The 131,149-nt window shown below is 33.4% G+C and overlaps 3 protein-coding genes across 7 annotated transcripts; 1 reads left to right on the plus strand and 2 right to left on the minus strand.

The window, feature by feature from the left end:
• The first annotated feature begins 21,782 nt into the window (after positions 1-21,782).
• LOC124359265 (COP9 signalosome complex subunit 6) lies at positions 21,783-54,092 on the plus strand. 2 transcript variants are annotated; one of them, XM_046811875.1, is made up of 7 exons: positions 21,783-21,924; positions 27,783-27,980; positions 29,819-29,950; positions 41,901-42,052; positions 42,728-42,893; positions 46,127-46,320; positions 53,874-54,092. In XM_046811875.1, the coding sequence occupies exons 2-7, from the start codon at positions 27,797-27,799 to the stop codon at positions 54,012-54,014; spliced, it is 969 nt and encodes a 322-aa protein (XP_046667831.1). In that variant the 5' UTR covers positions 21,783-21,924; positions 27,783-27,796; the 3' UTR covers positions 54,015-54,092. The 2 variants fall into 2 exon arrangements, with proteins under 2 accessions (XP_046667831.1, XP_046667832.1); XM_046811876.1 differs by having other exon boundaries at positions 21,827-21,976.
• A 6,466-nt stretch (positions 54,093-60,558) lies between these two features.
• On the minus strand, positions 60,559-119,953 carry LOC124359266 (E3 ubiquitin-protein ligase RNF13-like). Of its 4 annotated transcripts, none has more exons than XM_046811879.1 (11): positions 119,857-119,953; positions 113,081-113,194; positions 106,346-106,492; positions 98,383-98,578; positions 96,464-96,566; positions 95,961-96,078; positions 90,193-90,367; positions 81,721-81,923; positions 78,398-78,503; positions 75,066-75,177; positions 60,559-63,324 (listed from the first exon to the last, which is right to left on the minus strand). In XM_046811879.1, the coding sequence occupies exons 2-10, from the start codon at positions 113,090-113,092 to the stop codon at positions 75,074-75,076; spliced, it is 1,164 nt and encodes a 387-aa protein (XP_046667835.1). In that variant the 5' UTR covers positions 113,093-113,194; positions 119,857-119,953; the 3' UTR covers positions 60,559-63,324; positions 75,066-75,073. The 4 variants fall into 4 exon arrangements, with proteins under 4 accessions (XP_046667835.1, XP_046667833.1, XP_046667837.1 ...); XM_046811877.1 differs by having other exon boundaries at positions 119,540-119,934; XM_046811881.1 differs by having other exon boundaries at positions 95,970-96,078; positions 119,540-119,933.
• LOC124361002 (piggyBac transposable element-derived protein 4-like) lies at positions 113,385-118,820 on the minus strand. Its single transcript, XM_046815039.1, has 2 exons — positions 117,839-118,820; positions 113,385-113,527 (listed from the first exon to the last, which is right to left on the minus strand). The coding sequence occupies exons 1-2, from the start codon at positions 118,818-118,820 to the stop codon at positions 113,385-113,387; spliced, it is 1,125 nt and encodes a 374-aa protein (XP_046670995.1).
• Positions 119,954-131,149: the final 11,196 nt, after the last annotated feature.

A 131,149-nucleotide genomic window follows, 5' to 3' on the forward strand; every position in this document is an offset into this window, starting at 1 on the left:
AATATATAGGTATACCATATTATATATATATATATATATATATATATATATATATATATATATATATATAGGTATAATATATAAAGTATATATAAGGACTATTGTACTTAATTACATTTTCTCATATGTCAAACATTTACTATTAACTCCACGTTAAGATTTATCTCCGATAGTTGTGTCACAGGAAGTACTGTAAATTGCATCCTAACACTTTACTTCAGGTGTTACTAAACTATATTGAGTGTTAATCTATAAGAAAAATATATGTGTCAAATATGTGTTACTGATTTTTTGTTTCACTGAACGATGGCAAAAAAATCCTATTTCCTTCATAAGAAAATGTTGAAATTTTACGCCTTTTTTAGGCTTTATTAATATAAAAGATGTCTCGTTTTAAAAGTTTGATTAATACGTATCTTTTTTTAACGTTTTTTGTAAAGTATATACTTTTTGAGTAATTAACCGATACAGTACATAAAAGTTGGAGACTTTGTTTTCTGAACAAGCAATAAAAATATCAATACAGCTATAACCTTTAAAATGAAACATCCCCCTTGATAGTACGAGTAAACATACTGTCATTAAAGAACTTGAAGTTTAAAATCGCTCTTACAGGAATAAAATTAAGATGGTCGCCAGTGCAGCTGGCACTTAAGAAACACTCCCATTATTTTTTATACTGTTTCATTATGAACGACAGTGGTTTGACAGCCGTTTTTACTACATAACCGTCAGGGTTGGGTAGAAGTGCAGATTTACCAAACTATACAGCCCTAAATGTAATCAGTTTGTAAACCCAACATTGTATTCTACCATGATATTCTTGTGTTGCCGTTCGTGTTATGTAAGTGTTTCCTGAGATGAGTGCATCAAGGTTCCGGGTTCCTGTAAAAAAAGAAAGAGCACATTCCAATAGCATACAGAGCTGAAATTAGCCGGAGCCCTTTTTGACAGTTCGGTATTTTAAAACTAATGTGTGGCTTGCAAGCTGCGAAGGTGTCGAGATAATCTGACCCTGCCTCAGAAGTGCAGAATCGTAGCATTGTTATAAAACATCTCATCGTGCTGTATCACTTGTCTCGGCGTCTGGTCGTCTCAGTGTGCTGAGTTCTTTCTCGAGCCTAATATTTTGGTTCTTAGGGAAACCACCTTAATAAACAACCATATGAACGTCAGAAGTTGTATTAAAATGAAGACCAAAACTGCAGGGGCTGCACGGTACCCGGTGATCTGTCTAGTTAACCCACCTACTAGATCTAATATTACTAGTAAATGAATACACATTTTCCAATATTAACTTTATTCTTTCGAGGCCTTTCGGAATAAATGATTCCATCATCAGACAACTTCACAAATGACATTCAATAAACTACATAAAAGTTATGTATTATAATAGATTTTCATTGAATATTCAATCAAAATCTTCTAATTTTCTGATAATTAAGACACCGAAAAGATCACCAAGAGAATCAAGCTTTGCCGTAATTGTCACTTATAAATAAATAAAAAATAATACCTCACTTCTCTTCGTTCCTTTTCACGAATCACAGATGAGCAATCGGTTTTTCAATCTGTACCATACACAGTATACTGATGATGGGATAATTGATTCCGAAATGCCTCGCATGAATAAAATTAATATTGGAAAATGTGTATTCGTTTACCAATGATATTAAATTAAACTTTTACCAATGCTCCAAGATTCTTCTTCCAGTTACTAGAGTCGGGGTGATCTAATCAGGGATCAGTACCAACGTCAATCCTATTTACAGTTTCTGTCTTTTACTATTTATTTAGGTGATTCCTTTATTGCTAAAGGCAATTTAAAAAAAAATGCATATCACAAAGTACTAAATACACCGATACAACCCATTGTAACCGAAGGTCTCGACATGTAACATTTCTTTACGGAGTTACTTGCAAATTTGATCCTTTTGCCACAAAATTAACTGAATTTTAATTAATTAACAAAATATTTATTAGGTTTTTCCATTGACCAAGAGGAAAGTATGTTCCAAGAGAGCAACTGCCCCCCCCCCCCCAAAGATCTTTAATATAGTTTCCTTTGAATTATATGTCTGAATGAAACATGTAACTTGTACATTATGTAGTGATGTACAAGTAGCTTAGTGTAAAGTTTTTATTCTTATAGTGACTGAGCCTTTCTTAACTTGTCAGCGTCAGTACCAACAACTAGGAGACCAAGATTTCAGTACTCTAGAGTTTAACTTGATTTAGGTTCAAAAATTATGGTCTGGAAGAAGTAAAAGCAAATCATCTGTTTAAAGATCCATTAAAAGCAACACATTTACAGCTCACTCACACTTAAAATAAATTCAACATTTAGATGGACTAGTATATACTTACAGATACATTATTGTATTAACAGTAATCTTTACGTTATTTCACCTAAAGAAATATAAAACAGAACTTAACCCACCGTATTTGTTTTCTTATGATTAAATTATTTTAGTACTGCAAATTACCAAAATTCGTCTAGCATCACAATCTTAATTTCTAATATATTGTGATAAATGTGCTATTTGATTGATTACAGTCGTCAATCCACTGGTTATTACAAAATCGCAATAAACAGTTTCATAGAATTTTAAATTGTATAATACAATTACAATTAGTTATTCTCATACCAGACGGAAAGTAGTTAGGTTTTTTGTTACGAATATATTCACTATTATTTTAAAGGTTCTGCAACATTTTCAAAACGAGGTATACATTTAAATTAAATATAATGTTTATATATGTTTTTCAAGCAAATGTGTTTTACCATGATTTAGTACTTTTTAGATGCAGCGTATTCCACACCTTGTGAATGTGTTATGTTAAATATTTTAATTAAATAAATTGTACAACACAAAAATATGGACGCAGTTATATTTCCTTGTATGTACAAACAAGACTCACAGGTTGTAACACAGCCTTCTCTTGACGGCGACTACATATTACTTCGTCACTGTATTCTTTGAAATGAGCTGGCACCTGGAACACAATTTTTCGAGGAAAGACGAGCATGAAGTTTTTGTTCTGTTTCTAAAACAGGAATTACTTCATCTTATATTCAGTACTAAAAAATACATGCTTAACGACTAACAAAAAGTTTCAATAAAACAAATGCAGGTGAGACGACTCTTTGCTGCAAGCCATCTTCACAGAGTAACATTCACAGAGCTCAACTGTGCAATGCGTCATTTCAGTAAGGTCACGCTAAAAAACCAAGCCAACAAAATATATTTTCATTCATTTATTTCAACGACAAATAGATTTAGATGTACATTAAAAGTGTCGTACCTAATAAGGTGAAGATCAACACGGGTTGACATGGGATTGTCACACCGGCAAGGTGTGTTTAAAACTAGCCTCCGGCATTTTTGTGTTGAGCCAACTTTCCAAATATTTCCCACGTAAGGTGCTACTGACGGAATATTATGGAATCATATATTCACATCTTTCTTCTCACACAGTTATCTTGAGGGGAGAACGTGCAGAATAATTGCCAAACTCCACTGGAGAGAGTCTTGCAAGCCAACATTAAAAATATTTGACACCTCCACGTCTCTTATTTTGGAAACATTGCTTTTCAAGACCAACTGCGATGATAAAGAGATAGAAAATTATACTCGTTCTAGAGATAGGGAAGGACTACCGAACTGGAAGACACCGAACGGTAGCTTACAAACGTTTGCCTATTGAATCAACGTTCAATCTGTCAATAGTTTGTCAGAAACGATCAAAAACTCCAAACGCCGAATGCGTTTAAAGCTTGTCTAAAGCCGTTATGGCTTCCGCAAAATTTTATAATATAGACAAGGAACACAAGTGGGAAACCCAGTGATTGCCTAACTCACCGAAGCTAGAGGTGAGAAAGTAGGGATGAATAACAACCGGGAGAATGAACGATTTTGTATGTCTGAATGATGTATTGGGAAGAATGAATGCCCGCATTTTAGATGTATTCAATTACATTGACGATTGTGAAACAAATATTGTATTGTAATTATTTCAGTAAAGATATTTATTTATACAAATGCGTTTAGAAGAATCCGACATAACGTGACGAAGGTAATTACCGAAGTGACTGACATTTTCTCAGATGGTTGCAACTTTGTAGCGCTTTAGCCTTTTGACCACGAAATCAAAGGGTTATATTCCTTGGACCACCGGAAATGTAGGAAATGTGAATATTAACATTCTATATCAATTATTACAACCCTGCAATTGAAATTTATAATATTTTAATGTCGGAAAATGGTCTTGAATGCTTAAACAATTAACCTTTAGAAAGGCGGAACAATCCGAAAACTGTATAGATCATGTTTTTGTCAGGGAAGCTGACATTCTGTATCGTATGATATACCTTCGTGCTACTGTGGTTCACTCAGACAACTTTGACCATGATAGACTTGGTTGTGTGGTTGTCATGTTGCAGAGGGAGGAACGGTGAATCTGTCGCTTCTTCCAGTTCCCGTTCTCCGCAACCGAACTGACCTCACAAGTTATTTGATCAGATGATTAATAGCACGGACTGGTCACATGTGAATAAATGTATAGTCTGAATTTGTGCGTTTCTGAAAATTTTTCAAAATCTGATTTTACGGATGGATTAACATAAAGGTAAAAAAACTCAAGCTATGGATTAATAATGATTTATGTATGAGTAAGCATAAATGAGAAACCATTTTTAAGAATTAGTAAAAAACCTGTGAAAATTAAAATTTTAAAGGTCATTATAGAAGGTTTTAGTAACGTACTGCAGATTGGTATAAAGAATCAGAAGTACAATCAAGTCAAGTTTTGTCAAAGGTCACATAGGAGCTACTAAATGAGTCCCTATTAAATCATGCTTACGCTCTAGCTAATGAATTTAATAAGTAGTTTTGAAATCGTCCATTAACTAGATGTAGCTGCTCGCTCGGTTTCTGATGACCTTTTTTGTAAGGACAATTTTGTAAGCAAGCTTGAGGTAAACTCACAAATGTGGAATCGGTTTTTACTGATGAACTCTTGCATATTATAAAGTCACTAAGGAATGACGCCTCACGTGATATATGTATATGGTATTAGCGGTAATATGATAGAATGGTAGCACGTAAAATACTCAATATTTTAAATTATGTAATACATTATGTTTATTTTTAGAGTGTAATTCCTATTATAAAAAGTGGTTAGGTAATAAGTTCAATAATTCCAGACCAATATCATTACTATCATACTTCCGTACGGTTTATAAGAAGGTAACGAAAAAAATTTTCCCATTCTTGAATAATACAGGATTTTTTGTGATAATCAATTCGGATGAACACAGGAAATATTTTAATAAGTTTCATGACGTATGTGTATAATGATATAAATTTTAATAAATGTGTAAGCGGATTATACTCAGAGATTAAAAAGTCATTTTACACAGTAGATCATAAAATTCTACTTCACTAGCTTTATATGTGTAGAGTTAGAGGAACAGTGTATAAATCTTTTAGCAGCTACTTAATAAAAAGATAACAATGTGTTAAAATAAACTCAATAACAAATAGTATGGGAAAGATAAAAATTGGAGTCCTCAAGGATCGGTTTTAGGATCTATATTGTTTATTATATACCGGCTGTTCTAAAATGTTATGCACACTGAAGGGGTTGTGGAAACTATAAGAGATACAGCAAATATTAAATGTGGTGGTACAAAGTTGTGTATAATAACAAGACCATTAAATAAATGTGTTAAAGTTAATTATTGGTTGCGTATTTACTCACTGCGCTCAAAAAACTGTTTTTGTCAATTTCCAAATTGTCACAGCTCTCTTGTAAGTAGTACTTATAATTGAACGGTCTGCAAGTACAATTTCTTCTAGATTTTAAATGCTAAAATGAAACATTTTTCAAGACCAGCACGCAAAAGGTGTAGGGTTCAACTATTTTCTTTTTTTTTTAATGAAACGATCCATTTTTTTCATCTAAATAAAGCAGAATTTTTACTGATTTCAAGAATACTATACATAATTGTATGTAAATGCCGTTCTACATACATACTGTTTATAAGATTAATAATAAACAAGAGAACATTTGTGTACACTCGTCCATTGTTTGTTTAATTAAAAGTTTTTTTCCTATGAAATATCTCTTTTTCAATATTTTAAAGTTATTTTTTGAGCATAGTAGAAACAATTTTCCGAATATTAATCCATATAGCCAAAGTCTTTGAAGATTAAATCAATATTTAATACGTAGACCAAAAATACTACGTTACAATCACATTTTATTTCCCTTAGAATATTTAATAAGTTAGTCCGGAATCGTAAAAGTTTAAAATATACACTTTTATAGTTCGATTTAAACGGCTATTCGAAATATAGTAAATAGGCAGGTTACTTGAAGTACAACAATGGAAATAGTTTAGTTATGTTTTTATTGATAGGGCCTTGATAGATCTTCATTTAAGTCTATAGTATGTATATAAATATTTTAGACATTGTCATTTTATTATTTGTAAGAATTATGTTTATGGTATATAATTGGCAATTCTCTCGAAAGATAGATAAATATTTTTACTTTTTACGTGGGATAATATTTCTTGCATTTTGTGTGATTATTTGTATATTCTGTAAATAAGCCACTTATATTTCATAATAATAATTATTTAGAAATTCAAGAAGAGTTTTTATACGTTATGTTTGCTTTATTTTCTTGACACCGACTTTTTTATGTACCGTAATTAAACTTTCACTAATCGCTGTAATAATTTGTATATTCTGTATACAAGCTACTTACATTTCATAATAATTATTAATTAGAAAGTCAAGAAGATTCTTTTATACGTAGCATGAATATGTATGTTTTGTTTTCTTGAAACCGACCTTTATTATGTAATTATGTTTTCTCTGATCGCTGTAATAGAATATTTTAAGTGCATAGAAACCTCTAAATCGCTGCAAAGGCCCTACATTTTTCTAAATTGGTACGTATTATTTAATGTAGTAACCTGTACTTTTTGTGGTATCTGTTGTATAACATGTCAAATAACCCCTGATGGATTATAGGAATGGATACTAGACCATAATGAAATTTTAAAATATATATTATTGATTTTTTAATTTAGAAAAAATGAATGTATTTTTATTATTATGTATAAAATTTCAAGTCTCTTGCACCTTGTTATCAAAAGGTATCTCACGGACAGCCGACGCGATTTTTTAAAGGACTTTCAGATCCTTAATGTTGTCATTTTGTTTAGTGTACTGCAAAAATATCCGTATCTTATAATATTCATTTTATTTTCAAGAAGCAGCAGATTTTTGAACTACGGAAAAAGAATTCCTTGTGTAGACTGTAAAACACGACCGTCTGCAGTACTTTAGATCGGGGACATTCCCATCGCCTTGTGTAACATTTTGCTGCAAGTTGAAGGTCTTGATTGAGAGCTACTTGAAGCCTTGGCCTGAAGTCACATGAGTAAGTGACCAAGTTCGTAGAAGGCGTTACATTTAAGTTCATAACGCGTATCTGGGGTATAATGATTGATTGGTGTTTATATATGTCAGCACGCTAAATCAATATTAAGAACTAATAATAGCTATTTAATTAAAACAACAGTTGTAAATCACTGAAAGATAGTTTTATAGAGTTTTATTGGAACATAAAATGCTTTCCCTTCCAATTGAATACTAAAATCATGTTAAACACTTTACGATCTACGCAAGGAGAATACAATATGTTAACTATTAGTTTTTCTGTACTACTTACTTTCGATTTTAATTTGTAAATTATCATACATTGTCAATACAAGAATGTTGTGTTTCTACAATATACAGTGAATTTTATACATGTACATTTAATTGTAATATAATTGATTTTTCTATTGTGTGCCACGCCCCACAAGTAGCACTAAACTTTTCGACAAAATTTAATATTTTTAATTACAATTTCCTATCCAGATTATCGCACAGTTTAATGGTATTTATCGCGAAATAATTCCCATTCCCCCAATTAATTTACGTAGTATGTGTTCAATTCACGATTACAAGTTAATTATTGCTTGTTGTGCCATATTACCAGTTAAAAAATCAAGGAAGGAATAATTAGGACGAATTTAATTCTTAAGTAAGTTGTATGAAATAACTTTTGTACAGTCGTTTAGTTTATTTATGTAGTTGCTCTCTGAATACTCAATAATATTTGAGATTTTTAAAAGTTATCGAATTGAAGAACATTCACATGTGTGATGTGAACACTATTTTATTATTAGTGGTTTGAATTATGTAGAATTTAAATAAGAATATCCGGTGGTCCCCAGACTCTGGAGGTAAACCCATTTCCCACTATCAATGTTGTCCAATAGTAAACATCCAACTACATACTATATTCTCCGGCTCCTCCCCTTTTGGAGGCCACCACAACCCCTCTTTTGTAATTGTCCGATTTTGACAAATTTTTATGAAACGTGTTCCATTGCCTGTCTTGGGAAAGTTATTTGGAAGTAAAAAGTCCCTCCAAACAACACAATAAGTACTTGTACTGGTTCCACAAAGACAAAACTTTACAGATACTAAATATTAAATAAATACTAAATACTATAAAATGTTTAATTTTATAATGCATTTAAAGACAGATGGGTTCTTAAAACATTTAAGAACTGGAACAAACTATAACACAATAGTACAATATTAACTGTTATTGTGATTAGCTATTGTTATGCCCAAAATTTAGAAATTTAAACGTATATGTACACTTAATTAAGAACAAATCTGTACATATTTCGCCCTAAGAGCCGATTTTACTGAAACGAACTCGAGTTTTACCCCTTAAGAACTCGGAACAGTTTTAACGGCCTCATTTTTTGTCATATAATTATGGGAAATATCTCACTCTTAATATCTTATTGATACGCATTAAAATGGCCATAAAGTTTTTTTGTAGAAAACAGTTTGAGATATTCTTTTCAGATTACCCATTAAAAATATCGAGAAAATTAAAGTGTTAATCAGCGTATTGATCATATTTTTAAAATGAAGCATCTCCTGAGATTCTAAGACTACAAAATAATAGTGTAAAAGTGCTTACAGTTCAACATTGTGCTGAGGGAGCTAAAATAACGATGGCCATCAATACAGCCTCGTAACAAAATAGTTGTCTACAGCTTAGAAAATTAAACACATATGATGTGATCAAGGCTTAGGTTTATTGTATAATATTTGGTAAAATGCCAACTACAATGGACTCTTTATGGTTGTGGTTGACGAACCTACTCTGTATAAGGAGTTTTTAATTCACTGGTTTAATTTATTGATATTTGCCTACATAATAAATGTTTTTAACTTAGTATTGAGTTGACTGATGTACATCGTCATCGTTTCATATAAATTAAAAAACCCGTAAAAGTAGTTTTTCATTTTTGTGTGTGTGTGAAATATAACGACGAACGTTATTCGCCTCTTATCCTGGAAGTGTTTTCGGTACTCACGATGATTTGCAAAACACCTACTTCCCGGTCTTGTAACGTAACACACTGTAACGGAGAAGGCGAAGGCAAATCTCAATAAACAGATATAAATACTTTCATTATTTCAGTACTAACAAGGGTTACTTGTGGTTTAAAAACATTAAGATACCTTTATTTTTATTATAGCTGAATTGTCAATTTTTTTAGACATTACAGTTTTGTGGTATTAGATTCTTAAGAAATAAATTATGAATTTAGTCAACAGTAATGAGTTGTATATTTGTAATCACGTTTTATATATATATATATATATCAAAAATATTATCACGTTTTATCCACAGGGTGTAACAAAAAGGTTAGGCTGGATATGCATTTTCAGATTCTAACAAAGTGGCGCTTGTTGAAAAGTCAAATAACAAAGAAAAACAGTATAGTTATACAAAAATGTACTAGACACCAGCTATTTGGAGAATGTTACTACAATTCCAACAGTACTTATTTCAACGAAATCCGTCAATGCATAAGCGAGCTCGACCACTGATACAACTGAAACTGAAACAACTATGACATGTTTGGCTCATGAGAATTAATACAGATCTGTTATAGATTTGAACAATTTTAGTTCTGTGGCTTAGAAATGGTCTGACCTTTCTGAGTTATCATGAAAAAGTTATTTACATATTTTTTCAAATAAATTTCACAAACACGTGCCTTTGCCTGATGTTTGATAAGGCAAGTTAAAATAAAATCACACTTAAAATTATTTAATTTGTATAATGTTCATTTTAAAATGTATCCTATTTCATCTAGAGATTCATCGATACCCATTCATACTGCATCCTAACATTTCAAGCATACTGGCCCTTAGAACCCATGCTAAACGAAGAGTTTGTAGATATCAAAGTTTACATCCTATTTTCTGAGATAATTTAATCAAGTTAAACTTAGCTCATGCATTTAATACCCAATGAAAACTGGAATTGAGTATTAAAAATGTGTTATCTACTACTGACAAAGTTATTTGAATTTGTTCTTAATTTCAAATACATGTAAACCTTTCAAATTAATTAGTATGTAGCGGATCAATAATTATGAACCAACTAACCCCCGTGCCCCGCTACGAAATTCATTTATGTAATAAAAACACAACTGAAAACATCTCGAAGTGATCTATTAACAATGATCGAAGCATTCACACAATACAGTACACATTGATATTTCATATATTTAATTAATGGTATTAATGAACACGCTCTAATTATTTCAACCTCAAAGGGGTTAGGTTTCAAACCAGATGTTGAGTTTTCTAAGATGCGTATTGGCAGGTTAAAAATGTTTTGAAGAGTGCGACCTCCATCTAGAAGTCTGGCTACTGGATACTCAAGAATTACACTGTTTTTGCATGCAACATATTTCGCATAAATGTTTATCCACATCTTGCATGTGCTGTTAAACAAAATACTTTTACAGAAAGGAGTTTAATTTAATATGACTTCTAAAACTGTTTCAATAACAGATAGCCTATCTGATCATCATCTGCTTTACTGTACATTTCTTTAAATAAACGCTATTGTTTCGTAATGTGTTGCTTTTGATTGTACATTTAATTGAAATAAGTAAGACTAATTCTGTACATTATGGGTCAAAGGTGATTAAAAATATCATCTATTTCACCTGATATCCTAAGTCACTTATCGGCAGTGTGTGAATCCAGATCTGTGAATGACAACACTGGTTTTATGTCGTATCTTTATATATATTCTTGTGTTCGTGTGTATGTGACTGAACTCCTCTTAAACGACTGGACCGATTTTGATGAAATGTTTTGTGTGTTATCAATGGAATTCGAAAATGGTTTAGATTCACAATTTGGTCCACTGGAAAATGTTTTTTAATTAATTTTTCACTTGTAAGTAGTTGTTGATTTAGGAGTGTTTTACATTGGATCCGGCAGACTGCGCTACGACACGTAATACAAAGTGAACTGATACTTCACAGATGTTAATACGTTTAGCTGAAGTTCATCAAAGAGGCAGAAACATTTGTTTACATTTAACATTTAGAAAATAATTATTGTAAAGTGCTTGATCAGTAGTGTAATGCAGATGCATAGAAGAAGTTATTGCCTAATTTTTAATTTAGATTGCATCCGTGATCAATAAACTATCTAATGCAATGAAAATACTATTAAACGCTGTTATAAAAATCACCTCATTGTACAAAGCCGTGAATGTTTGCACATAAGGTAATCGAATTTGGTTAGATCGAAGGTAAATTAAAAGAGCCGAAAGAAGACGCTTTATGATCGAAATTGGTTTTCGTTGATACATTTTCTTGATCGTAGCACAAGGCAAACTCCACAAAAATACTGGAAATATCTTACACAGAAAATTAATTTTTACAGACAGAATTTGGTTCTTTATAACCTAATTAGTTTATCGATATTCATCAATATAAATTAATTGTACTGAATAACTTATCAACACCTAGCAAAAACCACGAAAGATAGAGGCAGGAAATATGATACATACCTTCATAATACGCCCAAGAGGCTCACGAAGGAACTACTATCAATTATCTCAGGAGTGTTTAGAATGTGATAGAAAAAGAATACGTGAATATAGTGTACTGTTTTTCAACTGGAAATTGCGTGCGAAGCCGCGGGCAACTGCTAGTATATTATTTGAATAGTACACTCTTATAGAAGGTATTAATGGTCCAATCCAAAGATAAAAAGGACTCGTGAATCTTAATTTTGTATACGGTACATCGCCAGATACCGATTCATATAAGGAGGATTCGGAACTCGTCACTGCATACGTCGTGTTGCATAACATTACGAGTATGTTAACCACAAGGTTTTCTGACCCTATTCTTGTTTCTTATACTGTCGAATTAATACCGCTGGTGAAATCTTCAATAAACTCTTAATTTTGATAGGGCGTCAACTGTACTTTCCTCTTGTGACAACATGAGAAGAATTTATTTATATTCAGATAGTCTGTTCTGACACAAAATCCGTCGATTTGCGGTACTGTAGCTACTATGCAATTTAACGATCCCAATTCAATCATTGCTCTCTCCTTTTTTGGATCGACGGTTATCCGAGCGTACTTTAGACTGGATTGTCTTTATACGCCCAATTAGAGTTTTTCCTTTTCTTTTGGTTTTTGTACTTCTCTTGCCTTGGAGATTATTCTGGATTTTGGTTGAAAATTTAAAAAACAAGAAAATGACCTGAGCAACATCACAACTGGCCAGTAATCATATACTTCTTGTCCGGAACCAATCGTAAGTCACAGTTTCTCCTACAAGTTCCCTATGCATACGAAATAAACGTTTGGGTGGAGTTCACCTATACATTGTAGTTTCTAGACTATTTGTTTATCTACATTTTAATTGTTGATTACAATGACATCTGTTTAACTGTATTTGTTAATTTTAATAGTAATTTATTGATTTTAATTTAGTTTTAACTCTATTATTAAACAACCAGCCTTGGACATCTGGTGACTTGTCTTTGTCTACTTTGCTTGACATTGTATTTAATGGCAAATTACCTGGCCTAATACATGTAATATTGTTTAATGGCCCAATAATATGATTAATGATTAATAATGTAGTTCGAAGTTTTTAGCGTACAAACCATCTCCAGACAGTAAAGTTCGGTACTTCTCAACGTTAAAAGAGGTCTTGAGTAGAATTCATCACCATAGTAACATTTTTACAGGATTCCCACTCATGAGCTATTCTCTGAACTACTTTCACTCGGATTTCTCAAATTGTAATGGTAACAATATAGAATACATGATACGGATTGGAACAAATGATTGCTGTCTCCTACGATCAGTATGATCTTAAGTTGATACTTTTTCTTCTTTAGAAACGCCTGTCATAAACAGAAACTCCTACATTATTTACATAATAGTGGTTATTTAAGTTCGATAGACTAAGAGAGTGTAATAACAACTTTGTCACAGCTGGAAAGTATGTAATGAAAGAGTAATTTTTTTTCTTCTATCATAATTGTACCGTACCTGTATGTAGCCCAAAGACCGGACAGTAAATCTGGGGAAATTCAATGAATCCACGGATTGTTCCAGTTAATTGGACACACACATCTTGAATACCGGTTCAGTAGTCACTGAGAAGTTAGCGTTTCAACCGTGTATTAATATATAAGATATAAGTAACAAATATATTTTATAATACATAAAAGGTAACAGGGGCACACCGACGGGGGGTACAAACGGGTCCGGTCCCCCAAACAGCATTTTATTTCAGAAATTAATCCATTATTAGTTTATATAGAACTAAAAATAAAATTTATGTTTTAACTTTGAAATCAATATAATCAAATGTAGAAATTTAAACTTTTTAGCGCTGCACATATAATTCAATTTAGTTCAAAACCAAATTTTTCACCGCCATGCATCAACTACGAGAGTGAGGTGAGTTCTTACTATTTCTTGTGTCTTCTCCCTGTATTCTGTATATTCAGTAACCGAGTGCAAAATGTGCTCGTACTGATGTAAAAGCATACTTTACAGAGTACTCCTAAAATGTTCCAGTTACTGTTACTGTCCCAGTAATTTGTAGCAGGAACGGCGGTAAACGTGTAAAGTATCTGTATTGTAAAAGTATCTGTACCGGGTACTTCCGGTTTGCGATGACCTTCACTCTTAGGACGACGAATACCCGGTACAAAGTATCTTTTGGAGTAGTCCCGATATGATCAGTTGTCACAGTAGTAAGTATGTTGCCAAACTCTGAGCCGTTATGAAATATAATAATAGTCCAGGATCCAAGAGCTAATTTGCATTGTATAGAGATACAGCCTGGGGGTTTCTTCAATTCGATAGAGGACATTTTCCAAAGAAAACATTGATCTTTAGTGGCAGTAATTTCGGCAGAAGTCGAAATGGGAGGGTATCGAAAGGGTTGAAAATATGAAATAATATTTTTTTCTCAAATAATATTACTTAGCTCAGAAACGTAAATACATTATTTAGATCGTCATAAAATAACGATAGGAAGACTCTTCAAGTGACCACTTTCAAACTCTTACCTAGTGGTCTGATACAAAAACTATGTGTCTTATGGTTGTTTTAAATGCATCATGCTATAGCGAGAAACAAGTATCGTTCAATATTTCGATATTTTTTCAGTTCGACATCCATCGAAATTAGCGCTGTTGACGAGTTTTTTGTTACTGAATATTCGACAATCTATTGATCTATAAATCTATTGATTTCAAGAAAACCAGGTTGTGTTCTAATAAAGTGCAAATTGTCTTTTGGGTTCTTGACTGTAGCGGATAACAAATACTATCGTTCCAAGAATCGATCGAGCTGGGAGGAAGGTTTGGAGGACGGACGTTGACCAGGCAACGCAGCGGTGCGTCACCAAGGATTGTGGTCGGGCCACGAACTCGAGACCTTCAAACAGATTAAGTCACAGGCGTTCCGGAAGAAAACATGAGCGTACTACTTGTAAAGAAGCGGGACCTTGGCATACTCAAACGTGTTTTCAGTGTTCGAAGATGGACGTCTATGAAATCTATCAAACACTTTCTAAAGCGGTTGAATAGTGTTAAAAATAGAATCAATCACATATTTGGAATGAAAGTTAATAAGTTGATATCCACCATCATTTAAAAAGTAGAGTTTCATTTGTATCTCAACATCAGACTTTTAGCTGGATGAGTAGGTTTATATATAAGTCCACTAAAAACGCGTGTTAGTGCATTCATAAAAGCATCAGCACATTTTATAATAAAGCGAAATAATTTCATTAACGCTTTTCTTTTCCACGTTAGCACTAAATACTCGTCACAAAGATCCGGTTCTCATTGTTTATTTTTTTATTTTTTTTGTAGCAAACCACTTACCCTAACACTGTATAGGATTTTCTATCAATTTCGTTTAAAAACGAGATCGTATGACTTAACAACTGATATATTACACTTTATTATAACTTCTTCTTTGCTTTGATAAATATATTCGCCAAACAGCTCAATATATATCCTATTTCGAAACACATTATGTACAATTTAAAAATTTAGATATCCCGTTATGCACTCAAATTGAATGGTAACTCAATGTGCAATCACGATTGTACTATAGTCCAGCACATGCTCCATTTTTAATTATGCATGGAGGTGTTTACTGTCGTAATACCTCCTGACTACACTTCTCCAATATTTCACAATGTTTTCCTACTTTATTGCACCACATCTTTAATCCGTTCCATGGTAACCAATGTAATTGAACCAAACAGTCAAAAATGGTATCTTTACATTTTATTAGTGAATTATTGTGAGGCAGAAACGCCGATGCAACGCAGGTAAAGTTTCAAGGAAAATATAAACTCAGGATGAAAGAAAGCTTTGCTTCCAGCTAAGATCGACTGATTCTTAGCAAGTGGCATTGATTATCATTCGAAAATAACAAATAACAACAAAAAGGACCTTGTACTTTTGTGTGGTACTCGAATAAAGATGATATGTATCTTACCATATTATGAGTAGTACTGCAGATGTCCAGCTGTATTGCCAATAATACTCAGATATCCAGCTATATTACTACGAATATTAGTGCCAAAATCCAACCATATTACTATTGAAATTCAATTACATTACGAATAGCATACTGCTGAAACCTAGCAATATTACGAATATCATTGATAAAATTTAACTAATATTAAAATTTAAATATGTATTACGAATATTAATGATAAAATCCAACTAATACCTATTCAAATCCAAATATGTATTACGAATATTACTGCTTAAATTCAACTACATTACAAGTCTAGTAGTACTAAATGTGTAAAATGTATTAGCAGAAACGTTCCTAACATCTACTATTACAATTTTTGTTTTGTTTGTTTTTGTTTTTTTGTCTTGCACTTAAAAATGTATATGATTCAACCTTTCAAGAGCTTAGCCACGCCGGGGCAAGCACCTTACGACATAGGCTAATTATCGTTACTCTCACTGGCAGGCTTTTGTGGACTACGAATATAAGTCTTGTACGCCACCAAGACTGCGAGGATTCGCGGCCTTACAGAGAGGGGGAGGGGGGAGGATTGCTAACAGACAACAGCCGTACTCCAAGTGCAGAGCACTCTGACAGAAGAAGAAAGTGGCCTTGCTATCGGGGTCAAGAAACAAGGCCGCGGAGAAAGAGAGCCGAATCCAAAATGGCGGACTAGCGTGACTCAATTCGAAAAATTACGCGTAACCGATGGCGAACCGCTATTGTTTATTTGGCGAGATGACACTTTCTCTCAAATTAACAGCTGAGCGTAACCGTGGTGCAGTACGAAGTCTTCTTTTCTTCTGGACGCTGCAGCAGCAGCATCATGTAGTTCTATAGTATACACTATCCACACTCTTGTGCATTGTACTGTATGTACCTTCTTACCATCAGCGACAAGCATAATTAATAATTAATTTGATATTTATATATATATATATATATTTTTCTAAGAGTTACATATTTGCACGCTAGACAGTTATAAACAATTTTAAAGCATTAGCAAAATTATTATTATCATTGTTGTTCGTAAATGAAAATAACTTCCTATTTAATGATAACGATGACTAAGGGGCCCATTATACAACATAGATTATATATAACGTTCTGAGCATTAAAGTACACAGCAAAGGAAATGAAATGAAACATTTATTTATTAAAGAGGCGGAGTTAGGGTTAAAAACCCTCTCTACCACTCAACCTTAAACAGCTAAATAACTAAACAAAAAAAAACTAATTAAACAAATGATTAAATATATACGAATGAAGACGCTTTATTCTCTCTCAGTCTTCTAATTTTTCAGAGTTTACAATCCACTGGAACGAACTTATAAGTACGACATATACGCAACGTGCTGTTTGAGGTGTTTGCGTAGAGTGTGCTATTTTTAATTTACTGTTAACGAAAAATACCTCTTGATATTTGTCTGTTGAACCAATAAAAAACAAGTATCACATCAGGAAACTGTCTTAAAATTGGAAAAACTAAACAAAGTTTGATGCTAATAAACAATGTTTGTTAATTATACGTATCTGACTAAAATCAAGAAAATACAATTATTTAATTAATTGTAGCATTACTTATGGGATTGACTAAGAAATGTCCGCCACTACAGTACACCCGGACATAAAAATTCTCTCAAACAGCTTTGGAGTTTAGTTATGAATTAAGGAACTGCTATTAGGAATAAAAGAGAGCATGGTGCTCTGAGCTGATGTAAATATGTACCTAAGTTGTTCATTTACTCCAGTGTTACTCATAAGTATAATTAAATAGTTTAATGACTTAGTAATATGAAAAAGAAACTTATAATATAAATAACTAGCAGGTTAAATAATATGATTGAAATTGTAACTACTAAACTTTAAAATGTTGGTATGATTTATTAATACCAGTATTTCAGTAATATTATGCACTGAAAAACGATCGTATAGCCATACAAAGTGTTTAATTTTTTTATAATGTTTAATTTTATAGAATTACTTAACAGTATAAATTGTTTATCCTGCACAAAATTGCAGACAATAAGCTAATATCTTTGCGCAAACATTCATTAAATACATTCTTATATGCGATGTATTTCTAATCAACATCACACTTGGAAGTTAGATTGTTATACATTATGTATACAGATCTTCGGCGCACTTACGATAGGCCTATAGTGACTCTGAAGAAACACACAACGATTTCAAAATATTTCAAACATATGCAAATACTTATAGTGATGTCTGAAAACGTATTGTGTTATTACATACGTTGTTAAAGTTACAAAACATGTTTCCAGGCTTAAAAGCACAAGTAGATGTTATACTTAATGAACATATAGCTCGAAACTGTTCCAGCTGTAAAGATCTAATGTTGCGTGATTAGTCTTATTGAGACCTAACTTAATGCAAGAAATAATAATTTTATAAGACTCAGGATACCAACATAATTCAAATTATTCAAACATAAAATGAGAAGAATTGTAACTTAAAATAAAGTACAAGTGTTTTTAAAATATTCCCCAAATAATACAAATGTTTTATACTATTTTTATTGAAATTATAAGAACTACTTGAATTATCAAAAATTATCTTGTCTAACCAAATTTACACGAAATTAAAAATAATTGCATTACATAATGACGCAGTAAAATCCATTATTTAGTCATTTTTTTATGTCCCTTAAATGATCTGATAAATGATTTCTTACGTAATTTTTCATTTTAAATTGGGTTTAAGCATAATTTTCGCAGAAGGTCTTCCATGTTTTTGTTTCAAATACGATTTAAATATGTTATAAACACAAAGTTAATATAAGCAATAATGCATTATTGTTAGCAATATATTCTGCAATATTGCTGTTACAGAATAGCTTAAATTTACTCAAACGCCAATATGGTAATAAAACGTGCAGCTAGGTGTAATTATAATACAACTTCTCACATGACAGAATATTCAGGTAAGTACATATAACACATAACTAAACTTGTCACAAAAATAAAGATGAGAATAAAAGTATTTTGATTTATATTTTAATAAGCTTTTATATGACAAAACGTGTTGCAAAAATCAAGACAAAAATAAAGTATTTAGATTCAAATTGTGATAAGCTTTTATGCACTCTTAATTAATATTAAATACTGCTAGTAAACAAAAACATCTTTTTAATAAAGAGCAACGAGAATGCCATCAATAAAGCAGAGGCGAAATGACTAAGTTATAAATAATATTTTTGTATATTAAGTAAACTAAAACACACAATTAAATTACTGTAAATTAAAATTCTGAGAAAAGTAGTTATGAAACATATTTTTAAAATTAAATATTTTGAAGCAACAACTCTGTATATTACAAACTTTTTGGCTAAGCCATATCAGTAGATTGCCGTCCCTATTAGCAAAATTAAATGTATTTACACTACCACAAATAACAAAACAAGTAATAATGATGAAAACTCCATCTACCTTTGAGGCTTTCTTGAAAAGTGAAAGAAGCACTTCTTAGCTGGTTTCTTAGATGTGGAATAAACACGCTTCACATCTCTTTACTCTGAATAACATTTTTAAATGTTTTAATGAGGTAACCTATTGTATTTGTTCAGTTCTTTAGATAAATTGAGTTGATTTTTGTACTCTGAGATTTTACCTACTGTAGCAAAAGTTATTATCGGTGTTTTATAAAATTGAAGTAATCATTTAAGATGCAAATTTGGCATTTAAAATAATCTATAACAACAATAAATCAATAACCTTAAAATCGTAAATAAGGAATAATATATTAACAACTGATGTTAGCCAATCACAAACAAGGCATCATAACAAGGTATCTTGTCATGATACCCAACTAACGGTATGTAACGATGATACTCCTTTCGGTGTGGTACCCAACTAACGTCCATAACCAAAGGAGAAGATATGAATCATGGCATCGGTTACCATATATATGCGTGAACGGGCCTGGTCCCTCCAAAAAAGGTAGCCGCCCCTGCCCAGCGCAGGATCAAAGCCACCATAGCTGAGATCGCTGCGCATGCGCAGTTGACCACCCTCACCTGGCTTTTCTCTGAGGTAGTCGCCATCTGCGGCTTAACCACCAGCTGCTAGGCAGCCACAGGGACCAAGAGATCGCAGTTGACCAGCGAGCCGTTGAGGTTGTTGCTTAGAAGCTGCCTGTAGACGAGGAGAGCTCACGAGGCCATCCCAGAGACTAGACCAGACTTGGTCACTCCCAACACCCTGCGCCAAACATTGTAGCCAATTTTATGTGTATGACAAAATCTGGGCTGATCAGCAGCGAGTATAAACAAAATAGACTGAGTATCAGGTACAAGCGTTTTGTGTGTGTATTTTATTCGCAGATGTTTATGAACAATCAATAGCAAAACATTGGAGAAGGTGAAGGTAAACTTTCAATTTATCACGTAAAGCATAAGATATCGTTCTCACCAAACATCCTAAGTTAAAATCGCCCACAGCTTCAGGAATATCAAATATTTTATGAACGAGCTTTTTTACCTGCATACATAACGCCAATTAAATCTATAATAAATTCATTTAACTACCTCCTGATGGTGTTGCGGAGTACAAATTTATTTCATGGAAAACAGGAGATATTTTCCCATCATAATATGGGGAAAACATAATCTACTGACATGATTACAAAAGAGGATCATGCTGTTAAAGTTCCAGTTAAATCTTATTATTTGTGGATCATCCTGAAATGATATCTCACAAATTAATATCGAAGATGGCTCACCTGTACTTATTCTTTGAGATCTGAACATGTCATAGGTGTAAAAAAACAAAATTTTTCGCGAAATTCCTGTACCAAATATGATTAAAGCAAGAATTAATAATAAATATCAAATTTGAAGAAAAGATATATCGATTCCGAGCAGTCCAATAATTCCTTGTGATCTGCTCTTCATATTCAGGATACAACTGTTTGAAGTGCATGCTTTCCACATGGTTAACTATACAATGTGCTCCTTACTTGTGAGTGGAAACTTCAGAATATTTGTACATCTTTTGCCACAAACAAAAAAACCAAAAACTACTAGTAGCCCGGAGCGGCTCTAAGCGCGGCATACAAATCATGGGATGATTACAAATATATAAATCAGCACAAATTGTTTGTTTTCACTGTCTAAGTTTTGGTTGATAACCATTCGATAGTGACCCTATCCTTTGATATTGAGGGGCCTAATTTTGGCACTTGTACTGTTCATTGATTTAACACTACGTATTATAATTTAGTCCTAAATTGTATTGTGTATTTCGTTCTTATTGGCGAACAGTAGCTTCAAAAACTCTTTTGTTTGGAATTGAATACACACTTTCCTGTTGTGAGAACATGCAGTAAACTCCCCTCTCCAAGGTTGCTCGTGTTCGCGCAGTTTCTATTATGTTTGTAAATTATGCGGGGTGAGAAAATTGTATGCTAAGTATTATTCAATTCCATAAAGTCTGTCGGATTTTAAAGCAGTTTAAAATTATGCATTTATTATGGCAATTTCAGGAAGTAACAACGCCACACAGCAAAAAGGGTCCTTATAGACATTTGAGAATTTAAAAACCTTTTGCATATATGCAACCGAATTGCTTTATTTTGTCATATTGATAGTCTATTGTTCATTAAAAGGCTGTGGAATGTTTACAAAAACTGCCTTCATGTATTATATATAATATATATTTTTTATATGACAGAAAATAATAATTATAAACTAATAATATATAAATGTAAATATGAGTAAATAGTTGCACTTTTTAATACAAACCGGCCACTTTGAAGTAAGGTCCTTAGGCAAAAGAAAATCCAAAAGATTCGAACCAAAAAAAGCAATCATATGGATAAAAAAAATCATTAACAGTCCAATTCTAAGTCAAACGAAGTGTCAGGAACTATAAAGTATAAAGATAGATAGATACTAGATAGTGAATATTCTCAAGTGCTCTGGTATGTGGTTATATTTTTAAAACCTTAACTAAGTTACCGATTTTTATTTCAGGTAATGGATGTTGCCAAGTAACATTTAATTACGCACTTGTTTTACAGGTTAGGATGGATCGTTTAGAGTTGGCTAGCCTAACTCAGAAAGTTTTTTATTAAAAACACTGCATAAAAGCGTCAATATTTGTACATAAGGCAATTATATTTGTGTAATGGCCAGGCTTATTAAAATACAACTATAGTTTACTTAATACCAAAAACAACCAAATCTTCCACAGGAGGTCTTTCACTTTAAATATAAGTCTGTCTTCCAAGAGAACTCAACACAATCCCTAACACTATGAGTTTACTGTACCAACAACCACTTAACCTTTTGACTGACCAGCATGAGCCACTAGATAATGTTTTGAGGTGTATTGTACCTAAAAATGCCATGCACCACTAGTGGTTCGGTTATACCCAATACTTTGTGTACCACTATGGTCGCTCTTTGAACTTTACGTCATTGGCTCTTTATTTTTAACATAATATACACTTAACTATTAGTAGACTGTATTTAATTAAGCTGGCTATCGTTTACTGTAGTCACATTACCTTAAACAAGACATAAAACCACTTTTAAAAATTTCTTAAACACTTCCCCTGTGGGCTGCAGTATAATGAGCGGTCACCTCGACAATTAAATCATTGATATTCATGATTATAGAATCACTGATATTCATGAATACCGTACTGAATCAACTTGATATAACTACTGAAACCAAATTATGTTATAGATATTTCAAATTACATATATAATAATGAGATCGCATTTTTCGTATTTTGCGAAACAAACTGAAAAAATGTGATGCTGTTGAGAGAAACTCATACAAAGTTGCAACGGATGCGAGAACGAACAACGTAACCGTAAAAAAACATCGTATTTTGAAAATTTGCAGCGTTAAAATTTTTTTCAATGATATAATAGCATATATTTTTTCATTATATTTAATGTAATGTATATAATATTAGACACCGTGCTGCACCATTGGCATACAAACTGGTTGGAAAACACTGGCCTACTCTTAGATGAAAAAGTATAGGTATCCGAAAATGAATGCAACCACAAACTAACTAACAGAGCTAAAATTACGAGAGTTATATTAATTTGTACCTTGTGTATTTCTGCCTCCAAACGTTTAAAGCACTTTAGGTACCGGTTTTCGGTGCTTTACTACTAAACTGCAATTTTGAACATTAATTATTCATTGTTAAACCCACCATTGGAGGCACAAATCCCATATGAAAAATCTGATGGGAAATGGTCACATATACTAATATAACATTTAATATTACGGCTTCCTCTTGCAGTTAAGGGCGCAAGTGGACTGCGCACGATCGTCGCAACACCACTTTCGACAATCCAACGGTTAGAGCATTCCAACGAGCAGGTGCAAGCTGCGGTAAATTAACAAAATATATTTAATTAAAGTAGGGTTAAAAACTATACTTTTAATTGTGTTTACAAAAATAAATTACCTTTAAAATAAAAATAATAACTAAAAGTTTAAAATAACATGACCAATCCCAAGTTTTTAATTGAACCTGGTTAAAAATAAAAGTTAAAATGGTTATTTTTGACAACCACTTTTACCCATGTAATTCTAAACTTGGCTACATGCTCTAAATTAGTAAACTTGTACATATTTTGTATAAAACTTATTAGGATTATAAGTTTTCCTGGTTATGAGTGTTCAAAACTGCAGTTTTGTTGAAAACATCAAAAAACTTAATTTTTCATTCATACCTACATAAAAACTTTAATGTTTGTTGTAAACAATTTGCTCTATATGTCTAGATGCAGAAATAAACATGGCCGAGTGGTCTAAGACGTTGGACTTTGAGTCTGAGTTAGAGATAGCCAGGTTCGAATCCTGTCTGTGACTGTTACACTTTTTATCAGTACTATCGGCCTTGTATTGTATCGACTCTCCCTCTTATTCTGTTTGATAAGATCCTCGCACAGGCTAGTGGTCCACGAGGACGGGCAGAATAAAGCATAAAAGGAGATCGGCTTCTCCTTATTTTAATTTATCTCCTATCATTTTTACTTAACTAATTAGTTTGTGGTTAACGTTCAAACTAATTAATCTATACTTTTTGATTCGGAAGTAGTATCCTTGATTATGGATCTAACAATCATCCTTGTTGGTATGACAACAGTGCTGATGGGTCATGTATGAGCCATATACGAAAAAAAAAAGATGTACGCTTCTAAATGTCTTGTCTTGGCGTCTGTAACTGGTAATAGAAATTTTTTGAGGTTATATTATAGTCAGATTTTATTTTGAAATGAAATTAAAACATTTTGACATTTGTAAAAAGCACGACCAATTTAAGCAATTTGTTTAATGATCCCTATTGAAGGTACTAATAGAAAGGAATCCATTTCAATACGGTTTAAACATTGGTGTTTACAGAACCAAGAAGGCTACATATTTAATGATGTCGGTAGGGCCTAATTAGTTTTTTTAAAGAAAACTGATGTTAAAAGTAACCTTTTTAATAAAATATAATTGAATAAAATCCAGATCCTATAATTTTTTTAAAATTTTGTATTTTATATTGAGAGAAGACTTTTACATTTTTACAATAAATTAAAAATTTTATTTTCTAACCAAACTGTTAAAATATTTGTTCTGGAGGCTAAAAATTTTATAGAACTCAGACTGTTTTTTGGAATCTCCACTGAACACCAATGCTTATCAATAAGTGCTACAGGACAAATAATATCTTTGCTAAAAAGTCTGAAGAGCTTGTAGCATTTTTGCTACAACAAATTTTACATCAGCTTAAACCCTGATAGGCTGTTTTTATTTAATAAAAAATTATGGTTGCTTGTAAAGTCGGTTTTACGGGCGAAGATTTTATGTGACGTCTTTTTCTTGGTAGAATATTTATTGATATGAATATTATTAAATTGCACAATAGGAACAAGGGATTGAATGAAAATAAGAATTGCACAAATTTTAACTATAGAAATATATTTTGTTTACTAAAACATTGTACATAATTTGAAATTAATTAAAATTTGTTATTGTAAATGGTAAAGTTGAATAAAACATTTACTAAAATTGGAATTTGAAATTCTTGCTAAACACAGTTAAATTCTAACTCCGCGCGTGGTGATTGGTCGGTTTAGTTCATTTGTTTGGTCGCACTGTTATGACAGGTTAGAGGTTATAATTTGTTATTTTAAATGTTTGACTAGCAATACGTGCTGTTTCTTCTCAATCGACTGAATTACGATTGATTGCAGAGTGATTTAAACTAATAATTTACTTAACACTATCAACATTTGTCAATAGTATGACATAACCTATAAACTCAGTTTCTCAACTTTTGTGTCAATCTAACAATTAATCAATCAATCATAGTTTACGATAATGAAATATCAGTGTACAATTATTTACCTTTATTGTTGTAGTTGTTGTAAATGACGAATCTAAGCACTCCACATTTTCACGAATAAACATAGTTATCTGCTTTATCCCGTGCGGCGGACCCACAGTTATCTGCTTTATCCCGTGCGGCGGACCCACTGGACGGGCATCGTAACGTTACCGGGCGTTACACTTTTTCATGAGTGACTCCGAGCCGCAACCTAATTTAAGACGTTGTCACGTCAATAACAGTATGGCCATCTCTAGCGACCACTACTAAAATAATATTCACATGATTTAACTGTTTCATTTAATCTTTTAACAATAATGTCCAACCGAATTACATTGTAGGCTTCTAAGGTTGTATTATACAATATTGTTGCTCTGTGAAATAAAAACACCTGGTAATTATTGATTATGAATATCTAGACAGCAAATGTTTTTATATTCATTAGTTAAGATATTTCTAATCAATATTTGATTTGATTGTCATGTTGGCCGCTTATACTGCAGCCTTACTTTGAGAAAGAATTTTTAGGTGGTGGTAAACCATATATTGCACAGAAATTATTAAAGTGTTTGAATTTTATGTTATATAGGCCTAAGAAAGCGGTATGCCATCTTTGGTAATTTGGACAAGGGTGGTGAATTTCCCCGGGAGGACCTGATAGGTTGTTGTTCAGCAGTTTGTGGAACTCATGATGTGTTTCCGGGATGCACAAAAGGCCCTTGAGGCTTAAGTGCATGGCAATAGGCCGCCCCATAGAAGAAGAACCCCATCAATGTAAGGGTCCGGGAGGAATCAGGGGTTTCTAGGTGGGGGAGGGTAACACATTAAGGGGATAGGCAGAGTACAATAAGCGGACTCACATTTTATATAGCTTAGTATATCATTGATACTTCATATCTATTGAATAATAGGACTATCTATCAATATAGATACAGATATAGATAAAATTATACAATAACACAGCATCATGAATGTAAAAGAACCATACCCATCAATGGGAACCATATAATAAAAAAATTTAACAACAAAACAAATATTTTAATTCATTGGGGTTAGACTTTAACAAGTGGCCTACACTAGTTAATTCGGTTGTTTTTAAAGAATATATTGATTGTTGCTATCAAATTAATAATTCAATATTACAATTGATTTAACTTAACATATGACTTATTGTAAAATTATAATAATGTCTAACGTAAACAATAAACAACGAGTAGTATCTGTTGTTTGGAATATTGAAAATGATGATGAATATTAGATTGAAACTTCTTGGCGAAAGGTCATAGAAATTGAGTAGTGGAATACCGGCAGACTGTCTAGCAGATTATCTTTGTAACTGTTTGTACCGCAGAGCCTGTTGGGTAAAAATTCTTTCGTCCATTTCTCAAAAGCGGTTACTCACAGCTATCCGGGCAAGCTATAAGTATTGTAATATATGGTCCAGTTTAAATTGGTTTTGTTATTTTTAATGCTATTGTTAAGTCATGTTTTTTTGTAATGTTTTATTCATGTTGTTAATGTATAATAATTCTTGTTGTACGGTTATTACATAATATCGAAGTTAGGTAATATACCAAATCATTCCATAATGACAGTTGAATAACGAGTATAGGCCGCTTATAAAAGTCTTGTCTCCATTGGTAATGCCCCTTTTGGAGTGAATTGACAATTAATTAGATATCCAAAAACTTCTTCAAATCCAAAAACAACTGTGGGTTGTCGTCAAAAGTAACAGTGTGAAACGGCCCATAGATTCCATCCATAGAAAGAACATCCTCTGACACGAATCCTAACCTGGTTCATGAACTACTCCTGACCTAGTTCCTGACTACTACTAACCTAGTTCCTGAACCAGTTGAATTAATAAAACTAAATTATTTTATTGTTTGTAGACAAAAAAACAAATACAAAAAAATCTATAGAATCTACTAAACTGGCATTCTAAAACTAAAAATACTGGTTTTCATGAACAAAGTCTATTCAATTACACAGGCTTTGTGCTAACAAAACAAATGTATGGATGGCCGTACCTCAATTTTGTATACAACAGATTTTAAAACTTTTCGTTTGTTTTTACATTTTTATATATGTGAGAGTTCTTTGAATAACTAAGCAGGTGCACTGTGGTTCAAAGCCTGGTTTACTTTTATAATGTTTGTGATACTTGATATAAATATATTTCCTGTTTGTATTGTTACAAAACCTTAACGTTCTTAGAAAACATAACTTAAAAAAGGAAGCCTCTTTACTACGAAAGTAATGTAATTACTCACTAAGTCTCAATTTTAGAGAGTGAACAGCTATAAGGTGCTACAAGGTTGTGAATATTTTTCCCAACAAATTGCAGTAAGTTACCAAAATTTAAATTGACTATATTACATTTCTTTCTAAGTTGAGTGTCCTTTGATGAACATAGCTTGTTTACCTTACAGATTGGCTTACAATAATGAGTTCTTCAGCTCAGCCTCAAAGTGATATGGAAGTTGAAGAGGGCACATCTGCCAGCAAAAATGTTATGGCTTCATCTGGCACTGTGGGCAGTGTGTCCACATCCCTACACCCTCTAGTCATCATGAATATATCAGAGCATTGGACAAGGATCAGAGCGCAGGAGGGTGCAGCTCATCAAGGTAAAACCTACATTTAGAAAATTCTGTGTTTATAATAGTAGACAATAATAGCATTACACATTTTTCTATTATTGAAGATTGGTTAAGTTTGTGGGTATTTTAATAAACCTGTTATTAAATTTGGGAATTGATAAGAAGAAGAATCAAAGAAGTGGGAACATGAAGAGAAGTGGACGGCCAACAATTAGTGTCACTTAGGTACCTTGTTATGTTCCATCTTTGTGTTCCTCACGTCATTGGCTTCCATTTGTATAACAGACACTATCAGATCAAGCTTGTTTCTCTTCAGAATCTTGACCCTAGATCTGGCAGTAGGCACTTTTTTGACATTTGTGCACATCATTATTTCATCGTCTGTACAGTGTTAATTGTTGCATTATTATGTATTTTTCTTTCTCATTACATTAAATTACAGGAAGTAAATAACTATGTGTAATTGAATATCTTTTTTGTATTTTGGATAAGTATTTCTTTTTTTACATTACAAACCAAGAAAAATAAAGCTAAACATTTAGAACATTTTTATGGAGGAATATAAAATATATAATGAATGCCAAAACTTGTTTTATATAAAATAGTAACAATAATTTTACGTTATAGAACTCAACTAGGTTCGAAAAATAATTCCAAAATAGAATTTGTTATTGCTTCAATTGACAGTGATGGCAATGTTGTCATAAGTCAAAGTTGTAAGTAATAACAAAATCATACTCAGTTCTAGACAAAACTTACATCACTTGCAAGCAAATTTTATAAACAAGTTTTTGGTATATTACAGTAACACAAAACTAGTGGATACCTTTAAAAGAAAGGAAAAAGTAGCAACTAATCATAACTATTTGTTTCCCTTAGAGAAAAGTCACAAAGTATGTTTAGAAAGAAATGCAAATTACCCTGTAGAACAAGAGACAGATGGTTGAAACATGTGTTTTTCTTCAGTCTTTACACCTTTCCTGAGTAAAAGTTTTCACAACAAAATGAAAGGGTTAAACTTCCTTATTTGTGTTTATCTCGATGTGAAAAAGTAATTTAGTGGCGATCTAACATTTGTATTGTAATTTTGTATATGTATAGTATACTATGCATTATTACAAATGAAATTAAACCATAAAACATCTATATTAATGTAATATTAAAAGTTTTAATGTAATTTAAATATAGTTTTCAATAGTAAAACTTGGATTCAAAAGATTTTTTCAGAACTATTAGTCATTTGCCAGTTAGAAGTTTAATAATTATTGTAGACCCAGGAAAAGTAACTAGTCACCCTGAGCCAGAAATTTCACACAAGGGCCAGATATTTAATTGCTGAATGTCTGGCAAACTCGAGTCTGGTTGTATTTCTTGCAGACATTTGTTTGTTTTCTTATTTATGTCAAATAGTACCAGAAGAACTGTAGTTTATGGTAATCTGTATTTGGGTCCAATAACGTTAACAGCTGCTGACTTGTAGATCCCGGTTCTCAGCCATTCTTTCTGTTAGCTGTTACTTTTGTTCCGCCATTTTGCACCGCCTGTTAAGAGTACATGCAACCAGTGTTTTTACAGGAACAGGATTTGGGACATTTTTCAGTGACTATAACTTATCTCAGGCGTGTTTAGAATGTTATTTAAAAATATATACATGTAATTTATAATGATGGAACAGATTCTGAATCGAGTTAACAAATTAGATTCACAAATTTTATCATCCAGGACTGCTGGAAACATTTTATTGCAAAAATATGTTTAATAACATGACTGTCTTTTTGATACTTGGGATAGTTGATATATCTTGACATTAAATTGAACCCTAGTGTTAAAATAAATTTAATTCCAATTATTGTTCTTTTTTTTAGTGATTGGAGCTCTTATTGGGAAGCAAAAAGGTCGCAACATTGAAATAATGAACTCTTTTGAATTAGTCTTTAATATAATTGGTGGTGATATCGTCATAGACAGGGATTATTACAATACTAAGGAAGAACAATGTGAGTACAAATAAACATTAGTATTATCTATACATTTAACGTATTACTTTACTATTATACATTTTATTTTAGTGCAAGGGTTCAAATAAATCGTAATCTTACGCAAGTTTAGCTTTCTTCACATATTTACCACTGCTTTACATGTTATTGAGATGTTCAAATAAGTACTAAAAGTGTGTAGGAACCAAGTATCCTCAAAGGAATATTATTCTGAAGGGAGAAAAAGAATGTACTGAGCTTGTACATTGCATTTTTATAACTTCTACATTTATGTATTTTATTTTTACTATCACAGAATTATAGTTGTTTATGTTACATATGACTTATAAAGTTTCTATTGTATAATTGATATAATGTGCATATTCAGTTGTGTGTATGTACTTTGAATAATATATAAATTCACAGATGGCTTTCATTTAAGGATATATTTATTTTATACGTAGAATCTAATCTATTTATACTATAACTTTACAGGGTACTGTTGTTTTAAAAACAACCCATCCCTTTTGTCTATCTAAAGATATGGAACTTCAGAACAGATGAATATTTTATCTAGTAGTAATAGTAATTTTACTGTTTATTTATACTTAATTTTATTTCTAAATTTATTTTTACTATATACTTATAGTGCATTGATTACATCACTGTCCTAACTTATGCAATTTTATTAATTTACTTTATCTTCTCGACCCCCTGGAAATTTTTAATATATTTTTTTTTCTATACTAATGAGTTTAGAGCTTTAAAGTGCTATAGATCATCATTGTTATGATTGTTAGTTATCATAAAATTGTTTGTTTTTCTTTTTTTATATCTATTTCTGAAATCTGGTTTTTATGGTATGTTGTATGAATGTAAGTGTAAGTGTGTGCGTGTACAGGAGCTCCTGCCGGTTCAGCTTGTGTGCGTTTGCTTGGTCGGCCGTGTCCCGCCGCTGTTACCAGCGAATCTATTTTAGCGGATTCGCACGGTGACGACCGCGGTCCTGGGCCGGCCCTTTCTTCCCTTCCTTTAAACATGATCTCAACAGCTCAACTCCTGTCCTCAACACTGTCTCCTTATCAGAAACTCTTTAAAGCTGCTCATATTAACGCTCAAGCACTACCTGGACATATAGACGAAATCAGAGAAATTTTTTGGCCTCAAACATTTGACATTACTGATGTATCAGAATCATGGCTTAAGCCAAATGTTTTGTCAAGTGAAGTGGCCCTCTCTGGCTATGTGCTGCTGAGAAATGACAGAATTCTAAAGATTGGTGGCGGTGTTTATGGCAGAGAGGGTCTGAGGTGTAGGCTTTTGTCCCCATCTCCCTCTGAATACTCTGCCAGGCCTGAGTTCATGTTCATTGAAATTGGTTTATATGTATCGGATGTCCTATTGATCGGTGTGTGCTATTGGCGTCTCAGAATAGGTCATCTGATAGACTTTGAAAATGCTCTCTTACACAACTTGCCTGGCTACAGTCGAGTCTTGATCATGACTTCAACACAAACTTACTAAAAAAGACAGATTATAGTACTAGGCAACTGATAACAATGTTCGACTCCACTAACATGACTATACTGCCACTAGGCCCAACATCATGCCGAGTCAGACACCTTCTGGACCTTCTAGTTGCTACTGACCCCTCTGACGTGATGCATCTAGGGCAGCTTCCAATTCCAGCAGTATCATGTCACAATCTTGTGTACTGTGTTATCAAGGTCAAAGCCTAAAATAAAATTTATTAAATACAGAGATTTTAAAAATTGGACGAAGCCTCTTTTATATATGATGTTTATTCGTCCCCATGGCAGAATCTACAGACATTGCAATCTGTCGATGACATGGTTGAATCATTTAACAGCACCATTCTGGGGCTATATGATAAACATGCACCAGTTGTTACCAAACGCATAACGAAACGGTGCCCAGTGCCTTGGATCACGTGTGAAATTCTTAGCTTGATGGCTCAATGTGATTCCCTGTATAGGAGAGCTCGACGAGCTCGTGACCCTGTTTTAATGGTTCAGTATCGACAAATTAGGAATAGAGTCAAACAACTGCTACGAAATTCCAGACTGAGATACACACGTAAACTGTTTGAAAAGAAACAGACATCTAGTGATTTGTAGCGCAATGTTAGGAAACTTTGTTTGGGCAAAGACTGCGCTTCTCCTCTGATCCAATTACCCTTAAATGATCTTAATAACTATTTTGTTTCATGTTGTCAGACTGTCAATACAAACCAAGTTACGGATTATGTTAATGAACTTCTAAATATGCCTATCAATCGACACGAAATTTATTTTCAAACCTGTAACACAATCAGATGTCTTGAAAGCCATTCGCCATATTGGCAGTAATGCTGAAGGGTTTGACGGCATTAAAATCCAATTAATAAAAAACATTCTTTTTGCAACTCTCCCAATAATCACATACATTTTCAACATGTCATTGAGACAAGGTATTTTCCCTTCACTTTGGAAGTCTGCTATTGTCCGCCCATTGAACAAGACCTCAGTTCCAACATCTTGCCAAGACTTCAGACCCATTAGCATTCTGCCTGCTCTATCCAAAGGCCTTGAAAAAATTGTGCACTGCCAGATTACTGATTACTTAACACAAAATAACATTCTAAATGATTTATAATCAGGATTTCGACCAGGACATAATAATGAAACTGATTTACTGAAAGTCACTGACGATATACGATTCGCAATGGACCAAAAATTAATACTGACACTCTTTGATTTCTCAAAGGCTTTTGATTGTGTAAACTACAGACTACTATTGGCAAAATTGAGAATCATTGGTTTTTCAGAAAATGTCCTGCAATGGCTGAGGTCTTACCTGTCTGGCAGAAGGCAGTGTGTACAGGTAGGTGACGTAACATCCGACTGGCTGAGTGTTGAGTGTGGTGTTCCTCAGGGTTCCATACTTGGTCCTCTCTTGTTTGTGTTGTACGTTAATGACTTGAGCACGATACTGGTACACTGCAAGTCCCACATGTATGCTGATGACCTCCAGATATATGTCCACGTTAACACACACCAAATCGATGATGGCATTACCATGATCAACACTCTGATATAAAAAATGTGCTGGACTGGACTAGTAAACATGGACTTAAACTAAACCACGAAAAAACTAAACCAATTGTGATATCTCATTACCGCTCTCGATCTTTGATCGATTTTACATCTATATACGTAACATTACTGTAAATGGAACTGTACTACCTTATTACAATAAAGTTAAGAACTTAGGACTGACAATAAATTGTACTCTTAGCTGGACTGATGCAGTGACAGAGACTTGTAAGAAAGTTTTTGCATCAACAATACATTCCCTGAACAAACTGCAGAGGTTTTTGCCGCTTCACATAGAACTGTTGTTGGTTAAAGTACTCATACTACCTCATTTTTCTTACTGTAACAGTGTGATGGACATGACTGTGGCTTTGGGTGAAAAACTCCAGGGAACCCAAAATTATTGTATGAGATATGCATTTGATCTCAGGGGGGATGAGCATATAACGCCCTATTATATTAATTCAAAGATCTTGAAGTTAAATGACCTCAGATCAATAAAAATATTAACATTGGTCCATTCAATTTTAAAATCTGGCTTTCCAAATTATTTCTTAAACGATTTCCAATTTGTTTCTCAAAGTGGTGTGGATAGAACTCGCTCTGGTTCGTCTGTGCTCTGCATGCCATTGCACAGAACTGCTGTATGCGACAAGTCTTTTGTAGTAACGGCATGTCGTCTGTGGAATTCCCTTCCTCGTAGCATAACATCCTTAGAGAGTCGTCCTCGGTTCGTGGCGTCGCTGAGGGAGCACTATCTGGGGCAGATGGTTGGGGCGGGGTCGGCATAGGTCTCTTTCGCTGCGGTTGCACTGGCATGAGTAAAGTGTGTGAGGGTAGTGTGTTTATAATATTCATTATATACAAGTATATGTTATTATTTTGTGTGAGTATGTGTTTCTAAATATGTTTATATACCTTTTTAATCATTATACATTTTTGTTAGTTTATATTCTTCAATAAAGTTGTACTTTTTGTTATTCATATTTAAAATGTTTACAGCAAAATATTTAGTTTTATTATTATTTAAAAAATAAGAATATTTGTTCTAGCTTCTATATGAGGTTAAATGTAAGAAAGGGCCATGAGGCCCTAATTTCGCCTCAAATAAAGAAATATTTCATTTCAACAGGTAATTTACCTTCGAAGTTCCTAATTCAGCAGAACCAAGGCCTATATAAAATTAGATAATACAAATATAACATATTAATAAAGGCATTTAAGATTTGCATTGTAATATTCTGTAATCTAGACATTATTATTATATTGTAACAGTCAAGTAAATAGCTTAGATTGAAGGAAAAATAATTTAAACTTTATAAGATTGATATACTAGGTTGAATAAAAATCTCATTTTCATTTGTGAAATCATTTGTCCCATGAATACATATTGTGTAGATAAGGAAGTGATTGTTTGACAAAAGAAAGTTCCTAGCTCAATACAATTCCAAATAGTTTGGGTTTAAGATTTATTTTACAGTCAAACAGTAATCATATCTCACAATTAGTGAAATCTGAACATAGTAGAGTGTCTCACAACTAATGAAATCTGAACATAGTAGAGTGTCTCACAACTAATGAAATCTGAACATAGTACAGTGTCTCACAACTAATGAAATCTGAACATAGTACAGTGTCGCACAACTAATGAAATCTGAACATAGTAGAGTGTCTCACAACCAATGAAATCTGAACATAGTACAGTGTCTCACAACTAATGAAATCTGAACATAGTACAGTGTCTCACAACTAATGAAATCTGAACATAGTACAGTGTCTCACAACTAATGAAATCTGAACATAGTACAGTGTCTCACAACTAATGAAATCTGAACATAGTACAGTGTCTCACAACTAATGAAATCTGAACATAGTACAGTGTCTCACAACTAATGAAATCTGAACATAGTACAGTGGCTCACAACTAATGAAATCTGAACATAGTAGAGTGTCTCACAACTAATGAAATCTGAACATAGTAGAGTGTCTCACAACTAATGAAATCTGAACATAGTACAGTGTCTCACAACTAATGAAATCTGAACATAGTAGAATGTCTCACAACTAATGAAATCTGAACATAGTAGAGGGACTCACAACTAATGAAATCTGAACATAGTAAGAGTGTCTCACAACTAATGAAATCTGAACATAGTAGAGTGTCTCACAACTAATGAAATCTGAACATAGTACAGTGTCTCACAACTAATGAAATCTGAACATAGTACAGTGTCTCACAACTAATGAAATCTGAACATAGTAGAGGGACTCACAACTAATGAAATCTGAACATAGTAAGAATGTCTCACAACTAATGAAATCTGAACATAGTAGAGGGACTCACAACTAATGAAATCTGAACATAGTAAGAGTGTCTCACAAGTAATGAAATCTGAACATAGTAGTAGGAATAAGTTTTGATAGTGTAGGTTCCACCATCACAGAGCACTTGAGTTTTGGGTTTCTGCAAGATTATTTCCAAGACTTTTTTTCATTAGAAAATACGTCAGCCAAATGTTACTGAACTATTACAAAAATGAGAAAATAATTTAGCATAAGTGCTATCTTTTGATTTAATTTCGATTCATCGCTATACTGCTGAATAAAAATCAACTAAGACGTGGTAAAGCTTGTTTAATAAATACCTGACAATGGTATGATCTCTGTTATAATTATTTAGACAATGCAATGTCTCTACTTCCTCTTGCGGTGTACAGCACATCCAAGATATTTTTTCGTAATGTATTTGAAATTTACATCATTGTCATTTCTAGTAGTAGCTGAGTGGTTAGTGTTTCAACTTATCATCCCAGGGACCCTATTTGGTAAACTGATAATAAAAAGAATCATCTTGACCTTATATTTCTGATCTTTCTATTATCAAATAAATTGATCAACTTAGGTTAAAAAGTACTCAGATTAACCCTTAGAATGATGCGTATAAATTTCTGTACTTCACCCTACTGTGCTAATACAATAAAAATTATTTTTTAATTTGGTTGAAGTTCTATTTGAATTTATGTTTATAAAGTTTTAGTAGGACAAACAATATAAAAGCTGAATTCTCGTACTGCTTTTAAATTTTTGTATATTTTCTATAATGTTTCTGATAAATTATCAAATTTTGCAGAAGGGTTAGCCATTTTTATAATTAGTTTTATATTAAACTAAAAAGAATTCACTGTAAACACAGATATAATCACTATTTCAAAGAAATAAAATCCTATTGGTCGCAACATTACACAGTAACAAAGCTTACACGCTGGTCTTAAGAGTTGTACTGGCACTCTTCCCTTACAGAAAACCTTGTCAAACGTGTCAGCTTACAGTCCAAAACGGCAGGTGGTAGCCACAAAAACCAATTTCGCAACAGGAAGCCAAGAATAATGAATACAGCGCAGCTGTTGTCTGATGTTCAATCAACACTCTAATGCATTCCATCACAGGTTTTACAAACTACAATTCACAACAAAAAACATAAACTTAAATTAGGAAATTTTCCATCATACGGGTTTAGAACTATTTACTCATGTGAATTTCCTGTAATAAGCATGGGAAGTGTTAAGTCGTATATTGTAAATTTACAAAACAATACTTTTCAACAATTAATTTGTATTAATTAACCCTATCCGGATGAAGCACGGGCACTGCCCGGTATGCTGTAGTATCGTTAGCGGACGAATCACAGGCATTACATGACTTGTGTACCAGGTCTCATTTCACTGACATGTGAGATAGTTTGAACTATATGAAACAATATTGCAGTTTTTTTGCAGTAAATTTACTGGTTTGTTCATGAGAAACAAAAGTTCCAGCTGAGTGAATTCTCTGCCGATGTAAACAAACTATTGTGAATCAGGTTCTTTGTACGTTTATTGTCGTTTTTGTCATAATACAAAATTGTTTTAATTTTTAATCTGTTGTAAATATGAGGGTAAAGAGAAGTTTTAGGCCTCATTTTCACGTGCAAATATATGGTAGAGTTGCTAGGCTATAGTGTTGAAACAAAGCGTGAATTATTCATTTAGTACTATCTATTTTCTGATGGCTGCAAGAACAAGTGGATTACACATTAATGACATTAGTGATATACTAGATGATGGTTTAACATCCAGTGATGAAGAAACTGATTGCCTCCTCCACCTGATCTAGGCCTAAATAACCCTAACAATAGCAATTTGTGTAAAATCTATTTTTACAGTTTATTGGAGTAGAAATAATATTACAAAAAAAGTTAAGATACACATATTCAATAAAACAAATATGATTGGATGCACCACCAGCTTTAAGATATACATTAAACTTGGCATTTTGGTTTAAAAACATCATAATATTTGTTGAGGTATTTAATTATAAAGTAAAGATATAATAGTGTAACAAAAATAATTGTTTATACTTTGTTTTACTCTACAATATTTAAAGCCTAATCATAAAGAAAATCATTCATTATCCTTTTCAAAATAAAAGTGTTAGTTTAAACAAAAATACTGTACTTTAACTGAACATTTAAATATAACCAGAGTCCTGAAAAGGTTTTTTTAAATCTCATTGTAGCCTCAGCGTCAGCTATGCCGGCTTTGAAGTGCACTGGTTTTTTTTTGTACATAGTACATGATTGGACCTCCCCGGGATTTGAACCCGTGATCTCTCGGTTAGAGAGCCAAGACTAACCATTAGTCTACTGAGAAGGACCCTGAAAGGGTTAAAGCAACCAATCAAAAGGCTATTAGTAATCATAATTTTGGTCCTTGGATAGTAGTTTGAATCTAACGTATTTTACTAGTGCAAGTTATTTTACTGTTTTATACTTTGTTATTGGTGCTCAGGTGTATTTAGACTATATTTATATCATCAATTGAACCAGAGTGAGTGCATCTACCTATTAGTTCTTAAATTCTATTGTTTAATCTTTGCATAATTTAATTAATTTTTCAACCCTATTTCACTTACCGTTGAGAGTGCAAACGGTTTCCAGCTGTCATCATCACTCAACAAGTCATAGACACTAAAATTCAATCAACTGAATCCCAAGAGCCTGGCAGGTTATTTATGCATGTAGCCTGTATATTTTAATTCGCTTCGCTTAGTATGGTTGTTTGACGAGTGAATTATCTCGTTCCTTGTTGCTTCTCGCTGCTTTATAACATAGTTCGTCAGTCAACGTGACAAATATCAACTTACTTTTCCATTTATGATACATAATTTACTCATGTTTTGAAATTATTGCTTAGTGTTGCCAGTCATTATTTCAACATTATTCAATTTAGGTGATATAAAAAGCACACTTTCAGTGGTGAACTGAGTAGCTACTGATTTGTGAGCTGTTTGCTTTCTCGTTGTTGCATTTCACAAAGTATAGTTTTGAGATATAAAATACAGTACATTCTTTGTATTATGTCTACTTCCTGTCCTGTTTGCGTAAAAGAAGTCTTAGATACAGAAGAAGGCTTGTGCTGTGATGCCGAGTGTGAGAGATGGTTTCACAGAGAATGTGTAAAAATGTCTAAATCTGAATACCAACGATTTAGCAACGACAACAATACAAAATGGTATTGTCATAGAACTGACTGTAAAAAGACACTGGCAAGCCCAATAGATGCCAAGCTGGATACCATTCTCTCTAAGTTGTCTTCCCTTGCCACTAAAACAGAACTCTCAGAAGGACTACAACTTATAAAAAAAGACCTGGAATTGGTGACCTCCAAATTACTGGAACTTGAGCCTCGCTTGGCCTATGTTGAATCTGAAATAAGCACTATCAAGGATAAACAGGTAGCGGGTTGTGATCAGCTTTTTGAAGATGTTTTATCCGAATGCAACGATCGTAATCGACGTGCCAAAAATGTTATTGTACATAACATCCCCGAGTCAAACACAACCTCAAAAACTGCGGATGCCGTTTTTGTCCAGGATTTTCTTGCTCATTTGAAATCTAATGTTCAGTATTCAGATGTTCGTCATTTTAGATTGGGGAAAAAAAGGACAAATCGTCCTCTCATGCTTTGTATGCCGTCTGAAGGCACTGCTATTCACATTTTCAAAAACTTCAAGGAAAATGATGTTCCTAATAGCATGCGTGGAATATCAATCTCTCATGACCGCACTCCTCGAGAGAAAAGACATCTGGAGACTCTTCGTGCCACCTTAAAGTCCAAACAGGATGCTGGTGATACTTCCCTAACGATTAGATATAAGAATGGAACGCCTTCTATTGTGCCAAAAAACGAATAAATTCCAACGGTAAACAGCAGCATGTTTCTCTGAATGTTTACTGCCAAAATGTAAATGGTCTTCGTTCGAAGCTTATTGAGTTAAAAAATAGTTTATCTGCATGCCTTGATGATGTTATTCTACTATGTGAAACAAATCTCTCTCCTGATATCCCCGACTCCGAAGTTGTTGGTGATACTGACTTCATTGTTCATAGATGTGATAGGTCTGCTGCTACAAGTCACAAAAGTTCTGGTGGAGGAACCCTACTTGCAGTTCGTAAGAAGCTTTTGTCTAAGCGACTATACTCTGGATTCAACATCGAAAGCGTCTTTGCCCTTGTGAAATTGGGATTTGGTTTTGATCTTCTTCTGGCCTGTGTCTACATCCCCCCTTCAAGTCCTCTTTCTGTTTACCGTGAATTCTGTGATGTGGTTACTGAGACAGTCGAATTGGCAAATTTCCCAAAGAAGACACTCATTTTCGGAGACTTCAACTTGCCTCACTTCGATGTCAATTTACCTGTATCTGTCAAGATACCGTCCAATCACTATTCTGCCGGCAATTGGCAAAGTTTTTGAAAGTATCGTGGTAGATAGACTGAATCCTTTTCTATCCAAAATAATCCATCCTTCCCAACATGGTTTTATGAAGGGCAAGTCTACTGTCTCCAACCTCCTGCTCTTTCAAGAATATGTTTTGTCTGCTTTTCGCAAGAACTACCAAGTTGATACAGCCTACATCGATATGGCAAAAGCCTTCGACAAGGTCGACCACACAATTCTTGTGTCTAAGTTGCTGGGTTACGGAGTGGCTGAACCTCTTTTGTCATGGATTTCTAGTTATCTTCAAAAACGTTCTCTGGTCGTGAGGATTGGTTCCGCCACTTCCACTCAGTTCTCACCTTCTTCAGGAGTTCCACAAGGTTCTTTGCTGGGACCTTGCCTCTTCAATGTCTTTGTCAATGACCTACTAGACAAATTAACTGTAAAGGCCTTACAATTTGCTGACGACCTGAAGATTTTCATCGCTGTGTCTACACCAGAAGACTCTCAAGAAATTCAAAATAGCCTTTCCGGAATTGAGGATTGGTGTGTCAGGAATAACATGTCTGTAAATCCCAGCAAGTGCTCTTGTATAACTTATCACCGCATCAAATCTCCAGTCATATACGTATACTCCATTTCTGGTACATCCATTCCACGGTCCCAGTGTATAAAAGACCTAGGCGTTATATTTGCCAGCGACATGGGATTTTCTGGACATATAGACCACATCAGTAGCAAAGCAAACAAGATGCTTGGTTTCATAGCAAGATTCTCCAGAGGCATCGACAACCCTTCTGCTCTTCGCTCTCTGTATTGTTCCCTTGTGAGACAGCTTGTGGAATATGCAAGTCCCGTGTGGTCGCCTTACACTGTTGGCAATAGGACGAGACTGGAGGCTCTACAAAGGCGTTTTCTTCGCTTGATTGGTGTCCGGCTGGGTTTTGCCTATCTTGATGTGCCTGTGGAGGAACTGTCCAGCAATCTGAACTTGTCACCTCTTGCCCTGCGACGTGACGTGGCTGATGTTGTCCTTCTCTGGAAGATAGTGAATGGTCGCATGAACTATCCAGATCTCCTAGCTGAAATCGACCTCAAGAGTTCCGGCAAACACAAGATCTCGAGATCTGCTGGGTCGAAGATACCACTCAACCAACTTCGACTTCAACAGTCCTTTCGCAAGGTTTATTCGCCTGGGAAATCGGGTTGCGTCTGGGTGTGACCTGTTCTTCGATGGACTTCACCAGGTTCGCCGGCAGGCCTTCTCTCTTCTTTCTGCTGGGGTTGTACAGGCGCGGACCATCGCGCGGGGAGTGGAAGTTCTCACCAATTAAGCTACTGATTATACAGCAGTGGCCAGCTGTTCAGGAGGAAGGACACCTCACTTATCGCAGCTCAAGAGTGATTGGAAGCGCCTCTACGGAGTGTCGTGTACTGCAATTTTATATAATAATTTATTTCCTAGCTACTTATTAATTACTCATTTTTAATACTAATATATGGTATTCTTGTTATTGCTAAATTACATAGTTTATTAGCTGTTAATATTAGTTCTCATTGCTTTTATATATTTATTATATTTTATTTATTCCTGTTATTGCACTTTTATATAGTTTATTATTGTTGGTATTTATTATTGTATATATTGTATTGTTGTTAGTATCTGATTTTTGTTAATTAATTGCTGTATTTGCAGAACACATCTTGCAGTTTCATTGTTTATGTTTCAATAGTTTATATTTTTGTTTACATCTTGTTGTTTATAAGCTTCATAATGTTATTGTATCGCATTCTCTCGATTTATACACTTATTCTTTTTTTGTATTTTTATTGCCTTATCGCTTGTATCAGCTATTGTGTAATTTATTGTAAAATGGTTTGTCCGTTAATAAATAAAAATAAATAATAGCCTTTGATTACTTGGTAATGGGTGCTAAAATTTGGCATTGAACTCATCTGTCATTGTCTGTGATCATAAAAATATGAATAAATTAAAATTAATTATCTTATCATGATTTTTTCCTGAGTCTTAGTAATTCTCTTGTATCATATGTATTCATCTACTCCATTAGTATTCATAAGAAATTCTAATTTAAAAATATATGTATACACTTGTTATAGTCAAGCAAGTGTTCAGTGAGATGGACTTCCTCGGGTGGTACACAACTGGAGATGCCCCAGATGACAGTGACATCAAGATTCACAAACAGATCTGTGAAATCAACGAGAGCCCAGTTTTCCTCAAGCTGAATCCTCAGGCACGACACACAGAGGTCTGTTTTCTTTTCTCTGTTTTGGTTTATCAAATAGCCTATTCACATTTTATATAGCTAATTACAAAAATAAAGTAACACTTGAATTCAGTATGATATTCGGTTGTGACAACATGGGTATAATGTAAACTGGAGCTAAACTCAACATTCAAATTGAATCAACCCTTCCTACCATAGCTGTGTTATGTGAAGATGAGTACAGTTGCAACAAAAAGCCATGTTTTTGACCAAAATTATAAGTAGACTAATTTAAAAAGAGGAATTATTAGTTTCTAATTACAATAGCCACTAATCATAAAAGTGTAATGATTACAAAAGCGGGTTTGTTTCAATTAAAGATTAGAGTGCGATGCCATTGATTTCCAATCCTAAGCAGTTTTTATATAACAAGTTTGTTAACTGGTAACCAAATAAAGAGCACTGGTGGATTATGCTGTACATTTTAAGGAGGAGTTGTTAAGAAAATGGTTGAAATTGAGTAGAAGGAAGATCAAAAACTTATTGTAATTAAAAAAGTAAATTTCAAACAACTGTATTTTTACTTATAAATATAAAACACAAGTAGTTGAAACCTGTGAAACATGAATGTTAAATCTGAAAAATTAAAAACGTTATATAATAAAATTCTCAAAAGTCATCAACAAATTTGTAATTTACTGTAAATTTTCATTCCAGCAACTACCAGTGGCCATGTATGAGTCAGTCATCGACCTAGTGGGAGGAGAAGCCACAATGCTGTTTGTGGAATTGCATTACACCCTGGCTACAGAGGAAGCTGAACGTATTGGTGTTGACCATGTGGCTCGGATGTCAAGCAACGACTCAGGCGAGAGTTCTCTAGGTGAGTTTTTATCATGTTGTTTGTGGAATTGCATTACACCCTGGCTACAGAGGAAGTCAAACGTATTGGTGTTGACCATGTGGCTCGGATGTCAAGCAACGACTCAGGCGAGAGTTCTCTAGGTGAGCTTTTATCATGTTGTTTGTGGAATTGCATTACACCCTGGCTACAGAGGAAGTTGAACTTATTGGTGTTAACCATGTGGCTCGGATGTCAAGCAACGACTCAGGCGAGAGTTCTCTAGGTGAGCTTTTATCATGTTGTTTGTGGAATTGCATTACACCCTGGCTACAGAGGAAGTTGAACTTATTGGTGTTGACCATGTGGCTCGGATGTCAAGCAACGACTCAGGCGAGAGTTCTCTAGGTGAGTTTTTATCATGTTGTTTGTGGAATTGCATTACACCCTGGCTACAGAGGAAGTTGAACTTATTGGTGTTGACCATGTGGCTCGGATGTCAAGCAACGACTCAGGCGAGAGTTCTCTAGGTGAGTTTTTATCATGTTGTTTGTGGAGTTGCTTTACACCCTGGCTACAGAAGCATTTGAACATTGTTGTTGACCATGTGGCTCAGGTGTCAAACAATAGCAATACTAAACTGTAACATAACTGAGATGATAATTTTATTTCAAGATAGGCAATTACCAAAGAGATTATTAGTATTAAAAGTTTATTAATTTTTGTCCAATTCTATATTTTATTCAATTTTTTTAATAACTATAACATAACTATTACTATTTTGTATACACTAATACACTAATAAAGCAAAAAAATAACATGTAAAACACACACACACACACACACACATTGCTTTTTTTACATGCTTCTAGTAATAAGAAGAATACGTTCTAAAAGTGATTTAAATGTTTGTCTTGATTTCATATTATGGATTTGATTCTAATACTTTAGCTATTTGCAATGTAGATCTTATGATTAAAAAGTTATAGGGACGTATATTTATTTATTTGTATATATAGCCTAGTAATGTAGAGAAATTATATAATATATAATTAAAGTATTAATTAGAACATCAGTTTTTTTTTATTTGTAATGTTTTAAGTTGTTTGTTTAAGCTTAATTGGTGATTCTGTTGTTTTAAGAGCTCTTTTCTCATGCACAGACCTGTCTATTTTGGGAATTATTATTCTACTAAATGTCTCTGTTCCAATTTTTCTGTATATTTTTTAGACTAAATTTATTTTGAATTTGAACTTGATATTCTGTGCAATGAACATTTTTTTAGCAGTCTTACCTACATATTCTATGGCCACAGATACCTACCCAAGGTGATATTTGGCCTCATCAACTTACTGTCTTAATCTCTCCCGATCTACATCACCCTGTTTGTTTGTTACAGATGCAAGTGTTTTTGTTGTTTAGAATGGTATGACTTATGGAGCTGTCAATTGTGTTGTGTCAAGTTGCGTCTGTGGGCCATATTTATTTTGTATCTTTTTGCTGCAATCATTTGTTTCATGTCTTTATAAGCACAGAGTTGTGTCTGTTGCTGCCCGTTTTTCTTTACATCAGACTCTTTCAATCTTTGTGTAGTTGGTATTCTATATAACCATCATTTACAAAATCTCATAAAATATTGCTTTGTTGTTACTGTTACCTCCGATGTGGTATGTATACATTTAAAAATAATTTAAAAGTATTGCTTTTGAAACACGTAAAAAGAGCTGAAGTATAAAATAACATAATCTGATTCTGTATGGCCGGACAACCAAATGACAGCAATATGCAGTGTGACAGACATTCATGTAATGGGTGTCTACAGCACGACCCATAAGAAAAAGTTGTAGAGAAAACAAGAAACATATTTTACTGTTCTTTTTTCTTGAATATTGACAATCATCATAGGTATAGTGATGATTTGAATAAACTATGCAGCAAGATTTATTTCCTGGGACATATTTATTGTTGTTTTCCATTAGTGGAATTGAATGCTGTTATCAAATTATTCTTAGTTGTCTGATTTGATTTTGTTTATACTTTACTCATTATAAACAATGCCAGATTCTAATGAAAATTATGAAGATGACATTGTGGTGAACTCTTTATCTAGCCCACAGGCCATATCCAAAAATGTATCAATGTTGACATCCTAATGTAAGCAAAATTAATTTTTACTACCTATGTCTAGTGATCTTCATGTCTACTTAGACCGATGTACAGTAACTCATAAATGAAACTTAGAATTAGAGCAAGTTAATGGATACTGTTGACAAACAAAATGAAAGAAAAATAGCCAAAAATGAAATGGAAAAGTAGATTGAACCCTTTACGCTCGAAAGGCCAGCAGCACTGGTCACACCAAAGTTACAGACAGCTTGCGTTGGTTTCACTGTACGTTGTCCTCGCAACTCGTATGGCCAGTATATGGCCACACTACTATCATTGACAGCTCAGCAGACATATTTGTTGTTTGCCTCCACAGAACGGAATTATTTTTCAATTTCCCTGTGTTATTTGCATATTAATTTAAAATGTTTAAAAAAGAACAATTTAAAATTTATTTTTGATGAATCTTTTAAATACAAATATAAACATACATTTGGGAAATGTAACTCTTATATGTATATTGTTAACAAAGATATGTAAATAAAATGTTATAAGGTAGGTCTTTAGAGTTGTTATACTCAGAAATGAACTATTTTACATTTTTCTCTGTCTTCACATTTTTTTACAGAATAAAACTTTTAAAAAATACATACCTATCTGTAGTCAAGAATAGTTAGTACACGTCTTCTAGTAAAATTTTCTTGGTTTCTATCACTTTAGTTTATAGGCCCACTACACATCATTCGTCTTATTTGTGCAGTCAGTATTTAGAGAAGTATAAATGACAAATTTTAAATACTGCCTTCGAGTACATAGGATTAAGTTATATTACTGCCAAACATGACACATTTGTGAGGTATCAGTTGTTTGTTGCTTCTGGTTTGTCTGGTTTGCGTATCTTTAAAGTGACCGTGCTCACTTATGCATTGATGGATTCCGTTGGAAAAAGTACTATTGGAATTCATATAAAAACTTCAAAATAGTTGGTATCTCGTACCTTTTTTATAATTGGTGTAATATAGCTGATGCCTATCAAAAGACAAAATGTTGCTGCTTTCCTTGTTTGGGAAGAACTAGTAAAAAATGTTTTTTTTCTCAAAATCCTCCATATATTATGGAAAAGTTTTTAGATGAAATGCATAAAACAATTATGAGCTAATATTTTGCAGTTGCTGAACACCTGACGGCCCAGCATTCCGCCATCAAGATGCTCCACAGTCGAGTAAAGTTAGTGCTGGAGTATGTAAAGGCTGTACAATCTGGGAAACTAGCAGTGAATCATGAGATATTGCGTGAAGCCTACAGCCTCAGTCACCGTTTACCTGTCTTGCAGACTGATCGGTTTACAACCGACTTTTACAATGTAAGTCAAATTTAGGAAAAGAGAAAAATAATTTTAATATTTCTCAGTTTACTCAATGAACTTAAGTAATAATAATAATAATAATAACGTCTTTATTCAGCAAGCGTTCTTCAAAGTAAGACTCTGATTTACAAGACAACTTTTGTCATAACTTACAGGTAATTATTACATAATAAATTACAGGTAATAATAGTTATTCTAAATGATATAAAATTACATAATTATTCTAACTTATAAAATTATATAAAAATCTCTTTAACATGATTTTTAAATGTACTATAACTAAGGGTCTTTAAAGCAGGGGGCAAAGCATTGTATACTTCCGGTCCAAAGTAGCTAAAACCTTTCTTGCCAATTTCTAGGCGGACCCTAGGCAAATGAAGTAGGCTGTCCTGCCGAGTACTGCGAGAATTTATTTCATGCCTGAAAATAAGTTTTTTCCTGAGATATTTAGGGTTGCCAGTCTGAAGAACCCTGTGGATTAGTTGGGCAGTCTGTAAGTCACAGCAATTTCCAATTGATAGTACCTTAGAGCTTAATCTAAATTCACTGATGTGATCAAATTTCTTGAGATTATAAACAAATCTCAGAGCTCTGTTTTGCAATCTAGTAAGAACCGTGACATACTCCTGAGACAAACAACGAGCAAAAGATGGAAGAGCGTAATATATAGTGGGAAAAATTATTGAGCGGACAATTTCTAGCTTAGAAGACACAGGCAGTACTTTCACACATCTATAAAGGGTTTTAAGTTTGGTCACAACGCTGTTACATATGGATTTTACATGGTTCGCAAAATCAAGATTGGAATCCAAAGTAACTCCAAGGATTTTTAGAGAACTGTTCATAACTAAAGGTTTGCCATCCAAAGTGACTAACTGACTAATGCAACCATGTGGTTGACAGTTCAGAGATGATCCCACCTGCAAAATAGCACATTTGTCCGAGTTAAGCAGAAACCCATGATCATCCGACCACGACTTTACCCTATCCAAATCTGAATTAATCTTCCCTACAGCCTCTGCTCTCTCCAAAGGATTGTAAGACAATAATAGCTGTGAGTCATCTGCATAACAATGAAGAGAGCAGAACTCCAGCTGATCTTTCAAGTCTGCAGTATATACAAGAAAGAGTATTGGCCCCAGGCAACTACCTTGCGGGACACCAACAAAACGGGGCAACGCAGGAAACAGCCGACCATCAACTTTTGTTCGCTGGGTTCTCCCCATTAAATACGACGAGAACCATCGGACTGAATTTTCGTCAAAATGATAGAATTTAAGCTTAGCTAATAACAAATCGAAATTAACCGAATCGAAAGCTTGCGAAAAGTCTAATTCCGTAATCAAGCTCTGAAAACCCCTATCCCTAGCAGAAAGCAGGTCATCAGTGACATTGAGAAGAGCGGAGCAGGTGCTAAAACCCTGTCTAAAACCTGATTGTGCTTCAGGCAGTAAATTCTCAGATTCCAAGTAGCTGACCATCTGCTCTGACACAACCCTCTCCAGTATTTTAGAGACGACCGGGAGGATCGATATTGGTCGAAACTGAGAAATCGAAGTAGGATTGTTAGTTTTCGGAAGAGGGATCACTACACTCTCCTTCCAGCAGGAAGGAAATTTCCCAGTAGTTAGAGACACATTGATTAGATGGGTGATTGCTCCAATACAAAAAGGGCTTAAGCCTCTGACCATAGCGATGGATATTCTGTCCACGCCAAAAGCAGTACTTAAAATGGTGTTCATAAGCTCCCTCACCTTTTGCTCAGACACGCGCATAAAGGTGAAAGGGGAATTTACACCTACACACATATTTTTGCTAAAGAAACTCAGTTTATCCATGCTTATGTTTCGTCCACAACCCATGGTTGAAAAATAGTCATTCAGCTCTTTAGGTGAAAATTGATGAGGTTTTTCTTCATTTGCATTCAGAATTCCACCAGCCCGCAACGTAGCCCAAAACTTCTTTGTGTTTTTTATGTTTAAATTATCGGCGAAATACTTCTTTTTCGCCAATCTTACAGCCACATTGAGTGCATTACGAGCCTTACAGTATTCGAGTCTCGATTCTTGGGTTTTCAGGGAAAGATAGACATTTTTACACCTATTCTTCTTTTGTGTAAGGTCAATCAGGTTGGAGTCCCTCCAAGGAGCTTTTTTCCTGGTTATTCTCTTTCGCACCATAGGGGCACACACGTCAAAGATTTGAATAATATTTGAAGTTAAATTATTAGTGATGTCATCTACGTCTTCCAGGGTTATTATGTCTTCCCAACAAAAACTAGAGGCAATCTCAATAAACTTCTCATAATCAAAATCTCTAAAATTGCGATATGATATGAAATTAGCCTTGGATTTCGGTTTCTCACATAACACGTCACAGTATATCAGCTTGTGGTCGGTGATACGTTTGTGCTCCAAGATATTGGAGGTGTCGACTATTCCTACATCTGGATTAAAATTCTTATCTACAATTATGACGTCAATAAGAGATGATGTACTCTTAGTGATGCGAGTGGGTTCCCTAACTATTTGGACGAGACCCAAAGATTGAATAATTTTCTCGAGATATTTCACATCTGCTCTTCTCCTGTCAAGGAAATTCACATTCAAGTCACCCAAAAAAATCACTGAATCTACCTCGGGTAACATGTCAATAAACAAAGCATGAATCAAAGAACTTATGCAAGAATATGGCGCAGCTGATGGTCTATATGCAATACAGACACATAGCTTCTGACCCTTCAGACAAACCAAGCCACATATATATTCAATGCCAGTATCCACGTTGAGAAGTCTAACAGGAGTAAACTTAATAATGCACCTTACATACCTTAATAATACACCTCCTCCACGACCCATCAGAGACGGCCTATCGCAACGATGAAGTGTGTAGCCCGGCACATCGAACACATACGAGGGAACATCAGCGGACAGCCATGACTCAGAGACCCCCAACAAGTCAAATTGAAAACCATCAACAACCGAACACAACTCTGCAAAACCTGTGTTAAGCGATCTAAAATTTACATGCGCTACTCTACAACAAGTGGCAGTCGTTCGATCCCGTTTCCCGACTGGATTATACTCACCGGGGCACAATCATTAACAGGAGACACCTGAGGACTGGGACAGATGACATCTGGAGCAATCTCACTTCCACACCGGGCGTGACAGGCCTCATAGACTATTTTCAGTGACTGAAAAATCAACTCCCCCATACGATTATTCCCGTTCGATTGAGGTGTCTCCCGTCACGGGAAAGATGATAATTTCGGATAACATCGCTGTTGTTGAGAAACTCAACATTGAAGTTATTACACATGAGCATTAACTGTTCATTTAAGTGGAAAAGTGCTTGCTTTTTGATATCCCTCCTTGTAATAATACTATTTAAAATAACAGTAGCATTAGGAAAAGTTCGTTTGGTAGTACTCAACAGGTCCGCGAATGCGTGGAGCACCGCTCTCTTGCCACAGCCCCCATTGTAGCCAGGGCCACCGTTGTATCCGCGAACTAGGTTATACAGTCATTGGTGTATTTGGATTTTCAAGTCTGTTTTGTGGGATGTCAAGAATACACAATATTTATAGGAAATAGTGTCTAGAGTTAATTCTTCCATCAATAAAAAAAAACTGAGTTGTGTGCTTATACAGTGCAAATTAGCTCTTTGTTTCTGGACTAATACGCTTAACCCTTTGCATGCCAGCCTATTTTCCAAAAGTACTACCCAGAAACGCCAAGGGCATTTTCAGAAGTTTTGCAAGCTTTCACAAAATGTATCATAACTTTTTTATTTTTTAAGAGATATTGATGATTTCTTTACCATTGTTTTCCTTATAAAATTCTCTTGTTCAGTTGGTAAATTTTAGTTGCATAAATGTAATTTAAACTTATAAAAAAATTAAAAATTTATTTAAAAAAAATAAAATTTTCAAAAAAATATATTTTTTTAGCACAAATAAATGGTTTCAAAAAACATTTAGGCTGATTTCCTGTTATATTCCAGTAATCTATATCCACCCCTCAACCGATTACAAAATTTCAAAAGCCTACTTTATATAGAAGTCCAGTTGTGATTTTTTTCACTAAATGTAACACGGGCAAAGTTTTTGTAAGTTGCACGGACGTTATATGTAATGTTACACTATATTCACAAATAAATATTTGACACTATACAAATCGGTACTTTGGGATTATACCAACCACAGCAGTATGAAGAACACAAAAATATAAATTTATAGATATATTATAAACAAACGAAAAAACAACTCTTTAATTACAAAATTACAAACCTACAAAGATCATCAATTGTTAATGAGGTCAGACTCGCTTAAAACTTTTTCAATGAACTTAGAACGTTATAAAACGATGTATTTGAGTAACAGAACTAACATTCCATCAATCAACAAGCATTTCCAGGTATTGTGGTCGCTGTTATCTTATCTTTCTTGAGAATCCCGATTACGGCAGGCCGCGCGGCATTACATGATTATTTAAGTTTTTTGCACGGTACATAATTGCCTTTCCATTACAATTCAATTTATGTTTCTGATCAGCCCCTCTAGAATTATATTTACTGATAGATACTATCTCGACGGATATTTTTCTTTCGTTGACATCAGTGCGAGCTTCGGAAGCACCTTCGACCGGAGGCACTCGCATTTTGGGTGGCGGAGTTTGATCAAGAATAAAAACAAGTTTTGTGTGTTTTTTTTTTCAATAAAGAGTTTAGTTTTTGTTTGGTAATGTTTGTTTTTGTTGAATTTTTGTGTTTGGAGAAATGTAGGGGTAAAATACGAAAGTACAACAAAGCGAACGGGCGGCGAGACTCTGCAATCACGTTATCTACTAGACCGCTCGACTTTGACCTCTGTCTGAGGATGGAGAGGGGTTTGCGATAAGACAATTCCTGTTTTATACTAACGAAATATTGTTCTATGCTAATCTAGTAATCAGTAGAAGCTAAATGTCTACTGTTTGAGGATGGGGAGGGGTTTGCGATAAGACAATTCCTGTTTTATATCGACGAAATATTGTTCTACGCTAATTTAATCAGTTGAAGCTAAATGTCAAATACCGATTCATGTCTGGGTGTGGTCGGTATAATCCCAAAGTACCAATGAATCTAATAAAAGGGGCATAGTAAAAATGCCCTAACAACAAAAGTAATGAGAGAATTACAAACGTAAACAACGCACAGCAACACGAACGTAACCTCAATCTCGACCAAACAATCCAACAGCTGCGAAGCTCAAATACGACAAAAAAAACAGTCCATAAAAGAATTAACTACTTTGTGGTTGCAAAGCAACTAATCGACTATCGATTAGTCAAAATTTTGCGGCAATCAGATGAACTATAAGAAAATTACAGGCGAAAAACGTGACGTACCTATATACGGCCGTTGGCGATTTTCGGTTGAGTAGCCGACGGCCGTAATATAGGTACGTTGGCATGCAAAGGGTTAACCTCTTATACAAGGCATGTTTTTAAAGTAAGTACCGTTTTGATATAAAAAATCAACAAGTAAATTTTTCAAACAAAACTTTATTTACCTGAAAGAGCATTCTTTCCTCCACTTCTCTACATTATTTCCATTATTATTAAGGCACTTGTCGTATCTTGGGACCAGCTTTTGTATGCCGTCGTCAAAGAAGCTTGCCGCCAGACTGGACAACCACTGTTGCATAGACGTTTTTACTTCTTCATCATTGGAATGATGCTTCCCCGCCAAATGCGTCTTCAAGTGCAGAAACAAATGGTAGTCACTAGGCGCTAGATCGGGACTGTGTGGAGGATGGTCCAATTGTTCCCAGCCAAATGAAGTGATGAGCTCTTGCGTTCGATTTGCTGAATGTGGACGAGCATTATCGTGGAGCAAAACGACGACTGCACTCAGCATGCCACACCTTTTGTTTTGAATTGCGCGGCACAGTTTTTATAAAGTTTCACAGTACGCGGCTGCATTAATCGTTTCACCGCGAGGCAGAAAATTGACCAACAACACACCCTGTCTGTCCCAAAAGACAGTGCACATGATTTTCTGGGCAGAAATTGTTTGCTTGAATTTGACTTTACTAGGGGATGTTGAATGCCGCCATTCCATTGACTGTTGTTTTGATTCTGGTGTAACGTAGACTACCCACGTTTCATCACCTGTAACGGTATGGCTTAAAAAATCATCGCCCTCATTATTGTCACGCTCGAGAAAACTCAATGCACTGCCCAATCGTTTGGTTTTCTGCTCATCATTCAACATTTTCGGTACCCATCGTGAACACAGTTTTCGATAATTTAAACGTTCGGACACAATTTCATAGAGAACACTTCTTAATACAGCAGGAAATTTTTCAGCTAAGGACGAAATTGTGAACCGTCTGTTCTCTTTCACTTTACAGTCCACGTTTTGAATGAGATCATCAGTAATGAATGAAGGTCGCCCACTTCGTTCCCCATCATGAACGTTTGTGCAGCCATCTTTGAAGGCCCTAACCCATTTCCGCACCATTCCTTCACTCATAATGTTTACACCATAAACTTCACTGATTTGACGATGAATGTCAATTGCTTTTAAGCCTTTAGCACAGAGAAAACGAATCACAGCACGCACTTCACAGTCAGTGGGATTCTTGATAGTCGGCGGTATTTTTAAATCACGTAAATAAACGAAGACTCAATCAAACGGCGTCGTAATGGCGTCTGTGGCTTCCCAACTGATGTAGCTACACTACGCGCATGCACTAAACAGCAACTGCAGCGGTGCGGCGGCGTAATTTAAAAACGTTACTTTAAAAACATGCCTTGTGTAATAATCTGAGGCCGAGCTAACTTGTCTTGGGCAGTCTGGTGGTTTGCACATTTAAACGAGTACGCACTGGCCACAGTAAATTAACAAAACCATGCTGAATTAAATTGGTGTTAAAAATAAAGATTTCAAATAATAGTTTATTAATTTAAATGTCCAAAGATAATGACTAAAATTTCCATTATGAGACCTATGCCGAACTTTTTGATTGTCTTTGTTTAAGACTTGTAAAAGTAAAATACTGTTCATCTGTAACTATGTATATAAAAATGTTATAATCAGATCAAAAGTATCCGAGTTATGATATTTCAAAGCTGTAGTTTGGTTGAAAAGCACCTAAAACCGGTATGTAGGAAATATTAAATGTGGAATGAAATGTAAGTTGAGGAAGGAATCTTGTTTTTTGTTCCCTAGTTTATGTATGGTGATAGAAACTGCCCATAAGATCAATTAAATCAATGAATACCTCTGTTGTATATTATAATATATTTATAAAGAATGCAGTGTCTTTGTAATTTTTATTATTAAATATTAACAGTTACTTGAACCTCATCAATGGCTTCTTAAAATTTTTTTTAAGGTTCAAAAAATCATTTTTTTTAAACAGTGTTTTATCATTTTTAATTTTGTAAACTTTAAAGTGATTTGGCCAGGTAAAAGGTTAGATGTTTTTAGACCTAAAAAAGAGTATTAATTTAATTTGAATTATATTAATGAGAAAGTAATATTTGTTTTCTTTGTTTCAGCAATGCAATGATGTCGGTCTGATGACATACCTGGGAACAATAACCAAGGGATGTAACGATATTAACCAGTTTGTTACTCGTTTTAACACGCTCTACGATCGCCTTGGTGTAGGCCGGCGATCAAGAGGTCTCTTCTTTTAATTTAAAATAAGATATTGCTGTGATTATATATGTAAAACTGTTTCATTAAATTTATTTTACTATTTTCATTTCCCTACATCTCTGATTCACTTCTATTTATTTTATTCCTCTATCACCAATTTAAGAGTTAGTAATAGAATGTAATTTTTATTTTGGTATCAATAATAAAATGTCAAATTTATTGGGTATGCAAGGTATAAATTGCCTCATAGACGAGGCAAAGAATCGACTGAGATTTGTTACGCCCCGGCAGTAAGTAAGTAAGTAAGGTATAAATTTCTAGTGAAAATTGGTATAAAAAGCATTATACTATATTTTTTAAGAAGTAAATATTTCTTGTTTTACTAGTGGCTTTACATATTTGTGTTACACAGTTAAACATATAGGTATTCCATTTTTATTCAAATTTGGCATGAATATTTCATGAATAAGTTGAAGATTATATCAGGATTTGATGAGAACGTAGAAAGACCAACACATTTGTATCACCCAAAATATGTAAGGAGAGTATTGGCTTTGTATTACACTCAGTTGGAGAGGAGACCCAGTGGTAGACTATTCAACCACACTGTATTATTTTCTACACTTTTTAACTTTTCATATTCATTGTTATATGTTACACTAACCTCATATTCTTTTCTAATATTTAGAAGTATTATTTTGTAAAATAAAATAAAACATTGATACATCTTAGGGATTGAGATGAGAAGAATGAAAATGTTACTATTGCATACACCGGAGGTATCCAAACATTTCATTTGAGGGCCAAAATGATCTTTGAAGGTAGGCAGGCCAAGAACTTTCATATGTATTTTGTTGAAAAACAATGTGGTTATAGGTATGTATAATAATTACCAAAATATGAAAGTTATACATTAACTGAGACAATGTAGTAAGTTTCTAAAGAAAAGAATCAAAAAGTAAAAAATTCAGTTTGTATTACTAAAATTAATATTGTGTAAAGTTTTGACAAAAAATTATTTTCTATTAGCCATGCCATCCCATTACGTTAGGTTATTGGCCTTTCTTTGGAACCAGAACTTACACTCATGCTACAGAATGTGTCACCTAGCTCAAACCAAGAATACCTGACAGAATATGTGGCTTCCCTCTCCACTCCTCATAAGAATACATGCATTTTTCAGTAACGCTTCTACCGTGGAGAGATCTGTAGTTGGTTAAGCCTTTAGTGGAGTAGGCCATTTATTTGTGGAAGGTTGGAGATCAAGTAGCAGACTGTCAATCCTCCCCTCTCCAGGCTTTGCTTGGTTCGGTCAGTACAAGGAACATTGGGAACGTATGTTGTGACATTTGGCAAATTCGTCATCTAACCTAGCTTTCTGATAGAATTTAGTATATTTTATATAATACATAGTATGTACAGGGTGACAAAGAAATTTAATTCACAGTAATTGAAGTCTTACAACTTTGCCATTTAAGAAACATTGGTGTCATGTATCATTTTTGTTTTTAATTATGTCTTTTAGATGGCATTTTACAGTACGAATACATTTGTGAAATCTGCTGTGGAGATTCCTCATTGACCGCCGCAACATCTCAGGTGGGATACTGTGGATTACATCCCAAATTCTCTATTTTAACGTATCCAGGGTTCTTGGACGAGTCATGTAGACTGCTCTTAACGTAGCCCCACAACAAATAAATCTGGCTATCTCGGGGGGTCAGGGAATGTTACTGAATCATGAGATCACACGACTACTGAACAATTCTCGCACACATGCTATTGGTTGCTGTGCTGTGTATGATGTCACTCCATCCTATTGAAACCAGGCTTTTTCAGCATTTGGAAAATTGTCCAATGAAGGTGTGACATCATACTATCTCTTTACTAGTGTATAAAGGGCGTCCATGAACGCCATTGGGAATTATTACGTTAGTCCAGTAATTTGTGTCTCATTTGTCATCCACATATGTTTATCATTTGTTGGCAGAATCCAAATCATAACTGGTAATCATTGTCCTTCAATTGTCGCACCATCTGCAGTTTGTACGGATGAAATTTTAAATCAAGATGAAGAATTCTGCAAACACTCTCCCGGGACATTCCAATCACTACTGCTTACTTATGAATTACATGCTGTGGGCTCCAAGAACAGACTCGCTTACAAGATCAATATCCGCTGGAGAATGCACATTTCTTGGTCGTCCTGTTACTTTCTTCTTGAGGGCAGATCCAGTCTTTTCAAAGTTATTAATCCAACATTTTATTGCATGTATCGACGGAATAACATTCTGACGTCATAAATTTTAAAAACGTCAAAACTCCCACTCATCTCTACCATATCATTGTTTTTATAAAATATATTTACGGCCAACGCATGCTGTTTTGTGTTTTACTGATCCATGATTACTGAAATGACAGACTGTTTACTCACTAACTGTTATTAACCCACAGTGCTGCCACCTGCTCATGGCTGCCACTACTCATTTCAAACATTCCTATTATTCTCTGTCTCCTTATATAATTGATATACTAGTTTCCTTTCTTTTTTATGGCTAAGAATAATATCTCGCCATATTTTGGTGAACCAATGCTGGTTAAAAAATAATGTGATAAACTGAACCCAAGAAAGCAAGGTTTGAGCATTTAGCCGTTGTCAATTTGTTATGCAAGGTATATTTTAATAGATTAATAATATTGAAACGTGTATAAGAAATATTATATGACAGATAGGCTGTAACTAATAGTTAAGTCAGTACAGATAGAGCGAATCCCTCTCTCACAGTACTGAAGTCCATTGTCGCTTCGCTATTGACAGAAATGGTCTTTTTGTTGGCTGTCCGTGACCATAGTTTGAAAACCCCTGGTATGATCATAGAACTATAGAACAAGGGTTGTAATGGTATACTGCTAAAATGTTAGTCATATGATAACAGTCCATTAATAAAATTCCTGTAAAATTTTGTATTCATTGGTTTTGTTTTTGAACACGCTTTGAGGTTCTGAGTAGGAGGTACTTCATTTTGAATTTGTGCTGTCAAATCCTAATGTTAGTTTTAAACTATCTTGCCTTATTTGTAGTTGTGCAAATTCGACCATGTTTGAGAAGCAATTTATAGGGTGAGAGCGTGGTTCAGTATTGATGGGTAAATCCAGAATTAACAAATCCAATTCCGAATCTTGATAAATCTATTCTTGAATTTCAAATCCTAATAGCATTTTTAACTTAAGATTTAAACAATATCTTTACTAATCCAAGAATACCACTCTGTTATAAAAGAATTTGAAGAGGTTCAGGGTTCAGAGAAATAGCTACATTTTAAGAACTAAATCATATCCCCTACCTTCTGCTTTAATTTTTTACATTATAATATAGGCTTACAGAATATATACCTTTAATCTGCAATAAGATATAGGTATAAATTTGTACCACTTATTAAAAAGTGTTTTAAGTTAAATGTAAAACTACATGTCGTTATGTTTGCATTGCACAAACATAAAGATAAAAACTGCAAGGTAAGTATTATTTACGAAAGCACAATAGTTTGTTAACTAGATTGTGTATCAATGGTATATCATAAACAAAATACAAAAAAACCCGTTTCATTTATCAATAATTTGCATACAACCGATCAGCGATGTTCTGAGACTAGACATGTGACATTGCACAAACATAAACATAGAATATAGGACTATAAGCAAAATAATATTTAAGTATGATAATTTGTTAATAAGGTTATCTATTTACCTATTCGTTCTGAAAACCAAGTACGACAAAAAGACGTTTTAGCAATCAGTATTTCTCATACCATCGATCAGCTGCTATCCACGATTATACACTACAAATTCGTGGAGATGCTGTAAGCAAAATATGATAATTACTTATTAACGTTTTTAAAAGTACAATGAACAGCAAACACAAGTTCTAGCGATTGGTAATTTGTGTACTGCTTATAATTGATCTTTGCAGATTCTATTGTCAAATCCGGTAGATCGATTCTTGAATCCGTATCTTTGTTGAAGATTCGGCTCCTACACATCACTATGATTGATGTGCATCACACCATGATAATGAATGGTCTGTAGCTGCATTATTCTGTTTCTAATAAGGATTACCATTTGGTTTCATCCTATCAGGCACCCAAAGAATAAGTTAAACTAAATTGTGTTAAATACATGCCTGAATACAAAACCATAATTTTATTTGGTTGTATATTATTTCATTTATACTAATGTATAATAAGCTTTTTTATTTATACTTGAATGCCAACGTCCGATTTTACCGGATGTCAAAAGTTGTCAGAAAAGTGCCAACATCTAATTCTACCAGACGGTAAAAGTTAGCTGAAAAGTGCTAAGATTTTACTGGACGTTTGGGGGAAAAAATCACTAAAAATCTTAAACTTTACATTTTTAAACCAATATCATATTAAATTGTTTGTGAAGAACTGTTATTTTCAAATAAATTATTCTAGTGCCCTTTCGATTAATTGACTTTAATGAAAACCAATCTAGAACTAACACATACACATTTTTGGTTGACATGGCTACCGAAAACAATGTGACTAGTTTCTAAAAAGTTGTATAACTTACTCATTATTGAAGATAATGATATATATATATCAAGATTTATAGACAATTGAATACCCTTTCCAGTGATGTGGACAAAGAATAGGATACATTTTTTGGTTATGATAGCTTGGTTGAAAAATGAAATTTAAATACATTATGGAATTTCTTTTAGGTAATTCCATTTTTTGTATCCCTAAATTTAATTTTATGGTAACTTTTTTATTATATGTTAATTAGAGAAAAATGTATATTGATAGTGTATTAAATAATCAAACTGTAAATATTGTATTGAAACCTTGCAAAATGCTTTCAAACAGGCTGGCACTTTTACGTGCACCCACTAGAAAAATAACTGGCACTTTTTAGTACATCCACATAATAAATACTTGGCACTCAAGAGGTTAAGGACACAACAGGACCTTACTGAATTTGTTTTGTTTTCCATCTGTCTGTATAACTCTTGATAGAAAGTTTTTAGAGATTTGAAACTTTGTACATCAGTTTTTTTGTAGTCTAAGGAAGAACCCTAAAGATTTTAAGGACAACGGACAGTCTGTCTGTTTGTTTGATAACTCTTGTAAATCCTAGAAACTTGAACTTGGTACACTGGTTTCATTTGTTTCAAGGAAGAATTCTATTGATTTTGTGGTCAAAGAGTAGTCTTGTTACAGTTGCAACAAGTTACAAATACTTGCAATAATTCTAAGGAATTGTGATGAAAAACTACTTAATCATTGTCAATGATTGCGATCAATAAAAATGTTCATGTATTCATATTAATAAATGGAGATAGATCTAGGTAACAAAATTTATATAAGGACATGAAATATTTTATGTAATATTTCATGCATCAACCGGCTTGAGTGCCAACAGCTAGGGTCTTCAACACATACAATCCTTTTAAGTACGATTCATCAGCAACAATAAAATATTTTAAAAAAACAACACCAATATTCATCAAACCATAGATTTAAAATATCCAGACAACTAAATTATAAACTCATAAGCAGCATAATTATAAGTTCACTATCTGAATTAGTTTCCTGATGCTTACAAGAGTTCACTATAAAAATAAAGATTCAAGATCTGGTAATTAGATTATAAGTTTAGTGTAAAAATTAAATTAAGTGTAATAAGTAGTTTGAGGAGATTGGAAGCAATAGGACTTTATCGCCAGGCTCCCTACTGAGATGATTGTCCTGGAGTAAATTGGATTAAAAATGTTTAATCCAATTGCTACATTAGTTTTCAATCTAAATTGGTGTTTAGAGTCTGTTAAATTAGAATTGTGTTTCATGAACACTATTATTTTCTCAAATTAAAAATATTCTTGGAAACCTTTTCTATTTTCCTCTTAATACGGTAATTTTACTTATAATACAATAAGAGCCTTTTTCAACTTCAATGGATATTTGAACAACGAAAATTAGTTGAATTGGTCTAGCTTATCTTGAGTTTAGAGCTTAGCAACACATTTAGTTTGAAGATAAATTCAAGTGATTAGGTGTAATTGGCTGAACATTAGCCAATCACTGAGAGGACTGACAAAATGTCTTTTCTGTGTGTCTAACAAATTCAAAAAAAGACACAAATTTAAAGAAAATTCTGTATTAACTTAAATTTTTGCATGAAACTTTACTTTTGTATAAATAAGCATGAGTTCGAAGATGTTAAATTTTTCTTTATCTATCCACAACAAAGCCTGTTGTAGAACACATGCTCTGGTATGCACCTTATTTTTAACTCATATTACATGTAATATTTCAGTAAATCCCTGTCATTCATTTACCTTGGAAAATCTGAGAAACCATTAAAATAAGATTTAAATAAATAAAAACCAACAATATAGCCTACAAATTACCCACTCTATCCATTTCACAAGTTCAATAGATTTTTTCAGTTTGTTTTACTTACAATTAAATATTATGTTCAAATTTTCTTTTTATAACATGTTTCTGACACAACTTTAAAAAGCCTTCACTGTTTTGAAAGGAAAATAAAACAACTTTCTATTAACTTCAGTAAAAATATTTACTATCACATCACCATTCATACAGCCATGTTGCATTGACATCCAGCAGATATAACGATAAAACTTGAAACATTAGTTAATAACAGATAGGATACATCAATATGAACACCAAAAATGGTCCATAGACTAAAGTGACTTGGCGAACTAGTTATTCTATAGATGCCTACAAATTTACATAATATAAAAAAATAGTTAACAAGCTATGATTTTATAACATGTCAATTATTAGTATGTAAGATACACTCAAACCTAAACAAATCTTTATTAAACTTGGCCATTACAGTTTGAAACCGGTTAACAAGAACAGAGTATAATCCTTGGATAAACTTTATTGCAGCTGTAGGAAATAATTGGCATTGTAAATTGGACTAATATAATGATTGGTGTTTTGAAATTATGCAAACGTTATCAATTATATTATTATATAATCATGTAATTATTTACTAAGGGAGAAATCACAACCAGCAGGTAGTCCACAGGGCTCATTCTCTACAATAGAAATATACTTCATAGCAGTTAATGTCTTATACCACACAAGAGACCAGAACGCTGTGGATCTGTGGCCTGAAAAAGTGGGGAGGGTTTACCCAGTGGATTCTCATCTTGTCATTAACAATAGAAGTGCAAACATTTTGTCCAAGTAGTATTTACTTTTTGTACAGGGTGTTTTAAGATGTTAAATTAACATTTAAATAATGGTATAAACAACTTTATTTTATAACACTATTATGCATTTACTAGGTAAGTAATTGAACCCACTTTATTTGCAAACACATGTCTGATAACAATTTGCAGTTGTGCATAGTAAAATATCCGATATTTGTATTTAATAGAGTATTATTACCATTTAGTTAATTGTTCACTTAATATTAAAACACCCAGTACATATGGATGTACAATGATTTAGTACAGATTTAATGCATTTCATTAGCATAAAAACTATAAGTTGGTTGAAGTATTTCTGATTTAGATTGGATTAAGTGCTATAGTAAATTTATTCACACTAGAACTTATTTAATAATCTAAGAATAAAAAATATTTACTGTAATGGTAATAACATCAAAACAATAACAAAACGTATATCAAGATAAAATAATCCGAGTCAACAACAAACATCTAAACAAAGTTTAACTATAATAATGCATATTTACACTGCTACAGTTCTAAAATACACTACAATAGTATTTTAAATCTCTAATTTAACATTTTAATTTATTCTTTCATAAACTTCCATATTTCAATTTGGCAGTATGGCAATAAGACTAGCCACTTTAATTTTCATTTGGAATATAAACAAATACAAAAGAATTAGAAATAATTGCTACTACACTGTTCATGCCACTGTCCTCTTTTATGGGCATCTATAAAATGTGTAAGAAGAGCCAACATCCATTTTTCTGAACAACTACACAAAATATTTTGTAGAGTTCGAAATAATACTGTACAACAATCATATGTTTAGTAATTTTTTATTGGTATAATTGGAGTCACAATAACAGTTTTGTTTTACAAATTTCACACAGCTACTTTAGTAGGTACTTACATTTGTTTAGTTTCTTATAACTGCATGGTATAATATGACAGTGGGTGTATTTTTGTAACTAAATTTGAAATAATAATAATTTTTAATAATAAATTGGAAATGTATATTTTGTCTAAATAGCTCCAAACTGGACTGGCTCTTCACATATCCACACTACTTAATAATGTCTAAAGAATTAAATATAAAAGATCAAACGTCTACAATAAATACTTTGTATACAGAGAAAACACTTATAGTTCACTTCACTTCATTCTAATGATTCGTTTCTGTCAATTCTTTGTTCACCAGATAATTCTATGGAGAGTTTATTAGCAAAATTTATTTCATTCATGCTGTCATCTCTGATAAAGTATCAATTCTCTAGGCTTTAACTATGTCTCAGACAACACTAGCATCTAAAATCAAGATTAGCAATGTAGTTCAAAATTGGATGAATTAAAAAAAAGAAAACAGTATTATGACTAAGAATAAGGTTATAAAAATTCCATTTAGTTGCATAACTTATCAAGTACCAACTACAAAAACATTTTTACAATACTTTCAAGTGGCAAATTACCCAAGAAGCTGTAGCGAAAGTAGTTTTGTAGTATCTATTTAAATCATTGCATATTTGCAATTTATTGATAGATTTAAATAAGCAAGGGAATGAGTCTAATCTATTCTTTAATTCCTTTTAAACGACTTTATTTTCCTATAATTAATTTAAGTTGGAATGAAATGTTTACTTGTACAATTCAAACAAAACATTTATATAATTATTTTAACCACATAAAGTAATGGTTAATCTGTCAGTGGGTAATTGTATTTCTTTTTTCTTTTTTTCTTTGTAAGAACTGTACCTTTTGTCTGTGTTACTGAATTTAAATTAAAGTGGATAGTCTCTTTTCTTTGCTTCATTCATTGTGAACAATATCAAGGACAATCGCTTCTGGCCTTTTAGTATCATTATAAAACAACCTGCAGATGTATATATAATAATGAAACATCCCAATTTTTCTGAGTTAATTTCAACAAAACGTTTAACGCGTTTGAAAAATATAGTTAAATTGTGAAACTGTTCAAATTCCAATTATGACATAAAATAAAAAGTCCTTACATTTCTAATCACTTTACAATTTACACTCACTCAAGATAAAAAGCACTATATTACAATATTAAATATTATCACTGTTCTGGTTGAGTTCACTCTGATGTATACAACCTGTAACAAACAATGATCAAATTGTTTCAAACTACAATAAACTCTGTTATATTTATTATTTATTATTATTATATTATAATAACATTAATCTTACTTTATTATAAAAAACAGTGAGGAAACTGGTCCATTGTAAACAGTTCAGTAATATTATTGTCAATGGCATCATCACTACCATTATCAGTTAGGTCTAGGCCTACATCACAACTTCATTATTACTTGTTATTCTTTCCATATCACTAGATTTATAATCATTACAATCACTTTGTAACTGTGCAATAATTAGGTGATATAAGTACTATACTATGTCATTGAAAGTTGTTCAAAAATTAGGTTAAGAAACAAAAAAGATTACTTTAGATTAGAAGTGTGGCCCAGTTATCAATTACTAGTACCTAACATTGACTTGTGATAGCACCACGAACCACGAATATCACAAAATTTATTGCCAATGCAGATGGTGTCCAAAATACATATTATGAAGGGTTAAATATGGATTCAGATTGTGTTTAGTTGTCGCATTATGTTTTATTACTCAAATTATAAATTTTACTGCTTCAAATCAAATAATTCTTTAATCACATATACATTGAGTACAGTGTTGAGTCAAGATAACAAGTTTTAAATAAGGGTTTAAATCAATGTAGATAATAAGTCTAGTAGTGTTCTATTGGCTCCTCCAGTCCAGGAACTCCTTGACTGTGTATATGGATCAGCCAAGGAGCCATGTTGTTAATGCAGTCTTCAAATTCTTCTTAGATAATTGCTGTAGGGAATGTGGCAGCCGGTTGAAGAAGACAGCACCATAGTAGGAAGGCTTCTTTTCATAGAGGGTCAGCCAATGAGAGTGTAGTGCGAATTAGTTCCCATGCCGTGTGTTGTATGTGTGATGGTCCACCAACCTGGCTTCGTCTAATTGTACAGCATGCAAGATTACTTTACGGATGTACATTGAGGTTATTGTCAATACCTTAAGTTCTTTAAATGCTTCTCTGCACGTGTCTTTGGGGTTTAGTCCTGCTAATGCTCTTATGGCTTTCTTTTGGATAACCAACACTCGCTGAAAATTTGTTGCACTTTGTGCTTCCCCATACCGCTAGTCCATATGTAAGATGTGCCCTGGAACAACGAGTAGTACGCTGTCAGAGCTGCTTCTTTGTTGCTTATCTGTATAATTCTTCTTACAGCATAGAGGCCAGAGCTAAGTTTTTGGCATAGGTGTTTACCTGTACATGTGATGTCCAGGACAAGTTGTTGTCGAGGATAATGTCTAAATATTTAGTAGAACTTAATGTTTCAATTTCTGGTAAACCTTGGTGATTATTTTGAAGTGCGGTGTATATAATCTGGTTTGATTTATTTTCATTCAGAACTAGGTAATTTTTAAGGCAGTATTGTTTTGCCATATTTTATGCAGTGTTAGAGCTTATTTCAAGTTCTTCTATTTCTTTGCTAACAGTGATTAGAGAAGTGTCGTCAGCAAACATTATAACTTCACAGAATTCTTCTAGATATGTTGGAAAGTCATTGGTTAATAGTATGTAGAGCACTGGTCCGAGTACGGATCCTTGGGGTACTCCTCTATTCATAGACAGAGTCCAGATTTCACTTTGGTAATTTTTTTTTACCTTACAGGTTACTTCTACCACTTGTTTCCTTCCACTAAGATAGCTATTAAACCAATTTGCTTCTTTCCCAGCAATACCCAGTAATGTAAGTTTTCTTAAAATTAGTTTGTGGTCAATACAATCAAATGCTTTAGTTAAATCTAGCTGAATGCTGCATGCTATGTAGCCCTGTTCAAGTTTGTCAATTATGCCTTCAACTAGTTGGGCCACCGCTGTTGTCGTTGATCTCTTCTTTATAAAACCATGCTGTCTGAGGCTAGAGAGATTGTGTTCTTGTATGTGTTCTATAAGCCTGTTTAGTACTACGGTCTATAAGTTTTGAAAAGTTTGATGTGAGTGATAGTTTGCTGCTTTAGTGGTTTTGCCACTCTTAAACTTAGTGTAGATTTTAGCTACTTTCAGGCTACTGGGGAAGGCCCCCTTCGCTTAGGGATTGGTTGATAAGTTTTGTTAAAGGGGGCTGATCTTCTCCTGCCTATGTTTTAGGTTTCATCTCTTCAATAATTCTCATAACTTCCTCTTCAGTAGTACTGTAAAATTTTAGCTTTTCGTGACATTGAGTCTGCAGGGTGTTTATCAAATTAGATTGATTTGAGGTAATATTTTGGTTGTTTTGTTGTAACGTTTTCTCTGCTATTGTGGAAAAGAACGTGTTTAACGAGTCAGCAATATTCCCAGGTGTGTTAAAAGTCTTACCGTTCACAATCATGCTCTCGGGAAGTGCAGTAGTTGGTTTAACTTTCCTCTCTACATTAATTACTTTCCACAGAGCCTTTGATTTATTTTCGGCTTGGGCAATAAAATCAGAATTTTGCTTTTTCTTGAGCGATTTGAGTTTGGGGTCATAGTTTTTCTTCTTGATTGCAGTTTCCCTTTTGTCTCTTTCATTTCCTGTGAGACGCAAGACAATTGGCATTTTGTTAGGTGGCAGCAAAAATTTTAACAAATTGCTGTGGTTGTATTTGCATGCGTGATTGCGCTACTGCCGACCCCAATTAAAGCCGCCTGACGCAATGTCTGCTGCTTGACACTGTCATGACGTCTGCCAGCCATACATATTAAGAAAAGCACAGGTCCAAGTACAGACCCTTGAAGGACGCTACATTTGATTACAATTTATTGTGACCAGTTGCCATTAATACACACCTTCTGACTTTAATCAGTGAGGTAATATTTGAAATAGTTAAGAGAAACTCCATTAACACGTTCGCTACCGAGCGTCATTCGATAGACTATTGGTAAAATACGGATCTTTACAAGAAGACTGAGAATAATGTGTGTGACTTTCACCACAGACCACAAGAAATTTTAATTTAAATCCATATAATACACTTTAAAATAACCTTAATTTAACATACCTTTGTGATTCTACAGGTTTTTAAAATGTTTTGAGCCTTTTTATGGCGCCGCAGATGTGCGGCGCTCGGTCCATGGCATTAAAAACTCTAGGTTTTTTGAGAACCAAGCGCGATGACAATGCATATATTCACATTTATTGTAAGTTCAAGGCAATATTTATAAAGTAAAGCTAAGTTTGATGGTAAGTGGTATCTTTCCTCAGACAGATATCTATATGCACTTCCTATTACAAAAGTGTAGAACATTCTAGTGAAAAGAACAAAGGCAAAAAATACCAAACTTTTTACAATATAAAGCATAGGCTATAATTGGACAATCAATTGTATAAAGTAGGCGACACTGTTACAAATGTGTACATTTACGAAAGTAATGTTATTAGCCTATTACACCCAAATTAATACTAAACTGACAATTAGTTTATGCATCTCATAAATTGTTTGGGCCTACTTTTCATGAAATTTGTTGAAACAAATTGGCATACATAGGCCAATTAGTTTGTTGTCTTTGTCCTTGCAAACAGAACAAGCGTAGAAAGTGTCCTTTCTCTTCTGTTGTTCAACTCGGCAAATTTTGCATCTCAGTCTTTTTTGAACTTTTACGGGTAAGTGACCTCCTGAGGAGCTAGCACGGAAAGGACGTTGCACTTGTTCCACTTGAATAAAATGTTTAATTATCACGTCCCTAAAGCTGAGATATGTCATCTTGCCACTTAGCTTCGAAAAGATGTAGGCACTGTTCCAGAGTGCGATATCCATGAGATGAAAGAATATCTTCATATACCAGCGTAGGGATTTCCTTGGACTGGAATAGTAAGATAGCATTTGATCGCTTTTGTCAATGCCGCCCATTCCTTTGTTATAAGCTACGATCATAGAAGGCTTCTTCGTAACTGTTCCTCTTTTGTTTGTGGTGTCTGTCATGTCAGGCCCATGTGCTGTAGAAATACTTAGCACATTACGTTTGTCCCGCCATTTCATGACGGTTACTTCGCTTTTTTGCCGGCTGATAAATTCACCCCTCTTCAAGTTAGCCTGAATAACTTCTTGTGGGTTACCTGACCTGCCAGCTTGCAGGGTCCCACATATGTTGGTTTGGTTTTTGAACAGGTCTTCAGCTAGCTCAACGCTATTGTAAAAATTGTCTAAGTAGACAATATGGCCTTTGTGAAGAAAGTTTTGCATTAGTTTTGTGGCGTTTGCCACTTTATTTTGTTGGTCTTTGGACGGACCGGGAGCTGTTTCCTTACAGCTGGTCGAGCCATCTGTTTTACCAGATGGTTTGTTCTCTTTCTAGATGCTTCTGTGGCTTTCTGGCTTTTTGATTGGTTCTAGTATTTTTCAGGTTTTCTAGATATCTGGAATTAGGTTTCTTGTCGCTCTTCTCTTTCTGACTTCCATAGGGCAAGGACATCTTGGAGGTTTTTTCTGTGGTCGGAGTTACAAAATCAAAGCTGGCTGCCCGCTCCCTCTACGAACCGGCACGGTGTTTTGGTGTTAATATCGTATGCCTACCTTCCAATCAACGTTTCACGACCTCGTTTAATATTTAGGACCCAGTCTTTCCAAATTCCCAGTTTTCGAATATCGTCGCATATTGGTAGCAGAGCGTGGTTTGAAATGGAAGGCTAGGCTTGCCGGTGGGAGCGGAGGAATTCTACCACACAGCTATGAGAGCTAAGTCCTAGTTTTAAGTTTTTTTAAAGGGGGTAGACGTTTTTCTAAATTTTTTTAGTTTTCTAAATTTTCCTTACACTGCCTTTTTTACTCAAAATGTTAAACTTTTTCGAAGTAGCTTGTTTTTTAATGTGCAAGTCTGAGCCAAGCAGTTCTTGCAACCAACTGCTACCTAAGCCTAGTTGTGTAATAATTGAACATGTGAGTGGCAGTATTTCTTAAACTTTAGTAACTTATTCTCACTAATTATTTAGGCATAGGTATTTGGTTGATTTTTTTCTAGCTTAAAATTTTACTTTAAACCAATTTTAATAAATTTTTTTTCTCTCACCAAGTTAACTCTTAACCTAACTTTTACTTTCACCTACAGTGTAGCCTGTTGCCTTAAACATACCTGGTACTTAATTACTTGTGCTTTCTAAACTTTAATTAGCACCCTTTTAGTATTTTAATTTAAACTTTGGCTCAGATCTGTGCAAGTAAAGTCGAAGGATTTCATAGATGCTGTTGGTGACTGCGTATTGTACTGCCGCCTATGTATAGCCTACCTTTTGTTTTTAAAGTTCTTAGCTTTCTGGTTAATATTTGAAACCCCCCGTTCAGTTTCACCAGATTATTTACTTTGGGGTTGGCTTATAATTAAAGTGTTCTTTTTTATATAACTTGCTTTCCTTCTGATATTTCATCTCTACATCTGATTTAATTAAAATTTTTTAACCTTTCCACACCTACCCTTAGTTCCAAATGCTATTAATTGTTTGTTATTCTAGGATTTAATTAATTATTTAGTTATTTATTTATTCTTCCAGCGGATTTACTCCACTTGTACATGTTTTAAGTTGATAAGAGTTTAAAAATTTTTAATAGCTCTAATTTGATGATTTTGTCTACTGCGTTGAATTTTATTCGAGTCTTACACAATTTTGTTAATTAATCTTAGTCTATACACAAGGTAAGTGAAGTGTTACTGTTAAATTTATCTGATATTTTTTCTACTTAGAAACATGTCAAACTTTTATGTAGGCCTATGCTATTTGATTGTTCGGGGCAGTTCAAGCTTAAGGGGTTGATTTAGTCTAACAGTTTGCAATTTTTTTTTCTAAAACCTTCTTCAAAACTTTATGTTATTGTAAAAATAATAATTCTTTCATAGTCTATTATTAAAAGCCCTTTGATTCTTTTGACTAGTGCCTGTTTAAATTAAAACAGTTAAAGTTAATATGGAGTACACCTTTAGTTTCAACTAGTATTGAAAGTAACATAGGCCTAGGCTTGTTTTGTAATTTTTATGAAGTTGCAGCTTGGGGTTGGATTTGACGTGCTGACATACATATAAGTGATTTAATTACTTACAAACTAAACTTTCTTTCCAAAATGTTGAAAACATCCTTTCTTTTACAAACTTTTAAAAACTATAGTTTGCCACCTGCCCTAGTGGACTCTTTGGATTGATTGATATGTCAGCTTGCTTGATTCAGCTTCGGGTGTTTAACTTACCTAAATTTCAGTTTAGCCTAATTTAAGCCTTAAGTGGTTAAATAATTTTTTTTTTCCTTTGGTCTTTAATTTCTTAATTTTTAATTTTTCACTGGGGTTTTTTTTTTTTTTTTTGGATTCTTGGCCTCAAAAGAGTTTTTTTTTTTTGGTGGTGTTCTAAATTGTTTACAGTTTAAAGGGAGAGTTTACTATTTGGGCTTGTGTCTTATTCACTTGGGACTTGTTGAACTTTATGTAGTAGTTACCTGTAGCGCTACTTTAACGACTTGCACCACATATTTTTTGCTCTTCTACGGTACAGTTGCTCTTGCTTTTGATTAATTCTTTTGTTTACTTTGTTTCCCTCTCTTATTCTTTTAGGTTTTGAAAGGTGTTGTTAGTTTTTTTTTTGAATACTTTGAAACTTTCTCAACCTTTTTGAGAGGAAAACAAATTGAGTCTACCCCCGACTGATGGCAGCCGACATTTTTTGCTCTGAAAGCCAAACTTTTGATTTTTTTTTTCTGCCTACACCTGTTAGTGATACTGGAAGTTGGTTTCATGGTAATAATAAGGCAATGTAAACTTTATGCTTTTATTTATTTGTAATACTATGAATTGAAAATAGTTTTTTTTACAACTTGTACTTTTGCACACACCACAGTAAAGTTGCCCCTTATGTTTTTTCTGAATATTATTTTGCTGTGACTTGAGGTGTCCCAAGTCAGGGAAACTTATTAGGTCGGCCCATGTTTCCCACCTAAAGAAATATTTTTGGGCCTATCTAAGGACCAAAGCACCGCTGCCGGGACGTTTATAGGGATGGTTTAGGGGCATAGTGATGTTAGTTTAGTTTTTTTTCCCTCCTCCTTCTTCTTCTTCTTCTCTTCCTTACACCACATTAACACTCTGATACTTTTACTCCTCTTCTTTTACAGTACATATACACGGGGGGATCAGGATTAGCATTGGCTTGTTTAGAGAATTTTTTTTGCTTCGGCAATTTTTCTAGGCTGTACATTGGGAGCGAATTTTTATGTTTATTTATTTTTAACATTCCCTAATGCAGTCGCGCAGCCTGCTATCCTTGGTTTCGGCCAACCCATTACATTTTACAACACAAGCTTACATTTTCTTTCCCTTTTCCTTTTCTTTGTCTTTCTCTTGCTTAGTAGGGTCAGTCTTTTGGCAGTAGGTGGAATTCTTTGTTATTTCAGCTAAGTTAGCAGCGATGGATAGGTTTAGTTTTTATTGTTGAAAATATTGTTGAAGATTGTAGTTTGTCTATATATTTTTTGTAGTTAGTTGTTGTTGTTATCTCTTTGTGTCTTTAAGACTTTATAATTTTGTCTCTGAAGCTGCTAAATGTTCCAGCAGCTATCTTGTTTATTTGCGGTTTAGTGTTTATATTGGAAGTTTTTTTTTTTACTGTTTGTTACTGTTATCCTTTGAAGGCTTTTTTTATTGTTATTGTTTTAGAGGTTTATTGATTGTTAACCTAATTTTGTTGGGTTTTTGGCCCAGTTAGTTTTTTTTGGGTCTCTTTTCCGTAGGTTTCAGGGTTTTTTTTTTTTGCCTTTCCTGGCCAACACTTAGAAAATAGTTGTTTTTTTGTTTTTTAAAGTTCCTAATTAAACCACTTTACCACGACCAAATGATTTCCTTACTCCGTTAAGCTCTTCCCGTAGCTCTACAGTTTTTCTTTCACGCCTTTTAAGAGCCTGAATTTATTTGCTCCAAGTCTCTAAATTTAAAAAAACTAGTATGGGAAAAATAAAACTTTATTTTGTCTTTTCCCACTGGCCACCAATTTTTTTTTCTCAGCCGTCCCGTTAGGGAGGAGAGTACTGGCCCACTTTTGCTAAATTTTGCCAGTACCAGGTTTTTACCTAATTAGCCTTTACAACACGATACTTGGGTCTGTTGATATTATGATGGGTGTAATTTTCTCATATTTTTAATTTTCGCTTTGGAATGGTCTCTTCATCCCTTCTGTTCCTTCCCATCTTTGAAGAAAAAAAAATACAGACCTTATGTCTGGAGTAATACTCTCCCGGTGGTCCAAGGAGTTCCGCCAGCCGTTCGGGGTTTCCATTCGGGTGCTTAAGTGGCCCTTGGGTTCCGGGGGTGGAGATACCCGGATGGTGGAGACTTTAGGAAGTGCTTTGGCTAATAAGCTTTGGCTAATAAGTGTACACTTATTTAATTTCCTTCCCAACCTTACTGGAAACACCCTCTTGTAGCCTTTTGACCACCAAGCGTATTTAGTGATGTAGAAACAAACGAAAAAACCATCCTTGTGTCAACACTTCAGACCTTTATTTATTGGTAGCTACCACAGAAAGTAGTTAATTTTGTTCAAGTTTTTTTTTACTACTACTAGGCTTTTCCTCAAGCCTCTTTAAACTAAAAAGATTTAATCTTGAGTAGTGTGGTCAGTCGGAATGGATTATAGCCGTTACGCTTTTGGAGCGCCTCGCGAACGTGCAGGATATCCATACTAGAGCTATTTCTAGCTGTTTGCTAACGACAGCAGTACCAGTTGTAGTCTCTAATCTTTCCGTCCTTGTCTTCCTACCTTATCCTTTTGAGTTTTTTTCTTTTCTCTCCGGGGTAGAGGGGGAGGATGTGGCGTTTGCCACTTTATTTTGTTGGTCTTTGGACGGACCGGGAGCTGTTTCCTTACAGCTGGTCGAGCCATCTGTTTTACCAGATGGTTGTTCTCTTTCTAGATGCTTCTGTGGCTTTCTGGCTTTTTGATTGGTTCTAGTATTTTCAGGTTTTCTAGATATCTGGAATTAGGTTTCTTGTCGCTCTTCTCTTCTGACTTCCATAGGGCAAGGACATCTTGGAGTTTTCTGTGGTCGGAGTTACAAAATCAAAGCTGGCTGCCCGCTCCCTCTACGAACCGGCACGGTGTTTTGGTGTTAATATCGTATGCCTACCTTCCAATCAACGTTTCACGACCTCGTTTAATATTTAGGACCAGTCTTTCCAAAATTCAGTTTTCGAGAATCGTCGCAGTTTCATCACCACCTCATATGTGTGACCCTTTCCTTGGTGTTGTAAGGTTGGTTTGCCTTCATAAATGATTACGTTTAGAATGAATCCGTCTGATGTACATAGTTCATACAATTTAACTCCGTATTTGTGAGCCTTGTTTTTTATGTACTGCCGGAATGATAACCTTCCCCGAAACAAAACCATCGCTTCATCGAGGGACAGTGATTTTCCGGGTTTGTAAGTATTGTTAATATTTTGTAAAAGGTGATGTAACACTTGGCTAATTTTGTGCATTCTGCCATCAGTAGGATCTGTTTCAGAATCATAAAAACACAAACATTGTAGAATGGTTTCATATCTATTGCGAGACATTGTATTGCCAAATATGGTATGTCCGTATAATGGGTCATTTGACCAATAGTGTTTCAGTGTGGGAAAGCCTAAATTGCCCATAAGCATGGTTAGGCCTAAGAACTTTTTTAGTTCATCTTTGGTAACATTGACCCATTTGTTAAGAAGTGAATATTTAGGAAGAGGGTTTCCTCGGTAGACTACAGCTTGTTTGTTCGTCCAATGGACAATTTTATCTAGAAGACAATCGTCAAAAATGCTGCTAAAAACTTCTACTGGATCATTAGTTTGTAGGTTGATTTGCTCCCTACCTGTAAATTCAAACACGTGTGGATGATTGTTTGTATCTTTCCAGATACCTTGCACATTATCGTAACGGTCATGAACAGCGTTGACAACAAACTGTACATTAGGATCGAGATTTATTACGTTACCTTCATTATTATTATATCCATCAACTAGTTCCATGTGAACATCTTCTTGCACATAAGGCAATTCTACTTCACCTTCAACATCATCACCATTTTCGTTTATCTCAACCGAACTTGATTCAGTATCAGAACAATCAGAGGGAATATAATCACTCTCACCTCCTGAAGAAAATAAACTAGATTCACTGTCACTCAGAAAACGATCGATTTCACTGTTTGTGCTAATAAACGATCTATCTCTGTTACGCTTCATTGTCAAGATAAACAAATAAACAACTCACAAACACAGTTTGGCGACTACAAACATTGAGGTTAGGCCTGTTTGGTGTTTTTAATGTAAAACATATGGTAGTTTAGTCAGCTGTTGTATGACATCACTAATTGTCAGATCCACAGACCAAGTGCATCACATATGCGGCAGACATCCCTGTAGACTGTTACGAAATGATCAAGGCTTTAAAACAGACTGCTACTTTTTGTCAACTATTGCATTATAGGAGAACAGCGCCGCAAATGTGCGGCGGCAGTCTATTTTAATGAGACCAAGCGCCGCAAATGTGCGGCGGCAGTCTATCGGTGGAATCCAGCCGCCGCACAATTGCGGCGCCTAGTCTATATTTATGGAAGATTTTTAACATTGTGGTAGTGAATGTGTTAAAGCCAATGAAGTCTAACGAGGATGTCATTATAGTCCACACAGTCAAAGAACTTGCTCAAATCACAGAGGGTGGCCCAAGCAAGGGCCTGATTTTCAAATGTTGAGAGAATTAAACAAACAATCTATCCATAGCACCTGGTAGATTTCTCTTTTATAAACCCAAATTATGATACAGTGAAAATTTCATTTCTTTCAAGAAATTGGGAGATTCTTAAACTTTTATCAGAGAATGCAATGAAAGAATCCTTTGCTTTAAATCTAATGGTTTTCTCCTTAATGAGTGCAAAACTCAAAACGTACTTTTACAGATTGCATTACAATAATTATCTCGACAATGACTTGTCGAATTCTGTAAAATTTTAGGAATATATATTGATCACCATATAGGGACCACATAATGGTTACATTTAAACAAAATTATCCAGAGTTGTTTATTTACTATAGTGTCTCACTTTCTGTCACCCTGAAAAATATGTCCGTACTGCCTATTTCACATGCTTTCAGACTATCATGAGATATGCCTGATCCTATTGGGAAACTATAGTAAAATATACAGTGTTTTATTGTTGCAAAAAAGCTTATAAGAGGAATTGTAAAGGCTGGTATACTAGACTGGATCTATGGATCATTTGTAAACCTCTGTTTATGAAGATGGAAATTCAAACTGTAAGCAAGTCTTATTGCAAGAGTGTTACCAGTATGCCAAGGCTACTAATCTGTTAATTTTGCTAATTCAAACAGGAATATGCACAAGAAATAAGAAATTCCACGGTTAGACAAAAAAAACTCTATATTGCAACCACAAAACAGTTGAATCCAGTTTCTTTTTCTCTACCAAATTACTATGAAGGATACATAACTATTTCTTAGAATGTACATGCCATCTATGTTGCGTAAATCTTTATCAAGTACAAATTGCATATCCTTCATTAATAAAGAAAGAACTACAATAACTGATTTTTCTTTGTTTGTTTTCACATGTGTAATTTAGTTTCATTTCAATATCAATGCTATTTAACATTATGAAAGGTTTGAATGATATATTAATCTGAAATTCAATCCAATTATAATTTGCTATTTATGATTTAAGGATTGTTTTTTGTTTTGTTTTATAGTGTACTATTAAGATTTCTTCATATAGCAGCATAAAACAATGAATGTTTACCTGTTGGGCTAGACATTTTCAAATGGGTTTGGAGCTTCAATGTACACAAATGGATTTGAAGACTCAGTTGTTGTCGTAACTGCAGGATTATCTGTGATCAACTGTTCATCTTCTGTAACAGAATGACACATTTCATTTAAATAATTCACAACTTCTTTTCAAAAACTAAAATATACACTAGCACAACTAATTAACTGACATTTAGCATGAACTGTTATTTCCTAAACAATTTTATGCTCACTGAAGGTATCTTGGAAACTATAAGAGATACAGCAAAGATTAAATGAACAAGTAAATATTAACAAGACCAACAAACATATGGGTTAAGTTAATTATTGGTTGCGTCATCACTCGCCGCACTCAAACAACTGTTTTACATACATAAAATATTTAAACTATCACAGCTTTCTTATTAGTACCTATAATGAAACATTTTTACATGAAATCTGCAAGAAATTTCTTCTAGCTTTTAATTATTGAAATGAAAACTTTTCAAAAGTGCAATGACCCATTTTTTAACTGAAAGAACTTAGATTTTTTACTGCTTTTAAACATACAACATATAACTATAAAAATAATTAAGAAAAATAATTAAGATAAAAACAGTAATGGTGAATTTTGGAAAAGCCCAAGTTCAATATTTACTATATTATTTCGGTTCGTCTTCTTATTAAGCATGAAGGCATTTTTTATTTTGGATTTCTATTAATAATTTTGCGTTTGAAAAGCAGTGTCCAGTTTGAAGTGCATGTTTTGCCATGGTGTATCTTCCTTCTTGTTGGTAATTTAAACACTCTCATGTTCATTAACTCTCTACTTTAACAATCTTTTTGTTTGGAAAATGGTCTTAAATCACAATTGTCAAAATTAATTTGATAAATTCTAGATTTTTCTCCTGTATTTAGTTCATTTTTCAAATTTCCAAAATTGTTTACATTATTATTGTAACCACTTTAATTTCAGTTGTGAGTCTGATAATGTTTTCTTTAAAAACAAAAAGCCTCACACAAATATAAATTGTATTGTTTGTTTTTAAATAAATAAACAATATCTTAATTTGGTTTTTGATTAAACATTTTAATGTTTTTTCAATAAACTTAGTATTTCGCATTTTTATTTCAATGTATATTACAAATCGAAACAAGTTGTAAGAATTAAAACAGACTTTTACAACTTTTTACCCAATTTCATTTGTTTCTCACCAGGCCTTTTGAGAGCAAAACAACTAGTAACTTAATCATTTAAAATGACACCTCTTCTAGTTTTGTTTATTAATTTGTCAATTCAAGTTAATAAGATTATTTTAGAATGATATGCTAGAATAAAGTTTAATATTTTTATTAAATCTATATAAAATAGCATCTTTGCCATCTTTCAATTAAATCCAATTTGAAGAAGTAAAAAGTTCAATAATTTGTGTTTACTTTTCTCACGGTAAATACAATTCCTTATGTTTGACAACCTTAGTGTCTGTACTGTATGAACGTCTCATAACAAATTAAAAAAAAAAAAAAAAAAAAAAAAACAGTAGCAGTCGTGGGACTGCCGATAGAAGTGAAAACGGAACTATTAAGTTGAGAGTAATTAAAAATACGTTATAGTAGCAGTACATCTGTAATTGTAAATATGATGCGTTTTTAATTTTCTAATTTTAAAATCCACGAAAAAATATTATCAAATAACTAGAAATATATTTTACCACGCTAGTAAGATAAATCTTATACCGTAATAATACTCATTTCATGATGAAGAGGTTAAATATTAAAAACATAATTAAAATGAATAATGCTAAATTTTAAATACAAATATTCGTACAAATATTAAAAATGTTTAAAAATATATTCGTTGTTTTCATTATTCATTTATCTGTATAAAAATATGTTGTAATTGCTCAATATTAATAGTTAGTTAAACATAGAATACAAGTGAGTAAACACCGAGTGAACAACAGTGAGTTGAACACCGTTGTAAATAATACAGTTATTGCTACGGATAAAGTATATAATTGCAATAACAATTAAACCCACAATATTTTTAAAACTAATAAATTAGTTAAATTAACTTGGTTCTTTCGTAAAGGTATTTTTATTGCACAATAAACTAATTTATTGAGTTAATACGGTATCAGTGAGCCAATGCGCCAACTACAGTTCCGGCAGAAACGTTCACTCATCACTTCATACGCTACTACAGGCTAAACTAAACTTCCAATAAAAAAATGATAAATTACAAAAAAAATATTCATCTATTTTCACACAACTTTCTCGCTGACAATTTTTGTCTGACCAAAAAATAAAAATAATCCTCGCTTACTACTTTTTTCTTGTCATTGTAAACGCTATGTAAAATGTAAACAATAATCAAAATTGTTTCGAAATTCTTTTAATATTTAAAAATGTAACCAATAGATTGCCAATATTAAGAGCTTTAATTTGACGCATCTTACAGAATTGTACGACATTGGCTTCACTTTTAAATCGCGAGAGGAAGCCGTAAAGGTCACTGATTTTCGCAGTCTGTTTTCATACTCCGCCGGGACAGTTTTAACACAGCGAGACTGACTTTTTCATGCAGGTTAGTAGTCCGCGGCCAAGTCTACGGTTAAAAAACACAGCGAGACTGACTTTTTCATGCAGGTTAGTATCATTAGCATGTCGGTGACGCGAACCGAGGATTTTACCCTCTACCAAAACGCTCAACTAACCTAAAGAAGTTTTCACTTCAAAAAAAAAATGTGAATCTATGAAACCATATTTAAAGCATAAAAAACGTGACAAACAATTTCATAACCTTATACAGTGCAAATTGACTCTTGGCTCATTGACTAAAACAGATTTAGATTAAATTAACTGATTTGTTAGAAAAAGTGCAATAGCAATATGCCTCAGTTACACCAGTTTGCCTTCCAATAGATGGCTCTGGGGAAAAACTTTATCTTGTGCTGATATTTATACAATATCCTCTTGAACTAGGACTTTTACCACCATCTTATTTATTAGATTTTTGTAGAAAATTAATTTCTGAACAAAACATAAATTTTGAAATAATAGACTTACACACCACTTAGCTTTTAATAACCTAATATATATATATAATTTCAATAAACATTGAATCACAAAAAGTACTTGCTCCGCCGGGAGCAATATATAATGTTCTATATATTATACTATAGAACATTCTCATTCATAAGCACTACATTTAGCAGTTCAACTTATTTCAATGTTATATTTAATACTATCACACATGTATAAATCTGTTAAATAATATTTAATAATGTAGTGAATTCTCAAAAATATCTTGATACCCAGTTCTGGAGTTAAATAATACATTACCTGCTTGCTGTATGGACGGAGCTGAGTTAGAAGGACCAGCAGAAGCCCCTTCAACATCTGAGGCTGAATGTCTCCTGATCCCACCGGGGCGCCTCAGTGCAGCGCTCTGTTACACAATGTTTTTTTTTTATTAATTTTTTTCTTTAAATAAAAATAATAATTTTCAAATATTTTTTTTTACTTTATCTTGACAGTCCTACAATCATATTTTCTTACATTGGTTTCAATTTATTTATCATCTTCAGTAACACATATTTACGAAGACTAATATTGGTCACATTTTTTAAGGTCATGAATGAGACTATTGATAAAAAATGCATTTGTCACATAATTTTGTCATACAATGTACATAGAAAATGTTTATAACACCTTTGCCGCAAAATGTAATTTTCTATGTAAATCTCTATTGTCAATGAACTTGATCTCAATAACCCTTTAGTATAGTCCTTATCTTGATCCTAGATAATGGATACCGATAAGAGCAATCACTAAAAATAAAACCGAGAAAAGGAAGATTAACTGATGGGAAGTACTATTTTAACATTGTGTTTACTTTTTGTACAAATAAAATAATACATGTATATACAAAATAAATACATGTGTGTATTTATATTAAATTTCTTTTAAATTTTAAACTTTTATTATTTGATTGAAAAATATATTTCAAAATTAAATTATATTGTGAAACAATCTCGATAAAAGGTTGATTTTTATCATCCTAAACATCATGTTAACAAACTGTTATCATTATCAATCCATATTATTTTAAAATATAAATCGAATATTGTATACAGGGAGGTCCAATAAGAACTGACAAAATTTTAACATCAATGGATGTTCACAAAATTTAAACTAGATGATAATACTTATATATGATCTTATAGAAAAATAAAAGGATTTTAGTGAGAATAATATCGATATGGCCACTGATTATTGCTCTGCAAGCGTGAACTCACAATTTAGCAAATCAGACGGACACCTTTCCTGAATGAAGATGATGATTTCTTAAAAAAGTTATTTTTTCAGACAAACCAACTTTTTACATTAATGGTCATGTCAATTGTCAAATTTGGAGGCAGAACTACCACATGAGTTTGTCGAGCATGAATGTGACACTCCTAAAGTCAATGTTTGGTGTGCTTTAATGCACAACATATGTTTGGATCCATTTTTCTTTGCAGAGAATTCTGTAACCGGTATCATTTATTGTGGAACTTATCATTTACATGCTGGGACTTATTGCATTTTCCCAAATAGATGAAATCGAAACTACAGAGGGTCCAATTTACTTCCGGCAGAATGGTGCTCCACCACATTTTCATCACTATGTTCAGCATGTTCTGGATGACAAGAGATTATTGGATTGGGAGGGGAGGACCGAAAAAATGGCCACCAAAGGGCCCAAACTTAACTCCAATGGATTTTTGTGTTCTTATGTCAAGATCATTGCATATTCAGAGAAGATTAGAAAGCTGATTTACATACAAGAGTGGAAAATGGATGCTACTGTAAGCATTATTCAAGAAATACTGCACACAGAAAATGATGTTTGGCAGGTGATTTAACTTCGATTAGATATATACAGAGCCATAAACATGACCACATCGAGATTTATTGAATACCACTAAAAACTCGTTAAGTTTTTCTAACTGTATATTTTATTAATGATAACGTATAGTTAAGACTTAGTGAGTAAAACTTTGTGTTAAAATTGTTACTTCCATCCAGACCTTCCTGTATATAAAATATTATGATACAAGAATTATTATAATGCATTTTCAAGATAATTTTTTAAATTATAAAAATAAACACCTTTGTTAATTAAATTATTAGGTAAGTTTTAATTAGTACTAATTAATTTAATTTTTAATTACTTAGATCTTCATTAATGTTTCAGTATTATTAATTAAATTTTTGCCTGCTCCACTTATTTATTGGAGTATTAAATACTAACTATGTCTACTTCTATTTATAAGTTAAATAATGTATCAGAAACAAAATGGCACTAAAAATATGTATGTGTACTAGGGAAATTTACCGCTGAAAAATGGTGTTCTGTAAATCATACATATTCTACATCCACGATTAACACAGTCGTCAACTACTGTGCAGTAAAAGCTAGACATGATAATAGATAAATGGACTGATTATTGAGTTAGTAGGTTGTAAAGATAAGGAGGCAAGAGTTAGTTTTTATGCTCAAAGACTCTCCAGTTGCCTACAATTTTCTTTAAAGTCTCTCCACAGTAATTTCTGCCAGTTCAGAAAAAAACCACTGTATTAATGATGACTATGTTAAAAAGTAAAATAAAATGTTCACATTTTTCCTTCTGATATAATTTATTTTCATAAATAAAGTTTCCTATACTCCATTAGAGAACAGTTCTTACTTTTAAAAAATTGCCCTATTTACTAGTTATAATGCAAACACTATCAGCTAAATATGTATTGCCACTAAAATATATGAAATTTTATAGCCTCCTCAACAATCAGAAAATTTGTCGTACTTCGTACTCAACTCAGGAATCCTTTCGGACTAAAGAAACTATTGGAAATATTTTAACAATGTTAAACAGCCCCTTAGATAAGTCTAACATGAGATAAAAATTTGTTTGAGTGGGTAAAAAAACAACATACCTTTTAATACATTATTTTTAAAGGGTTTATGTTTCCAGGTTTGGTTGCAACCGGTTTTATATCAAATTTTCAATATTATATTTATTTTTCAAAAGACTGCCTAAAATTCTTCTAAAATAATATTTTAAATTGCCAGAGATTCTTCACATGCACTTCAGAATAATCGCCCACAATTCCGTTACAGTTACAGTTACATGCTTACATTTTTTAATGAACAGGACAATTAATTTAATACACCACAGCGTAATCAAACTGAAAACTAATTTAAATAACAGAAACAATTGTATACTGTAATACTACTACAAAAATGCAATATAAACTAGCAACAGACTTGTGTTCAAGTTTTGACAGGAAAGACAAGTTACTTCAGCATTCCCAGTATTGCTCATAGGCTCTCCATCTCTCTCACACTAGAGAAAGATATTCATCCCAAGGTGTTCTTGGATTATACAATGTGTCAAACTAATGAATGCTGGATTATTGAGAATCTACGAAAGCTTCATTGTATTTCACAATTTTTATTGAAAGGTAATGGGATTTCAGACATTTACTATTTAAAAACTAGTTTAATTATTGTTGAAATTAATGCAAATTAAAAAAAATGTCTTATAAAGTTAGGAGGGGGCTATCGGTTTGATATTGATGTTATTTACACTAAATTTATTCTTAATCAAATGAGTTCTTACCAAGAAAGAAGAGGCGAAGGTTCCTCCTTCAGTAGCATGTCCAGAAGCCCTGACGAGAGGTGTTCGGTCATCTACCTCACTGTCAGAGTCACTATCAGACAAGCTGGGTCGCACCTCGTCAGCAGCAAATACCTTGCGTTTGCATACTGGACAGACCCGGCGGTTGCGTGTCAACCATGGATCCACACACTTGCAGTGATACGCTGTTAATAAACAACCATTGCTTGTAGCAATATTTGATGCAGTAACTTGTATATGTTTATGTATATATTAAATATTAAGCTATTATTATGTTTTTCCAGTTGAATAGAAAATTCAGCCATCAATTAGAAACAGTAAATTTGCTGTCATTTTAAATTACTATCATAACTTCTTACAAAACAAAAATTACGTAACAATGTGTCAGAGTGCTATCAAATTTCTTTGTCCATTACAAATTTGAAATACAGTAACTATGATTGTTAGATAAGTATTAAAGAAAGGATTCAGGACAGACACAATTAACCTTTTAAGTGCATTAAATATACAGAAATAAAACACATCACAATGGAAGGTAACATATTGTAGAAGGAATTATTTATATCCAAAGTGTGAGTTAGGTAGTAGAGTGGTTATTATTATTTCGTGTTAAAAAATGTCTTTACATTCGTATAGTACACATATGATTAAAAGACAAAATCTCTTCACAGACACAGAAAAAGCCTCTCTTTAGTTTCCCCCCACCCACTCGGATATCCCATGGAAACAGCATCTACAGGCTTATCTTTCCACCACAAAAGCAACACAATAGGTAGGGTGGCTGAATAGTGTATAGTGTTTTTGTAAGATCCTATATGCTTGTATAACATTCTGGATTTAGTTTTATTTAGATTAAATTAATTTAATATCAGCAAAAATGATTACTTTGGATGTACCTGAAGGATGTTCTGCAAGATGTTTAAAATTTGTTATAAGCAATAATCTTTTTAATACCAGTATCATATAATAAAATATTTCTATTAAATATATTCACTATACTAGGATCATTCAAAGAGTAACAAGACAATTTTCTGTACCTCAGAAACTGCTATTGGAGAGTATATGGTTAACATAATACAGTAGAGTCCCGTTAATCCGACCTAATTGGGACCGAGCCCTATTCGGAATATGTGATTGTTCGGATTAGCCAGAATTACTGAAAAATACGGTTTTAAACTTGAGAATGGGTCTATTTTGTTATAGAATTATCAAAATTTTTTATTAAAACATGTTTTCTGATTGTTGCATTGTATTTCTTGGCAAATAAACGTGTTTGCGAATACTAAGCACATTTACCGTATTTAGTGTGAGAGTTCTATTGTTAAGCAATGTGAGCGTACTGGATATTGTACGGATCCACGCGTTCAATAGTTGTACGAAACTACGCGTCATCCAATAGACTCTCTTTAATGCGACAGAAGACAATAACTGAATTTATGTCTTTTAACAATTAATATTGTACTCAATAATAATATCAGTACTGTACGTCCAATTTTTGTTTGATTTCACTTCTTAATACAGTAATTTAACTCATACTTAACCTATAAGTTTCAATTTGGTACTGTATTTAACTTCATTATTTATGTACTGTACCGTACACAATTTGTCTTAATAAAATACTGTATGTCTATTTAATTAAAGTTTTTTTGTTTATGTACGAAATGATGCACCCATTTTCATTTGTTATGTAACTAGTTCCTATAACTGTTCATTATCGTTATAAATAATTCCTCCTGGACCTGTTCGGATTAACCGACGTTCGGATTACACGTGTTCGGATTAGCGGGACTCCACTGTAAATATAAAAATGTATTCAGTTAACATTGGTGAGTCTGTTTGAACATTGCACCACAGAAGAACACTCAGTGATTACATTTTGAGTTTCAGACGGTATGAAATCACTGTAGAATGTTAACCCTTCCCACGCGGAATTTATCTTTCAATTTTGACTCATAACGCGTAATTAACTTTAAATTGTTTTTTTTTACATTTTACCTACTCTAATTTTTTTTAGTTAGTGGTGGCTATTAGGAATAAAAAATAATACAGTATCACAAAATAATCAGACCCCTATATTTTTTAACCCTTTGCATGCCAGCCCATTTTCCAAAAGTACTACCCAGAAACGCCAAGGGCATTTTCAGCAGTTTTGCAAGCTTTCACTAAATGTATCATAACTTTTTTATTTTTTAACAGATATAGATGATTTGTTTACCATTATTTTGCTTATGAAATGCCCTTGTTCTGTTGGTAAATTTTAGTTGCATAAATGTAATTTAAACTTATAAAAAAGTTAAAAATTAAGAAAAAAAATTTTAAAATTTCCAAAAAACATTTTTTTAGCACAAATAAGTGGTTTAAAAAAATTTATGCTGATTTCCTGTTATATCCTAGTAAAGTATATCTAACCCTTAACTTAATTACAAAATTTCAAAAGCCTACCTTATATAGAAGTCCAGTTATGATTTTTTTCACTAAATGTGCCACGGGCACAGTTTTTGTAATTTGCATGGACGTTGTATGTAATGTTACACTATATTCACAAATCAATATTTGACACTATACAAATCGGTACTTTGGGATTATACCAACCACACCAGTATGAAGAACACAAATATATAAATTTATAGATATATTATAAACAAACATTGTAGAACGAAAAAATAACTTTTTATTTACAAAATTACAAACTTACAAAGATTATCAATTGTTAATGAGGTCAGATTCGCTTAAACTTTTTTCAATGAACTTAGAACGTTATAAAACAATGTATTTGAGTAACAGAACTAACATTCCATCAATCAACAAGCATTTCCAGGTATTGTGATCGGTATTGTGGTGGCTGTTATCTTATCTTTCTCGAGAATCCCGATTACGGCAGGCCGCGCGGCATCACATGATTATTTAAGTTTTTTGCACGGTACATAATTGCCTTTCCATTACAATTCAATTTATATTTCTGATCAGCCCCTCTAGAATTATATTTACTGATAGATACTATCTCGAGGGATGTTTTTCTTTCGTTGACATCAGCGCGAGCTTCGGAAGCACCTTCGGCCGGAGGCACTCGCATTTTGGGTGGTGGAGTTTGATCAAGAATAATAACAAGTTTTGTGTTTTTTTTCAATAAAGAGTTTAGTTTTTGTTTGGTAATGTTTGTTTTTGTTGAATTTTTGTGTTTGGAGAAATGTAGGGGTAAAATACGAAAGTACAACAAAGCGAACGGGCGGCGAGACTCTGCAATCACGTTATCTACTACACCGCTCGACTTTGACCTCTGTCTGAGGATGGGGAGGGGTTTGCGGTAAGACAATTCCTGTTTTATACTGACGAAATATTGTTATACGCTAATCTAGTAATCAGTAGAAGCTAAATGTCAACTGTCTGAGGATGGGGAGGGGTTTGCGATAAGACAATTCCTGTTTTATATCGACGAAATATTGTTCTACGCTAATCTATTAATCAGTTGAAGCTAAATGTCAAATAACGATTCATGTCTGGGTGTGGTCTGTATAATCCCAAAGTACCAATGAATCTAATAAAAGGGGCATAGTAAAAATGCCCTAACAACAAAAGTAATGAGAAAATTACAAACGTAAACAACGCATAGCAACACGAACGTAACCTCAATCTCGACCAAACAATTCAACAGCTGCGAAGCTCAAATACGACCAAACAAACAGTCCATAAAGGAATTAACTACTTTGTGGTTGCAAAGCAACTAATCGACTATCGATTAGTCAAAATTTCGCGGCAATAAGATGAACTATAAGAAAATTACAGGCGAAAAACGTGACGTACCTATATTACGGCCGTTGGCGATTTTCAGTTGAGTAGCCGACGGCCGTAATACCTGTACATTGGCATGCAAAGGGTTAACAAATTTTCAAATTTTACAAAAAATCGTCAGGATTCGCCATTGTATAGAACAATATAGGCCTATAACGACACAACAAATAAAGTAATAACAAAATAAAAAGATAATATAATGCTAAATACAACAGGAACACGAACAGTAAATAAGGCAATATGGCAAAACAGCGTTAAACACTAAAATATGCTGTGCCGGGATATATCCGTTTACCGCGTAATGGTTCGCCGCAGACTGAGGCTAAATCACGCCATGAGGGACAAAGCCACGCCCTCCCACCACTGCGACGCGCCAATGAGTTTCAAACTGTAACATCTGCTTTTCGGAACAAGTATTCAACACTCCCTTGAACTCTAGCGGATTCCACGGGAACTACAATTTATTAAATAACACAAAATAGACCTTGAAGGATATATCCGTTTACTGCGTTTCGGTCAAAATTAGGCCTCACGGATATATCCGTTTGCCGCGTGGCAAGGGTTAAATGTAATGTGTATGGGAATAATTAATTAAACAATTCAGACATTTAAAAATGGGCTAAACTGTTTAAAATGGCTGAGTAAGTATCTGTGATGAGAAATATAATGGGAAACCAGTTGAAGTTGCAACTTCTTACATCTAATCTCACCTAAATATTAGTTTAAGACAACAAATGCTAATTATTTTATGTATTGTAAAATATTATGTTACTAGAAAACTGATGACTCTTGGAGCAATTAGAAAAACTTATAACTGTTAATAATACATATCATTTCCAATTGATTTATTTTTCGTGCGAGGCCTTTCAATACCGAAGATTTCCTCATCAGGCGATTCCTCATTAGATTTTGAATTGATTTTCTGTGTCCTGATTCGATACAGTGCTTGGCTACAGCAGATTTTTCAACTCTTCCATATTTTGTGTGTGATAAATGCTCTTTAAATCGTGTTTTTATTGTTCTTTTTGTTTGTCCAATATAAATTTTGTCACAGTGCAGGACACAGGAGAATGAGGACAGACTTTCCATATTTATACCAGAGCAATAGACGAATCCACCATGTCCCACAATGCAGGACACGGGAGAATGAGGACAGACTTTTCACATTTATACCAGAGCAATAGACGAATCCACCATGTCCCACAATGCAGGACACGGGAGAATGAGGACAGACTTTTCACATTTATACCAGAGCAATAGACGAATCCACCATGTCCCACAATGCAGGACACAGGAGAATGAGGACAGACTTTTCACATTTATACCAGAGCAATAGACGAATCCACCATGTCCCACAATGCAGGACACAGGAGAATGAGGACAGACTTCACATTTATACCAGAGCAATAGACGAATCCACCATGTCCCACAATGCAGGACACGGGAGAATGAGGACTGACTTTTCACATTTATACCAGAGCAATAGACGAATCCACCATGTCCTGCAATACTGGACACGGGAGAATGAGGACAGACTTTTCACATTTATACCAGAGCAATAGACGAATCCACCATGTCCCACAATGCAGGACACGGGAGAATGAGGACAGACTTTCCAATTTACACCAGAGCTATAGACAAATCGACCATGTCCTGCAATACTGGACACGGGAGTGTTAAGAATTAAGACACAAAGTAACCAGACTTAAAGTCAATCATCAATTAACACGTCATCACACGCACCCACGGCAAATTGCCGCGCTTGTATAAAATATGTTGTATTCTCCTTGTTTGTGAACGTCGGAGGGTGGTGGCTCGAATTATCCCCTTCTATCCCCACCAGGGCACTGACCAGTTTTTGTCAGTCGCGCGCATCGCTTGGGTGTGGTTACATGTTTGTTTGTCTGTGTGTGCAACTTGCTAATGGGCGTGTTATCGCGTAGTGTAATTTTTTGTCAACTGTGAGCAGTTTGCTAATGGGCGTGTTTTAGTGTTTAATTATTACATGTTGTGTGTGTTATTCATACTTAGACAATGGCTTTGTATGAAAGAGATCAAGATAGAGTTCGGGAAATGCTTGATCTACCTTATAGTGAACTTGGAGAACCGGAATCGGATTATAGCGATGTCAATGATGTGGACTTGGGAAGCAACGCTGAAAATAATACCGATTCAGAGGAATGTTTTGGGGTGCAGGCACCTATTCCGATGGATGTAGATCAAGAACTCAACAATGATGAGCCCATTGCTGGTCCCAGCCACCAAGTTGAAGCTATGGACCTATCTCAACACCATAATTTAGATCCGACCTGGAAGAATCAGAAGACAAAACATCGTAACACAGCTTCCCGGGCCAAAAAGAGTAGCTAGAAATACACTTAGTGAAACGGAATGTTGGAGTTTATTTTTTTCTGAAACTATCATTGAGAGTTTGGTCGTTTATACAAACATAAAAATAAGAAGAGTCCAGGAAAGGTATGCTCGAGTACGAGACGCAAGAGAAACTGACGTATGTGAAATGAAGGCGCTTTTAGGATTGCTTTATTTAGCCGGAATTACTATTTCGCCAAAACAAAACACATTGGACCGGTGGAAAAAAGACGGACTTGGAGTGGAAATATTTGGACTAATTATGGGAGTAAACTGTTTCAAATTTTTGATGCAAAATTTTAGATTTGATGACGTGGCTGATGAGGACAGACAGCAAAGGAAACAACAAGACAAATTGTACTGTTTTCAAGATTTTTCTCAGCGATGTCGGGACAGCTACAGCCACAGTGGATTTGTGACGATCGACGAAATGCTACCGAACTTTCGTGGAAAGTGTGGATTTCGCGTTTATATGCCAAAAAAACCAGGCAAATTTGGTATCAAGGTTTGGACAGTTACGGACTCAAACACCTACTACACTTCCCATTTGGAGGTTTACATTAGAAATCAAAGGAGAGACCCCTATCTTGTGAGTACATCTACTAGAGATGTAGTAAATAGAATGGTATCTCACATAGAAAATACTGGGCGGAACATAACTTGTGATAATTTCTTCACATCGTTACCTCTAGCTTGAGATCTCTTAGATAAAAAACTGACGTTGGTTGGCACAATCCGCAAGAACAAAAGGGAAATCCCATTGGAGCTCGTGAAGGAGGTTAGGGGAAACAAAAGGCCAGTAAATAGCACAATGTTTGCTTTTACTTTGAATGAAACGTTGGTTTCATACAAGGCCAGGGAAAATAAGTTGGTGTTATTACTATCTACATTACATGAAGACGATGAAATTGACGAAAGTACTGGTGAAGCATCAAAACCATCAATAATCAGCTTCTACAATAAAAACAAATGTGGGGTTGACGTCAGTGACGGAATGCAAAAGGAGTATTCCATAGTAAGAATCTCAAACAGATGGCCATTCATCATGTTCTTCTCTGAGCTAAATGTTGGTGGAATTAACGCCTTTGTCATTTGGAAGGCAAACAACATGGAACTGAATGAAAACCGTATGTATTCAAGAAAACACTTCTTGGAATCACTTGGTTATCAGCTGGTTTTCGAACATGCCCAGAGAAGAGCTGCTGCAAACTACCCGATTGCGAAACCTATCAAGGACCGATTGACTCAAATATTTCACTTTCCACAAGAAAGGAGAGAACCACAAGCAGCACCCGCTCAACAAGGACATTACAGGGCTTGTGGAATTTGTCCTAGACGCAAAAACCGCAAAACCACTGTCGTCTGCAACAGATGCAACACTTCGATCTGCAAAGAGCACACGCAGCCATTATGCACAACATGCGCAGAGGGTAACCAACCACCTGAAGGTGTAGAGGATCCTGAAGACTAACTATTCAACCTCCAAACAAGGAGCACAAACTGGAAGATGAAGTTAGACAATACTGTGGATACTCTCGTATAAGGTGACACAAATTTTATAACTAGATCTTTAGTTTTTTTTCCTTTTCATAGACTTAAGTTTTGGACTTTAAATATTAATTACTTACTTTAATTATACTTGTTCTTATATTATATATCATGTAAAAAGTTAGCGCAAATAGGAAAACATTATGTTTCAATTTTACATTTTCTTTATAAACACTTTACTCTACATAATTACCTATTTGGTAACGTTTTCTTAATTTGATAAAACTTATTTAATATTGTAGCATATATTTTGTGTTATTGTAAATGTATTGCTATTTACCGAGTGCAATTAAACAAGTGTTGTAAAAATATGTTGTTGGATTATTTTCAACCTTAAACAATATAGTGCGGCAATTTGCTAACAGCACGTGTTCTGGCGCTACACTGAAAACCAATGACTGCAGCAATATGATAACATGGCGTGCTCTCATGAAATAAAATGTATGCAATATAATTTTTTAAACATATTTTGGATTATATATTAAGTTTTTAAGTTTACAATCTTATCTGTTTAGTAACAAACATTACAAATATTAATAAACAATCACTTTCAATTTATATACATGACTAAAGGTTAAGGAATCTAAGGTTTTAACTACCGTGAGCAAATAGCCGTCATGGCGTGTTCTCACGGTAGAAAAGCGGTGCGTGTGACGACGTGTTAAAAGAACAATGTTTAATTGAAAATGAATATTTATTGAATAAATCTTGAAAATAAGCAAAATAGTTATTACATTGTATACTAACCATGTGAACAGGGCAGTATTCTCAGTTTTTCTTCTTCCACAAAGTCGTCTAGACATATTGCACATGTCTCATATGGGTCACCCTTTCGGAATTTGGCTATAGGTATCTTTCGAAGTGATGATGACGGTAGTCGATGCCTTCGAGCTCTTCTGTGGTCTTTGATGCACTTCACAATCTATAAACAAACCAATCTTTCATAATACTGCTTTTACAAAGCACAGTTAGAAAATAAACAATTGACTTTTATTCTTCATTAAATACTGGTTACGAGTAAAAGAAACACATCAATTTACTGGTATATATTTCCTGATGTATAACTAAACTCTTAAATAATTACTTAATTCCAATGATTACATGTAAATTAATTAGATTAAATAAGGTTTAGCATATGATTAGTAACACCATTTATAATTTATCTCATTCTGTACAAAAAGCTATATTTTTTCAGTAGCAAGAGGAAATAATTTGTATATAAATATCTAGAACTAGATAGATATTTAGTGCCCAGAATTTTTAGATACCATATTTTGACCAAAGAATATGTCATTCTTCTATTTATTCCAAGGCGCTTAAAACACACTGGATCCCAAAGTTAACAACGATTTTCAGGGTACCCTTAATCGATTACTTATCTGCTAAGACAAAATGCTTCATTTATTTATGTATTGTGTGTATATAACGCTTCAAGAAATAATAATGTATGTAATAATAAGCTTTTTAAACAAACTAATAGTTTTCCTGTTACAGAATATACAACAAATGATTTGGTAGCAGTGACAGCAGAAACTACCATCCATCAAGAGAGAGAGACAGTCTTCACCTCAATCTACTTCTCAAATCCACCACTGTAGGAAGTGAAAAGACTGTTGGACTATTGCTGATGGAAAAGGGTGGCACAAGTCTTGGTATGTGACAGAAACACCCATCATACCTTCTAGGGTAGCTCCAATCCAATATAATCAATAGAGGTGAAGAGCTCCTAGAATTTATTCTTGATCTAGAATGGTTATTGTAGGAGCTTAGCCTACTTTCATTTTAAAGCTTAGACTAGATGTTTTAAATATTATTTTAGTCAAAAGCCTTAGTCACATAAAATTAGTAGGGTGGCATGTTTCACACTTTTGTACCACAGAGTTATGTTTGACTTGAGGCCACTTACATAAGAAGTGGTGCTCTATAGGGTTCTCGAATCAACTGACTGGAGGGATAGAATCCCTAGCACAAGAGCTGCTAAAGTGAATTTCCAATATAAGACCAACTACAATCTTGAAAAGTCGTTTAATATGGTACTTAATGCTAAATACAGGCCTAGAAACAAAATTGTTCTCTTAAAAATAACAAAATTGTTCAGGTAGGCCAAATTAACAGACAAATGGGATTTGCATCAAAGTGCCCAACTTTAATATAAGAGGGACATCAGAATAAACCATACTATTTCTGGCAAAGTCAAATAAGGTACAATTTCATATATGACAACTTGAAGTATAAAGACGAAGATGTAAATTGTAGAAGATATTATTGTAGAAGATTATTTTATACAACACTGCTTGAGAGTTTATATAATTTTTAAAAACATTTAGAAAATTCAGTATCGTGAAACCTTTAATATTTAAACATCTATGTGAAGAGAGCACATTTTCATCTAGATTACACTCATGGCTGGATTTACGAATTTGCCGCTCATGGCCCAAAGCCCCCATTTGGAACCATTCAGAAATGAGGATTTTTTTACTCAATTTAAAACCACCTATAAACATAGACCAAAAAAATCTATTTTGTTTATTTTTTCAAAATGAATCCTAAGTCTAGGTTATGAGTCAAGGTTAAGTAAGGTTAGGTTATTAGGCAACACCAGAAAATTAAGAAATCAAAAACTATTCAATGATAAAATTGTTTACTGCAGAGCTAAAACCATTAATTCATAGTGAAACATTTCAAAAAGTTCAAACTCATGTTTTCAGGTCTTTTTACAGCTACCTTTAATATTAGCAAATGTGTCAATGACATCATTAAGTCAAGCTTACACCTCAAGCCATTTTCTAAGGCTAAAACAGCAAGTTAACTAATATTTTCTGGCCGTAAGTCGATTTAAAATAATTCTTTACTCGTGAAAGAGTAGAAAATGAACGTTCTGCTGCACAGTTGCTGGCTGGTGTACACAAACAATTCTTAAGAGCTACATTTATATTTGGATATAAGTCCTAGAGATCTTTTGAAAAAATATATCTTTTCAACTGTGACAGCAACATTTCCTCTGTACTGGATGTCTTCTTTTCTTTTCACAACAGACCTTTCAAATGAAGACATTCAAGGACAAAAGAAGGAGCTTCAATGTCCGTTGAGTATAATCCATGAAAAGACGTTGAAGCAGATATAATTTCAGTGGCACACAAGTGGCAAAGGTTTGAAAAGAATGAGAATCTGTTTAGAAATTCATTGTAAATAGTGATTCAATTGTTTAACTCAGACAGAAGTTTATCAATTATTAGTTTATAGTTGTCTTTGAGTTTTTCATCCATGATTTAATCTGTGGTCTCTTTTTATTCTTCAGAATCAGAAGAATCACTTTCATCAGAAAACTTAATTCTTCTGCATAATTTCGTCGGCCAATCTACAACACATTCTGCCTGAAGTTCACCATCATCTTGTACCGACCTTAGTTTCTTCTCTCCTTCAGATTTAAAGAAATTAAAGGTTTCTCAACTCACTGACTAAAGTGATAAGCTGTACACAGTTTCAACTGTGTTCACATTCAGTTTTGGGGATTGAACTTTTTCACTTACAACGTTAAACCCGTTTAACGCATCTCTCCAAAAGGTAGCCATAAATGTAGTTTCTTTGTCCAAAGCTGGTTCAAAAGTTCTTTGGCATTACTTTTGATAATCGCACTCGCTGTCAAGGATCGAGACGCACTGTCGTGCATTCTTTATTGCAATGAAATAAAATAAGTTTTACATATTGTATCATATATAGTTATGTTAAAAATTCCTAGTGAATATACTTAACAGAGGAAACAAAAATGCCCAACAGATGTAGGATTAACTAAGAACATACCTTATTGGTAGCTCTACAAGTATACATGGTGTTAGCTTGCATTAGACATGCCAAACACTGAATAAAGGCGTTGCACCAAGGCCTATTTATATTTATACCTATACCTTGCAGACTTTTCACAAGAGGGCTATTAATATCCAATAACAGTTTTTTTAAATTATTAGATCCCAATTACTATATTGAAATTTTACTAGCAACAAGTAGTTGTCCTATTTAACCCATTCACCTACTAATATTTTAGCACACAGTTGGGCCAAGGAATTCCATTATTTTTGCCTATAATTTAGGTGTGCAGATATTTAGCTGTAACTTTCTAGTAAATCCTAGTAAATCATTGTTTAAAAAATTTAGTAGCAGTGTTTTTCTTGAGCTTACCTACCATTTAAAACTCCCTGCATCCCCCCCCCAAAAAAAAAAAAAAAAAAAAAAAAAAAAAAAAAAAAACTGAATTAACCCTTCAACGCGTTATTTTTTTTTCATGGTCATACTCCCTCCTGCGTTGATTTTTCTGGCGGTTTTTTAGAGATTTTGTGTTTTATAAATAATATAAGCAAATTACCCAAGTTTATAATTATTTTATTATACTTCTATGTTGTTAGTGTTTAAAATTAGCCAAATTAAACAAAATTAACCTACTTTAGGTTAATTTCCCTAAAAGCTAGCTAACCTACAAACCATCCCCAACTCATGTTTATAAAACACAACAAATTGTTCCTGTCAAAACGGGATTTCCTTCTTCAAAACAATATAGTTAGCTTGTAAAACTAATAATAATAACTAAACAAAGGAACGTAAAACACACAAAAATATGTCAGTTTGAACATAACCATCACACTAACAATGACTGTAAACAACAACAAACGTAAGCTGACAAACGATCGGCTGCACGGCAATGACGGCGTCTTGAATACAGCTGATTTCTCAGATATTTTTTCTAAAGATCGATTTTTCGAGATATCGACTCAATTAATCGAAAGTTTGAATCTTCTCCTTTCGATTGGTATACATTTTTCATTGAAAACATTCGATAGTCGTCTGTTACAGCTACAAAAATAACCGACTACTCCATGACGTACTCAGTACGGCAAAACGCGATCTCAAGTAAAAGTGTCATGACGTACCTAGTACGGCAAAACGCGTTGAAGGGTTAAGGTACCTACTATGAGATATAACCTATAACATACCGGTAATAACATAAATTTATTTTTAATTAAAATTTTATTTTGCCCACCACCAATATTTTGTTGCCAAAATTAACACCTGAAATGGAATTATTATTGTGTAGCCTACCTTATTTGTCCTTAGAAGTCACACACCAAAAGAGTTTTGTATATTTCATAGTATATTTACACACAATTATATCGTTTTTATATTATATACCCTACCATATTTATATTTATATTCATAAGAATTGATCTGCATTGACAAGGCCTACGAAGTCAGTTGCCGGTCCGATGTCAGGAGTTGGTAATTCCTCTTCTGAATCGAAAATATCGGAGTTTTCAAACTGTTCCCGTGTCACACGATCCCATTCCACATCTGATTGATCACTTCCGGTACTGAATTCTTCACTGCAATTATTAGACTCGTTCATAAAACGATTTATTTCACTGTCACATAACCTATTACCAGCCATGTTTACGGACACTAACAACAACAGGTATCATATGGAGTAAATCCATCTGTTATTCTTTGTTTACATCAGTTTAGCCAACTAATGAAAAAATATTGTTCTAAACAAACAAGTAACCATAGAAACGAAACATAGTTTGATTAGTGCAGCTATCTGTCCAGTTTAAAGTGAACTATTACTGCCGCGGAAGCGCTCCGTCGAAGTATGGCAGGGCCCGCGGCGGTAGCGGCGGAATGGCTCCGTCGAAGTAGGTGAATGGGTTAAATCAGCACCACAGCTTCTATTAAAACCACACTGTTCATTTGGGAAGATGGGAACAAGCATACTAATGGGCAACATAATCAAGAAATCATCTAAACCTAAACCTGAGATCAGTCCCTCCCTCCATTCCCTTCAGCAGCCTAACAGTTTCCGTAGATATTTAATATAGTGCTCAATACACTGTCAACAGTTATACAGTGATAACAGTGTCTATAAAATGTGAATTGGCAGCACTACTTCCCATATTGACTCTACAACCCAAAGTGAACAAACAACTAGAATGCTCTCTACTTGTTGAGAAAGATTGCAGAGCAATCAAAAATTTCTAATTATGTGTAAAATATGTGTACTTTTATGTATTCTTTCAAATCAGTGGATCCTAGAAGATAGTTTTTACTGCAATACTACTGATTTTCCTATTACCTAGGAACAATCCCTGGCTTTCAGCCCTATTAACTCAAACCCACCACACTGTTAATTTGTGAGTTTCGGAATATTAAACTGTTTCCTTTACTAAATGTACAAACAAAAAACACACAGAACACTAAAATATTGAATAAGATTCAATAGTAATAATTTTCTAAATCAATGAGTACTAAACATGGTATTACACTTACTACAACTTAAAATTTTAAAAAAATTAAAATTTTTTAGGATTAAAATTTAATTCTATGGTATCAACATAATAAACTATAACATTTAAAAATTGTCTCACATGTTTTATTTGCAAGTTACTTCTTTACGTTTCATATTTTATATTTCTCAACAATAATTATTTCAAAACCGTATTATTATCAATCAATATTAGTTTATTACTAACCATACTAACCATGAAGCCCAGCATGGTACAGAAACAGATCCCCACAACAATGGCAAATGGGAAAAGCAGATGAGTGTTGATGTCAAAGGGAGAGTCATTATCAACGATGATGTAATAACTGTAACAATAAAATCATTGATATCATATTTTCCTGTAATCAAAACTAGTAAAATACTGAACTGTCGAGTAAATTGTTCCTCTAAAGGTTTTAATAGTGAGACTCCCACTTATAATTTCAAATAAGGTCAGGCAAATCTCCTTTATTAGCTTTATGCCAACTGTTTCTATATACACTTGATTAAATATTATTCATTTTTAGATTAACACTACACAAAGGAAAAGTGACTAACAATATAATTAATTCATGAGTTGCATCTGTGCATATATTTGTTCTAAAAGTTTTGCTGTTCAATTGTTTACTTCAGCATTATCACCTTTTGGTGTGGGCAGGGGAGGAATATATTAAGTTTGAAGAGATATCAAAAAACAAAACAAAAACTCACCCATCGTTATAAAGATATCTATCCTTGAGAATTAGACCAGTGTTCTCGCTCACAAAGACAGCAGCTACATGTATTCCCTGAGGATTATTGGCAGACATGGGCTCTGAAAACATAATAAATATAAATTCATTTTAACCCTTTTATTTAAAAAATATATTTAAATAGTACCCACTGGTGCCAGGGATGTTTCGACAGATATTATCTGCCATTGCTACAGTAATTTAATAAGTTTTGATAAAGTGTAATTAAAAATCCGTATCTGTGATTTTTAATACTTATTAACACATCCTTACATGCTCTGTTGTTTGTGCACAAGTACACGCCCTGCGGCAATTTGCTCAAAGTTTGATAAACGGTTATACAAATGATAAAAATTAATTAAATCTTCCAAATTGTGAGCAAGTTTTTTTGTTAGTTCATTGTTTTCAACAGATACAACTTTTTACAACAAAGAATTTTTGTTTTAATTTAAGAAAATATATATTTCTTTCAACATTGCAAATGTAAAGTTCCATGTGACTATATGCAACATTATAAATTTGTCATTATAACACATTAACTAATAAAAAACACATTGAAGGTGAAACAGAGTTGGAAGTAAAAAAATAATAAAGTAAATATACTCTTCTTAGCAAATTACACACATCAGTAAAAAATGACAGTCCACCATTACGATATCATACCCATTACCAAAATGTTCGTACATTATCTTAATAATGAACAAGTATTAGACCCAAGACTGCTGCAGACTGATTTTACCCAAAATCAGGTAGTGGAGGTAGAGGATGAGGATAGCATGGAAACTCCACCTATACCCTCCCTGAACAAAAATAATATTTACGAAAAATTGTCTTTCCAACATTTGGCCACGGGGCATGTAACAGTGTGTTAATAATTTTTTACAACATTAAAGGTAACATTTACTCAGTTTGGAGAACTAATTTATCTATTCAGAAAGTCCTTTTACAATACAAGAATTGTACCTGTATGCAAAATTACAGTAATTGACATATTAGAATAATTCATGACAGTTAAAAATATAACAATCGTTATTTTAACACTTGACATTAAATTTAATTTAGTATTTGGCTTTGCTTTCAAGTTGACAATAGTTTACACTATTAAACAATTTTTTTGAATTTTTAAATGTTATTCTTCTGTGGTAGATATTTAAAAAATTATAGTGATGATGATGATAATAATAATAATAATAGCCTATTAGCCAATATTTGACACTAATACTACGTTAATAAAAAAAACCGTTCGTTACTTTAAAAAATATTTATTTTAATTATAAAAGTTTATTCTTAAAAGATTCCATTAAATAAACAATAATATAAAGTCAGCTACTGTATCTGTTTACCAACAAAACAGACTTTTTGTTTTACAAATATTACATCATATTTATGTTATACATCATAAAAAATCAACTTAAAAAAAATCATTATTTTAAAAGTAGCTTTTTCACGTTTCATTATTTTTAGTATTTTTGGCTTAATTGCCTCAAAAATTTAATTGAAAGAAGACAATGCCCTAAGAAAAACAACCATCACATAATAAACCCATCAGAAAAACTCAAACTGAAAACAAATATCTATTGACCACTAAGTAATCAAAAACAAATTTCTAGCTACAGACAGTGTCTTTATTATTTGGTGTAGAGATACCCAATGAGGTTGTGATGTTAAACAGTGGTCCTAGCCAGCCCTAGGCCCCTCTTCATACTTCCAGATATCCCACTCGGATGTTGTCAAGGAAACATTAATGGACCATTAACTTTGGGTAAAGTAGGCCAATTATATTCTGATCTTTTTACTCACAAGGATGACAGCCCATGTTTATAATTCTGTAGCCTTAACTATACAAATATACATTTTAGATACAACAAATTCCAATGAAATAGATCTTTGCATACTAACCTAACTCACTGGAATTGACATTGTGGACGATTACTATGTCGTAATGAGCTGCTTGAGCGTTTCGAACTTTCTCTTCAAATGTACAGTTATACCGCTTGATAAGAACGGCCCAGCGACCAGTAAAGTTCGGCACAGAATTATTAACAGATACCATTTGACTACAACCGTCTCCAGGCACAGCATACACAAGGAAAGCCTGAGAAAAATATGGAACATATTAAACATCAACTTTCTCAGAGACAATACAGGTCACTATGCTGATCACTGATTTAAGATGACGGGTTGAAATCCATACTTTATAAAATTGAGATATTTTTAAATTATAAAATTACACTATACTGTGGACATTAAAACTACATCCACCAACATACACAATCTATGTTCCCCTTATAACAAGACGTTTTCCTATAGCAACATGGCTGCAGAATAAATACTTCTAAACTAAATAACTACTACTAAATAAATAATGAGTCTCAACTCATTAGTTAAATTCTTATCTCAAAAGCCTTCATTACTAGTTATATAGCATTGAGTTATAGACTACAAAAACTCTAAACTATTTCAACACTTGTAAGAGGACCAACTATTAGTAGTTTGGTCTTGAAAATAATAAATTAGAGTGTTGTGCGTTGTGCACCTGTACAACAAGTATGAAATATAAATAATTACATCCAAGTTGCTCAATAAGGATAGTTCAGTGTGAGTTCAGTTCTCAAATCAGATTATTAGTAACAATAATATTTGTGACATTGCATCAATGACACAATCTGAAAATGTGTGGTAGCAGTCAAGAGCATTAGATACTTTAAGGTATATATTATAATAAATGTATACAGGGTGTTCTGAAAAAAGGTGCCCATAAGTCAGGGCGTGATTCCTCACATCAAAATAAGAAAAAAAGGTCTAATTAACATAGGTCCGAAAATGCTTAGTTACCAAGTTATACAGGGTGAAAGATTTCGTCTGAATTTCAGTTCCCCTGCTGCAACGAAGCCCTACGGGTATTTGTTGGCTGTTAATTAAGATGTACAATTTAGCGTACTTTATGTAAAATGAACTGAAAAATTGAATAAAACCGTTTCCAGACCTGTAGCTACAGTAATTTTTAAGATATGTGACGAAATACGCGAAACTTGGTCCCGAAAAACAAGTTACATTTAGGTTTGAAGCAGATTTACTATGTTAAATGTACAATAAACACAAAATATTTTTTCACAGTACTTGTAGAAAATTTAATTTCGAAGAGAAAGATGTAAAATAAGTCTATAATAGACAAACGCAAACTTTAAAAAATAATCCTTAATTACATACAAAACGCATGAAAAATAGACAAAATCTGTTAAGCTCTCTACAAATGTAATATTGAAATTAAAACAGCTGTTTTATTAAAACAAATTAATGAGTTACTATTATTTTTTATCAAGTAAATATTTTTAACAATCATACATTATCATACATAAAAAAGTTATCTGAATTATCATTCAACAAAAAAGTTACACTTGTCCTAAAAAACTAACCACGTCACAGTAGATGTTCAAAATGTTTCCCCTCATTCAAAATACAAGCATCCAGCCGTCTTCTCATAGACTGCCGAACTCTTTCGAAGATCCCAGGTGTCTCACGTATCCTTTGAATCCCGTTAACAATCCTTATTCGCAACTCTTCTATGGTATCCACAGGCGAGTCGTAGACAAGCGTCTTTAAATGTCCCCATAAGAAAAATCTAGAGGATTGAGGTCAGATGACCTTGCAGGCCATGCTACTGGGGCTCCTCGACCAATCCATCTGTTTGGATATGCTTCATTTAAAAATTCTCTTACTTGTAATGTGTAATGAGCTGGAGCTCCATCCTGCATGAACCACATGTTGTTGCGTGTGTATAGTGGCACATCTTCGAGTAACTCATTCAGATTAGTCGTCAAGAAATGTAAATAATTTTCACCATTGAGCGTATCAGGTAAAAAACTAATAAAAATTTTATCACCCAGAATAGCAGCCCATACGTTTATAGAAAACTGATATTGGTGACGGTTCTCTGAAATAGCACGTGGATTTTCAATTGCCCACATGTGAGTATTGTGGGTGTTAAGAATAGCCATTCTTGAAAATTTTGCTTCATCAGTAAAGATAATGTAATTTAAAAAATGTGGATTTCTGCACCTTTGGATAAGCCATTGGCATAGCTGAACACGAGGAAAGTAATCTCGAGGCAAAAGAGCCTGGACCCTTTGATAGTGATAAGAATGCAACTGCTGCTCGTGTAAAATCTTCCAGACAATTGAATTACTAACACCGAAATCCAAGGCTAGTTCTCTAGTACTTCTTCCAGGATGATTCTCTATTTCGTCCAACACGCCCTCCTCCAATTCAGCTGTACACGTTGTACGTGGCCGTCCTGATCTACCAACTTTTCCAGATTTAAAGGTTCCCGTCTCGCTTAGCCTTCTATGAATGGAAGAAAACATTTTATGAGTCGGTAACTGTCTATGAGGAAAATGTTCCTGATAGAGTCGTCTAGCCTGACGACTGTTGCAATGTGCAAGACCGTACATTAAATGCATGTCTGCCATTTCACCATTAGTGTACATAATATTCATATTACCTGCCATGATGAATAAGATATTATTAGCTATCAAAAATTAACTTCAACGGCACTCGCACTAACTTGTATTAAAGTACAGATCAACACACGCACTTAATGAGCAATGGAAAAATAGCTGCTTGTAATGTTTATTTAAATTATTATAAACAATGTTACATTGTTAAAACATATGTTTTAAATAGAAATTATTTTGTTTCTCAAATCAAATATTTTAATAAAACAGCTGTTTTAATTTCAATATTACATTTGTAGAGAGCTTAACAGATTTTGTCTATTTTTCATGCGTTTTGTATGTAATTAAGGATTATTTTTTAAAGTTTGCGTTTGTCTATTATAGACTTATTTTACATCTTTCTCTTCGAAATTAAATTTTCTACAAGTACCATGAAAAAATATTTTGTGTTTATTGTACATTTAACATAGTAAATCTGCTTCAAACCTAAATGTAACTTGTTTTTCGGGACCAAGTTTCGCGTATTTCGTCACATATCTTAAAAATTACTGTAGCTACAGGTCTGGAAACGGTTTTATTCAATTTTTCAGTTCATTTTACATAAAGTACGCTAAATTGTACATCTTAATTAACAGCCAACAAATACCCGTAGGGCTTCGTTGCAGCAGGGGAACTGAAATTCAGACGAAATCTTTCACCCTGTATAACTTGGTAACTAAGCATTTTCGGACCTATGTTAATTAGACCTTTTTTTCTTATTTTGATGTGAGGAATCACGCCCTGACTTATGGGCACCTTTTTTCAGAACACCCTGTATATAAACAAATACACATATGAGTGTCTGCATATGCCTAAGATCATGAGTACCTTTAAAACAGATGGGATATCTTCTGCCACTTGAAAATTAAAAATGTGATGAAAATTTTATTTATTTGTATTGTTTTGCGGAGACACAAGTGAAAATTGTATGCGTGCACTTGTGTAAAGAAGATGTACAAGGAAATCTAACAATACATTTATTTATTGTAAAATCTAGGGTTTTGAGCTCTTGAAACATTTTTATGTACTAAAATTAATAACAATGGAATGGCTACAACTACTTATTATAGGACTGTTATCCAGTTCTGAGGTATGTTCTGAATTTCAAAACTCTATTTCTTTGCAAGTTAGTTCCTTTCAGTCCAAGACGTTTTTCAAAAAGTATCTGGTAAATGTCCTAGTATTTTTCATAGTGGCTCTGCCAAAAATCCTGGCACTAATTTACAGTTTTGAGAGAGTATTATTAAAATATTTTTTCTTTCTTATTTTCTAACCAAATTTAATGTTATTTGTATTTTTTTTTGCATGAAATGTACTCTACTGCAATAAATGTAAAAAGAATTTATAAATGCAATACTTTTTTACAATAATAGAAATACTTACCTAAAAGAATTTTTTTAAATTATAATTTGACTTCTTGAAATATGTATAAAAAAGATATCACTAATCTGACCACTGTGTATAAAAGTACATTTTATAATAAACAACTTCACCAATTTTCATCAGTTGATTACAAAACAATACTTAGAATAACTAACTTTTCAAAATTCACTGTATTTAAAAAAAATTCACTTCTTAACCCTTTCAGGGCCAGGACCAAATGTGAGGTGTTACAAAATTTTTTCACATATCATATCCCCTTGTGACTAGTCAAAAGTGCCAGGCTAAAATTGGCGATTTTGCAGTCTCTTAGATTAAAATTTATAACTTTTCATAAAAATTAGAGAATGACCTAAAAGTTGCACCAAATTACTCGTATAGATATATACTATCAACAAAAAAATATAACTAAAAAAGAAAAAATAATTTTACTGTGGGAAGCTATGTTATTATATTGTACATTTAGAAAGGAACAACCACACAAAATTTTGTGTTATTTCTCTCATAAATAAATTTATTATGACACATTTTGTATAAATACGCATAATTGTACCTCGCAACATTTTATAAATGATAAAGCAACTGACTCTTACACTGCAAGAAACTTAAAATAAATATTCACATTATGGATGTACCAGTAAACAGATGATTGTAGGATCCATAAACAGTTTCAATACAGTTAAAAACACTATTTACCAAGAAATATCTACACAATTTTATTTGAAATTTATTTACACTTTTTCTATTTACAAATATGCTACTTACAATTTCACTCCCGTGAGATCGCAAATTGTCAGTCATTGTAACTACTACACACAAGAGGTAAGCAGGTAACTACTAACACTACTAATATTTACAACCACAAAATAAAATAATGAAGAAGAATCCAGCATACAATAATACAATTACACTAAAGCATAAAGAATTAACAACAATAGATCGAGTCAGCTGATAATGTCACGTGACAATTACGAAATAAAAACGCATAGACCTCCAAAATAAAAATGATATTCATATTAACCCTTTTACTGCCGACGTGCGCAATTGCGCACGTTGCGATTTGTTCGAAAACTGCCGACGTGCTTATTTGCGCACTCTGCCGTTTGTGCGGAAATCGCCGACGTGCGCTATAAAAGCCGTCTCGTATTTGTTTTATACTGGTTTTCAATGTTGTCCAAATGCATCGAAATTCAGCTGTGTTATTCATTACTATATGGACAACACACAGAAAACAGGTTTTATAATCTATGGAAGCCATTTTTGTTACTGAACGTCTTTGGTTATAACTCGAGTTTGGTTTGATAAGGTTATGGTCGATCTCGTTAGTCGTGAGTTCCACTTGTGTTGTTTCGTGTTTTACACTTTATTTGACATTTATATTTGTAAATCTACATATTTTTACGAGTAATAAAATGAGTAAGAGAAGATCACCTGTCACCTGCAAAAACTGCAAAAAAGGTGTTCATCCCACATGTTTTGGGGAACACAAGTGCTAATCAGCAGGCCTAAAAATGTATATATATTTTTGTAAATATTGATCAAAGTGCCTTTTAACTTTAATTTTCTATTATATATTATATTTTTATATCAATGGACAGTGATTTATGTAATAAAGTGATTTATGTATTATAAAGTGATATAGTGTTATCAATAAGTGCTATCTTGAAATTCGAGGATATTGCACCAATTTCAAAAATTCATCACAGCTTCAGTATTTTTCAAGGTGTGTTCCTAAAACTTTTTGGGAATGTTTATATATAATTACTATACAATAAAAAATTATAATTATGGTGTTGGTTTAATATTTAAATATAGTTGTTAAAGTGCAAACTCAAAAAATAATTTTTATTTATTTAAAATTTTTGTTTCATGACATAATATATATATTTTTTAATGACAGAAAATGTTTAAATTATTTTTTGTAGCAAATTTCAACTTATAAGGAAAAAAACAAGATAAAGTTGATCAATTTATGATAAAAAATAATGAATCCATGATTTAAAAAAAAAATCATTACATTTTAGTCAATTTCAGCCCGGCATTTTTAGCAAGTCAGTAAAATTAAAGTCTGGCATTTTTCAACAAACTAAAAAAAAGTGTCCGGCAGTAAAAGGGTTAATTATCTACAAATATACCAGGGAATAAAAAAAACATAAAACTTTAATCATTTAACGTCGTATTTATTTAAGAAAACGATGAATATCAAGGCGGCAATATATTGCCGCCTGGCCCGGAAAGGGTTAAACTTGAACAAGGGGCGACAATGCTCCACAGGGCCAGCCCAACACATTGTGCAAATTACTTTTTTTAAATCAATAAAATGTTGCTGGCTAAAGAGGAATGTCTCCACAAAAGCAAGCCATAGCTTAAATGTGATTCAAAAAGCCCAAAATATATTATTCCAGGGTATGAATTTCCAGATAAGATACCTGATCCTAGAAATTTTCCTGCAAACAAAATCAATATGAGTTCCTCAATTCAACTTTGAATCCATGTGAACGCCCAATAGTTTTACTGGTCTATTTTTTTTATATTATTTTGTTTATAAACCTACTAAAATTGAATAAGTTTTTCATGGTTACAAAGGTTATTGGCCTAGAACCAATTTCTTCCACTATCAAGAGCTGATTTCAAAATCACCTGTAAAGTTGCAATATCGTGGTGCTTAGAAAGTAATGTTGTGTCATCAGCAAAGCAAACCATCGTATTTTCAAAGAATCATCTTTTATTCCATAAAATTATAATTTCATTAATACAATATCAAACAGGATACAATCAAATGTTTTGCTTAAGTCACACAGGAGAGAAAAACTGTATCTTTATCTTAAAAAGCATCCAATGTTTTATTTGTACTTTCAAGAACTGCAGAAATGGTATTTTTTGTTTTGCTAAATCCAAACTGATTGTTGGTTAAAATATTATTATGTTCAAAATAATAACGCAATTGGTTATAAATTAAAGATTCAAATATTTTTGAGAAGATTGGGATGATATAAATTGGGTTATAAATTTGCAACAGGGGGTTTTCACCTTTTATAAAGATTGGAACTATTTTTGAAATTTTCGGTGGGCCAGGAAAATAACCAGATTTTAAGAATTAGTTGTAAATTAAAGAAAGGAATTCACTGATAAACTGAATAGTCCTTTTTTAACTATATCATTAGACAGCCCATACTTTTGGAGTTAGCAAATTTGGAAACAACCATAACAATCTAAATCGATGCAATTCATTCCAATAAAAGACAGCTTGCTTCAGAAGACATGCTAACCTTTAAGGAACTCTGCTGCTGATGAATTTACACCTATATAAATCCTTATAAATGGTATGCAGCAAAAGCATTTTTTCTCTAATTACTGTTCGCTTGCTAGTACACCAACCAATTATTTTGTGTTTTTCTTTGTTTGTTTTATATTTCTTATCCAATGGAGAAAAATAGTACCATAAGTTAACGCACATTGAAAAAAGTTGTGAAACAAAGTACAGATGCCAGAAGTTTCAGAAATCAAATTCTAATCAACCTCTTTCACACTTTCAATAAATGACTACGTATTCCTCTTTATGTATGTTTCCTGATGTATACAACATTGTCATTACATAAAAGTTCAGTTAGATTAGTACTGCCCTTCTTGGATGAATTAAGAAATTACTTGAAAATTAACGGATCATGATCTGCGAAACAGCTACGAACAACATCAAGAGAAAAATTATCACCTGAGAAGTTAAAAATAACATTATCTATACAGGCACCATTTCGTGTTGACTTTTTTAATTGAGCAAAATAAATTTAGTGACCTTAAAAGGTATGAAAAGAAAATTGATTCATGTTTCTTTGAATCAACTAATTCAATGTTAAAATCCCCACAGATTGCTAGTCTAGATTTGTATTTTTGGAAATAAATAACAGACACAGCCACAACTACTGCCCACCGCCATTATGGCTTTAAAGTTTTTATAAATTGAAATATTTAAAAAAAAAAGGCTGACTGACCCTGAGACCTTCTGGTGGAATGGACATGCCGAATTTAGCCGGTACATCTCGAAATTCCACATCCAACTCATGGTGAGTTTTCCTGGAGAACACAGTAATATCCGCAGCGACACAACACAGCCACCATAGCAATATCACCACCTCAACCTGTAACCACAAAAACTTCAGCACTATATGTTGTATTACGAACATCTAAACAGCATATTCAGTCAGGGTGAATCTGATAAGGAAAATTTAAGAAGTATAAAGTAATGAAAACTCAATCTGGCAATGCAGTTACCAATACTGGTATGTGGTAAAATGTATTTGAAATTTTGTTTTCAAATAATTGAAAATTTACAGCATGAGCTCATATCATAATCCATTTATAAAAATATTTAAATATAGGTGCAAAAGATACATAGTTATATACAAATTATAGACATAAATTCTACATACCTATAACTACAGTACATCTGGAGGTTTATTTTTTAATAAACTTGATTTAAGACTGAACAGCTTATAATTAATTATTGTGGTAACTGTCACATTTACAATTTAATATTCTATTACTGTATCATTAGATTCCTTACTTGAGTAAAAAGGAATAACACAGATGTTGGAAAATAATACTCACATAGCTGCAACCAGAAAGAGCACTTTTATATATGCAAAGGATCAGTCGTCAGGGGGAAGGTGAATCATAAAGATTGTATAATATAGCACCAGGAAAGTTTCTATGGAAATAATTGACATCAGGCTAAGTACCATGTATTCCTTTTTAGGTACGGCTCAGGGTGATGCTCTGACAATTCATAATTAATAGCCATTTATAAAACGTAAATTTAGTTTTCGGCCAAACTGGCATCTCTAGTTAGCCATACAAAAATTTGCTTGATATTTTTTGCTGTTGTTTTTATTTATAGTCTATATGACTGTACTATAATGTTGTTTATTGTTTGGAAATTAATTATTGTTATTTCTCATTGTTGATCACAATATATTGTTATAGCTATTGTCACATATTTGCATAGTAGAAGTCTTTGTTCACGTGGTTACTATGTTGTTTATAGGATTTATTACATTGTTTTGTCATAACATTGTTTTCTTTAATTATCAATGTTATCATTAAATTGTTGTCTTTAATTTATGTTACCTTTCTTAAATATTATGCAAGTCTTAATCTTTTATGGCCTAATAGGTTACTAGGTTGTTATGTTGCTATGAAAATATTCTATTGGATTTCCCTTTCTCTTTATACTTATAATGTGTTGCCATGGCTTTTTCACTTCTTTTGTATACCCCAGTCATAATCTAGCCATGTTATTATTTAGTTAGTAAATTATGTTTGTTTTTTTTTGCCATCTTGCACAGTTAATTTCAATTTAATGTAGGACTATCTGTCCTATTTAAAAGGAGGTTGCTATTGATAAATAAATTAAAATCATAATGTTACGAAAAATGTTTTAATTTTCCAAGCATTAGTAGTTGTGACCACAGCATTGAGATACATGTCTGGAGTGTTAGTAGACATGGTCAAGAGGAAAAGACAGGTATTCACAATTACATCACTAGAAGTAGCTTTATCAATCTAAAATATGATATATCATATATCGTTGTAAGCAGCTGATTACAAACTTTCTGTTTTGCACTGTCTCTAGATATTTATTGTATTTAGCTAAATCACGTACTTCAAAGTGACAACATCAGTAACCAGTCGGTGACAGCTGTTTATTGCATTTTGGTAGCTTATCGGAGTGACCTTTAGAAGTAGTATTTTTACCCAGTCAATATATCGTTTTAAGACTATAAATACTCAAAACGTGTGTGTGTGTTTATATATAAGTGTACAAATCTTCTAAAAGTACATTAAATTGTGTATAAAATAGCTAAATTGGGAAAGTGAATTTTTATTCTTACATTTTGTAGGAGAGGGGGGTTTAAAGTTTAAAAATGCAAAACTACATTCTTATATTTTCAAGAAGCCTACAATACACAAAATACAAGGTAAGCAAACAAATATTTTTTATTGTAATCCCCATTTATTTGTGAGTAAATAATTGTACATACTATTAGAAATTTTTATTAATAAACATGTTAGTTGCATAATTAAAACTAAAACCTTACAAATTCCCAAAAACAGTGTAATGGCAAGCGATAAAGTAAACACTTGGATGGTTAAGCAATTATTGATAAGTGAGTAGTTTAATTTAACTAAGAAAAAACCATAAACTAAACATTTTGAAACTCTAGATATGCCAAGACCATTAGAAGATTGATAATTCAATAACATAATATTGGTTTTAAACTCAACAGACACTTATTAAGGGTAAACCGGAACTTGGGGAAAATGGATGGCATTAGTAATGTATTGATAACAAGGACAAAATAATGTTGTGTTAGGGGAAAGAAAAATATGACAATTGACTACTAAAAAACAAGTAAGATGAAAATGCTGCAACAAGTCTATATTTTCACTCAACCACCTGACAAAATGATTGCCTTAATCATCTGTAAGCTTTTGTTAAGGCATATTCAGTTCAATATTTTTTATTTATCCTGGAACTAGTGAAGTTGTAATTTAGAATGCATTTTGCCGTTGTAAACTAAGTCGAATTTGCGATGCATTAAATATCATCAGCTAATTACTTTATTTTTCAAACAATCTTTGTGCAAATCATAATAAAAGTTATATCACTGTAATCAGCAGATTCTGAACTTTTTTTATGTACTCACTTTTATACATGTAACATTTCTTTATATTGTTATTGGTTGCTAAATGGTAAGGATGTCTGGTACACTATGCAATCTTGACAGCTGTTTATCAGCTGCATTCTGTTCTGTTTAGTTTTATGTTGTTTTTGTTCTGTGTGTATGTATATATACACAGCTGATTTTGCAGTCAACTTTTTAACCCTGTGCAGGGGATTAACCATTTTGAGTGCTAAGCGCTTTTGATGGGATGGCACTGTCAGTGCCAAGCTTTTCTGACAGTTCACTTCTCTCAGTGCTTTTGGTGTTTATGTAATGTTCACCTAATTAATTTATAACAATTAAACATAATGAAATTATTTTTGCTGTATTATGCAGGTAGAAAACTAAGCTAAAAATTAATATACATATATTTTAATTATAACACATGTAAATATTTTGAAATACCAAAAATAACATAAATTTTTTTAAATATGTTTTCAATTTTGAAGTACAAAAATAGTAGTTTTATGTTGTTTATTTGTTTGTATACATCTTTTATATTATTCTCTATATAAATAGAAACAAATATATAAAATTTTAAAAAAGTACGTATTTGTATAACTGAGTCTTGAATTTTTGTGTGTTAGTGTGCAATGCCTAAAATTTGCACCCGTATAGAACTTGACTCTCATATTTGATACATAGCTTTTACCAACTGTATGAAATTAAATCAAGATGGATATTCTTTTTTTATTTGATTTGATATGTATAAATGAGACAAAACCATTTTCTTAATCATTCACAATACACAGTTTGTAAAATTAATTCAACTGATATTACTTTAATTTACATTACAAAATAAAAGACACACCACATTATCCAATTTACTTGAGACATGATATCAAAATAAATAATGTTTCATCACACAGAAAATATGCTACTAGGAGTCTTTGCCAGTTATACTTATTCAGTAAAGTCTATATACAACAAACTATTTACAACATTTTTTTACGAAAGTGACTATTAGTTACACATGTGGGCAAGCTTACTGCCATTGCCTTTGAGATATCAGCTGCGGTACAATAACGGATACTAAGTAATAAAAAAAAAAACTGGGAGTATGTGCATTTTGTGGTACATTTCTTGAGCTTTAATTTGAGATTAAGTACAATTTCATATGTCAACAATTAGTAACAGAATAATAAATATTCAAACAGCCAATCCAATCGGCACTCGATACTTTTCAGAATTACTTGAGGACTGATTTCATCAGCCCCAGGCACTCAAAAGAGTTAATATGATGTGCCAGTTAAGACTAATATACCAGTTCTAGTGTTAAGACTCCAAAAATATAATTAATTCTAAATCAGTGATTTTCACCCGAACATGAATTCTCTCTTCTTCTCAGAACAATAAAACTTTTCATTTTCCTGAATAAAAAGTAATTCTGTTACTACTATAAACAAGTATGGACAGATCATGTAGTAGTATTTTAAAATACAATATTTTGTGGATTTTAATCGTATATTAATAAAATTAACAACACTCCTAGACCATTTGCTAATATACTTTTTTTAATAACATGCAAAGAAGAAAACTAAACAAGCATAGGCCTTGAGCTTGAACGGATTTCTTTGTTGTGTTATTTTACTGTTGACTCTGACAAAAGTGATGGTTCAACTGCTATCTAATCTTAAAGTATACAAAAGTCTAAACAGACCAGCACATAACAGACTCACAGAATATCACACCTTGAGAATATCACATTTATGCCAGTTGGTGACAGTAAACAAATAAAACCAATATATGTGTCTTTGTGTCATTCTTTTTCTTCCTTTATTTTCTAGTTTTACCCACCGAAAAGAAAGAATCTATAAAAGGAATACAGAACTTTCAGATAAAACATTTAGTAAATTGTGTAATGTTCTTGGATTAAACAAAATAACCTTGGTGTTATTTTGATTGTTAAATTACTAATTAACAATCTTTTTACATGAGGATATACAGTGTATTTTACTAATTCCATTAAAATAATAATAAAATACAAACACCAAAATTTTACTGATCTAGGTACTTAGTGTAACAAACTTTGGAACAAAAATAATTATTAGGTCATGTACAATACCTCAATAAAACATTTATATACTTAGGTGATTAAGAAGATGTTTGAAATGTTTTGGACAAAACATTAACATAAATTAAGTCATATCATAATTTACAATAATTTCTGTTAATAAACCAACTTATAATTATTATGTACACCATTGTGCTTGTATGGTTATACAACTTGTGATACAAGCTAATATTATGTTACATTAATATTATATCTACATAATTATATAATGCTGCTTTCTCTTGAATCATACATAGTTATTTTATAAGTTTATTTTTATTCTGCTTTTGAAATATTACTTTAATTTTAGTGTTGTATTTCTATTAAAGATAACATCTTCTATACATGTAAAAATTCCATTTTTTTCCAAAAATGTATAACAAGCAATGAAACAAATCTGAATTAACAAAAAAACATGAACCATTTTAAAAACTATAAAACAGCTAACTGCAGTTACCGCAACTGATCGTGGTCACCATCAGTCTGCTTGATAGTTATTCACTAATGATGTTTTACTAACGTTTTTACAAATCTGCCAACAAATATTGACGCAAATGCTATTAAAATATATTCTAAGTGTGAATGACCAACCACATAGCTTAACTAGCAATGTAGCAATTATATTTTTATTTTTACATAATATTCAAGTCCATGTAATAACTTTATTTCTAAAATAAACTTTATACATTTTTAAAAGGTTTATAGCTCTGCCTTTAAAATGATACATCCTATATTTTAGTATATAAAATGAAATGACTATTGTTAGTCTCACTAAAACTAGAGAACAACTGGACCAATTTGCCTTATTTTGGTTTTGAAATAGTTTTAAAAGTCCAAGGAAGGTTTAAAAGGTAAGAAACATTGGAAAGGTTTCTCAGAATATTTAATAATTCTGGAAAATAGTTATAATATTTACGACGCGTAATCCAAAACTAACGGACCTTAAACAGCTGTTGACACTTTCTGCTGCAGTTCACCAAAGTGGCGTACAAGTAGTGTCATGAGTTTCAAAATGGCCGTACTTCCGTGCATGACGATCAGAGGAGCAGAAGACCTTCAACTGTGACTGACGAACTTGTGGAAAAAATCGAGAATGCGGTCAGTGGAGATCGCAGATTGACGTTAGATGAACTTGCTGCGATGTTTCCGCAAATCTTCAGATCCCTGATATACGAAACAATAACAGAAACTCTCGGATATCAGAAATTGTCTGCAAGGTGGGTCCCAAAACAGCTGACAGAACAGCACAAGTTGAATCGAGTGCAGAGCTCCAGAGTTTTTGGAACGCTACGAACTCGAAGGCGATCATTTTCTCTATTCTACTGTCACTAGAGACGAAACTTGGGTTGCCCACTACACGCCTGAAAATAAGAGGCAGTCTAAACAGTTTTCACCTCACATTTCAACCGGAGCTTTACCCCTCACAACGAGGTAGCGAATGACGGTGCAAATTTCGCACTTGGCGGGAGATACGATCAACATTTTTCGTGAGAGATGCTACTGTGTCAAGAGTTTTCAACACACTAACCTCGGATTGGTCTCATTTTGAAGGGGAGGATTCAGGCTACGCGGCAGTGTTGTCAACATGTCGAAAAAGTGATCCCTACAGCTGTAAGAGTACCAGTACACTTACTTTCTGGACGTGCCTCGTAGTTCGTGCTACTGAAACTCTGGGAGCTATTCAATCAAATAAATGGAATTTTGCAGAGAAATTGCAGGTGAAGCCGTGGGTAAGTGCTAATAGTATAATATATTTAAATAATTGCTTAAATATCTTTTTTAAATATGAAAAAAGCTCCAGGGAACCACGCTGGAGATTCTCATTTTGTATCAAACTAAATTTGTAACTTTGACTACTATGTGGTTATCTGTTATCAGAAGGAGTGTACTGTTCTTATATTGTAAGCCTAGTAAAACAAGTGTTATATATTTTACTTGTAATAACTTACCTTATATATCATTATGAAATATTTTTGGTGAAAGACAAATCAAAATAATCTTGATAAGTGCATTCCTAGGAAGATATTGTAAGCTGGAGCTCCAATTGCCTGGTCATATTTAACCTAAAAATTAAAACAAAGAATTATTAGCTTAACAAAGTTACTATAACTATATATAGCTAGACATGAATATACCGGTCTTTTATAAATGAATATCAGAGTTTTAACGTTTTGTAGTATTTATTATATAAATCTTAAAATTCTAATTAACACATGAAATTAAAGAGCAACTCATATAGTTATATCTAAAAGCTTACAGGTGTTCAACGTGAGCTCCATTCGTCACACAGCACACATCAAGTCGATAGCCCAGTTCTTCCCAAACTTTGATCAATGTGTCTGGAGTGATTGTTGTGACAGCTGCTTTAATCCTGTTCCTTAAGTCGGGTAGGTCAGCTGATAGCAGAGGCACATACACACAATCCTTCATGAATCTCCAAAGGTAGAAATCACATGGTGTCAGGTCGGGTGAACGTGGAGGCCATGTAAAACAAGCTGTCACCCCTTGCGGCCAATCCCGCAGTTAGGTGACATTCAACCAATCACGTACTTAGTTATGCCAGTGAGGCGGTGCACCATCTTGCTGCCAAATAAAGTTCTGTGTTTCATCTTTTTCCAATTGAGGAAATAGCCATAGCTCTAGAGCATCAAGATAAGAAACTCCAAAAAGAAAGAACTATAAACTTTCCACCTAGATATGGCATACAAAATAATCAATTTAGGGGAATCTTATTGTAATTGTACCATTTAGTGAGGGTTAAAAGAGTCCCAGATACACAAATTGTGAGTTTTCACATGTCCACCGAGGTGAAATGTTAATTAATCACTGAAATCAACATCGGAAAATCTACACTGTCGTGCAACAACATTTCGTTTGCAAAATTGACAAGTAAACCATAGTCTTGATTAAGTATGAACAAAATCTCAGTTTCTCTATTATTTTTCCTTTTTCCCAAGTCTTTGAGAACTTATTTAGGACAAGTGCCCTATCATTATTATTAAATACATCTTCTTATTTACAAGATATACCCTATTATAATAATACTGCTGGTAAACCTAGAAGTAATCTTATCATCTTGCACAATAGAGGGCTTTAGATGAGAAGGTTCAACAGGTAGTATGCTTCTTATATGGTGGCTCATAAGTAACTGAGATGAAGAGTAGTCCATTCCGGCCACAAGAGAATTCCTGTAGCTTAATAAGTATATATACAAATCCTTGTTTCCCTATTCAGCCTCTTCAACACTGACTTAACAATTCCAAATTCTTTTCAACCAGCCCATTGCTTTTAGGATATAAAGGACTTGATGCATTGAGCACAAAATTCCATTTCTTTCCTAATTCCTTGAAATGTAAAGAGTTAGAATTAAGTATAACGAAGATAGTCATCCCTGGCCAATAAATTACATTTGAGCTAGTTTCTTAGTTTTTCAAACCCTAAATGAGTTTCAAACCAACAATAAATTATCTAAAGTTCTGTGGTATTACAAGCTTTTCATTTAAATAAACAAGTCCATCTTTCACAGTTATGTCATTCTTCATTTTAAAATAATAATTGAGCTCAAATCCATTGTTATAACCCCTGTTGGGCCATCCTTTATTGTAGTACATCATGACTTTAAATAAAACTCCATCACTATTTGTTTCATGCTTAAAAGTCAGTTCTGCACCAACTGTATTTACTACATCTTTCATTATAACATAGTCTTTGACATCTTCATACACAAAATTTTGTGAAAGTAGTTTGCCACAACCATGTCTTTTCCACGCAGATATTTCAGTTCAAATTTATAAGGTAGTAATTCAATTCTTAACCTTCTCAGCCTGTTATTTTCTATTTGGTATATCTCTTTTTTAATAATTGATATCACAGGTGAGTGATCTGTATACATTGTCACTTGAGAATATCTATAAGTAAATAATTGTGAAACTTCTCGAAAGTAAACAAGATTGCCAATAGCTCCTTTTCAATTTGAGTGCAATTAATGTCGCATTGGGTCACAGATCGGATGGCATTCATTTTTGTTTTTCCATTTTGAATCAAAGCATAACCAAGAGTATTTTGGCTTTCGTCTGCATGAACTATAACCACTTCAGTAGGATTAAAAGTCGCCAATACTGATACATTAGCGATCATTGTTTTTAATTTTATCAAAAGGTTTTCATGATAATGTTCCCAAGACTATTCAACATTCTTTTTCAACAATATCCTAAATGACAAAACTATTTCTGAAAGCTTGCACAAAAACATTCTCAAAAGTTCACTATGGGGTATCCATTTATTTTCTACCAGTCGTTTTTATTCTTGAGCAATTTTAGGTTCTGAATCAACTTCACTCTTTCAGGACCATGTTTGTAGCCCTCTTTATTTAATATGAAACTGAGTGACTTAACATTGTCCAAATAATACTGTAACTTATTAGAGTTAAATTTTATCTTTTTCCCCCCTTCAACTGAAAGAATCTTTTTGGGTAGACTTTAATAAGCGGCCTACACTCGTTATTCGGTTGTTTTTTATCAAATGGTTCAATGTTTTATCTTTAGGAATAATTCAATATTACAATTTATTTGAATTAGCGCATGATGTCAACTTATTAGTTATAGTAGTTTTAATGTAAACAATAAAACAGCAAGAAGTAACTAGTATTTTTGAGGAAAATGTGCGAGATATTTCTCACACGTAAAGAGATTTGTTTAAGTGGCTTCAACTTGTGGGTTGCTCTACAGTTCACAAAAGCGGTTACCCATTGATATCAAGCTGGGCGTTATAAATATTGTAAGGTTTCTTTGAGTCTCGGCCATAGTTGGTTTTGTTGTTTTGTAATAGTAGTGTAACACTTATGTCTTTCAAACTGTAATGTACGACATTCTTCTTGTTACGGTAATTTATTAGAACGATTTTTCCATATCGAAGTTGGATAATATATCGAATTGTTCAATAAGAACAACCGAATAACGAGTGTAGGCTGCTTATTAAAGTCTCCCCATCTCTTCAATAATAGCATTAAATTCTTCCTCTGTGTATGCAGCACAAAGAATAATACAACTCCTTATATATGTTCTAAGTATTTATTTGTTAGTTTTTGAAAATATTCAGGTAGGCCTACGTGTGTTCTTTGAGTCACACATTCATCCTTGAAAATAGTAAAAAGTAATTAAATTTTACATTATTTTGTTTGTAACATTTTATAATAGCATAGATAGTTTTAATTTAGCGTTAATATATTAATGTTCAAGATGTAAAACCAGCAGAACTATATTGTTATTTTAAATACCTACTACGTACTTTGGTTCGACATTTTGTTTCCAGTACTTTTAGATAAGCTAATCATGAACATTGAGGATTCGATACTCATGTATATTGATGATTTGATTGTGTTGGTAGCCGCTTATTATACTGCAGACCTGCAAGCTATACTCAAGAATCATCCTTACCCAATAGTGATGTTATTTCTATAGGACAGAATGTATTTTTTAAACTTTTAAGGCCTTTCCTCACTTTTATTTTATTAGTATTGTTATTCTAGTTAGTTATTAACCCTTTGAAGCACGTTTTACAAAAAATGAATATTTTAGTGATTTTATATTGTTTCCCTATAGAAATAACCTTTGTAAGTACAGTACATTTATTTTTAGATTTTGTCAATCATAATTTATATTTATTTTTGAGGTGGTTTCACTGCATAACCACTATGCAAGTACGGTCTTTGGGTGTATGCAAATAAAATTAAATTTTCTCCACCAACTTTTATTTAATACAATCAATAAATGACTATTCTAACAATCCAAAACTGATTGTGTTGATAATGTTATTATTACTTCATATGTGGACACTTTTTATTTATTCCTTTCGGTGATAGGCTCGGAAACAATCTTTTAGTTCACTCAAACAAAGGGCAACACCACACGTTTCACATACCCATTTCGACCGATGAACTTCTTCTTTGATGGAGCATTGAGCACAACGTCGAGACGTTCCTCTTACTGGCATGTGTGCATTTTCCGTAAAACGAAGTTCTTGTGGAACCTTTGGTTTGTAGTTGTTGATTGGAGTTGAAGAACTTCGTCTTCCTCTAGTTTCTCCACGAGGTACTCCCAGAAGGGCTTTTGACACGCTTCTCCTAAACTCTTTTAGTGTCAGTGGTTTTCCCTGGGATAGCATTGAAAATATGATAAAAGAGTTTACTATGGTTGTGTCCAGAAAGTGCCAGAAGATTCTGTGCCACCACTTTTTGGACTTGCGATCTATTGAGTAGGTAGATTTCAACATGTCTGCCTTATCGACATAGCCCATGTGAGCATTGTAGTCCTTTACTAATATAGGGCATGGAACAGCTACAATTTCACCGTTTGCCTGTTTTCTGTTTACAGTTGTCACTTCGTTAGGATTGTGGTAATTAGAAAGAAAGTAGATACCTCTCTTGTCTTTCCATTCGACAGCTACAATTCCAGTCATAGTTGACATGAAGTCATGTTCTCCTTGATTCATATGTTTCCCTTCAGGCAAACACTCTTTTGGAAAAAATTGTCTGTCAGCTCTTGTTGTACCACAAGCTTGAATATTGTTTTTCTGTAAGTAAATCATTAGATTGACTGAGCTAAAAAAATTGTCACAATATATTACATAATTCTTATTTACTAATTCTTCAGTGAGTTCTGTTACTACCCTTTGCCCAAGATTCTTTTCAACTATTCCAGCCCTTTTACCTTCGTAGATTTGAAATTGGCTGATAAAGCCTTTTTCATCAGCCCTCACCCAAACTTTGTACCCACGCTTGGTTGGCTTATCTGGCATATATTGCTTGATTCCACTCCGACCTTTGAATGGAATCATGCTCTCATCAATTGATTGAAATCGAGATGGAGCATAGCATGCTTTGTAGGTTTCTTGAAGCTTGTTTAGGAGAGGCCTGATCTTATATAGTTTGTCATAATTAGGAGAATCTCGTTCGGGCATGTCATTATTATTGTTTATATGTAAATTTGTTAAAAGCCAGCCAAATCTGTTCACAGACATGTATGAAGATATGTAGTCATCTCTCAAATCTGCCTCTGAAGACCAGTAATCACGGTAGGAGGGAAGTTTTTTTATTCCCATTAGGATATTTAGGCCTAGAAACACTTTCATTTCTTTCCTTGTTGTTGGAAATCTGATAACGCCCCCACCTATTTGGGTAGCGTAAACATTGGTTTCAAACACAAGTTTGTCAACTAGATCGTCGGGAAAAAGAGCTGAAAACACATCAACTGGGGTTGAAGCGTCAATTAGGGGACCTGTGCGTTCATTGAAATCATACGACTTATTGGGTGAGTAGTACTTTTGATACCACGTAACACTATCTTTGTAAAGTCTGTTAGCCAAAGGCTCAGAGTCCTCATCAAATTGAACGTCCATAGGCTGATTTTGAACGTCCAAGACTGCATTACCTTCGGGAATGCCAGGCTCTACCCCCTCTGCACTATGATTATCTTGAAAGTCATTTTCATTAATAATTAAAATCGGGATTTCATTACCTTCAGCTGTTTGGGCTAGGTCCAAATAATCTACCTCTAAGATTCCATTTTCTGCAACTGTGTATATTCCTTCAGCAACATCCGGGTATACTTGATCTTCGTCGTCCTCTGATTCAGGGTCAGATGGGATGTCTTCAGTTTCCGCCAGCCAAGCCTCTATGGATTTGTTCTCCATGGTTATAGTACCCCCTGAAATCAATAAGCAGTTGTAAAAAATGTAATAAGTAGTTTTATATAGTAAAAATAACAATATAAAACAGGTTTAGCAACTGGTACGTAGTATAAACGACGGCCGACCCCAAATGCATGGTGGTCATGTGGTGAAACCACCACAATAACGCCTAATATTTATTCGCCTGGCATCTCAAATCTAATTATTATAGTTTATATGTATATATTTAAGTACATTTATACTGAAAATATATGTTTGTACTTACCAAAAGTGATCAAAGCACAAAAGAAATACAAATATGTCACACTCAGTCAAGGCATGGACTCTTCTTTCACCCAGTCGTGGCAAACAACGCTCCTGCCGGGATTTGGGCGAATCTAGTGGAGCGGTTACGTAATTTGCCGCTAGAATGCGTCCTAAATCACTTCTGGAAGGTGGTTTCGTATATGCACCACTATGCGGGAAAGGAATAGAAATAAAAACATAGGTGGTTTCACTATGATGCCACTGTGCTTCAAAGGGTTAAGCACTTTCCATTTGAAAAATCAACAAATGATGTAAAATGGGTCTTGTAAACCAATATCAAGAGCTATTTAATTAACATTACATACAAGTACTCTTAACTAAATTCTACTTAAAAATTAGATTAATCATTTTACAAACATGTCTAAGAGTAAAATCTTTGACCTATGTGCTACTACAGAACAAAACTATATACTTACAATTACCACTTCCACATAAACGTTTAAAACATAAGTTAACCTCTTGAATTGGAATATTCCCATTAAACTTAATCAGAGAATATTAACAACCTCAAAAATTATCAAAAGTGTCAAATTGTTTTTAATGCTCGTAAATACAAGTACAGTCACAATTTAACTAAACCTAATAAACAACCAGAAATCAGCTCATGCTCAATAGTGACCAAAAATTTATGCCAAGAGTTGCAATGTTTTTTAATTGTCACTAATTAATACATTTAAAATAAAACCAAGAATTTATTAAAACATTTTGTAAGTAAATAAAATAACAGACTCACTATTACTTCCTTATCTCGTAATTTCAGACAGAAAATATTTATCTACTCGGGCTAAAGACAGACATTTACCATAAACACACAACGTTATATCGTGAAACAGCTGACTGCTATCTGTATTTTCATACAAATTCAGAACAACCAATCTTTAAATAGTGAGTAGAATCGAAATATTGTATAAAAAGGAAGTATATATATATATATATATATATATATATATATATATATATATATATATATATATATTCAAATATAGGTACTTTCGTTTTACTCTGGAGTTTGTTTTCTTTACAAACGGATTCCTGTCAAAGTAATGTGAATTTGTGTCCTTCCAGTCTGACATATTTGATGCCTTCATTGAGCGCTCCCATGTCGATGCTTTCAACCTTGATTTTTAAGACATTTGATCGTATCAGTCATACACTGTTGTTAAGATAGCTCGAAACATTTGGATTTGCCGACAAACTGCTCAACCTGATCTAAAGTTACTTGCATGGTAGAATACTACAAGTTCGCTTTAATGAAGCCCTCTCGGTCATTCGAAGCCATATCTAGAATTCCGCAAGGTTTCGTATTGGGTCCTCACTTGTTCAACCTCTTCATTAATTATTATGTCACAAACCAGTTGCGTTGCAAGTACTTAACTTTCGCTGATGACATCAAAGTCTATCAGAAAATTTCTTCAGATAGAGACTGTGACCTACCTCAAGCTAGGCTGGATTGTATTGTGGAATGCTGCTGTAGTAACTTGATGTTCCTGAATACAGACAAATGCCTATGCATTACCTTCTACCGCAATATTAGACCTTATCAATGCAAATATACCATCGGTAATGCTATCCTCAAGCGTAGATAGGAAGTGAGGGACCTAGGTGCAATATTTTTTAATTCTCTGAACTGGGAAATTCAAGTTTACGCGTCCTGCACCAGAGCACTCCACATAAGTTTAATACCATCGCTTCTATATAAAATGTCTCTTAAACTACTCTACTATTCGTCAGACCTCATCTGGAGTACTGTAGTATCGTATGGGCTCCTCGTCAGGCCTACCTAAAATCTCGAAAAGGTTTAAATCGTTTTCTCCATCACGTGGGTATCCATCTTAGTTTCAGATATTTCGACGCATCCTTGCTCTATACTGCTAGTCTTCTCAATGTATCAATCTATCGAAGAAAGACGTACTGTTCAGGAAATTAGGGATTGCTCAACTCCAAAATGGACTGCTTGATCTTCTCCAGATAACCGCATTCAGTGCCTGTCGAAACAAGATCATATGATTTCTTGCGAGACAGTCGTCTTGATGAACTACGAACTGCGCCAGGAACAGTCCTCTACTGGGATGCAAGAGTGAGCGAATCTCCGAGGACTTAGACCTCTTCCCTGTGAAAATGACCCTTTGAAGAATAGTTTGCTGACTCTTCATTGAATGCACTCACAAGTGCACATCCACATGCACGCACCGCATGCTTTGATAACCATTTCTCAGTATAATTGATAATACATGTTATCCTTTATGGTTTTCATGGTTATTGCAAAACTATGCCCTTAATGTTTTGTTAATTTATTAACATTTATCTCTTCGTTTTGTTGCTGTTTCACATGATCGCCTTGTATTTTGTAGTGTCTATCCTTATAAATAGACATACTCTCATAGTCTATATTTATTACTATTGTATTGATATATATCACATAAAGTTTACCTCAAATTTGCTGTAATTAAATATAATTGAGCAAGGCCCTAATATAAAAAAACCATAGTCAAAGTTACAACAATTTCATAAAAATATTCAAATAAACAAAACCGTTCAATTAGAGAATAAAACATACGATAACAAATTAACATATAATATGTTACATTCTCCACAGCTATATTTTTAGTTTAATTTATAATACAAAAGATAAGCTAAAAGACGTCTGACTCAAGAGCTCTTTCGCTCACAACAAAGATGCGGTTGATGACTGACGGAGTTGTGATTCAGTTATTGGGTGGGTCGGTCTACGACTTCTGATAGTAGGCTTGGTTGATCTCTAGTAAGGTCTTCTCTCGCAGTAATGCCTTTTTCACCAAACGGAAAATCAATGTGGTTCTGTAAGCCACACAGAAGGTTATGAACATGTTAGACGTGTCATGCATGAACGAAGGTAAAGTAAAGTATACCTAATGAGTTAAAGAAAAACAAGCTAACAGCAAGCCTAAAAATAATTTTAGACGAATTAGAGGGCATAAGTAAGAACATAGTTGTTGTGTGTGATGATCGCCTATCAGCAGCTGAACATAAACAATTGTGAGTATAATTCCAAATAAAGAAATGAATTTAGACGCTATTACTATGGATTTAGGTTCAATCTTGATACCAAAACCGACAGACGAATATTCAAATACCAGACTCATTAATAAGTCGCCCACTAGTAAAGGCAAAACCTTTTAAGTTATCATAACCAAAAACAAACTTTGGAAGATATTTAAGTCCCAGAATCACCCTTCCCTTCACCAACACTACAATAAGAAAAGAAGAATGGATCGTCAGAATGGAATGGAGTTGCCAAGAACAACGTCATAGAAACGCATCGACAATATTTAGCCTGAGATGATGTGCATCGACTCTTATGGTAAGTGGATAGCATTCAAACTCGTATACAGAAAATAAAGGTTACTCCAAGGCTGTGAAAAAATACATCCTTTCACGTTAAAAAAACCAACCATGCTAGTGGGAACTTGTGAAATCACAACAGCAATTGCCGAATCTACAATAAAACTTTGGTTTTTACCAAGGAAGGCTTCAGAAAGACATAACTGTAGATTCTATGAAGCATTTGGTATAAACAAAATTATTCTGATATAGGCCTAACAATCTCTTCGTGTATAGAAGTAACAATCTTTGCAACATAGGGTCTTATTCCGTGGCATCCTAAACTTTTGCTTTTTAACCTCAGACATAACAAGCTGGTAACGTAAGCTTTAAATAACAAATGTTTTATAAAAAACATCGGATTGGTCATCGACTCTCTTAATTTGAGTATATCTCGTATTTTGTATACTAGTATAATATGTCAGTTATTACATTACTATTACTTAGAAAGTACTTAACACTAATTTCATACTCCATTAACTGAAACTTAAACCTTTTTAGCCTACTTTACACATTATGCATACTTTTGTCCATTATACTCGTAAGAGACTTATGGACAAAATCCACTTACCACCACAGAGGGTTATGGTGGGCTAAGTCACTGTATGTGACATGCAGGGCCGTAGCTTTGGCTGGCATCGGAAAAGATATTCGGCTGGGTCCCGTCATGCAGCTGTCCTTCGACACGGTTCCTTCAAATAGATGTTTAACAAGGCCTGACCAGAGCCCTCTGAGAGCCCGGACCTCGGTAAAATGTCCGAAACCCCCGATCTGAGTACGGGCCTGGTGACGCAATTACCATAAATTTAGTTGTGAAACTTGGTAACTGTAAAACACAAAACATAAATTTCCTTACCACTAACCGGGAATATTATTTTACTATCAGATAATGCTTTTGAACAAAAAGCTACATACGTTACTTTGCATTCGATAAGTACCTACTAAATGATTACTTGCAACAACATAGATTTCAATAGGAACTTTAGGATCAAATATTGTTAAATTGCGGATACTATGATCTAATTTTTCAGGTTATTACAGGCTTTACTACGATCCTCAGTCCACAGACAATCGACATCATTTTTAAACAACTGCCTTAAGAGCGCTGGTACTTCTGTCATCTTTGGAACAAACTTGCAATAGAAATTTGCCATTCCTCAGACTGACTGCAACTCTTTTTTATTACTAGGCTCATTTAACGCTAAAATGTATGACTCTCTCTCTCTCTAGTTTTGGTTCAACTACTTTTTCAGAAAACATCAATCGAAAACACTTAACTGTATTTATCTTGAAATGCAATTTACTTTCATTAAATTTCACATTACACGCTCTAGCTCTCTGCATTACTTCATCTAACTCTCTTTGGTGAAATCCATATTTTATATAGAGGACAGTGAAATATTTTTTTGCTCCTAAGCAAAATCTCTAATTCACTATTAGACCATCTTTAGAGTTAAAACATATGTTTCAGCACATTACTAGTACGCTTATCTGAATTTGGTTTAATGTCATGTAACCTCTGTAATAAATTTAAAGTTACAACGGTGTTTAGGCCTAAAATCTGTACATTGTTCCTGTCAACAACAACAAACTTAATTTTACCTTTTAAACCTCTGACTATAGCACCTAGAGTAACTGAACCTAAGGTATCCAACTCCTAATTTTTAAAAGTGATAACTTTAAAATTACCTGGTTCTAATTTATACTTAATATTAATAGATTTTAACTTTTTAAAATTCAATACATCACATAGTGCCCCGGTGTCTAACGTACAATATCTTCAAAGTCTTGATCACCCAGGAAGACTGAATCCATCCAAACATATTTTTTTCCGAAGTGACTCGACAGCATTCATTTGACTACATTTAAGAGTATCTACAAAAGTCTTTTTCTCCTGGACCTCTGTATGACAATCATGGATTGGACAACTTTACCTCTTGAGTGGACATTGATTTTTTACCATGTTCTCGGTTACATCTATAACAATTAAATGAATTAGGCCTATGTTGATTGGACTTGGAAGTCACAAACGAAAAACTGTTTTTTAACTTGTATTTGAGGAAGCATTTGAACTAGACTTGTGTGTAGAATAGGGGGTTTTCTAAATAACTTTAACTTCTAACTTCTTATTAGTCAAGTTTTAATTTGGTTGAGCTGCTGTGTCTTGGTTTTTGTTGCCGTACCTTGTTTTATCGCTTCGTTTTAAGTTAGATCCGATAACCTCAAAGGTCTTTCTTGAAGATTCTGATCTCGAACGCTAATGACAATTCTGTATCTCATTAATGAAAATCACATAACGTCGCCAACTTCCGAAAATCAGTGACGAAGTGTTCAATAGCCTCACATTCGCCTTGAGAAAAAAAAACTTAAATCTATTGCAGATTACATTCTTCTGTGGTTCACAGTATTGAACAAAAACCTTCCAAAATTGGTGTTAATTTTTTGTCATCTTTAATTTTAAAAGTATTATAAACTTCTAGGGCTTCATCCTAAATGCAGTTTAAAAGCATTGTCACCTGGACCTCCTCCGTTTTCTTATCATTTTCAGACGCTTTTAAGTAATTTTCCTAACCTAGTTACCTGTACTTCGCGCGCGAGGTTTCACAAATCAGGTTAAAATATGAGCAATCGCGACTGATTTCATTACAACTCTTGGTAATTGAATTGATTTATTAGGTGTTCAAAAAAACCTGATCCAATTTTTAATATTGTATTGGCTCATTTATGATAAAAAAGCAAAACCTGAATAAAACATTTTCATTTATTAGTAATCAATCCACAGGAAGGAAGGCAACTAGGTCTCATACAGTTATCAATAGTCATTGGTCTAGAGAACATGGAATAACGACACAATTAACATTTAATATAATATAATTCAATTACTATTAAGCTTACTGTATACTATCATTACTTAGTTGTAAACATATTGGAAATAGTGGTTAAATGACTTAAACATATATTTGTCCTGTCATAAAACAATGTTTACACGGAACTGTTGGCTACACTTGAATTGCTCTTTTAGTTAATAATAATGCTGTACTGCAACTTTAGAGACCAGTAGAGCATAGCCAGGAGAGATTTTTTTAAATAATAATAAACCTATGTGTTAAACAAGGATCTTAAAAAGCCTATGTACAAATTTCAGTACAATCGGTCCAGTAGTTTTTGTGTGATTAAGTAACAAACTTACTTTCGCATTTATAATATTAGTTAGGATGTAAGTTAATATTGTTCTTTGTTTTGTAACAAATTTCGGTTCCAGAATATTTGTGCAAATATATTTATGTTATGACAATGCACCTTCCAATAATGCATATACCTGTGATGTACATCCCAGGTTTGAAGGTGATCAACTATTGTTCTAATTCAATAGTGTTAACAATTCCTCTTTTAGCCAGATTGTGACCGCAGATGATGTGAATTAAGGGTGCAATAAAAATCCATGATAAATAGCGTCAAAAATAAATGAGAGGCAGATGAAAATATAGTTTTCACACTAAGAAAGACTACACTGGAGGTAACTCGGACAGTAACATCAAACTTCGCAGCTGTTTTGATGGGCGTACTCCAGCTGATATTATCGATGTAGATTCTACTAAAAAAGACAAGATGATACAAACCACCTCTGATATTTGTTACGGATATGTCTGATACAAGAAGTAGGTCACGTTCATCAATACGTGTAGTTCTAAGCAACTACAATACTCTTAAGTGTGTTAGAAACTAAACAAAAATGAAACCTATTGAAGGTTACAGTTATTAGTCAGGTATTTATCTAGAAAAGGGTAAGACATATGAAACAAAAGGGAACGGGATCCATAGAATTGTGTTAAAAATGAGTGACTCAGTTCCAAAACTCCATCTTATCAAATTTTACAGGGGGACTAAAAAACTGTGACAGCTAAACTAAAGTACCCTCAGTGTAACCAAATATATATCTGTATTGCTTCAAACAACCAGATCACACATAATACAACGTTTTAAATGAGTTTTGTTTGATATATTAGGAAAGAGATTGTGTAAATATGGAGTTAGACAGTTTTGGAATTGGATTGCTTACTTGGATAGTTTTGTTGCAGTAACGAATGGATTTAGGTAGTTTTGTTGCACTTCACAAAGACTTTTAAGGATGTTATGATCAAGAAATAACAAAAGCAAAACTGGTTTAAAAGTTGTTTATTGTTGTTACAAGATTATAATATTAGTTCAATGTTTTTGTCTTTAAAATATCGAGTTCTTAATATGAAAATCACGTCATAACATTAATATAATAATATTAAAACGACTTATACTACAAAATCTCCTTCTAAGATTAAAACTTCATCGTCCATTGGTTCTTCAACATCATTGCCTTCGTCAAGTTCTGGGGATGGTTTCCCTGTTGAAAAGATCAACATAGAATTTTAGGGATTCAAGCCTTTTCCAGTCTTCGCCGTAATGCTTTTTAAGAAGCTTTTCCACATCTGCTACCTTTTTGGGGTTGACGGTGACATGATTTGCTTTTCTAATAGCAACAATTCTGTCTATCCTGCAGCCTATCTTTGTGATACCTTGTAATTTCCCTAAGACCGTTAGATAACTGATTTCTCCTTGAACCTCTCCAGTATTGTTATTTCCTCGTCTTAAAATAAACCTCTTGCACGCAGAAAACTTGAAGTGCCATTCAGCTGGTTTTTTCACATGTCTTACTGTTGCCTCCTTCCAATCCTGAACCTCAATGTCCTTACCTAACCTTACAACTGTTGCTGATTCATTGAAGATTCGTATGTACTCATCAGGGTGTACGATCTTTTCCAACTTCCTTACCTTCCTCTCAATAACACCAAATACTCTATCTGGAGGAATGTACGAATGCCCAGGAACTGGATAATGCATTAAAATCTTTTTTATTTGCACTGGGGCTTTAGTGGTTAACCAGTTCAGAACAGCTGTGATAACTATTGTATTCTTATTCTGTCCCCCGCTCCATCAGCAAATAGTCGGATGGTGTCAAAATTTTCTGGAAAAACAGTGTTCGATAGGCGATGAACGATACATGTAGCTATTTCACTAGAACCCTTAACAGCTTCAATTTCAGTCCAACAATAAATAAAAGTATTTTCATCGCTCTGATTAGAATGTGAAGTGCCTAAACACATTGTGAAATTACTAACATAAATCTGCCTTAAGAAATAGGCGGATTGGTCAGTTAACTTACGAAAAATCAAATTCTTTTGACAATCAAACGAATATGTAACCTCATTGTCATTTTCCTCTTTTAATAGAGTGAAAAAGGTTTCACCTCGTTTCTTGTGGATCGCTAATTCTATTTTCAGAGTGGATCTTTCTTCTTCATTTAATATTAATTTAATCATTTCCTTAAGTTCTAGACATTTAGAACACTGATCTGTGGCAGGTAAACCAAACCCTACATTGTAATTTTCAACAAAAACCTTCCTGAAGTATTCGTATTTTACTTTTAGCCCTTCATTGTCTACATTGTTGTTATAGGCATCACACAGGTGTTGAATACTTACGTGACTAGGAAGATATTGGCGTTTGGAAAAATGAGACTCTACGGTTTGAAGTGATTCAATATACTTTTTAACTTCCACGAGTTTTTGTTCCGAATGTTTAGAACGATGGTCTCCTCCTCTACGATGGTTAGGTGACTCTCCAGTCATTAGTTCTTTTCTGCACAATCTTTGTATTCTGAATTTAGATATTTGTAAAATATCAATACACTTTTGGCAGACTTTTACTAGTTCGTGACCACCTTCATTGCGGTAAGATGGAATAAAATATTCAACAGACATACCTCTTTCTGAAGAATTTTCATGTTGTAGTCGATGTCTTTTGGGGGCTTTCCCTTTAGCATACCGGACAATGAAGTTATCTTGATCAATTTTATTGGTTGTCTTATAAAAAGCTTGGTGAAATCTTCTTATGTCTTGCATATTCAGCCGAAAACACTCAAAATTCTTTTTACGACCTTCCTCTTGTCCTTTATGACCACAGTCTGGAATAGTTGGAAATCCTTGGGCTGAATGTCTGAAAAACGAAACTTAATATTAGTAATTTTACTATTACTGAATATCACAATCTGAAAATAAAGAAGAATGTAACATTTATAGAAACCAAGCAACCTAAAATCGTGAATGATAGTTATTTGTGTTCATGCTAGGCCAAATTTATTTGCTTGTATAGGCTATTGAGGTTATGTTGCTTTAAATTAATAAGTTCAAAAACATTGCATGAATATTAAGATGTTAACTCACCTTTTCTCTTTTTCGTTAGTTTTTTCCAAGTCTTTACGTTTCGTTTTCTCTTCCTCGTACAACCTTCAGTAACTTGTACAACATTTCATATATATGTTTTAATTGAATTCTTTTGAATGCTAGCTTAGTTTATGAACCTCCACATGAGAAAATCATACTGTCTAATGCAAAAGGTGTCAAAAGCAAGGACCTACTAAGTTTTACTGCTAGTATCGTAGCCGATGTGTTAAATGCAATGTCAATATTATGACACAATTTCATGCAAAAAACCTACGTGTATTTTATGTGGAGGGGAGATCCCCGGAAATTATACATTTGCTCTATTTATAGAGAAATAAACATATATCTTTTCCGCCCCTTAAACCACGTTCAACTGCTGTCTCATCTACCAATATATGACATCGAACCCGGACAAACTACTCGAATTATTGAGTATTCTGCTTCAATGCTACTTTAAGCTGATATTACAGCTAAAACGGCCTCCTCCTAATGAAGGAATTACATTGTCACGGATAGAAATTATTGATGAGGCTTGTCTCAACATAACTAAGATAATGAGGTTTTATTTCACCTAATAATAACAATAATCACACACACACACACACACACACACACACACACACACACACACACACACACACACACACACACACACACACACACACACACACACACACAAAATTATTGTACCTGATACCCATTCTATAGCTCTCATTTATCTTAAATTCCAGATTTAATTTTTTACTACACGAATTAGCCTGACTACACAGCTCATGGAGGAAGCGAGTGAAAGGTAGAAAACATATTCAACATTGTGAGTTCCCCAAACATAGTCAAAATCATATGTACAGAACTACCATTGTTATAGAAGACACAACATAGTCCCTGACTATATCTGCAGTTTACTACCCACTTAAGCATAATATTAATATTCAACACTGATTAGTTCTTTAATACTTTAAATTCTCGATTCCTGGCAGGTGGAGGAAATGCCGAATATGAAATGGGGGTTATATGTTAATTAATCCCCGTGGAGGAAACTTGGTGGTCTTCGGATGGCTATATTCCAATTATTTGTCCACAGGTGAACCTGCTTATTGGACAAATAATATAAATAAAGTTACAGACCCTCTAAAACTTTTTGTAATCAGACGTTTTCCCTCAAAACTATATAAATATTCTTTTATACTTTGACTTGTCATTAAGTCATATTTCTCCTATGGCAACTGTGTCAAGAGTTCATGATGTGAAATCGAGACATGTAAGAGTTGCTCTTACAATGGAGCTTATAAAGTTCATTTGTATGATTACAAAATCAACCACGAAACTTTAACCGGAGTCAGTAAGATCAGAGATCTTGGTGTAATATTATCTTCTGGCATGAATCTTTGAACCCACATAATTCATAACTTTTACTACAAGGCAAAGTCTCATGCACTTCCTTATAAAGAGAACTAGAGATGTTTAGTCTCCTCAAACCATGGTTTAGTACATTATATAAAATATCAGTCCGCAGTATTGGATTATTTTTGGTCGTGTGGAACTTTTATCAAATTTTTTATTCTGTAAATAATATAAAAACTACTCATAAGGTTATAGCTAGATTAGGTGCTGTTGTTTAGCGTAATTATAATAATTATTATTTATTCTATTACAAGCATTTACCCACATCTTCGCACGTAATATCCTTATGAAACACTGGGACATAGGAGGCATATTTCTTTTGAATGTCCTGAGATAAATGATAGTCACTGAAAGATATCCCAAACTCATGATCTATTTAAGATTTAATTTTAAAATGTACTTTATTCGCACCTGTGTAATAACACGAATTTCTCTCCGATATAATATGATTTTTTTATACAATTGAACTATATTAGCCCAGCGTGGACGGGGCACATAAAATCGAAGTCATTAGCTTTTAGTTAACGCACATACGATGTAATAAATGAAGGCGCTCGATTTAATTTTGAAACGGAAGTATGCATATTTTAGGTACATATTATTACAGTGTATATGGTTAAGAGCTTAATATCGTATGGTTTATATTTTAGGCTTTGCGCGTGTATGAGCACTTCTAGATCGAATATTTCCGGTGCCGTGATTGAGCTTACTTTGTTGTCCAGATCAAGAAAACATGTACGCACTCAGTTCTGAGAACTATTCTTTTGTAAAAAAAAAAAAAAAAAAAAACAACAACAACTAAGGCTGCCTTTATATTTGTAGCCAAGATAAGATAGTAATTTTGATACTTTTATTACTCTACTGATCAAGCACGGGCATAGATTATATTAGTTACATTTTACAGTTAATGTATTTTTACTTAAAATATGAATTGCATTGTCTGGATAGTAAAATTTGTGCTCAACAGTGATTGTAGAAACAGTTGTAATAAGATGTTAAAAAACA

The sequence above is a fragment of the Homalodisca vitripennis genome, chromosome 4 (genome assembly GCF_021130785.1).
Source record: "Homalodisca vitripennis isolate AUS2020 chromosome 4, UT_GWSS_2.1, whole genome shotgun sequence".
Taxonomy (NCBI): domain Eukaryota; kingdom Metazoa; phylum Arthropoda; class Insecta; order Hemiptera; family Cicadellidae; genus Homalodisca; species Homalodisca vitripennis.

Excerpts from the sequence above, each read along its gene's own strand:
- LOC124359265 (XM_046811875.1), top strand. The coding sequence starts at position 27,797 with ATGAGTTCTTCAGCTCAGCCTCAAAGTGATATGGAAGTTGAAGAGGGC. Across the intron at positions 29,951-41,900 it reads CAATACTAAGGAAGAACAAT|TCAAGCAAGTGTTCAGTGAG; the intron begins GTGAGTACAAAT and ends CACTTGTTATAG. Across the intron at positions 42,894-46,126 it reads CTCAGGCGAGAGTTCTCTAG|TTGCTGAACACCTGACGGCC; the intron begins GTGAGTTTTTAT and ends AATATTTTGCAG.
- LOC124359266 (XM_046811879.1), bottom strand. Across the intron at positions 98,579-106,345 it reads TTCCACCAGAAGGTCTCAGG|GCTTTCCTTGTGTATGCTGT; the intron begins GTCAGTCAGCCT and ends TATTTTTCTCAG. Across the intron at positions 81,924-90,192 it reads AATACTGCCCTGTTCACATG|CGTATCACTGCAAGTGTGTG; the intron begins GTTAGTATACAA and ends GTTTATTAACAG.
- LOC124361002 (XM_046815039.1), bottom strand. The coding sequence starts at position 118,820 with ATGGAGAACAAATCCATAGAGGCTTGGCTGGCGGAAACTGAAGACATC. Across the intron at positions 113,528-117,838 it reads CCAATTTCAAATCTACGAAG|CTGACCTACCCGACTTAAGG; the intron begins GTAAAAGGGCTG and ends CTCTGCTATCAG.